Source organism: Eucyclogobius newberryi, unplaced genomic scaffold, assembly GCF_026437365.1.
Source record: "Eucyclogobius newberryi isolate DKJ021-1_F unplaced genomic scaffold, fEucNew1.0.hap1 SCAF_2, whole genome shotgun sequence".
Lineage (NCBI taxonomy): Eukaryota > Metazoa > Chordata > Actinopteri > Gobiiformes > Gobiidae > Eucyclogobius > Eucyclogobius newberryi.
Genome location: NW_027315834.1, coordinates 41,874,557 through 41,996,840, shown reverse-complemented (window position 1 = coordinate 41,996,840; position 122,284 = coordinate 41,874,557). Strand labels below are relative to the sequence as shown.

The window sequence follows — 122,284 nt, the reverse complement described above, 5'->3', positions numbered from 1 at the left end:
ACACCTCTCTGTTTTACACCAGGTAATGACTGTCCAGTGTTCTAAAAAAGAAAGCATATGGAGAAATATGATTCTGTGTTTCTTTGTCTCTTTTGCCCTCTGTGCCCTTAGTGTGAATGCATCTTAAGAGATGGAAAACACGTTTAAAGGAATGCAAGTGCTGATTTGCGCTAAGAGTTGTATAATTGACTTAGTGATTGACTTATAATACAACAAAGGCTTCAACTTAAGAAAAAAATACAATGCCTTTTTACACTTTGAAGACCACCAGCATGTGTCTTATGGATCAAAGATGACTCAAGTGTGTGTGTATTGCCTTGTCTTGGAATGTTAAAAACACACACTAACCCTTTTTAGGCTGTTGGGAGAGTGCTCCGTAGCCGCTTTAAAATTTATGTCATGTCACGTCCCATCACTTTTTTTGTTAACAAACTAAGCGACCCCTGCAGGAGGTCATAACTACATGGGTCATACAGACTGATCATGTACGTTGATGTGGTATGTATATTGAATGACGTTAATAAATATTTCAATTAGACATGGACAAACTTGAGATTACTTGGACACAATTCAACACAAACACTTTTTACTTGTTTGATCAGTGCGAGCATCAGCCTGACTGTCTCCACGGAGCCATGTATCTCTCTATCTGTCATATCCGTACACAATGTTGTCAGCTGTTTTGGTGTGTCAGTGCCATGCCACATGCCAATTGTTTGTAACATGAACCAACAGAGTATCCAACCTGCAGCGGGATGTCACAGGTCACACAGACAGCTGGAGTGTTTCGGGCTGAAGTGATGGGCTGCACAATACGGTATTATCTTGTTTCACACTGAAAGTTCAGATAAAGTCACGTGACTCCAAAAACAACTTAAAGGATCATATTTCAACTGTCAAAGTGATGAGATGTCGCAGTAACTGAAGTTCGATGAGCAGACAATACTTGAATTGTGTTGCTTTACAGAGTCATGCTTGTTTCTTTGACCCATCTCATATTTGAAAATATTTGGATCCTGCATTACCTGTAAATGAAACAACAGTAAAAAAGCGTTTAAGATTTAACTTCCAGACTCTCCGTGTGACCCACGAGTTGACTTCAGAACAAACAAAACAACATATATTTTCATTTGACACCGTTACATGTACTCGCTGAAGCTTAAACCAACTATGCCCAGAGCAATCCAACATCTGACACCTGCACCTTGACCTTTGAACCCAAGCTATGACTCCAGATACTTCAGATATCAGGTAGACACCTCATGAATGGAGTTTGAAATACTCACTGCCCTATTAAAATCCTAAATAAATGTAGATTCTACATACATAATGAAAACAAAAAAATTGCTTACTTATTACAACTACTACTGTTCATGTTATGCTTATTATATTGACAGTATTTGTATATTATGTTACTGTCTACTTTTACACTTAATTGCACTTCCCCATTTTGGTAATAAAAACCTGTGACTAATTGAGCTGACCTTGAGGGAAAATTAGCACTGTAGTTCTACATGTGGTACCATAACCTGAGTTGAGCTGATTAGATTAGTGAGGCATTACTTCCAATTGTCTTTTCATAAGCTCCTGTCTATTTGTTGTTGTTGGTTGCTATTCATAAAACAAAGTTCAAGGTTGGTTGTGTGTTTGCCTTCATTACACAGCATGTTGGGTGCAGCCGCTGCTCTGGTCTCAATACGTGGTCACACTCAGCGCCCCGGTGTACAAGTGCTAAACTGGGAATATAATGTAATTAAGTGTAATGTGAAGCGCTACATCCTGTTTTGCATAATCATTTGGGACACTGTCTTTCTCACGGCTGCATGGTGACCTTCCCCTGTCCACATCTGTCCTTAATGGACAGAAAGGACCTGCAAAGATGTGGAGTTTATACTTTTAAACATGGGTGGCCCCCCATTAAAATGTGAACTTCTAACCCTGGCAGTGTGAGAGTCTGTTTTACACTTTGTGGAACGTTAACCTGGAGTCTTTCTGTTTTATATTATGTATAATATACATGTAATATTGTTTTCATTTAGATATGCATACAATCTCTTCAACAACAACAACAACAACAACAAATGATATATAATATTAATTGAACGTTTTGAATGATATGCCTCCAGTGTGGCTAATGTGTCCACATATTACAGATACAGTGTTGCTTTGTAGCATTATTTGTCATCATGTTCTTGATTGCTCAAAGATAAGAATGTTTTAGGATGTATGAATTACATCAGTTTGTATTTGTATACACCCACACTCATTTAATGTTATTAGTTATTCTTGGGAGAAAGAAAAGCACAAAATTGCACACATAGAACATAACACATGATTATGATTGGGCTTAGATCTTATAGCACAATATCTCCCTCTTGAAATGTTTCTAAAAGCTTGGCACAGATTGTGGCTAATCCATGTTGCAATGAAACTCATTGTTTGCATTACTTTCCTCTCTAACTCCACTCTAACTTCAGTTGTCAATGTCACATTTAAAACATATGAAGTTACAGACTTAAGATCATCCAAAGTAGATACTGGATTTTCATGTGAGTGTGTGGCTGATTGTCTTTCATGATGTGGGTTTGACAGCACATACACTACATACATGTGCGATTGTTATCTAACTGTGAAGGTGACTTCTCTGTTTGTGGCTCACATCAAAGAGACTCTGGTCAGGCTCTGATCTACTGTTGGTCTGAACACAGAGACATTATATCCTCAGGGTATTACCCACAGACCATATGATACGTGCACGTGCACGCCCACACTGGCCACGTGCATGAGCATGAGTGTGTATGTGTGTCACTGTATTTATGCGGCTGTCATAAATACATCAACACACAGCTGTTTATGCCATGTTTGTCAGGGTTAGGGCCGCGACTTTGTAGGTTTTATCAGCTTCAGTTTTTTTGAGTTGGTTTGACAGTGATATTTTGTGGTTAAAGTGCATGAGACCAAAGTAAAGGAGACATTTAGCCCTGGTTCTACACATACCAGGATGGATTAGAACAGGAGCAGGACAGAAATAAGACCTGCCATCATCCTAAACCTCATTACCAAACACTTCCTGCACACGTTCCTCTCAATTAGTCTAACCTTCATTTACTGAGGTGTCACTTAGACCACGAAGTTAAGTCATGTACCGACCGAGGGGAGAGAACTGTGTATTATTAAAGGAAATACACTATACGAGAAGATCAAGTAGACATTTTTCAATCTGGTAAAATATTATTGACATGTAGCAGGAAAAATGGGCAAACTGATAAAAGTGAGTTTGGTGACTATTAACACACAGGACTTTTACAGCACTCACTATTTGTACCACCAGAAAAAATGTTGTTGTGTCACCTTTTGTGTTCAACAAAATACCAAATCAAATTATTCAAATCAATTGTGGCAAATATTTTATCACTGTTATAATTATTAGTCAATGTAATCCCTCTTTTAACAACATTCATATTACTTCTATGTCACGTTACTACAAGTCCTCGCCACTAAGTATTTAAAGGTATTTATTGTACTAAAATACTACATTACAAATATTTGGAACGTTTCCTTCATTGATTTGCTTGGTATAAGTATGTTGTCACTTTCATGATTCAAGGCTAAGCCCCGCAGCCAGGCTATAATCAAAATAACTGTGCTCTGATGTGTAAACTGACACAGAGGCATAAAAGCAGCAGACACCAGTCACAGTTTTGGACTCTTCTTCCCAGGGGAGCACTGTGGAGATATGATCAGCTCGTGTTTCTTTAGTAACACAGGAGCCAGGCGCCTTGACAGACAACACTCTTTGAATGGTAAAGCGTAAAGCCACCACAGAGACTGACACTGTACCACTGAGCCACACATGTGTCCCATGGGTGCACCCCACTTCAGCGCAGGGAACAGCTGTTTGAGGTCAAAGGGCAAGAGCTGATATGACACTCATCAATAATCAGTTATTTAAACATCAACAAATTAACATTATTTAATTTGATAAACTCACATTGACATCACCATCAAGAATAGTTTGGATCAAATGTGATCAGCAGAGAAACCTGAAAGAGTTCAGCATTTGGGAGATGTCCAAAGTCCTCCGTGAATCTCAGGCCTTGAGTCCCTGTATCCCACCTGTCTAATGTTTCACACAGAAGTAAAGTTAGTCCCAGAATCCTTATTTAACATTACTCAGTAGGATATAGGTTATACGATGAAGTTGTGTTGTACAGCTATAACTTTTACTACCCTCCTCTTGTCCATCAGTGAAAGGATGGACTCGAGGTCCTCCGAGAGGAGCAGTGAACCGTGGGAGAGAGATTTCCTGCTCCTCATTTATTCACTGGGTGATAATTCACCTTGGGAAATAATAGGCTCCTAAGACATCGTGCAGCTTCTGCTCTGTGTGAAGATGTAAGACACGATAAATCCAGATGAAGAAACAGAATGTAGTATTTCTGGTCTCATAGTTAAACTAGAGTCTAATTATGACTTCACTGTGGACGATGTTCATGTAAAGCCAGGCTTCCACAGGATTTAAGTGCTGAAGTGGCTCCTCTGAGAGCTCTAACCTTCCTCACTTCCTCCCTTCTATTTATAACAGTGTCATAGTCATGCTGCACTTTGATAGTACCAAGTGATCTCATTTACACACTCCAGAGTGCACACCCGTACGCCCTGCATACTTCTGCACACACACAATCTGCCTCTGATGCCAATAAACGCTCCTCAGATGTCTGAGCAGTGATTGAAACAGATCGAAATACTGCGGCTAGCACAACAATGGCTGGGTATGTTGGCCCTGGTCCACAGGTGAATAGTAGCATGTCCTAATGGATCAGTGAAAGCTCTCTCTGCTGCTGCTGCTGCTGCTGCCAAGGCTGAGGCCCGAGCCACTGACAGCTGAGCTGGGACCTCAAAACATGACCAACTACAGAGCCACTATCACAAAAGACACTTTTGTCACAGTAGCATGTACTACACAGGTTTACTTATCTGTAAAATAAATACCTACAGACGCATGAAAATACAATTCACTTTGTCCCAAACAAATATGCAATATCAGCTGCATTAATCCTTGATGGCAAAACTATGCTGATTGACATAAAGCATAGCAGTTCCACTCATCACAATCCATGTGAATCCATTGTTGCCTTTCATTTGAAATAGTATTGCTGTATAAAATGCTGCATAAACTTTCAATATGAGAACAAATTGAAAATAATTTCAGATTCCAAAATGCTAAAATATTGCTTTTTCTTCATCTCTGACATATTTACAGCATCATTAGGCTCTGGGGGACTGGCTGGTGCTGGACATTACGTATTCAGTAAAAGTATATTGTAATAGAATGAACCATGGAGAACAAGATATCCCCTTTTATTGCATCATGACATAAACAACAGATTAACTAGTAACAGGCCGACCTCAAACATACACGTTGTAAAACTACAATTAAAGACAAGACATTTAATAGTCCGCATGTGACATTTGTTTTGCATTATCTTCTCTCACACACAAACCGCTTGGAGGAGAAGGTATTATGAGAAACGTGCTTATTGCGCATTATACAGTTGGCCATTCATCAAAAACACACCGTTTTGTTTGGTTTCACATATTTAATCTCCGCTGTGGTCTCTATTTGCTCTGATGATACATTGCATTGACCTAACCTGCTCTCTGAAGCAGCCAAAAAGATCTTGCTCAACAAAATAATATATCTGATTGGGGCGATTGTGGTTTATATAAAGTTTTAATACAATATATTCTCTCTTTATTTGTGAGAATCTGTATGAAAACACATCTTCTTGTCCCAGCCGTGGTACAATAATGAAATAAGGTGACACGCCTCTGTCTCACAACTCACACAGCGCTTACTCATGTGTCTCCTCCACATAAATGAATATGTATTATTTTCAGCGGCTGACTCGGCTGCTATTTTCAGTCCCCATTATCTTCACAACAGTCAGTGAGACATGTAGGGTCTCTGAGGTTCCTATACAGCGGTTATCAATAAACAATGCACTCTCTGTCCGTCATATTTGTGGGCAGACTGTGGATCACTCTCTTATGTGGTGTACCATATGTTGTAATGCCTTAAGAGCTGAATAAAGACGTTATTGTGAAGAAGACACTGTTTCAAGCCTGACTCCCTGAAGACTGCAGATGAAGAAGCAAATTGAGTAAAACTGTATGGTACTTTTTGTTTTGGCTCGTTTTATTTACATTTTGTAATTATTGAGCTTGAATGTTTAGGGTGCAGCAGTGGAAATGAATACTGAAGTTGTGTCCTAAATATAATGTGTGTCAGGGAGTAAGTAATAGTGCACATTGAAATTAGACTTGCTTTTACTGCATTTCAGATTTTAGGATTAATGGAGAGTTATTATTATGTACCGTATTTTCCGAACTATAAGTTGCACTTTTTTTTTCATAGTTTTGGCCGGGGTGCGACTTATACTTATATTTATACTTATATACTTTATACTCCGGAGCGACTTATATGTAATATCATTTGTTATTTTCTCACTTGCAACCACATCTCATACTCCAGTGCAACTTATATATGTTTTTTTCTTCTCTATTATGCCTTTTTTGGCTGGTGCGACTTATACTCCGGTGCAACTTATAGTGCGGAAAATACGGTATGTTTTTCTTATAATATAGCACAATGGCCAGGTTTGTGGTTTTCTTCTTTGTATATTTATTATGAATATAATAATGTAATAGTTGGTGAAAACTGGCTCTTGACCACCAGGGTACATTTAGTTTGTGCTTTTTTGCAGTTCAAACTTGAATGTCTCCCTATTTATTTTATTGTTTGAACTAATAACCAGTTTAATCATAATCTGAATGAACTTTCTATAACCTACGTGGCCACAGTCAGTCCTGACGGACGGCATGTATGAATCATATGCATTGTGACATTCTTTGGTGATTTGAATTGTTTATATAAGAACTGACTTCCTTTCTTTTATTCTCTTTACCTGCGGGATCCTGTTCGAAGTCACATCCAGCACTATCACTGCACGCTCTGAGGGGAAACACCCTTGTTATTCACCTGTTGACACAGTAAGTTGGATCATGTCAATATCGGGCTGACAATAAAAGACATGCCTCCTCTGTTGGCTCACATGAAGAAGCCCCTGTGTTGAGGCGGTTAAGTGCACAGTGAGAGTTACGGCTGCTGATGTGAAGGATTGCCTCTTCGCCTAAATCACAGCCACTGGCTCACATTCATTTCTGACAGTCTAGACATGTTCGTTTGGACAACCCAAGTGTGCAGAGCCACTCCCATTCAGTCCTCTGGCACAAGCACAAGTGATGGGACAAGTAAATATTTGGATTTGAGGATGAGAAATTGATTAACTCAAGTTGTTTGGCGTTTGTGATGTGGTAGGTAAAATGACTGAGGATTCAAGGCAATTTAATATCTTTCTTTATATTGTATATCTTTGAATTGGTTCCACAAATTTGAAGTGTATCTTCTTAAATGTACTTTCAATGTAAAATATGCTAAAAGTAAAAATAAATGTAAAAAGTTAAAATGACAATAATGGAAAATGTAGTACAAAAGCCTTAGGAATTTGTGTCATTGTGTGAAAATAGAGGCCCGGGATTGAGGTGGATCAGAGTAGGCACAAAAACAACAACAAATGATGTAGCTTTAAAAGCTGTATCATGAAAAGAGACACATTTGCAGCTGTCAGTCACCACAATACAGCCTTGTGAGAACATGACAGAAAGGAATCCATACGCTGATGACTTGGCTCAAGCGTACGCCAAGGCTCTGAAAAACTCCCAATGAAAACATGTAAAGGCAAGAGATACTTCACTGGAGCAAACGATTAACATTGTACCAGTAGTGAAGAAACCACAGTGGATTTGGGGTGTTAACTGTGGGATTTAAACTTTTTTTACTTGCGCTGCACTTCAAATGCTTCAACCAAAAACCCCAAATCCTGGGGAAGTGTAGTGGAGGAACACGGCCTCCTTTGGCTCTGAATGCAAATAGCTTTTAATTATATGACAACTGGATAACTTTGTGGAATTCACTTATGGAGGAGATGAAAGACTTGTTAATCATCAGTTCTGAGTGAAAGCTCGCCACTGATCCTTATTGGTTCGGCTCTTTTGTGGTGAACAGTGTTTTTCCCTGGGCGTCACTTCATAACTGAGGGGGATTCAGTGACAATGGGCTGGACAAGGGACAATTTCAGCTTTAAGCAAGTGATACCTGTACAGTAAACATGGACTACTGTTCTGGGATATTTAAAAAAAAAAAAAAAAAAAACTGAAACTGAAAGTATTTTCTAGCTGGATGCAGGATTTCTGGTCATAAATGTCAGATTATGACCACAACTACAACTGTTGGCAGACAAATTGCAGCATCCAGGAGGAGCCCGACGTAGGGTGGGAGCTTGTCGATGTCTTCACAATACTGTAGTAAATAGTAAATAGCAGTAGAAGAGGGGCTTAAACTTGAGAAGCGTGTGGGCATCAGACCGAACCCGACACCGGCGCATGGAGCTCGGGTTCGAAACATGCATCGCAACAGAACATCTCTAAATCGCATTCCGCATTCTGAAACCTAATCCGGGGACATCAGGATGTGTGACATAATCCCCGAGACATCTGAAAAGCGCGCAGCTCCAAACGGGGCCACAGGACTTCGCCTCGGACCCGTTCGTGGACGGATCTGACGGTTTGCTCCCCGGTGAGTGGCGCAGGGGCGGTCACTCACTCACGAGTCCGAGCGTCAGCGCGTCCGAGCGTCAGCGCGCACTCTACTATAAATGTCTCCAAAGTGCCCGGCGCGCCTGACACATGTCCCGCTCCAGTCCAGCATGAGGACAGCGCCTGGACACCATTACCTCTGCTCAGACTCAGCCTTTTGACCGGGAAAACATGGAGAATTTAATCACGTGTCGCGCATCTTGTTTCGACTTTTTTAAGGAATTTCTGGATTTAATTTAAAACCTCATGTGTACATTTCTTGTTCGCCTTGTTTTGACGCTGATGTCTTCATCGAGTTGCCCTGACTTTGAGATGGTGGACATCTCTCAGATTTCAAACGTGGAAACGTAGCATCCAATTAATCAGGGACTGCAACTGAAGCTCGGGCCACAGTGGCACTTGGTCCGCACTGAGTTCTACCTTTGGACTGGGAGAGTGCGCTAGAGGACGCGCGCTTCGAGAATGAAAGACACACCTGGCGCGCCATTTCAGATGTTTTTCATAGAACAGCTTCTTCGTTTTAAGTCATATTGACATATTTATGTGGCTTTTAACACGGAGAGTAGGACACTAAATGAGAGGAGTTTTTACTTTGGATTATAAACCCATCAGTCAGACAAGAGTCAAGTCTGCATGGGTCATATTTAAGGTAAGGGCAGAGTATTGTCTTCTTTATTCGGCGTAAACAACTTAACGTTATAAGGCTTTACTCTTTAGAAATGTTGCTATGTAGAAAATAAACTGTGCCACATGCTCATGCATAAGGTCCATATTTTCGCATGCATACTTGGTTTAGGTTAGTGCAGACTCAACATGCCATGAGACAGAGTCACGTAAGCATTGGGGATTGCCATCTGGCCAACTCTTACAATTATTTAGACTACTGTTGCCAACACGCTTTGGTGCGTGCTCTGACCAGCGCGTTGCAAGGCGCAGCCGCCATGCCTCACGGCTGTGCACAGCTCATCTCTAATCTCTATAGCTACAGTCAAAAGTTTTACATTTAATGAATGTAATCTTTTTTCTGTCAAAGTGCTTGCATGCCATTGCCTTTAGGCGAAAACATTCACTTTACGCACGGTTTTACGCACGACACTTTCTGTCTTGTGACGCATTCAGACTTGTTGAGCACTTAACTATTTTACTATTATATGATGCAACTACACCAACATGAAAGAATACTCATTTGTCTGTTAAATCTAGTCTTGTTGTGAATATTTACAAGTCTACAATGGGTCTACAAAGTGGGATCAAAGGCTCTTGACATGATGACACAGTTATTAATACAAGATGAGTCACAGTGGAGTTGATCACATCACATATTCAAACACATTACTAACATTACTGAATGTAACCAGAGCTGGCTCACTGCCAAACCAACACATATTTACCATGTGACACTAATGCTTTTGTCTTGTCTATAGGTTTCTTCAAAGGAACTGAGTCTAAAATGAAGTTATGGGATGTTTTGGCCACATGTTTGTTGCTCCTGAGCTCTGTAGCTACGCGGCCCCTTTACCCAAACACTCGCCCAGCCAAGAGGACTTATTTCTCCAGCAGCAGTGATTCTGTGTCGTTATCGGAGGAGGACAGCGAGGAGGCAAATTTCCAGCCTGAACAGCAGAGTCTACATAAAATCTCAACAGAGGATCAGAGTAAGCATTGTCTTCTTCTCTCATGTCCTGGTGTGAAACCTGCAAATTGTCTGGACCCTAAACTCTTGCCACATTTTCCAAGTCATTCACCTTTATTTCCATTATCGTTGCTGTTTGCTCCTCTGATGCGGCGTCCGACATTGATAAGGAGTCAGACAGGTTATCACGCACTCGGATCTTAATTTGTCTTTTATTGCACTTGTTGGTTACGTCACAACAAGGTCAAAACAAGACAGAGCAAACAAGCCACAGTTCCTTTAACAAATCTGCAGTGCACATGTCCAACTTTTTTCCACTTGTGTTTACATTCACCTCTGCCTCTCTAAATTAGCCACATCTGACCTTTTACCTATCTGCCCTGGAGAGAGGAGCATGTTTAAGAGCTCATTGCAGGAACTTTAAAGACTGAAGTGGTTTGGGGCTGATGCAGAAACTGAAGTATCAAGCCTAAAGGTCTGTTTATGTTACGTCTTGACAGCGACAGTGGGCAGGAATTTATTTTGTTTAGATCAATGTGACACTGTGTAGCATCTAAAAATGCCCAAGAGCCCAACAATCTAGATAAGGAATGGAACTTTTGGCCGCATGTTTGTCCTGCCACTTCACGTTCTGTTTAGAGAAGAGTGAGGCCGCTGGCCTGCTGTGGTGTAAGGCAAGACTTTTATACATTAAGTGGGAGTGTAAACATTGTAGCTGAAATAATAATATTGAAAAGTGGAAAGCTGTCTGCCACCGTTGGTAGTCTCCATTTCTTTTACAGATTTTGAGGCTAAACAGCCGTTATCTTATATGTAATAATAGATTAATTTTTAAAATCTGTTCCAAATCCTAATGCAAATTATCTTACCTCTTAACACTTATGATCTTTACGCTCTATGCAGACCCAAAGAAACCTTTCCACATGATTGCACGAAGTGCCTGCAGTTTATATGTGGTGATAGATGTGGTCAAGTATGAGATGAGCATCACATCACTGGATCACTTTTTCAGTATTTTATGCCTTTGGGCCACCTAAGCGTGGCTTAAGTTTTGACTCAGATGTCCATCCATGTATTATCCCTCCAGTTAACCAGGCTTGGCACCAGAGCACCATGGTGTGTTTTATATTTCTTCAACCAGAATAACATGTCGGCAGGTGCACACTGTAGCACCTCTGTCTGTCAGCTGACAACAATAGGAGCTGTCTAAATCAAAGGGCAGGTGTGTCTAAACAGATTGACCCTGGCTTACCTGATACAGAGGCAGCAGACCAATCAGCTGTGGAGCGCCGCCGGATCAGATGTCGGCTGCCCTGTTAGCAGGTAGATGAGAGCAGATAGGTGACACTGTAACAGAGACACTGGTGTAAACCACAAGCCCAGCTGCCAGACCGGCCTCCCGCTGCTCTAATGACACACTGACACAAGGGTAATGGGAGTTAGACTAATTGATTCATTGGAGAACAATAAGACAGATTTGGCAGTTTACTGTTGCCAGACCTCCAGGCTGCATAATGGAAACAACATGTGGATTCAGGAGCACAAGGCGCACCTCCTACGGCTCCTCTCAGCAGATGGAGGAGCGCTGTATGTTTTCAGTTTGGGGCAGACGAAGATCTGGTCTGTCTAAATGATTCAGAGAATAATCCCCTTTCAAGTCTTTGTGTGTTTTTAGAAGACTGAAATGCATCTCATTGGTGTAATTATAGTGGGCCCATTGTAAACATGGGAAATGGCAGGTACAGGAATATGTTGAAAATCAATGTGTACTTTGTCATCGATGCATTCGACAATAATTAAACAATTAAATTGTACCTTGATATGTGTATTAAGCCATATGTAGTTCATAACGCAGCTGTAACCCCATGTTCAAAGCTGAACCAAGTCTGCATTCTTGCACCTCAGGCTAATCTATAAAGCAGCATGTGCACTTTATATTTGTAGACACTGTCCAGATTTGTTTTGCACACTTTTCTCTGTGTAAGATCAGAAGTATGTCCTACCTTGTGCTTCTTATTAGAGCATGAGTGTACATGTCTGTTTGCCGTTTTAAAGCAACTCTTATTTCCTCCACAGATGACATGGGAGGTCCCTACCCAAACCACCTTGAGGATGTGATGGATTTTATCGAGGCTACAATTGGACGACTTCGGAGGTCCTCAGAGCCCGGTGGAGGCAGTAGGGGCCGAAGGGAGCAGCGACAGAGGGGAGCAGCAAACACAGGCAGAGACAGAGATGGCAGAGACAGAGATGGCAGAGGCGATCGGCGGAGGGGGCGGTCCCGGGGCAGAGGGGGCAAAGGAGGGCGGAGGGACAAGAACAGGGACAGAACCATAGCAGTGCAGGGCCGGGGCTGCCTGCTGAAGGAAGTACACCTCAATGTCACGGACCTGGGTCTGGGTTACCAGACCAAAGAGGAGTTGATATTCCGCTACTGCAGTGGGCCTTGTGTGGACGCTGAAACCAACTATGACAAGATCCTCAACAACCTGACACACAACAAGAAGCTGGACAAGGACACGCCCTCTCGCACCTGCTGTCGGCCAATAGCATTTGACGATGACTTGTCCTTTTTGGACGACAATGTGGTGTATCACACTCTGAAAAAGCATTCTGCCCGAAAGTGTGCCTGTGTATGAGGAGGCACAGGGCAATGAAGGACATGGAGGAACATTCTGAGGATCTGAAGTTGCTCTCACACATTTACAACTGGATCACATGATCTGCCATGACTGACCTTTATTTAAATGAGAGAACTGACTTGTTTCTATCTGGAGTATCCGTTTTTTCATTGGAACTTCAGTTTTTCCAAGGCAGACTCCGAGGACTCCAGATGAACACAGATCTGAGGAGTATACTCAGCTGCATGCTAAATCATACATCCACAGTGTCGTTTACATTGAGAGCCGAGGGATGAGAAATACCACACAGGAATTTCTGCTGCGTCTCCATAAACAAACTGAAAATATATAAATATAAATACATACTTATATAGAGAGATATACACATGCGTGTAAGAGGTATATTTATTAAGATATAATTAACTTATTGTTATTTATTTCAGTACATTTTATCATAAAAGGTGTTTTTTATTTATTTGAATGCTCTGCTTTTCCTGGACAGTGCCATAGTAGAGCGAGTTTTTCACACTCACAAAGCTATCCTTTAGACCTGCTTATGTCTTGTTTGTAACAATTCTTGTATGACTTCATCGCTTCGTATTGATTCCAGGTATTCAAACGCATCGTCAGCAACATAAAGTACTGTATATGTAGTGTGAGGAGATTTATATCAAAGAGGGGACCAATGGATGTTTACTCGGTTTTTAAACAATTTGTCAAGCAGAAATATACCACTATGTATTAACAAGTCATAATTGGGTCAAAACCATAAATTATGTATATACATCTAGTATTACTAGATCGTATATTTGATGGTCACAAAGAAGTTACCATTACAGTAACCCAGCAATACTAGGACATAATGCTAATTTACATATTCCAGAAAGCCAACAAAATCTTTCACCTTCAATCACATATCATTTTTAAACATTTATTCCTTTGTGGAACACCTGCTAATTCCAAAATAAGAACTCACATCGGTCTTTACAGATGTGTAGGTGTTTCTGCGGAGCTGTCCTTCACACCGCAGAGCTCAGAAGCTGCTAGAATGGCATAAGTTACCCAAAACCACAGCCTGGCCTTGCACCAAGTCTTGAATGCTTTAAAGTTCACAGGCCTGGCTCTGCCTCTGTCTCTGCTTCTGTCTTTGCCCTGACAGACGGGTCCTACTCCCTCAACGATTTGTAAGCGATCCCCCCCGACAGTCTTAACCAAATATCCCTGCTGGCTACGCCGTTTTTGTGACGGCAGTTTAGCTTAATCTGACCACTGCATGAGCTGTCATCGCCCGACTCGTGTCGAAATCACAGGAATATCAACCAGACTACACACAATGACATTTCATACAGTTACGTTACAAATATTTAGATACCTCAAATTATAAAACATCTGGTTCCCTTTAAATTGATGACATTGTCAGTACTATCTAAAATTGAAATTGTTGTGTATTTTCTAAATGCAACCACAGGGGCTATAATATGACTCAGAAGATTTAAGTTTACATTGATTTTATTTCTGTAAGATCAATATTTATGCTCCAGTATGTGTAAATGTACTTCAAATACAGGGACAGGGTGCCTATACAATACCCAAAATACAATTGATGCCCAAAAGCTTCAAGAGACTTATTTAGAGACTGTATTTCCCAAAAATACAGTGAAGCGCAAAGGTGAGATGCAATATAAGGAGAATTTGTTCGCTACATTATATGACATGGGCTAGATTTGCTTCGACAGACTTATTTTTACTCGCAGGGGCTTAAAAGAATCTTGCCTAAGACTTTTGAACATTACTGTACAACATCTGGTGTAAAGACAATGCCGAGAGATTGTTACAAATGCAACAATGGTGCACCCTCGCTTACGTCTTGATAGTAGTGCGGATTAGAGGCCAAGGTATCTGTGGCCACCCAGCTTTAGGGTATAATCCCCCACATGCAGTACAAATCCAAAGCATCAAGCTGAAATTAGGCCAAAGTCTGCGCTGAAAAATAAAAAAAAATTACTAGTCTTTATCACAGCATACCTCATCAATTGGATCATCTTCTGCCTTTAACAACCGATCGTGCGTAAGCCTTTCCAGACGAGTTTTCTGTACGGAGAGTTTCCAAGCACTGCGCCGCTCTTTAATACCTTACGCTGAAATAGTGTAAACTGTGACCACTTGCTCTGCCATCTTTGTTTTATCTGGTATTCTTCATGCATCAACAAAGGGAATCTCTTCAGTGTTCGACCCCCCCCTCCCCGTTTTGTCGTCTCCATTGTTTTGTGTTACAGAACCAAAGCTCTTGGCAAACTTTATTTTTGTACAATATTCATTTTATAACTTTTTACAGAATTAAACTTGTTTCTATTAAAATATTCTGTGTCCTGGTGTTGCGCCATGTACAACAAATACAGCCCATTCCAAACGGAGCTAGTTGTAGGGGGGTGATATTTACACGCTCGTCATGTAAAATTGGGGATGAAAATGTTTGTTAAATGAGAGTCTAGTGAAGGATGGATGGAGAGGACTGCGATGTGTTGTGTCCCTCCTGTTCTGCATTCCTGAGCAGCAGCCCAGGGTCATACAGTAAACAAAAGCGAGCAGTAAAGAGCCACTCCGCTATAAATCAGGCACAGTCCTTCCCCTGAGCTGAAGATACTGCTCTGTGTGAATGTGGGATGTGCAGCGGGGAAGTTGTGTGTGCGTTAAAGGCTACTGTGCTTCCAATTTAAGACAGGGTGAAATGATTACCAATGTGTCAAGGAATAAGATGGAAGACATTGTGTAGAAAGTAGATACTAATTTGAAGTACTATTGGAAAAAAAACCAAAACAATCCAGTATATAGAACGATAATGGACCTTTCCTGAATTGCTTTTGAAAGGTCTTTAATCTATATCAAAGCTAGTTGTCCGAAAGACCACATACAGTGGAGGAGGAAGTACTCAATTTTGTTACTTAAGAAAAAGTACATGTATATATATATATAAAAAAAAAAAGCAAAGGTTACACATTAGAAATCAGTAGTAAGTAAGGTTTTAAAGTACCCATATAAAAATGTACTTTAAGAGTAAAAAGGTTACACAGATTATGATAAATGTGTGTGTCAAAGGCTAAATATAAGGATTCTGATTCAGATTTTTGGTCAACAATAGCGATTCAACCAATCAAGCTCCTAACTTTTCTTGTGAATGTAATGGATATATTTTGGTTTGATTAAAGATGGGACTTGAACTCAAACTTTTGGGCAGGATGTCACCTTAAACTAATAATAAAACAAATAAATAACCAAGAAAAGTGGCGCTTTTAGTGTAGTAGAAAGTACAGATACTGCTCACAAATGTAGTGAAGTAAAAGTAAAAACCACTTAAATACAATACAGATACCTACACATTCATTTTAAAGTACATTACTTCATACAAATTGGCATCAAGCCTTTTCCATAGTATGGAAATAGGGCTTGAAATTGTAGTTTTGCAACAAATGCATTTGTCCTTTTAGCTCATCCTTCACTGATACTGGGACAGTCTGTCGGAAGATGGCACCTTACGCTCAGACACGCCAGATATTCAAACCAAGACCAAAATAAGGTTCTTAGTCAGAAGTACATAGCTGAAGGATTAGCCTACTGCATGGAAGCTCCACTCAGAAAGACCCACACATTCCAGTAATCATAACCTTGTACCTTGAGGTTGTGAGGTCGGAGTACAACCATTGTGTTGCCAAATAGCTCAGTCTCAGGTAAAAGTAAAAGTAATAAGTATTGTGGCACTCATGACTGTTTCAGAAGTCTCAAGACTGCAACACTGGAGGCAGTGTTTGCAGAAATCACTACAATTCAATTCAAACTTTCTGACAACAAATAACAGCTCTAGAGGTGCACTGACACTTCTCTGGTTGAGTGTCGACAGCCTGCTCATCTCCATGGAGATGATATTACTGGAATATTCCACAGTATGTCATTAAACACATCTATCAAGCATTTAGTTCATTGTGGCTGTTTTAATATCTGAAAAATACCATGAAAAACATTCTAAGAGTGGTGTCGCCTTTCCAAAGATCTGACCTGTAACTTGGCCTGGTGGTGTAACCTGCACCATGGCGTTTCCATGGAGATGAATAAGTTGAAAACTATACTGTGGAAGATTCTTTGTTATTGTGCACCATAGACATGCTAACAGGGTTGAGAAAGCAGCTGTTGTGAGCAAAGCAGACATTACATTCCTTTTTTGGAAAATGTGAAAGTGAGTTGGTGGAAACACGTCTGCTGTTGAGAACACTTTAATGAACACTTTAATGAACTGAAAATTTAGTTTAAAAACGGGAGCTATTGATGTAATTTGTTGCATTTGGATCCATTAGTACTTTTCCCTCAGGACAAAGTTTTCCCTTACAAAACCTTAACATCTTAAAAGAATCCAAGAATCTATACCTTTTGAAGTAATTTGTTCCTTCATTTTACCTCTTATGTTTTAGTCTGAAAGGTTGGCCCATCTCTAAATCTACTATCTACTCTTTGAATGTGGTGTTCTGAACTCCAATTAAAAACAAATACGGCAATGTCTTGGTTGTTCCGATATTCTCATCCAAATCAAACTATTGAACAAACTCCAATGCCACTGAAAAATAACTAAGATAAATGAAAAAATAATAATACAAGTTAGTTTTTTTGCGATATTTATCAACAACATTGTACAGGTGAATTTGGAGACTGACACTTCACGTCCTTTGATGTGAGTGTTATCTTTCACACTGGGGTCGCCTCCTTCTGTTGGCCTTCGTGTCAGATTCTCCACATGAACCTCATTCTTTGTCCACTTCATTCCCTCTTAAAAACGTTGCTCATTGTTCTGCCTCTCCCGTGTTTCTTTTTCCTCCCCCCGTGACTTTGTTTCATATGATTTTTATGGTCACAGGAGGCTAGCCAAAACAGAGACATTGAACAGCCTGCTTGTGATTTCGGTTGGCTCAAAGCTTTAGGTTTACTTTGCAGTTTGGCCAATTGTAAGTCAACAAAGACATACAGGCTGTCAATAAAGCAATGCTCATATGAATGTTTGGTGTTATATAGTTCTAAGAGGAAAAACAATGCACAATTTAATTTAAAATGGAACGACAAGACCAATGATGTCGTTCCATAAATTTAAATGTGGCTTTAATTTAGCATGGATTCCCCATCAGGAAAGGACTGAGTAGTGTGATAAAGGCAGGTTTCTGTTTGAGTTTTGTAACATGTAAGAAATGTAACGGTAAACATGCCGTTTCTCTGGAAAAAACAGTGTTTAAGACTGAGGCTCCAAATAATTGTTCAGCTTAATAAGTATGTAGCAACTGTGTACTAAACAAAATAAAAAAAATCTATTTATAGATTCAATATTTTATTATGTAAAATATTTCTGCATTTTGTCTAGATATACGTGTTGCTTTCTAGTGAGGATTTGTGCAGGAGCAGAAGTATATTGGACTTATTCTTAAAATGTGTCTTTTCAATGAGACAGTAAACAAATGAAATTAATTTATCATTTCTTTACCTTAAAAACACCATAAATGTATTGTTATTGAGGGTTTGGTATAAACAATCCACAATGGCTTTGTATTAAACAAAAGGTAATATAAAATGAGTATCAGAATGTTCTACATAGTTGGCAGCAGCAGACCACAACGTCTGGAGCTGATTTATGAGGCCATGCCATACTCAGGATATGTGGGGAGAGATAGACAATAGAATAAAGTCCATACCACAAAAAACAGCACTAAAAATCCAAGTACATTTATTAGTTGATGAATGACAAAGGAAAATCTATTTTGCCATTAAAAATATCAAGGCAGCTCCTCAGCATGGAAGCACAATATAAAATTAACATAATTAAACAACAGGGTCAGGTTTAGCCATTACACATTCTCAACAAAGTACAAAGAGATCAGAAACCATTCACAAGGTCATTTTATCAGCCATAAAACCCAGAGTTTGTGTCGAGAGGCTTCAGATCTTGCGTTTCTTCCACTCTGGTTCCTTGTCTGCTTCCTCATCCTCGTCTGATTCTTCTGCAAACACTGGTTCCGGCTGCGTCCTAAAGGGATTCACATCAGTTTACTGTTTAAACACTGCTCAAACGCCACAGTAAATAATTGACTGCATGACAGAAAAGAATCCAATGACAAGGCTGTCGCAAAAGTCTTGAATTATTACATCAGCGGATTAACAGGTCGACCTCGCGACCTCAACGCAAATCTGATACCTTCAAAGTTTTTAGATAATACTCTTAAAAGGTCTCCAGTTTTCTGCCATTTGACCATTGGCTTGTGAAAGGTACGCCGTTTTAAACATTCATGTGCAACACGGGTAGAGGGCGAGCAATATAATAATGAGTCTACTCAGTTTACAGAGACAAATGGTCACTCACTAATTGTCCTTTCTGCTTTAATAAGTAATGCACATGAGGTCTTACTGTTTGTAAGCTGGAGCCACCCAGTACGGGTCTTCTGCCGCCGCCTGCGCATGTCGCAGGATGGCCTCTCGTGGATTACTGTCGTCCGTTTTGTCCAAGGCGATATTCTTCACAATGAACGATGAAAGAGTGCCACCATGAGCTGCCACCCTGCCCCCGCGACCTGGAATCAGATATTTAACATTTTGGATATACACAATAAAAATAAAAACCTTCTAGTTCAATAGGACTGTCACAATAATGGCTAGATTGACTACCGAGCGTTCAAGATATACATGACATTATTTTTATTGGCTGCTCAAATGATTATTGTTTCTATCTTTTCTATGCACTAGTAGGGAACTTTATTTTTTTTGCATTACATGAACATTTGAGCTGTAGAAGGCTGAATAAGTAACATATCTATGACCGGCGGTGGGAAGAATACGTTGAATATATTAGCTACAGAATTAATGTGTATTTTGTAGCATATTAATCCGGTCTAATCAGAGTACTGTATTCTGCTGATCACTTTCACGTTGAGTTGTTATATTTTCATTTTTTTTTTTTTTTTAAATATACAAAACAACACAATTAGAACACAGGACGAGGCAAAGTTTTTTTGGATGTCAATTATAATGTTGGTCCAGGTCTTAATCGTTGGTCATCCATTTCTTAGTGATGGCCTTTTTCCCAGAAGAATGTTCCAGAGGTATCCATCAGCATATGGATTTTCCGATCACGTATTCAGTTAATTACTACTTTAGTGTTCCATTCTGTTATTTTATATTGCAGGTTTTGTTTATGATAAGTTCATTTATAAAAGGGTTTGTCCTGCTTTAGAGTTATTGTGTCAGTGGAATAAAGTCATGTCAATATTATGGTCTATCGCAATTTCTTTCATCTGCTATACATCACCCTTTAAAATGTGTTATCGTGACATTGTTCAGTGGAAATCATTTCTTGACCACTGTAGTAACTACAAATCTGTGTCGTGTTAAAATATACAAATAAATACTCCAAAGTGTATTATTATAGTTATGATGTAGTTAAATCTTATGAGGCAACGTGCTGCCAGAGGAGGCCAAGTGGGAGCTGTAGCGATACTCCTCAGCTGGATTCCATCAAGAGTGTTGGATTTAGGCATCTACAAAGTATGCTCTGACAACAATAGGACGGTTAAAGCTCCGTGCAGTTTTGACTTTGTTTTTGCTTCAACTATCCACTTAAAAACCTTCTCTTCTACATTACCTGGTCCAGACACGGGTGGTTCTGGCTTGTGCGACTTCTTTGGATCCAGTCGGTCCTTCTCCAGTTGTTTCTTTGTGCTGCGCTGCCGAGCTTCTCTGAACATGGGTAATGCATGTGCTGTCGACAGAATAAACAAACATAATCAGGTTGCTTGTGTAACTCAAACTGGGGATCACGTAACACAGCAGGGGAACATTTCCAGATACGGCGCAGTTAAATCTTTCCCTGTGTTGATATCTTAATACTACAGCAGCAGACACCTGCTGAACTCTGTGGCACGGCAGTCTTTGTGTACATTTTCTAGCATAGTGCGCTCCTACATTACATTGTTTGGACGCAGACAATCACTCGGCTTCTCGTCACACTTTTGTGCACACAATCACAATAATAGCACCAAGATTGTGTGTGTGTTCATTAGTGTCGGTGTGGGGAGTAATGCTTTAGTATTGGGGTGAGATAAAGTGGTTTTCCATTCACAAGTCCACGGCGCTGTCTGCTCTTAATTCTCCCTCCTCCACGCTACATTAAGCAAAAAGGTTACCGTTAACAGATTCCCTCGCTTTTCTCAATGGGCCGTCGCTAGCTTCCTGTCCTCTTTAATTTTCCAATGCCAGGCCATCAACTGCGTCACTCGGCAGTTGTGGTAAGGGCCAACGCCGGGCTTTTTTCAATAAAAATCCCATTCACAGTTGAGATGCGTTAGCCAAAACAATAAATGGTGTGAACTGCCAAATATATGCGATCATCAGCAGTTTGATAGCCTTGATTTTGGGGACAGTGAGAGGCACACGCTGACACACTAAGTGACGGGGTCATGCAAGACGGCCCGACACGTGTGCGACCACTGTCCGTGTGGGTGTGTATCACGCAGACACCACTAGACATCGGCGTGATCCGGACCACACGCTCATCTCGTGGCAAAGTGCCCAGCAGCAGTCTATTGAAGTGACCTCAAATGAACCCTTCCAATCAAGATTCCTTTGAAAGCAGGACTGTTTGTTTTTTTGTATTGAAATATGAACGGCAAACTGGCAAATAAACAAACTTCACTGTGCTTTTGAAACATGCCACAGACATGTGCCAGAACTAAAGGACTAAAATAGCTTTCAGCTGTTTTCCTAGAAACTGATGTGCACATGGAGGATTGTGCAGAGGAGTACTTTGCGATAGTTGCCAACAATAAAGGCAATGTCTTTAAATTAATCATTTATAGTCCTTTATTACACGTTATTCAGATTGTTGGGACTTAACAGCGGTATGCAAAACTAAGTAGCTCAATGATTTCAGTCTGATTGATGAGCATATGATACCATCAGGCAGCCAATTGAAGGCTCAAGGAATCTCTTACAGTAACCTTTAGAGATTCCCAATCTATGCAAGATGAAATGCTCGAAATAGTTACTTTGAAAACATGCAACATTGAAAACATGCAACATTTGAGACTTATACTTAAAATAAAATACTAAACACTTAAAATAAAACACTTCTAAGTAAGGCTATGAATTGACGTTTCTGCCCCTTGTGATGGTCATTTCACATTTGGCTCATATTTAAACATCAATCCATACATTTATCGACATATTTTAACACATTTCTGTTGAATTGAATAATTATTGTCTGTATATGGTCACCAGGATACTCCCCAAAGATCTCAATACAGGATTAGAATAAGTCTGGTAAAAGTGTATGAACTTTAAAATGATCCCCATTTGACAAGAGGGAAGCCAAATGTTTCGCGCTCAACAGGCAGTGAACTAAATTTGTAGGATTAGCAAAAGAAAAACATGCTCTAAATGCTCAACAATGTAGAGTGTCACTTTGTTTTCCTGAGAGACAAGCATGAAAATGCTTTTGCTCATTTAATTGACACTGAGGACGGGCGGAGTGGACTTACGTGTGATGATGTAATCTTGTGCTAGCATCTCCGTGTGCTTCTCTTTGCGCTTGGTCTTCGCTAAACACAGCTTAGCGCCTCTGCAAGGGAGATAATGTGGAGTAATCACACCATGATGGCTGAGTCACACTGGCACACAAGCGCTTAATAACTTTAGAGGAACATTTGATATAAGGATACCTGTAACTCTTGAGGGGGTCGTAGTAGACCTTCACCAGCCCATTTCCAGTCCCCACCATAATCTGCTTAAGTTTAGGATGCCATAAGCAGCGGACAACACTCTGTAAAGACACATTGTTCATTGTTTAATGTGATGATAAATAATACATTAAAAAACAGTAAGAATTATTCTATGATAGCCAAGTGGAAAGAAATCTGTGGAGGCACAAAGGCAAAAACTAAATATTATTTTCAGCATTTTGGGAGTGTGATTCGGCGATACAGTGAGATCGGTGCTCTCCGCTGCTCTACTTGACTATATTTGGTGCTTGGGATGAGAGCTGGATCAGACAGATGGCCCAGTGCCAATAGGCAAATGTGACCACATTTATTCAGCGCCTGTCGGGAGGAGACAGAGGGACCAAGGGCCGGGGAAAAGAAGAACAAGCACAGTTGGTGGCGTGATGAAGAGCCACTGTTCCTTCAGTGATATGTGAGCTACAAGAAATCCCGCTGTTGAGGTCGTCTCCAATGTACTGTCAAATTAGGGCGCATAAACTTAAACTTTTTTCACATGCTTTGAACTCTGCGGCCTATACAACGATGCGGCTAATTTATAGATTATTATAGTTCTGCTGTGATCTGAGAGTTACACAGACCTGAAACCCAAAACCATAAAATACATTTGGACTTCAAACGATCAGATTTTAGTCGTGATCTTGCTTGATGATTCAGATTAGTTTGATCCTGTTCGTCACTGTCAAACTTTAAGACTCATGACTCAAAGTTTGACAAGAGAGATTTGTTATAATGTAAATAATCTTCAGCCAGCCCAACTTCATACAAGATTACAATTTAAAACAGTGGAGGCTTTTGTTTGTCCAGTTGTAGTGTAACAGTGGTGGAGAGGGGGGCAGGGGTCTGGTCCAGCAGCGTCAGATGGGGGCTGGGATGGACGACTGGATATCCAGATTCTATGACAGTGAAAGCTGCTTAACGTCCAGCTGTTCATCTTCCCACCGGGCACCAGTACGGAGAATCCCACTTTACCCATTTACGCACACACGGCACAGCACACGGAATACTACAAGTACAATCATCTTAGACGGGATAAAAATTATTTGTGTCCACAACCACATACATTAGTGTTCTTGTATGGCTTAAAATAAAATTTAAAAAAACATGTATGGTGATGAAATCGTCCTCATCGGCTCTATCGATGATTTTTAAGCTCTTTATTTAATTTCTTTGCTTTATTTTATCAACAGAACATGAAACAAATAAAATATAAAATTAAGTAATAACAGTGGGGAATTAAAAAAAAAATGTTGTTTGATTCTGGAGAATGAGGTTCAATTTTAAGGCTTTATTTGAATTAGTGGGAGAATTACATCCATCAGACCGGAAGTCCAGTCGCTCACAGAGACCAGTAAAGTTAAGCTTCTCAAGCTGGTCATGAGCCAAGCGTAATTGATTGAACAAGCATTAAATAGAGCTTGGATTTGCCATGATACAGATATTAGAGTAAGACCACACAGCAATCAAAAGCAAAATACAGTAGGCATATTTTTGGATTAGTGGTTCAGAAATTGATAGGAGTTGTATACTTGTATACAGTAGCTGCTTGAATACACACGTTTGAAACAGTGAAAATGTTAAAAAGAACACTATGTACGTTTTTAGGTAGAGGTGGCGGGTCTGACATGTTGTTTTCTCCAAGAAGATGCCGTTTTTTTAATTAAGAATGTTAGCAATAAAAACGTCTGTGATTGAATAAATGGAAAATAATCTGAAACTTCCTGGCACAACAATGACATTTTCAAGAGACAAGCAGGTGACGGCGCAACCACCAGAAAACCAGAACGTGCACCTTTACAGAAAACAAAACGACTGCATCTGTTCTAGTACGGAATTGCGTCTCAGTGACCCCAACATTAGCTGTGATTTCCTGCTTTGTGTGAAGGAAGGCAGGGACGACGTGGGAATTCTGTTAGCGTCTGGAGGTATACAGTCAAAAAGCTAAGCGTCCATCCACATCACTGTAGTAGAGCAACACTTGGCCAAAAACAAACAAACCTACGCCTGTTAAAGGGAAGTACAAGTGACAACCGGGCCCGGCAGTGACTCGTGAGACCAGTCAAGCTCCAGAAAACTCCCTCCTCGGACCTACACAAATCATACAGTCAGCGCTGGGATAAGTCACACAGAGGGAGCAGAGCAGGGGCCTTACACTAGCCCGGTGTATGAGAACGTGGAAGTCTACAGCCAAGCATGACTAACCCGATCCAAAGAGTTGTGTATACACTTATAGCACAATGTTTATGCTTCACGTCCACAAAATTACATCACATCATGAAAGAGGAAACTTAACTTGGACAATTCTCGGTAGCTGCCGAATCTGTCCTGTCAGATTAAAATACCACAGGATGATTGGGGAAAACCAAGACTATACATACATGCCCAATATGTAACACCAATTATGCAACAATGTTATGCACCACAAATGGGACAAGTCACTCACGGCCGAGCTCCCGGTTTAGTCACCGGTGAGCGTGTCCAAATGTGCTCTGAGTGGACGGAGCAAGCAAACTATGAGAACGGGCTGGGAAAGTGTAACTACTGAAAGGCCAGCAGAAGTCAATAGAAGCGGGTCATTAGTGCGGGTTGCCTTACTGGAACCACTGGCAGGATTTCCCTTGGCGAGATGCACAAGAAAAGAAAATCCCCAGCGTTACCCTTCAACCTTGGCCGGTCTTAGTGTGTGGATGAAAGAACGTCCTAATCTCAACAGCAATGGAAACAGCTCAAAGCTTCAGAGCGACCAAGCCTGACGAGGTGGGGTTTAGCGTGGGCAAAAAGTAGCGCCTGCAAATGAAAACTCTACCCACAACAATTGAGTTTGATATTAGTACAGGAAAAAAAATATTTGCAAAATTAATTAAACAAACATTTGCATATACTTTTTAGTATTAAGTCCAGCCCCATTTGGTACTCTGATCATATGACCTTCTGCCTCATTCATAACTGTGTTGACAAAGACATGTCTGTCAAACACGTAGGCTGACTCGTGTAAAATAAAGGAATATTTTTGTTTCACTTTGCATGTGCTTTTTTCCTCATTTCCCCTTAATGTTGCTTGGCCTCATCGTCGAAGAGCACCATTTTACAGAGCTCTAAAAGCGCTCACCATTTGTTTAGTCTCAGTATCAAATATAACTTTATTAACTGCTAATGTGTAGTCAGATAAGCATAAGTGAGCTTGAGATAGATTCCCCGCTTCAGCAATTTTCTGAATGTCCTCCCAGCTCTTTCCTCCCATTTTGCATTACACTGTTCTTGCCAAAAAGCATTCGGGCAAAAAAAGTATCCACCCATGTTTTGCCTCCTCCAAAGCTTTGTTAACTGACCACCCTATTAAACGTCTTCTTTAAGCTACATACAGGACAGAATGTTTACATGTCTGCCTTACTTTAGCATGTTTACCATTGCGGCTTTCTTGGATCCACATAAAATACGTCAAAAGAGCTTTACTTTTGAAGATTAGCTGGACTTTTCGCTGTCGCCATGCGAGGCAACTATAACTGTAATGTGGGTGTTAGGTAGTGACTAAGGACCATAGCCTGGTCCTACCCAATTTCGTGAGGTGCGGCTTGTTGTTCCTGCAAAAAAGTAAAAAAAAAAAAAGAAATGCATTCATTTCAGGAAAGCTTCTCTGGCTCAGACCCCAGTATTCATAGAAGGGAAGCCTGTAGAAATTGTGGAGGAATATAAGTAGTTGGGCATCCAAATTGTCAACAACTTAACTATATATATATATTCTATAAAAAGAAAACTTAACAAATGAGTGGTCTGTTCTACAAACTCTGAAAATTTCTTTTGGAGACTTCGCAGACAAGGCAGAAGAAGATTTGAGCTAAGAGAGTAGAGATTCTCACTTAAATGAGCGAGTTAGATAAAGTTTGTGTTTTGGCCAAACGTATACGTATACGAATTCCACATGAAGTTTTATGTGTGAGATCCCAGAACTGTGACCCCAAAGTGTCCCGAGTGTACCCCTGGACTCAGACTGGGGTTGTGTGGACTGTTTAGTTAGGGAGGATTAATTGGTGGCTCTTCCTTTCACTCGTCTGCTTGGCACACAACTTTAAAAGACTGCACTTAAATTCTTGGGCCATCCACGCGGAAGACGGCTGATGTAAACATAGTAAATAGCTCATCCATCAGGTTCACCGAGTGCACATCACACTCTCATGTGGGCAGCAAAATGTACATCTTAAACATTAAGGCACTGCGAGTATTTAGTTAACCAACTTAACTATTGAAAACCAATTCTCTGTTACAACGGCAACCTGGGCAAAAGATGTATAGAATATATGAAAAATGAAATGTGAAATTAAGCACATTCCATTTTGCACAATGGAAATAATAGGATAATTATGTTTACATATTGATTTCATTGTATGAAATCCCCGCCTAAGGCCCAAAGTCACTGGGATAGGCTCCAATCACCGCAACCGCGAAAAGGAACAAGCAGTAGAAAATGGATGGATGGATGGATGGATGAGAAAAACAACCCAAACATTTATTAATATATATATAAAAAAAAAAGTTTTTCCAGTATGTATTTTTCATAAAATATATCATAGTAAACAAAAAACAAATCCCCCACTATAAAATTAAAACAGATGTTTGTTAGGCCTGTCACGAAAACACTGCTACAAAAATATCACAGTAAATAATACTGAAACTATTTTGAGCCACTGAGATCATCCCTAAAGCCGGAGAGTCACAGTAAACTTTTTCAAAATATACAATAATTCTTTAAAAAACATAAGTTGCAATAAATAGAGTTATAGAAGTTATAACTCTATAGCTGAAATATTACTGTAACACAAAATGTTCCCCAAAAGAAAAGCACACAATAAATACTGAGGCCCAAAAATATTGTTCCTTTTATCATTTACTGTTAAACTAATGGTGTAAAATAAAATGTATAAAAAATGCAAAAGCTGTGGTTTCAAAAAGCCACAGAGTCAAAAGAAAATATTTTGATTAGTTCCACTTCTGAGCATATTTATTCAACCAAACTTGAGTCTGTAGTACTTGGTAGCCTGCTTTGTTATGTGTGAAATTTGGCTGGATTTAGACGGAAATCTACGGGATTTGCAAACACTACACAGAGCAAGAAAAGAGGAAGAGGCTGTTGTTGCTGTCAAAACTAAGGCCTTCTGGGTTTCTCACAATGGCAGATGGTTGAGCGAGAGAAAGGCCAATGGAAAAATCACTTCGAAATGTTTACCCTCTACAGTTAAGTGAGAGAAAGACAAATGCTTTACAGAGTGAGGCAAGACGAGGTTGTCCGACCCTAAACAGAGTCCCGCCTAAGCGTAGATGTAGACTACAGTCATATTGTCGCCGCGGGACACTCGGAGCAATGTCACAGCTCATAAGTGTTAATGTGCAAAAGGAAACGGCAGTGACAATCATATTCGTCCAAACACATTGAAGTCATCGTACCCTGCATTAAATGGATGAAGTAATGATGCTTCTGAAAGTTCACTCCAGTTCACTGCGGCTATAAGGACCAAGTTTCAGCCTAGGAATGACAGGAAGTCTGGTGATGATCGACGGATAATGATGTTTCGGAGTTATTTTTAACAGCACAGCATGAGCACACCACCTATTGCACTTGTTTTCTTTTACTTTATTCTAATTTCAGACTTTGCCCCGACAACGTCCTGTAACTGCTGAAAGATAATGCTGCAACATAATATCAGTTCATTTAAACTGTCAGCAGCAAATTTACAGGCATTACATTTAGACAAAGCGCATCACAAGAGGACAATGACCTAAAAATACAAAAGAGCTGTGTACCTTTGTGGCCTGCAACATGCAAAGAAGGTTGTAAGTTAAATACAGGCATCATTTTAACTTATTTTCACCAATAAAAAACTATAAGGAGAGTACATCATACAAATTATAAAACTTATGTGAATTAAGATGATCTGACATTGGAAAACATTTTCTTTTAACTGAATATTTTGCTTGGATATTATGTGGTGCAAATATTGAGAATAATTTCAGTCAAGTGGAAGTTTGTGAAGTAAAGTAGGAAGAAATACTGGACGCAGAGCAGAGTTTTAAAACATAATCATGACATCAAGCTACGGTGAATTCAAATTCCATCCAAAACTCGGGCATAATTTATGCAAAAGGAACACCTTTTCTGACCCTTCAAACATAACAAAGTTGTTTTCATATATTTTTTATTTCTCAAATAGTGAATATTTTGTAAATTAAAGGTTTGTCCCAATGGATGGAGAGCAGATACAGAATTACCTTGTTTGATGCATGATGTCTAACCGTACTGATAAACAAAATAAATTGCCTGCCAAATAATCGGCGATTTGAGAACTCGGTGCATGTGCACTCCCCCGTGCGGACTGATACAACACACACGTGCGTTTGTTTATTGGCGCAACGGATCGCATCGCATCGCTCGTCCCCCGAAGATTTCCGTCTCTTCTGAGTCAGCTCGAACTGTCTTCCTCAGTCTTAATTTTGTCCCGCACACTGAGGGAACTATATTATGATAGATCCATGCGCTTAGACACGCGGAAACGTGCTGCTCATGGGGACGAGCCACACGCAGCTGTAGGTGAGCAGTAGGTGCGTTCTATGTATCTATCTATATGCCCATGCAGATCTTAAAAGACAGCTCAAGGCAAGCAGTATATTTAAAAGATCATTTCTGGTAAATGTTGAGCAGTGACTTTTAAATGTTACTTTTTTTACAGTGAGGAAAAAGTGAAGCACAAATGGTGCCAACAGTTGATATAAATATGTTAAAATAAAACTTATTTATTGACTGAATAGGGACAAGATGTTGGCACAAACTCTTTAACACAAGTCCATAAACAATAATAGCCCAGGTTAAGTACTCATAATGCTGAATGTGCTTAATTACCGTAGCAATGAGAGTTACAAAACTACGACCTACCGCATTCGTGACGTCGATCTGGTAAACCTTCTCAAATGTAGTCCGGTCAAAGAAAACCAGTTTGCCATTGCCCTCGTCTTTCTTCACAGATGTTCCAGTAACAAGAAGCCTGTCGTCAGGGCTGAAGCAGCAATCCGTCCTGAGAGAGAAACAGACATTTATTTTAATCATTTCAATTCACACATGGATATATTCCTTTCCTTACATTGAGAAGTAGTTCGTTAGTCCGTTTGCCACATTCAGCGGTTTCTTAAAGTTGCGCATATCCCATGTTTTTAGAGTGTCATCACCTAAAAGAAAACAAAGAAACAGAAAAAAAAGACATTTAGTGACAATGCAAATTTAAGCTGGGGGTAAATTGTCGATAAATTCTCCCACCTCCACGTGATGCGAGAGTCACGCCGTCGTAAGAGAAGGTGATGCAGGAAGTGTCCGAGCCGGGAATGTGGGCTTGTCTACAGTGGTACTTTGTGTGCACCTAAGAACAACAACAAAAACAACTTTTTTGAGGAGGTTGACCGGCGTAAACCTGGTAAAATACAAATAAAAAGGATAAAACAACAAGCCCTGTATTCTGAACTGAAACAAAGTTACTTTCTTTTCCTGGCCGTGGTTTAAAAACTGCCAACTCAGGAGCACATTTAACTCAATCAAGTTAATCAGACCATAGAAAAAACACCACATGGTTTCAATTGTGCAAATGGTTTCTAACAGCACTATCCTCAACTGTATCCATCAGTTTATCTTTAGAAAGTACAAGCCACAGACATTTACATTGGCAGACAGAGATTGTACAGGTTATGGTGAAAGAATATTGCTTTGCTCATATTTTAACACACCTTCAATGTAGGTGTGGGGCAATAGATTCCTGTTCATTTTTGTATTAACATCACATGTGATCTTTTATCGTGTTGCCAGATGTTTTAGCTTGGTAAGTCGGGTAGAATTTTATCTATTGCAACACAGCAGATACAAATAAAACAGGAGTACCGGTATATCTCAAAAGCCCAACGCATTTTCAGTTCAAACTGTTGTCGAGTCGAGTCAAATGTTATCACAGTCTTTCCCAGATGATAAACAATTATGATGAATAAAGATAATACAGTTCATGTCACAAAGGTTATCTTTTGTCCACACAGGAAGGTTAGAGCTGACAGTCCTCAACAGATTGCACTTGTGTGTAGAGTTGTCAAAAGTATTAAAAAAACAGATACTCGTTTGGACGGTCTTGACCTTTAAATAAAGCACTAATGAAATCAATATAGTCTATTGAGCCTATTCCTTAGCATCAAAATAAAGTTTGTAATTTTTGTATCGTGACAACAACTTCTTGTGTGCAAGAACACAGCAGTGCAAAAAGCTTAATACCAGAGAATTAGTGGACATAAATGCCACAAGTCAATGTATCAATCAAAAGAGCCATTGATGTTACATTTCAAAGCAAAGTCAAAACGGAAAAAAGAAGGATTGGTAGTTTAAACATTTCTGGGTTATTTTTGTCAGGGTTTATAACAGCAAACCAATCGCAATTTTGTACATCAGATGCCCTTCCGGCTGAAACCAGCAACAACAATTCTGTAACCACTCTGGTTACCTTGTAGCCATTTGCTCCACACATACAGCACATGAGCGTTCACATATAATGTTACGCAGCTTGGCTGTGACTGTATACAGCAGCATGTAATACTGAAAACCAAGTCGACACACCAAGTTGACTTTCACTGGGGGCTTAGGGTTAGGTTAGAGCCATATGTTGAATTGTTAAATGACAAACCAGAATACCTTGCAGATCTTTTCAGAAGTCTTTATTAATTTTGTTTATTTGGTCGGGGCATGTTAATGCACGTACATGATATACGTACATGCTGCAAACACACCGTTTATGGGCTAATTTGCATCCATTGATCCACATTCATACACCAGCATTCTTGGACACTGGAGGCAAGGTGGGTGAAGTATCTGGCCAAAGGACACAATGACAGTATGCCCTACCGCCCCTGTGGCAACTGGCATTCCAGTGGTCTCCCATCCAAGTAGTAACCAGGCCCATCCCTGATCTGACGAGATCAGGCATTGTAGGTAGGTACACATTTATGAGCCTGGATTCACTACAAACATAAGGTAAAACTGTGCAGAATACTTCTGTAGTGCAGAGGCCGTGCAGGGACTGCTCTTGCACAAATGTGTCCCACACGCAGTACAAAGCCATACTAAACACTAAAATTGTTGAGCAGATAAATTGTGCAGAGGTTGTATTAATTGTATTAAAATGTGAAATGCATACATGTTCCATGCAAATCCTTGTGCTGTGTTTCTGCACAAGGTCACTAGCAGCAATAGATTAAGAGATCGATCACAACTATAGACTGGTGAAGCAACCAGTCTGAGGTGGGATTGATAACAAAAACACAAAACAAATATAACCCTGGTTTCTACAGCTGCACTTTTATTAATCCCAAATGGAATGCAAATAAAATGGAGAAAGGAGAATTGCAGCAAGGTAGGCTTTACAGAGCACGCTTTGGATAAGAAAATGTGTGTGCCGACTGAGATAGGTCTGAAAAAAACTGGCCAAAATAGAGGAAGAAGAGAGCAAGGCATGATGGAAAAGAGCAATGTGTTCTCATAATGCACACTACAGGCAGCACTTTTCAGAGTTAAGAGAAGGGAAGCTATTAACTTGGCAGAGACAGATAAAGTAGTTACCTTGAACAGAGATAACATGCGCTCTTCCTTTAAGGCTTAGGCCACTTAGATCACCTTAGAGCACCTCGCATTATCAAAGTCAAAATGACTTTAGGTCCAGTCCATTTTCTCTGCTCTAATCTCAGATTATCAGCATTCTCTTTTATTCACTACATTAAATTGACAAGGCAAAAGCAATAAAAGTTGGGAGTTAAATGTAACAGAGAAATGTGTAATCTTACAGCAGGTGGAGGCGTTCAACAGACAAAAATTAAATAACCCAACTTCCAGCTTCATAATTGCAGCAATCTGGGTGGAGCCAGTGGACTCTGGACAGGAGGGTTTGCTGATGATGTTAATTCTATATCATAGTGAAGTGAACAACTGGACAAAGCTCACATCCCAATACAAGACTATTTTGAAGCCCAGGAGATACATTTTTAATCTAATGTTATTACACTATTATTGTGTTTTTTAGAAAAGACAAAGACATTCTTGATCACAGTCTGACATCTTTAGATTTAAACATATAACTTTAGCATTGTGTCATGAGATGAAGCACAAGTGATCAAAATAAAACTTGCCACAGAACAGAAAGACCGTTGACAATGATTAGTGCCTCAATAAGCAGAGCCGTTTTAAGTTACATTCGTTTGTTGTAACTTTCTATTGCAAACATACACCCACTCCAGCTATTTCTAGATGGCCTGCCGCTGTTGCTTAAGCTTAAGTGTTTATTTACTATGATGATGTTGGCTGCCACTGGTGAATGCCATGGAGTTTGTTTCCTGTGCAAATCTAAGCAGAGGCCGGTGAAACTGAAATCATAGGCTCCATATGATCATCCAATGCCTTAAGACCAATTAGTTACAAAGTACTAGTTCAAGTCACTGTGATTCTACTAATTAAACGGTAAACAGTGCCATTTTAAAGCAGATTATGGCAATAACTATGCAAAAAACAAAACCAGTAATACTAAATAAATGTTTCTTTCCCTCTTTGTGGAGTTTATAAACAGTTAAAAAGAATGGAGATGGGGAATATTATAAATTGGCCACCACAATGCTGTCACTCCAATCACTCTGACTGTCATTACAGAAAGACTTCCTCTCTAAACTCCTGGCACCTGAAACAGTGGGCAGTGGAGCCATCCCACTATGACCTCTGCTGCTTTCGGAGGATCAAGTGGCCAAACCGTAGTCCAACAACAGCTGCGCTGATCTTTCACAGAAATCAACAAGTGGTGATGGCGACGCTGGGCCTGCGCACCCATGTAAAGTCCAGTTACTTTTATTCCGGCTCGTCTTACTGGCAGAATGGCCATATGGCTGTGTATTGTCTTGAGGACGTAAAAACATTCAAAATGTATTGGAAAATATCTACTTTTACGCTTGATGGTAATATGATTGAACATTAATACCCTACTACAAATAATAATACCCTATTACTCTACCCACTAGAAATACTTGATCTGGATTGATGATAAACTCTCCTTCAACAAACACATACAGGAGCTGACAATATTGAAGACTGATTGTCATTCTTCTTTATAGATAAAATGTGTAATCCTCTTAATTGTAGACATCAGTTAATCCAGGCTACATTTCTCGCAGTTCTAGATTATAGTGATATTATATATATGCATTCTACAGTAACAATGTTAAAACCTCTAAACTCAGTTTATCATTCAGCTCCAAGGTTCATTACAGGAGCAGGAGACAGAACTCACCACTCTTATACTCTAAAGTAGAATGGCAATCATTTGATGCAAGAAGAGAACAGCACTGCCTTTTGTTTATTTAAATCATTTTATGCCTTTTAATGATGTTAAAGCACTGGTCAAGGACTACCCGCAGTGCCACCAGTATACTTGTTTTATATAATTTTATCTCATAGTGTATGTGTCGATGTGTTTTTATGTACAGTATTGGTTAATTTTATTGAATGTTTTATTTGTGTTTTAGTATCTGTGTTTGTTGTTTATTCTGCGTTGTGTTTTAACAGAGTACCCACAAAAAAATAACTTCTCATTGTGTTTTCTCTTAATAAATAAATAAAATCAGAAATTACAGATGTTTGTTTTATGTTGTTGGTAATTGGTGGTTGTAATCGAAACGTGAATAAATGACTCCATTCTTTCCTAATACTATTGAGCATTATGTAAACCAGTCGAAAGGAGCACTGATAAATGCTCAGGACTTCTGCCAAAATCAACTTTGCATTTACCTTATTTGAGGTCTAAGCTCATCAGGCTTGGAGCATTCACTTTAGGCCTGTGTCACAAAGTTATGGCAGGTTTTAGTGGTAGAATTACTTACATTTTCAGTCAATAGTAGTGCCTATAATAATTTGGTTCAATTCAGCAGGAGGCCTAAGGGTTGTATTTTCTTAAGTGATTCTTTAGAAAAGGCCTCAAATACGCAGTATCAGGCAGTGCACATTTTTGGAATCCATTTCAAGGAACTTGTGTAATTTTGTGTTGACCCTTTTGGTCTGCGAGCATGCAATCACTCTGTCATTAGCAATCTGCTAAGAGAGAGCTTCCTGACTCCTGCCATAGGATCAGAGCGCTCATGTGATGGTTGTGTCATCCCCAATAGCTTCTTCAGAGCTGAGATTTAGTCCAAGGTCATGTTCATGTTTGATCATGATTGATCGGCTGCATATTCAGCCCATGACTAATAGTGGTCATACGACAAAGGAGGGAGTCAGCAGCTGTACCAGCACCAAGAGGTCATCTCCTTTTTAGGCTCACGGCACAACCTAAGTCAGCGGTGCACATTGATGCTTGCGGCAGAAGGCGGCAAAAAAAAACCTCAAGCCACCAGGCTCTGGTGGTCAGGGGCAGACATGACGGGGCTATGGTACATAAGTAGAAGAGGCAATACAATGTGTCCATTTCACTCAAGTACAAGTGTGGTAATGATGGATGCTATACTAGTAGAGAATCTAGTGGATTGCAACAAAATTATTTCTGGGATGACAGACTGGAAAGTACTCCTCAGACTGTTGTCCCCATTCGTTCTCATGTTCGAGTCAAAGAGGGGCCTGTATTAAAAACTGGAACAAAAAAGGTCCCCAAAAGTTAGTGAACAAAGCCACTGAAACAGCGTGAACAGTAGCACGTGGAACAAATGGAATGGATGATGTCATTCAATCTGTTGTCTACCAACAATGTTAAATCACTATACCTCATGAATTCCACAAATAAATTAAGTTGTCAATAAATTCCAGAAAAGCTTAAATACTGATTCCACAAGGAACAACACTGTGTAATCTCCTACTGCCCAGACACTGGACACAGATGGGTCCGTTTAAACCCAGCTACAACACAGGCTGATGGATCGCCTTCCAGACATTAAGAAAAAATTGTATGCCTGAACTATTCATGCCCCAAATATGGACTTGTTGTTTAATCCTGTAATAATTTGTCAAATAACTTGAATGCTTAGCACCAGATGCTTTTTCAAGCCAAAAATCATTATGTCCACCAGGGGGATTTTTGGGAACGGAATGTGGTGGAATCATTTATTCAGAATAATTTTTAATGTACAATATACATAGAAATTAGTTACATTTGGCGATATACTGTAATTCAATTATTACTTTGTAATAGTAACAATAATGGTAATTTTTGGTTAATATAACGCATAGTTTTCATCTCAGATAGTCTAATCCAAACCTTTCACCTTCTGGTCAGCGTTACAAACTGAACTCTGGCAGCTCTGGCCTGTGACATGCAAGTCCTGACTTTTTGATCCACAAAGCTCCGACCCATGTGTGTGATGCATGTGTGACTCACACTAAGGTTTCTGTCCCAGATCTGGATGCTGCCGTCCTGGCATCCAGCTGCAACAAGCTTCCCATCTCGGCTGTAGGTGCAGCAGATCGGAATGACCTTCTTTCCCTGGAAAGAGCGCGGTTTGAACACAGCTTTGTGTTGCTTCTCCTTGGTCACATCCCAAGTGCGCACAGTTCTGTTAAGACATTTCAAATAATCAGGATTTTCTTAAAATTCAGCTAGGACTTACATGTAAAAACACTGTAGGAAAAGAACATGTACAGTAGTTGGTTACATGTCACTCAATTATTCCATCTAAAATAATTATAATAAAATGCCTTTGGGCTATTTCTAAGTGCCAGAAATCAAAAGAAAACGCCAAGATGCACAAGTTAAACCACATCTTTCACTTGAGTGGCATGACTTCAGTCCAAAAGGAGTCAGTCATGTTTTACACATAGGTGATATTAATATTTAATCACTCACTGTTGATAACTGTTATGATGTGGTTGTTAAGGCAACCTCTCATTTAGACAGGACACATGTGTGAGAGCCCGTTGTTTGGAGAGCATCATGACCTCTGTGTCACCAGGTCAGCAGAGAAGTATAAACATGTTGGGAACACTGCTACTAACAGCTATCGGCCCAGACTCGCTGCAAAGTTCACAGACACTCAAGTGTGTTTGGAGAAGTCCAACATCCTGAGACAGAAGACTGAAGACAGATGTTCTGAGTGAAAATGGCACAGGACATTTTTCACTTTTCTGCATAGATGCATAGATGGGAAGACAGTTTAGAATGATTGAAAAACTAGTTAATTTGCTGTCTCAAACCACATCTCCATATAATTTACAGAGAACAAACGTTTTTAATATAACTCAGGACTAACCTCTCTTCTGATCTACCGTACACATTATTATTGTTGTCTTTTTTTGCTTACAGGACTATTTAGTATGCTATGTAATCTTGATATGTAATTTATGGCCAGATGATTTACTCCTGTAAACCAGGGACTGCAGATGGAATCTGGTGCAAAAACATCTGTTGTTTTATGTGCTTAATGTTCCTTCAAATAAAGACTAAACTAAACTGAGCTAAACTGAACTAAACTATGATGACAAATAAAGAACTTAACAAAAGACGTTATATTATTCATTGGGATCTAAAATATAGCTATGCTGGGCATCAGGAAAAAGCCAAATATGAATGCAGTTACTGAGTGCAGGGCATGAGAGGGGAATCTACTGCTTCAAATGGGATTTTCCTTGAAAATTAAAGCGAAACTATATAGAAAACTAGTTCCATTTCATCCCTACTAGCCACCAGAAGGGCACTGATTGTTCCCTTCATCTGGGATTCATAGAACCGTAGTTACATATGTAACTTTCGTATTAGCCTCCTGGGTTGGGTCAGCTTTTATGCTTACAGGAATAAACCACCCGGCCTGGTTTTGAAAAGGTAACAGTTTTGTTTGTTCCAACTTTGTTTTCTGTTCAATCAGCAGCCCTCTTTTCTGGCACAAATGCTTCAGAGACAGCGAGGTGAATGTAATAAAATGAGCCTATACATTGCCACTCATGCGTGCGCGCTTTATGGGGTAGCTCGTGGTTCACACATTGACTGAAGAGTGACAGCTCCCCTGTCCCAGATCCTATCTATGTTACGGCCCCAGTCAGACCAGCAGTTGCTAAGACAGCTTTCCACGATGAGGAGATAAAGAAGAGATGCATGCCTTGTATAAGTTTGTTTACAGTGAAGATCCTTGTGATGGGGTCAGGCTGTGCTGGTTCTTAACTGGTTGACTGACTAACTGGGTTCTGTTATGAGAGAGGAGGATGAGACAGATGTATTAGCGTTGCTGAGGAAGATAAAGCCTTTGGTGGTGGTGGGGGGAGTCATGAATGCAGCACTAGTGTGAAGCAAGATGGTTAGATAGAAAACGACCATGACGAGGAGAGACCACATTAAAAATGTCAAAATTGTAGATGTAGACTTAAATGGTAAAAAAAAAAAAAAAAAAATTCTGAAGGTAATAGATGTGTATTCTTAAATAAAAAACACTGCCAGTGCATTGCAAAAACATTATAAACATTATATATAATATATTTTTTCCAGCTGACAAAACATTCAAAACGACACTGTACTGAACTGTCGGGGAACAGATCAGGAAACATTTTTGAATTAAAAATAGACGGCAAAAAATAAAGCAAAGCAATAGAAATTGCACATAAATAATTTGTTTAATGACTTGTCATATCTCACTACTCCCCAACTTCTCTTCATGCGTTAAGTTTAAACAGAGAATTTTGTTTCGGAGCAGTTAAATGACCGCTGATGTCCTGTATGTGACTACACATCCAGCTGCAGTCTGACAGTGAGCCAACACAAGGGAATCCCAGGCATTCAGAAGACCTGGAAACATTCCACTAAGACTATCAAATTCCTCTCATGCCCCGTTCTCCGCTCCACCAAGGTCTGAAATTTAAGTTACAAAAAGAACATAACATGGAATTTGGATTGTTCTTTTGGGACGAGATAAAAGTACATCCAATAAAACTAATACTGCCTGTCACATCAATGAAGTCTGTGTCATGTCACAATGATATTTGATACTCACAACCACTGCACTTTTGCCTCTCCACAGCTTTTAAATAAAAAAATATATATATTTTTGTCACTTAAACCAATGTTGATGTCAATGAACATACCGGTAATAAGCAAAACGTAATGGATGTCCACTTTGTATTTGACCATTATTCATGTGTCAATTAATGAAGATAATTGGAGTTCACATGTGCTTGTGCATTTATGCATTCCAGTGATGAACAATTGAACATACACAACAATGATCTCCTCCCTGCTGCTGCATTATGAAGACACCACATCAGTGTTTCCTTCTCATGCACTTCCTCTTAGGCCAAGACTGTGGGTTATTGAAATGTTTCAAAAAGCTTGAGGTTCTTCTACTGAAAAGAATTCTTTCAGTGTGGGATCCTTAATCAAGGAGCGGGCCGGTTCACTGATCATTCTTAATAAGCTTTTCAAATAAACACCACAAGCCTGAAAGAAAGCAAAGGGACTTTGTTCTGGTGTGACGTTTTAGCACCAGACACAAACTACCATAGGCCCAACGCAGACACATATGGACAGTACCTTCATCAGGCAAGAATGTAGTCTGAGGCATTCACTGGAGGTTTAAAAAAAAAAAAAAAAAAAAAGACTCCTGAGGGGAAAAAACACTGCCAGCCCTGACCTAATCCTAATTAAAAGAAGTTACACGTTTTACTGTTCACTTTACCAGAAGCTACTGCATTTAAAATGTATGTTTTACTAAATAATTCTGTAAAAAATGTGTATGCTTTAATAATCTAATAATTAACATTTCCTTATGTGGCCTTGATCAAGTCAATGATTGTTTACAGTCAACCACTTTCTTTGAGCAGTTCATGGTGTAAAAAGGTTGTCTAAACCAGGACATTACCTGGAAATGTAACGCTACTGGTAAGGAAAATCAGCTGAAAATTCAGTGTACCACAGCAACTTTAACTGGAGAATCAGTAATCTGTGTGGACATAAAGCCAAACCATATCCTCAGGTTGTCCACAAGGTTAAGTATAATGCATGCATAATCCTAAAAGGTCCAGGAGGGAAATGGCACAAGGTCCTCACACTGTCCCTGTAGCTTTACACCAGCACAGCATATGTACAATACAATACAATAATATATAATATACATAAATAATACATATATAATATACATATATAATTTACATACATTATATATAATATATACTGTATTTTCGTGACTATAAGTTGCATTGTTTTTTTCATATTTTGGCCGTGGGGCGACTTAAAGGCGGTATGGACGATTTTTCGGCGATTTGAGAACGCAGGCGGAAGTGCGCATGCGCACTCCCCCATGCGGACTGATACGCGGACTGATACAACACACACGTGCGTTTGTTTATTAGCGAAACGGAGCGCATCGCTCCGCTCGTCTCCCGTAGATTTCTGTCCACTTCTGCGTCAGCTCGAACTGTCTTTCTCCGTCTTCATTTTGCCCCGTACACTGAGGGAACTATATTATGATAGATCCATGCGCTTAGGCAGGCGGAAACGTGGGGACGAGCCTGACGCAGCTGCAGGTGAGCGGTAGGTGAGTTTTATGATTGATACGTGGCAGGAAAAATGATTTATCCACGCCACGAGGAAATGATAAAAAATTTGCTGAAAAAAATCGTCCATACCACCTTTAAACTCCAGAGCAACTTATGTGATATTATTAGTTATTTTCACAGTGGCAACCACAAAGCGCTCTGCGCTCGAAGTGACGCATAAGAAGAATCTGCACTTCCTCTACCTCCGGAGTTTGCAGAGTTGTTTAGAAGTGACACAGAGGAAGAAGAATTCAATGGATTTAGTGATTTGGGGTAATACTGATGCTTTGGTAAACTTGTTAGCATGTTCTTTATGCTATAGTTATCTGAATAACTGTTAATATGTTACTTTAACATACCAGACACTTACAACAGTTCGTTGTCTATGCGTCATGTGCTGAAGATGTTTCGTTAGCATCCGTAACCCTATTCATCATGTTCTCTTCTGTTGAATTTCAAGATGAAAGGTCTGTTCTTGTTCTTTGATTTTATCAAATACATTTCCCCAAAAAATGTAACTTATCTTCCAGAAATTACATGAGCTTTGGTTTAAATGTACATTATGGTTGCTAGATAAGTTATATAATTAACATGCATCACATATGCTGTCCATGTCCAACCAAAAGTAAAATCATAAACTTGGTAAAATAAGGAAAACCAATATCTTAGACCAATTTCATTATTCAAAATATTAGTTTATGTCAAACATATCATATGCACTTTTTGTCTATATGAAAGTCCATTTCTTTCCCAGTGTTTTCAAACACCAGACTAATGCATATAAGGCATAACCATAAGAGAGTAATATTTAACTAATATTCAGCATTAAGAGGATTTAGGATAAGGTTAATCCCTCCATGCAACTCTCATCGCCGCCTCTTGAACTTGTGGACCTCGACTAGTGCTGCCCCTCGTCAATTGCTTCCTGTGCGCTGAGAGCCGAGTCGTCTCGAGGCAACACCCGCCGCTAACGTGCCAGGGGAGGATTTCCAGAGCCTCGAATACAGGCCAAATAAACCAGCCACATTTAAGAGTGCAGTGTGACTGGTAAACACAGGACAGCCCACAAAGCCAAACGTTCGTGTCAGGGATGGTCCGAGTGGGGTTTCTGGTCTGCTGCCTGGTACACCCACTTAGAATCATCACAAGATTTTCACTTCTAGACCAATATGCAAACTCTCTCACACCTACACAAGCCATGGCCTCAAATCATTCCATATTTAAGTCTCGTATTAAGTAAGTGCCATCTCTTTAGGGGAGGGAGTTACAACTACAACCAGACACCAGAGCAGCAAGATGAATTGCAATCAAACTGAAATGGCAATTTCACTGGATGCATTTAGCAAATCGCAATTTTTCCAGTACCATAATTTCCTCCACAATCAATAAATTATCCTGTCTTTTTCTGCATTCTGTCGTTTGGATTTGTAAAAAACGTGTTCTAAAGACATGTGATTACTTCATTAGTTTGTCAGCTCATAGGCTCATTGGGTTCTTAACAAAAATTGAGTCTCTGTCTGGACTTTTAGACGGTACAAAATGTTTATTTAAAACCGGGCAACACTTAAACTGGTTCATTCTAAGGACAAGATTCCAACACAAAAACAGAGCAATGTAGTGTATTCTAGGAGGAGAGAATAAACAGCCACTGCACAAAAGGCTGTATCAACACAGAAGACATGCTAATTCAGGACCACAGAGCACTGTCTATCGAAGGTGAAGATTCTAAGCAGGAGAAAAGATGGTTTGAAAGAGTCAAGGAGGCAATCTTTGTTAAAAAAGAGAATCCTTCTTTGAACAGAAGTGGAGGTTTAAGGTTCAATCTGCCATCAGTGTACAGCAGCATTTAGAGGCCATGGAGCGGCATCAGCCCTGGACATTCTGATGCTAATCAAGTCATTCGTGATGAGGGAGCTGCAGCCAGGTAACAATAGGATTTCTATGGCCCATTACAGGGCTATGAGGGGAATAAAGAATATTGATTTCAGGTCAAACTCACAGTGTAAACAAAAACAGGACAGGCTGTTATCAGGAGGTTCTGCTCGGTGGGCAGGGCTTTACTCAAGAGTAGGATAAGTATGCGAGTTCGAGAGAATGACTCCGGGATGAGAGTCGAAACGTCTTGTTTTTCTAAAACAGTGTCCAGATGACTACAACTGAATCTTTTTCTACAATGGATCACTCCAGGACGAATGAGGGATTACTCGACTCATAGGCCTATTTTAGCAGTTTCATACATTTTCCAGGATCTGTTTGAAATTTAATAGAATCTTTTTAAAAACATAAAGCACACATATAATTGCAATACTTAGATATTAGAGGTGTTTTACCAAATCATGCTGCCCTACAAGAGACACTACTAATCATCGTTGATAAAAAAAACTTAAATCACTAGGATGTAAAGGACATATATGATATACATTGATTTACTATCCATCAAGTAAAAATGCATTAAAACAAAATCAAACTATGATTTAAAAAGTGGGTTTAAAAGATGTGGTAAACAGAAATAGCCCCATCCAACTTAGTAAATAGAACCTATAAAAACTAAAGTTTGGCTGATACACACAATGATTGGTGCAATAATTGAAAACTCACCCATCATTGGAGCAGGTCATAAACTCCTCTTTCATTTTTGGATGCCAACAGCCACAGTTTAGCATTGCTGTGTGACCCTAAAAAGAGAACGGGAGAAAATCAGCTTAGAACATATTTAACAGGCACCGACAGTTAATGTCCAGACCCCGGGCGTCAAGGTAAACTGAGGTATCACACACACCCAGAATCATTTGGATTGAATTGGATCCAGTCAAGATAATGTGTATTTGCACCTTCTACAAGGCCTGCAACTGTTTGTAAAAGTTGTTTGGTAATGAGCACATGTTACTAATAGAAGATGAAACCAGTTCTTCTTCATATTACAGCTATGACCTTGAACTGAGCCCGTTTTCTCTCTAGAGATACATTAAGTTGTGGGTCAATACTCCAAACAGCGAGCTCCCTGTAGAGTCAACTTAAGCCAGCGCTCCTGCTGAAAAGTCATGTGGAGAAAGACTAAGAGCAAATAACTTTAAAGTGCGCTGGCCCAGCAAGAGGCCAACTGCTCTGCCAGGTTAGAGCTGAAAGAGGTTGCAAACGTGACATACCACTTTTTGACAGGATGCTCCAGAGCCTCACAGGAGCACACATTTCCAAATGACATTGGTATGTGCAGCTGAAAGAAAAAACTGTTGACTTGTTCCCAATGAAAAACACTCAATTAAAAGTTATAAATAAGCAAAGCACTTTAATAACCAAAGAGATCAAAACACGTTGGCTGTGAGAAGAGAGATGCAGATGTATGGTAAAGCAGTTTAAACCCGTATAAACTTTAACCCCCGAGGATCCTTCAGAAATCCTGTTTGAAGTATTTCCAGAAAGAACCCTTTTTCCATTAAAAATATATATCTTATAGAAAAATAATAGTCATTCTGGATTGTTTAATATAGTCGTGCTGGTGTTACAGAGACTAGTTATCAAAGGATAAAAAGCAATCTTACAGCACCATTACAAGACATGGATGTTTTAAGTGCGCCAACAAATACATTTTCACTGAACCCAATACAGATCAACTCCAGATGGACACAAACAAAGAAAACACTACTGGCAACCAATGGACCTTGACTTTCAACTAATTCATATGGGTGGTATAAACCATGTGTAAATGTAGCGCAGCTGCCACAGATGGCTAGTAACCACCAATAAAGCTCTCCCAAACAAACTTAAATCTTCACATGGACACTTCATCATGACAGCCCTTTGTAGACCCAAGTACAACTAACACATGAACCATGGCAGAGCCTGGGCCGACTGGGTGAGCCATTTTCCTCCGTCCAAACACAGCAGCTCACAGAAGTGCCACAATTATGCATTAGCAAAGTATAAAGTTAGACATATTCTGTAAAATAAACTTTTATGCACTTTAAACCATGTAATGATGATGTTACAATTATCGGTTTTATTTTGAGTGATTCATGCAGTTTTTAGTTCTGTCCTGTATCTAGGGCTTGAGTGCTCAGAAAATGTGTTTTCACCTACCCCCTATACTAGAAGTCCATTTTTCAGAAATAAAAACACAAAATAACTTTCCACTGCTGGCTTGCATTTCAGAATCGGATTCAGAATTAATTAACAGGAAGTCAAAAAAAAAAAGCATCGTCTTCTTTAAAGATCCCATATTATGCCATTTTTCCTGTTTCGTAGTCTACCCTAAGGGTGTATTTGATAACAATAAGTGTTGTGCAACACCCATAACATCCATAACATCCATAACATCCATCCATCTATTTTCTACCGCTTATTCCCTTTCGGGGTCGCGGGTGACTGGAGCCTATCCCAGTGACTTTGGGCCTTAGGCGGGGTACACCCTGGACAGTATTTAGTTATAAATTATCACCCATATCTTGGACTCACTCACAACACACTGTGTTACAGGTACAGAGTGCTTCCTGGAGGATGGGCTGAAACAGGCTGACTCATCCTGGTGAGTAGGCCTCGTACATCTGGATTGAGACTGTTCTCTAGCTAAAGATTGCAGGAATCAATCAAAAAACACTTTGGGCACATAAACAAGGTACCAATAGCACTGTGAGAAGATAAAAACCTCTGAAAAGTCCATTTGGCATGATATGGGACCTTTAACTAGAGGAAAATGACACTTGACTCCATGACAGACCGGCATTTTTTAAATATTATCGTATATTGTTATTTTCTGTAGTAAACTATTATGTTTCACATATTATTGTGACAGACCAACTAAATCCCATTAAAACACATGCCCTTTCTCCCTACTTAATGCAATGATTACCCCAATACTTAAATTGTAGGATGAAAATACACTTAAATTCAATTCACTTCATACAAAATTGCATGTTAGTCAGTTAATCTTAGTGCACCTTATTATGTACATTTAAAGCAATTAACAGAAGCATACCTTTGTGTTTGCCATATCCACAATGTACTGGTCTCCTTTTATACACTCCATCACATTGAAGCCATCCCGGTCCAACACTTTGGCTTGTGCATTACCAGAAATCACCAGGATCGCATCTCCCGTGATACTGTACTGTAGAGACCTGATTTGATGGCTGGAATAAAATGAAACACAAATTAATTAAATCTAGATACAAAAGCCTCCATTTGCATTCCTCGTGTTAGCTGAGACTGTATAAGACATTGTTACGCAAGAAATATGAATGTTTCCCAACATGTGGTCTGGTGTCCTGTGCAAATATAGGCATCTGCACAGCGTTAAGACTGCTTCATGCATCAACACCAAACTGTGCTCGGCCAAGTGCCGGCACCCGACGCAGACCTGACATGTTTGAGCTTCTGTGTGGCTCATCAGAGTCCAGGTGCGTTGAGGGTAACCATACTATTTACGTTTAATTTATTTATCATGACATTTAACAATATATAAAGGCTCATGTCCAAAGAGATTTGTACTGAACTCTCACATTTTAGGCAAGATTTCACCTGCCATTCAAACTTTATGTGAATCAAACCATCACAATGCTTGCGGTGAAGTGACTTTTTGGACAAAGTTCTCGTCAACAGTACACACACAGCAAGCGCCATAAGCTTTCTGATTGGTTGCCAGGTGCATTGCGAATTGCTCGAGTATAGATCAATCTTTACATGAAAAGTCTAACATAGTCAAGAAATCAAAATAAATAATGTTCGTGCTGTCAAGTAGGGCCCATTTAGAAAGATTTTAACAGGGCGGGATCAGCATGGTTGTTAGAAAGTCTATAAAAAGACCTAAAAGACTAGATCAAACTAGTCATACTACTACTGTCATTGAAGCCTAGGATAAACAGAAACATACACGAACCCATCAACCATCTGCTTGTGTTGTGATGGGCTCATTTGACTGAATGGTCAGGATGTCCAGAAGTCAACATGAAGGCTGATTAAGCACAGCAGTATGTGTGTAAATAAATGTAACGCATGTGCTAAATGTTTGCATGAATTGAGGTCCACATGTTGAACAAGTGTGTTGATGTTAACTGAACACATGGGAACCTACTCACCACTCACATGGTTGCAGAGTCCTGAAGGCCTGGAATGTCGTATCCATACCGGCAAAATCCCAAAAGCGCACATCAAAGTCATATCCCCCAGACACTAGCCGGGCTCCAGAGGGGTCCAAGCCAAGGGCCGACACCTGACAAAGCAGTGCCACTTTTAGAAAGCAGTGCAATCAGCGTCACAAACTAATTAAACCACAGAAAAAAGCCTTTAACTTACCGTTTTGGTGCCATGTTGTAAAGTGATCTCATGTGTGTCTGGAATCTTTTTGACAGGATCCTAAGCAAACAAAATTAAATGAAGGCACTTTTTTAAATGTGTTTTGTTTCGTTTAATAATAACTAATAACTCATTATTCTCTGAGACATCCTGTATTTCTTACAATCACATTATCTCAGATTATTAAAAAAGAGTAAATAGTAATTCAGTGAATAGTAGGTTGCTTCTTTAATTTGTATTATTATGCTGCCATCTAGTGGCCACAGAAACTACCTCTCGCCATGAATGTTGGCGTAAAAACAGAAAAGCATGTAGTTTCATACATACATCATTGTCTTCATCTTGAGCGTCACCTTCGTCGTCCTCATCTTCGTCACTATGTGCTGTGCTGCCTCTGTAACCTGGAGGAAGAGGAGGCCCCACGAGCTCCTCATCCTCTTCATCAGGCTTGAACTGGGGAGGCAGTGGAGGTCCAACTTCAGCTTCACTGTCACTACTGCTGTCACTCTGTTTTCTAAAATGATAGTTTAAAAAAAACACATACAATTACAACGTTCAATTTATAATAAGTTGTTTATTGAAGAATTCAACCTTGGATATGCAACTTTGCTCTTTAGTGAATTCTTGGCCGAGTGGGAACTTTCCCCTTCATCTTTCGTGAGACTGTCCTCCTCCCTCTCATCTATAACAAGTCAAATTAGTTTTCATGGAAGACAGCAGCAGTAACACCATAAAGCCATAATGTATGTTATCTTTTACCTAAAGCGCGCTGGCTCCTCTCAATGGCTGTACGTCGAGTTTGTTCAAAGATGGCATCAAGATCAAACGTTCGGGCCTTTTTGCCTGGGACACAGAAGATGAAGTGTTTTGTGCTGAGGATCTAACCCTAACATGAACTTAAAACCGCTGAAATAAACACAGGTACATACCAAACCCCGAGAATCCCATTATAGATGCAATGTCCCCATCACCACTTTGTCCTGTGCAAAAAGAAAAGTGACTGAAGTAACTTTAAAATCAACGACATCAGAGCTCAGTAAATGGAGTGATAAAAGCAACACTCATCTGAAAAATGACAGTAACAATCGGCGACACAGTGATATAATATAAATAAGACATAAATGCCTGAATACAACAAGAGATTTGGGGCCATCTTTTTAACGTCATCTAATAGTTGACCGAGTAGTCTTCCTCTTCAAATTTAAACTCATTGACGATTAAAGGGCGTCAAGACAAATAAGATAATCAGAAATGCTACCTTCATTAGCGTCCATGTTTTCGAATCTCGAAGGCAACCTTTGACCCCGGAAACTGTTCAAACTTCTGTTGTTGTTGGTGGCCGTGGTCTGTTGGCCTGAGTGCGCCCCCTTGTGTTCATAATTGGGTGGCGTTTGTTCCATCAGTCGTTCACGTGAATGTTTTTTTTTTTTTTTTTAATAATGAAAGGCACATTTATTTATGAAATTAAGACAATTCGTCCCATAACAATTGCAAAAGCCTTAACATTTTACAAAAATAATCAAAATTTACATTTCCATAAGACATAACTGATGCTTGCAACTTTAAGATTTATTTTAAACTATTTAAGTTTCCTCTGCCACAATCCTCTCGATGGCAGCCCAGTCAATTTGACTGATGTTGCTGCTGCCAGTTTCTGAAAGATCATCCAGCCAGTCCCACTGCGTTTCACCAGTTGCAACATTGTCCTGCTCCTCTCCACTATTGTCCAGTCCAGTTACATCCTAACAAAATCCAAGACACATAAAACAACACAAGTAAATCATTGTCAATACATCCTAAAATCATAACAGTAAATCATAAATATATTTACTAAAATATATAAATAAAAATCTTACCCGGTGAGACACAGCTCTTTCTGTGCACGTTTTCGATATCCTGTGAATGGTTTTAGTTTTATTTGGATTGTGTTTTTCAACAGCTGTTGCATTCGACTTCAGAGATCTAGTCAACATTCCACGACGGGTCACCTGGGAGAGGCGGTCCCTGGGCAAAGATGTCACTAATACAAATATATATGTGTTTTTTAATGGATAGCACACATGAATAAATATTGCTGCTGTAGTATAGGGTTTATACCTGGTCTATCTATACCCAGTCTCTTGTGATAGTCATCTGAAGGAAAGTCTTTTACCCCGGCTGAGCGAGGGCGACGGTTTTCAGATGGACACTCATTCCTCTCTGATGACTTATAGACCCTTGAGTGGGAAAAATAGAAAATGAACACATTAACAAAATGTGCTATATGGTGTGTTATTATCGTAGCATTATCATTATGTTACAGTTGTACAAATTCCCATTACCTGTATGTGGTACCATAGGGTAGAGGAAACAAGGGGCGAGCAGTGTCTGTCCCTGAAGTGTCTGAAAAGCCTTGTATTACTGGGAGACTGGAAGAATGATCAGTGGCCAAGTTTAAAGCCTCAAATGCCCTCTGTTTGAAATGGTCCAATACACTACATAGCAAAATGTGATTAGTCATTCACATTAATTCACATTTTATGAAACTTGATTGTGGACACTGTGCAGGACATACCGAATGGGTTCCCTTTTAGATTTCAAGCTTGCATCTTTAGTCACACATTTCTATAAGAACAAATGCTTTGTGAAATTCAGTAAAAAACATATACAATATATTCTGTAAGTAATTAAAACTTCTCTTACAACAGTTCTAGCAGAGGAAAAAGGTCTATGTTCCATCCCCCTCAAGTTTTGCCGATGTTTTTGATAGACCGCAATTCTCTCCTGCTGCTTTTTTTTCATCCACATCCTTAGCTCAATTTTATCGTCCTGAAGCGGGGAACATATTTTCGACATGTTTCCTTTTTGCTCCTGATCCAGCCTATTATTAAAAGACTTTTATTAACAGAAAAATACTGAAGCAGCTGAAAATGATCACACAAACACACTTACCTGCTCTTGTGTCTTGTACTTGAGTTCTCCCAGTCGAAGTCATTCAATGGCAGAAACCCATCACTAACCAACTGGTCTAAGATTTCAGCTGTATCAGATAGCCCAGTCTCCTCTAGTGTTTCATCTGCCACACTAACCAGATAAAATAGATTACAGGCGTTACAACGTGATGGTTGGAGTTAAAAGCTGTACAACAATGAAGCACTCTTACATATTAGATAGATCAGCAAAGTCATGCTTTATCCCTGTGAAAACAACATGCATGAGCGACACAGTGAACTTTTATAAAGTATTTTTAGAGAACCATCTTTACTTGGTGGACTGTGGATGACAGAAGAGCCAGCCGTTTGAGGGTGAAATGAATCACAGGCGCTCTGTTCTGTAGAAGAAACATGCTGTGGTGCCCGCACTGCAAGATAAGAGTGAGATAAACGTGCCTTTATTATTACTAATATTACGAAATGATGCAAACAAATCATCCCATATTATAAAGTTAACAGTTACTTTCAAGAGGGGCGGATAGTCGCACAGTTTTCTTTACTCCTGTGCTTGCCTTCTTCTCAGGGGTTGAGACTGGGGTGAGCTTTTTAACAGTTTTCACCAACTGAAAGAGGCAAAAGACAAATGTACATCCAATTAGCCAATGTTGCTCAAAAGCAGTGTCTGTAAACACAATCAAATTTAAACACAAAATTCAGTCACCATTCTAGTCTTAGAAAGGTCCGTCTCTAAAGAGTCGGCAATGCGCTGCAGAGAAGTCAACTGTGAGTCTACTTGGGAAATCTGAGAGGAGAACCAGACTGTGGGCTGTTGGGTCAAGTCACTGAGAGTCGTGTGGGGCAGGGTCTTTACAGCTCTGATGATTTCTGCTTCAGATTCAAAACTTTCTGCAGCAGAACCTTCTCTATCATCCTCCAAAACAACAGGGCTGTGTAAAACCGATTCCTCATTGTGGTTTGCTATGAGGAAAGAAAGGTAATTAGTGCATAGTTAAAAATGTTTTCCAATGTTTTGATTCTGTCTGAGACCTGGCACAGAGGTTTGGCTATGAAACATTTCATTTGTTTGTTCACGGGAGAATTGAGAAACAGCACCATTTCTAAGTGTGGCCATGACATGAAGCTCAGCGGTGGTGGATTCAGCACAGACAGAGGAATGATTGCTGTGACTCAGAGGCAAATCTTGGTGCAGGAGCTTGTCTTCAAGATCCACAACATGGACAAACTGACGGCCATCTAGGCTCTAGAATGTATAAATAACATAATTGTAACATTATTATCAAAAATATATTTAAATAAATAACATGTGCCGTAGTACTGGTCATCTTACAAAATGTCTTTCTTCAACTGGCTCTTGCTGATCTTGAACATTCAATTTGCTGTGAGTCTGTTCCTCCCTTAAAACTGCTGTTTAAAGAAAAACAAAGTAACAAAACATCATAAAACAAAGAGACTTGAGCCTAAACCAATATACACTTACTTTTTGTTCCGATGTCAGTAGAAACAGCTTTATCAACATGAAGAGAACGGTCTGGAAAACAACAAATAAGTACAAAGACCGACAGTAATACATACAGTTCAGTTATTCATCTGGATGTTCCTATTTACCTGGCTCTGTATTGGTAAATGCATCATGACATTCTGGAGGTCTCCTACATGTAGATGCAAATGCGTGCAGCTCCGCTGCAGTGGCAAAGGCCTTCTCCAATAAATCTTCCCCTCTGAGCAGAGGCCCTGGGGTCAACATCACAGTGTTATATTATCATAGTCAGATGTTATGTATTCTTTCTAAATAGACTATGCAACAACCTGATGGCACGACAGAGACGGGTTCAGAGGTAGCCTCCTCAAAAATGTTATCATCAGTTGGAAGATCATATGATGTCTACATAGTAAAAAGACATATGAGAGATTTGTTGGCAAATTTGGATTATTACATTAATAAAAAAAACATCAGTAAAATTGTGATTGCAAACCGCTTGAGGAATTACAGAGTCATTTGGGCAAAATGTAATCTCTTTTTCAGCTGATTTTTCTAGTTTCTCTCTTCTCATCTGCCTATAAAAATAAAAAATGTGAGAAAAAACTGAAAAAGCACAACAATAATTTATAGGTTTCTAAAAAACTGTTGCCTCTTATTGGAGTTGTGAAAAACAGTGGATTCGTTTGAGTCTGTGGATTTCACTGCTCTAACCAGCTGCACTTGAGCATTATCACCAGCGCACTCCAATGCGCTCCATTTCTCAGGCATCCGTGGTGTTATTGGTGACAAAGAGGCTTGTAGTGGCAGCATCTTTCAGAGACAAAGATCAGAAGGTAAAAATGAATGGATTATGAGAGCATTTAAAAAATGTTTTTAAAACAAAACAAAATTTACCACTTTAGGCTGAGGTTCTATTTGAAGAAGCTTTATTCTTGGCGTTACTCCCATTGGTACAGCATGTGAAGTGTGGGGCCTTGAGAGTGTGTTTGTGGGTAGTTTGGGGAGCGTTATGTTGTTGTTTGAAACAGGCTGGACATGCAAAAGCCTAAGTCCTTGTGGGGTTGAAGCTGCCAAAACAGGTAAAGTCTGAGGAAGTAGTGAAACCTCTTGTCCTTTGACTCTTGTTTGATTTGAATAAGAATTCACAGCAATAGGCTGATGTTGAGCCTCAATTGTAAAATGAATCTGACTTCTTGCATACCCTTTTTGCTCATTGTATTTGATCATGGATGAACTAGATGCATGATGTGGGTAATTTTGAGGTGACTGAGATCCTTGCCTTGAGACATGAGCTGGCAAATGAGGCGGGTGGAGCTGAAGCAACTTCAGCCCTGAAAGAAGAGGAGCAGGGTCATTTTGGATGCCGCTGTTAGATGGCGGTAATGCAGAGATATGTTCGATTTCAGCCGTGGTCAAAAGACCCTCAGAGCATGGGATTAGATTGTTTCTTGAATTTCTTACAGGTGACCCTGCTTGAACTGAAAGTGGAGCCATTTCCTGACCACCAGATAGAATCCCTGTAGAGTTTGGGTGAAGATGCATGTACTCAGGGTTTGAGGGAGGGTTTGGCTGAGTATGAGTCACTACAGGAGGAGGAACAGGTTGAGCATTTGGTGGAGGCATGGCATTATGCACATGTGTATGCAAGTTTGAGTTAGAATGGGCCACAGAAACATTCTGCTGGGCAAGTTGCAAATTGGTAAATGATGCTCCCAGGACTTCCATCAGGCTCATGTAGTTAATATTCTGCAATTATAAAAAAAATGAAAATACAAATGAAGTCACTCTAACCTTGAATAAAAGACAGCGACACAATCTCATTCTGTCATTCTGTTCTTACCTGAACCAGTCTGAACAAGTCGTCCCCCAGACGCTGTCTCATTTGTGGGGTCTGAACCTCAGATGCTTGATCAGGGACACGAGACACTGAAGGTGGGGCAGCTGTCTGGGGCTGAGTGTAAAGCAGATCTGGATCTTGGCTGGACGACTGGACCTTTGAACTATCATCATGAACCACACTCTCTTCTTTGTCTGTTGTGTGTATTTGAGGCTCTGCATCGGGGGAGGTTTTTAGCAGACTGAAAAAAATGATGCGCGAAAAAGACACAAGTTGGCAATATATTATGTTTCAAGTGCACTTTTTTATTTTACTCACAAAGAGGCCAAACTTGACTGATTTTTAGAATTTTCTAAGTCTGCAAGCTTCAAACTCTGCAAAAAGATAAATATAATACATCATCTTGTATTATAGAGAGCAATATTTTCTTGGATATTCAAGAAAACTCACTGTTCCTGGAGTGAAGACTTCACTTGAAACGGAGGAACATCTGTCTGTTATAGAGACATATATAACTAGAAGCTTTGCATATACATGGCAATATTCTGTACAGTGGCCATGCTTTGTGTGATGTCACAAAGCACAACATTATAGAACGTTAATATTGTGACACCATAGACAATTAAGGACTTTTAAGGACTACGACGAAGTCTGAGGAATAAAGTCTGGCGGTAATGCAACACTCGGATGCCAAACACCATAAAACAACAACAACAACAACAACATTGTGACACTATATCTCTTCCTCTCTCTCTTCATCTCTCTCTTCCTCTGACTCTTTTTACGGTAGAGCGTAACACACATACTTTGAAGACGTACAACACAGTAGGTGGCGGTAAATGCAACTTTTCAGTTGGCTGCCAGCCGCCATTAAAAGTAACACAACAACAACAACAACAACAGCAACAACAGCAACAACAGCAACAACAGCAACAACAACAACAAAGAATAAAGTAGATGCTGTAAATGCATCTTTGCAGTTGGCCGCCAACCGCCATTAAAAGTAACTAACAAACAACAACATGAATGAAATGTGTAAAGGTTTTGCAAAAACAAAGATAGTCATATAAAATAAATCTTATACAGAGAATGTGACTCAAACAACATTATGTGGTTGTTGGTGAAGCTAAATTTGGAAAGTGTTAGTGAGCACATTGTGATTTGATTCGACTCGACTTGGTGAATGCGGTGATTTCTTTCTCCATGCTTCAGAGTATAGTTTTCTATATTTTTCTATATTCTTTATTTTTTGCATGCCTGTATTTTCTTCATCTCATTGAGTAACCAAGGTTTGTACCTGGATTTGTTAAGCTTTTGTAATGTTTTGTGTGGGGGGGTCCAAAGAAGCATTCCAAAAGCACAAATGTATGAAGCATTATAATAACATGATATAGGAGTGTAACATCAAGAGTTATTTTGCATTATAGCTTATGCTAAAACTTAAGAGCAAAGGCCTATGTGGTTCTTTGTTTTATTCATATTTCTTGCTTTTACTTTTACAATCTATCTAACAAAGAAAGTTCAGTGCATAGAGGCAAGTCTTGAATTATATCATGCAGTTGGGTAGGCCAGCTTGGGCCTGCCATAAGGGATGAGTTATAGAGGTTAAGCAACAGACTCAAAAGACTGTTTGATGTACTTCCTCGGAAGGGCAGTGGAAGATGTAGTGGGGTGAGTCAATGGTCACAACAGAAACTGTAGCAGAGAAGTCGGGGCATTGAGTTCATATCTGGGGCCGGAGCTGAGTTGGTGAGGTCATTCAACAGGGGAAGTGCTAGTGCCAAACAGGCCAACAAGACTAATAGCTGAGAGACCAGCTTGACTAACAAAATGAAGTCATTGTGTCAAGAACACAGTATCTGGTACAAAATAAGTGGTCATACTTATAAAAGCATCATTATAAATCTAATATTTGGAAAGGTTAGAAGAAAGAGAATGTCAAATGGGGCTAATAAAGAAGAGAGCTATGGGTACTGTATTACGCAGTCACTCAATTATTGTGATGCATATCATTTATCTTAGATTGCTACAACATACCTTCCTCTTGCAATGCGACATCTACAGTCTCATGAGACTGTGAGGACGATGCTCTTTTAGGAGCGTCTGGCTGAAGTGACTCTTGGCCATGTGCGATATAAAACTTCTCCTTCACTGATTCACCTGCACAAAAACCACTAGACAGAAACAAATGTTGATCAAAAAACAAAATTACACTCAACAGTGTACAAATACTGGGCAAACTAAAACTTACACAGATGATGCATTTATATTTGAATCAAGAACTGTGGTTGGAGTAATGGTTGACACAGAATAGCCCTTGTCCACCTTTCGATTTGTAGGAGGCACCTGCGCAGGGGCCACAATCCATTGTGTGTTTGGTACTTGCACGTGGGTTCTGTAGAGGTCCGTTCCAAGCAGAGCAGTGTATCTGCGCTCCATCAAGCAGAGTGAGGTAAGGACTGCGGGCGCAGAAACTTTAACGCGAATGACTACACCTTCATCAGTTGCTCCTCCCCCCACACGTCCCTTATTTCTCTTCTTACCATGCGGCCCCAGGAGCAGTCTCCTGTCCGCCCAGCGCATCATCCACTCCAGCAGCCTACCTAGCTCTGGAAACTGAGCTTCTAATTCAGTGTTAAGGCCCTGCATCAAATCCACGGCAGGAGCCACAGAGCAAAACCTCAAGTTTCCAGATGGTTGCTGTGTTTGAAGAGCGTTTCTAACAGGACTGGACATAACACTCCTTTGTGAAAACCTGCGCAGTTGGTTTTGATGACTAAACAAACCTTTATGTAAGCCTTTTGTACGCTGCGGAAAACAGGTAGAAGAGGTTTGATTTTGGAAGAGGGAAGACTGACTTGATACAGCTGAGGTCATAGCTGGATCTTGAATCACTGGCCTAAAACAAGAGCCGGCTCTAAAAAAGCAAGGCTCAGAACTTTTTCTTGCTTGGTGATGGCCATCTCTTTGACGCCGATGCAGAGTTGTTAAAACATCAAAAGTGAGAGAATGCAGCTCCCTTTCTCTCAGTTTGAAGGAGAAATCCTTCAGCAAGGGAATCTCATTAGTGTCAGCAGTGTCCTTTTCTAAAAGATAGCTTAGAAAGAGCTCTAGGAAGTTCAGATACTCTTCGTCTTCAAGCTCAAACTCCCATGATCCCACAGAGGGGAGGGAAGGCTGTTTTATTGTTGAATGTTGTTTTTCTTTGGCATCACCTGATGGACCCTCATCTGTAATGACACCGTTAACCTCCTGGGCAGTCTTCATTTCTTCTCCCCTGTCTTGTATTTTAGACTTTTTGGTCCTAAAGTATAAAAGAAGAAAAAGCAAAACCAAAATATGTTAAAAATATATGAAATCAATTAATGTGAGAGAGGAACACAATGTAGTTACAAAGTTATACATTTGCTTTGGAAGCTCAAAAAGAACAGTGGGGCAGAAAGCAAATAGCTTTTTACCTAGACCTTGCTGGAGTGGTTCGTAGGTTGGGGCAGACTGGAGCCTCGGACGTGTCGGTGTCACTGTGCAGCGGTAGCAGCCCACAGTCAGTTAAGGTGCTGGTGCTCAGACTTGTTCCCAGTGACCGCTGCCTAAACATATCCATCCCATGTTTGTTTCGACCGTCCTCTTCCTCCAAAACTTTTTCCCACAAATGTAACTCGAGAGGGGCCAAGTGCCGGCGCAAACGACCAAAGTGTTTCTTCCTGAGCCTGAGTTTGTCTTGAATGAGAACCATCATGATTTCCCCTGTTTCCTTTCCAGCACCTACAAATCAGATTTATTTTTTGGTGAAAAATCTGAACCAGCATATAATTCATACAGCATGTAAATTGATTACCAATGACGTTACACTGCCTTAAAGTCTTCATTATAGTGTTGTACTTTTCTCTCAAAGGCACTCGAATGGATTCTACTTCCTCTGGGAAAGACACCACCAAAGTGTCCGCCACCTTTAAGAACAAAGAGTGAGAAACAAAAGAAACCCACTTAAATAATTGCATTATCTTGCAAACGAGACACTCTACCAATGAAACAGGAGGCAGTTCAGACAACAGACTGAGTATGGTATCCTGAACAATTTCTTCACAGTTTAGAAACCGGGAAAATGGTAGAAACCGTTGAGCCCACTGAAGAGCATCAACACGAGATTTCATTTCAGAATTCTCTTGAGTCTACAAGGAAAAACAGTCCATTAAGCATTCACAGACAACACTTGTTTTCTGTGCATAGTTTGAATTTAAAACCTGGCCATCTCCTGCTTGCTGTCGTTCTGCCTGATACTTTCGGCAAGATGAGGAGAGCTGATCCCTGACGTGAAGCATCCAGCAAAGACCACACAACTCCCTGAAACATCCTGAGAACAGAGCACAACGCCTAAACGCACATTCTTATGAAAAACAACCAAGATCTTACAACAGTGGTATAAAATCACACACAACATAAACCATAAATTGTTATATCAGCACAAATACAAAAGGAGAGCGTACTTATTGTCTGAATTGTGCCAGGGTCGATGTTCTTTTTCGGCCCGTATCTAAAATGTCCACTCCTGTTGATGAACTTCAAAAGACCATCAGGAAAGGACTTTTCTTCTTGACAAGCACCGTGGTAGGAATATTTCTTCTTCATCTGAAAATAATTTGTGATATGATCATTTGCAACTTTAGAAATGCAAACATAATGAGCGTGGAAATGTTTATCAAAAGAGCCTGTGAAATGCCTTGTGCAAGATGTGTCTGGCACGTCGCAGCTGGCTGAGGTACCACTGAGCAGCAGGGTGACAGCAATTTGCAGATCTCAAAAGTAAGAGCAATTTTTGGACATTTTCGGATATCTTCTGGCGATAAACAAGTTCCGTGTGATACGCTATTGAGCCCGCTGGGTCCTGAAAACAAAATCAACCATAATAAAAATGACAACAAAATATTTTAATTCCAAAATATGCACTATACACTACTGTAATACTTCACCCTTTTGTACCTGAGAGTTTGGGGAAGGCTGGGGACAATAGAGAGGTGGAGAGGGAAGATAGAATGCTGTGGGCACGATGGCTGTCAAACATGAACACAAGTCCTTGGCTTTGTCCAGAAGAGAGGATAAAGGAGAGGACACAGCGTCCACTCCTGCCATGACTGAGGCCTTCAAAATGTCCTGCATGGAAACGTGCAACAGTCCCCAGTCTTCACCAACAGGGTCTGATTAGAAACAGAAATATTCACTTTTAATTATGGGAAACATGACGGCAAAATCTAATACCAATAAGAGCAGGTCTTCAGCATCAAACCTGAAAAGCTTTGGTTTGTATAGGGTTCCTTTGAGTCTCCATTGTCTCCCAAAAGACAGTTGATCTCTGCCTGAAGAATACTCGCTGGTTCTAAATCTTTAGGAAGAACGAGCTCTCTTCTGTTGAAACTGTCATAAACATACAGATGCATGCAAATTACTTAAAATAACCAAAATACAGAAATGAGAACAAAATGTGCTTTTTACACTGACACAGTGAAATTAAAGTGCTGCTTGCAGTAAGATGAATATGCCTGGCTCAGAGACATTGCTGCTTTCCAGTCCCCCAAATGGTAAGCCAACCACACAGACTCAGGAAGTAGACCCCCCAGCAACAGCAGGTCCTGAGCATACTCCACTGTCCAGATTTCTGAGAGCTGTTGTTGTCTGACTGCCTTTGATACTTCTTCCTGGCACAAAGGCACCAAACGCCCAACACTGGAAGCTGAAAAGTGTTTGAATGTTAAATAAATGAAACGTTTAGAAATATATATATCTTTTCACACCATGAGGTATATGGATCGGTGGAAGGACATCCACATTGTGGGGTGGAAGTATGTAAAGGGCCTGGTTGCTAAAATAGGAAGCCATAAATCGCCCCAGAGTTTGAACCACTGCATAAGCTGCGTCTGTACTGACATCCTTTGAAAGCCACGAGCACTGAAGGTATTCTGTAATGAAAATTCAAAGTTCAAAGACTTTTCAAACCGTTTCATCTTGTCCTTTTGGTAAAGGTGACAAAAGATCCAACCTTCTTCAGTGACAATGTCCTCTCTTCCGTCATTTTTCTGGTGCCTATTTGTTCGCAGTATTAGACAGGCCATGTGGTCTCCCAACTCCTGGGCTTGCTGAAGACGGTACTGAGAGAGTAGACTATACAGAAGCGCCAAACAAAGACGTTTTTCCTGAAACACAGTGGATTTGCCACCTAAAAAGGAGAAAATAATATCTTAATAATGTACAGTTTAAGCTCATGTAGCTCTATGAAGTTGCCTACTTTTTTTGCAAGTCTCCAAAAGTTGTGAGTACCAAACTTCTGAACTTTCTGTATAAAAGCCAGAAAGAAATAGATGCTCCCCTGTAACAAAAAATGAATAATCAACAGAGAGAAATGGTGTTAAAACATATTTAAATAGTAATCCCACACTTAATCTCAACACACCAGTATAACTTAGCAGTCTGCTGTCCTCCTCCAGCCGTTCCCCAGAAGCTTGTAACGCTGTCTGAATCTTACACATAATGACCACCAACTGTTGCTTTTCCCTTTCCCAGTTGTCACAACTTCTCAAATGTTCTAGTACCTTCATGTACTTTTGGGCGATTGTGTAAAGCCACCTCCAAATACCATGTAACCTACTCAAAAGAAGAAAAAAAATGGCAATTAAATATAGTATAAAATGTTAAAACCAGTATCAAAACAGTGACCGTCCTTGCCTTCTGGATGGCTGTACAAGACCAGGCAATGTAGAGTGTTTCAAGTTTGTCTCCTCTTTGGTTTCAGCTTGCAGCAGGGGCACACTGTGTATATCCAAGGACCAGAGCTGAAGGGGCTGAGATGATTCCTTCCCAACAGAAGACCAGACACTTCTTTGCTGTAGTGTGTATGTTTGATCCAGAGACCGGGAAAACATTTGAAGTATTTGGAGTGCTGTAGTTAGATTGTGGGATGATATTTCACAGTTACGACTCAGGTATGAGTCCGTGTAGGGGGTCAGCACGAGTTGAACCAGACTTTTACAAAGTTCTACCATTATCCCAACAAATTGTGGTCTTTCTGAGTTTGCTCTTTCCCAGGGAGTAAAATGGAGAAGCTTCTTTAGAAAATCCAACATGTAAATGGCTTCATTTTCTGAATGTACCATAGAGTTGGACATTAACTGTAGCAAAGCTGCAAAGCGAACAGTGCACTTTGTGGCATGTTTCAGTAGAAAAGATTTGGATTCAATGAAGCTTCCCAGAGACACGCAAAAAGCCCAGGCAGTTAACAGCTTGCTTTCCATCTTTTCCAAGTCATAATGAGCCATTTTCTTTCCCACAGTGGATCGTTGTTCAGAATCTGAGTCAAGAAATTGTTCATAATGTGTATTCATGGCATGAAGAGTATCGAACATTGAGGCAAACTCCAATCGACCGCCCTCCTTCACGTGGGAACCAACTGGAACACCATCCACATCAGAATCATCTTCAAAGAATGTCTGGGAAAATGGCATGTCATAAAAAATACATTTTTACTTAGAAAAATTGTATATTCTACTTTTTACTAACCTGCACTGTGTCCAAAATCTCCCGGGGCGTTCCCATTGTCCCTTGATCTTGCAAAAAGATGGGCAACGTGGATCCTTCTGTGGTCTTAGGCCTGTTGGTTGGACCTAACTCCAGAAGGCTCTTTTCCATATTCAGAGATGACACTGAATCCAACCACAACTTGACATGGTTCTGCAATAATAAAATAAAATTAATCATAGAAGGTATTGCATGTAGGCAATTTGAAGCTAAGAATTAAGACAGGTTGACATTTACAAGACTTGAATACATGTTTAACATAAAGCTTATAACACCTGTGATTTTTCCAAGAACTGACTGGCCTCCTTAAGATCCGCAGTAGTGTCCTTAAGTAGAGTTATCAACAGCAGAGCAGGTGAAATCTTGTCAAGCACTCTGACAACTGTTGCCATATAGCCATCAGATACAATAAAGTAATGAAGCTGTGGGTGCCAGGTCACTGAATACCGTTGCCTCATGACATCTCGCACAGACAAGCTTGAGCTGGACAGAGATGCCTCTCCTTTTTCTGCAGTGGAAGGAGGCCTGCGAGAAAAGGCATGGAAAATTATATAAACATATTCAAAACATAATCTTTCATTGATGCATAATACATGAAAACACGTAAATCTTGGATCTGTAAAAGTAAATGACAAACTAGACCTGTAGGTGACTAGTGGGTGCAATGGAAGGAACTGTGCTGGTCCAAAATCAACATTGCAACCACAAGTTGATAAAGTCAAAAGTCCTCCAAGGCGAGCCAACATCAAAAGGGAACCTCTTTTCAAAACACAAGCGAGAAAAAGACCACCAGCAGACCAGCTCACACATCCCACCCAGTACGACCTGAGCAAACATACATGTTATAGATGAACATCGGGTACAGTCTTTCACAACAATGGTAAATGGTATACGACTACATTTATTATTGTATACCTTATATATTTTGATGGAATAGCCATCTTTTTACTTCCACAACCGCCAAGGCTCCTTGACACGGACACAAAATTAACAGTGCTGACAAATAGGACTTGTGTCGCCTGAAAAAAAAAAAACACAATCAATGTCCAGCACGAATAAATAAAATAAGCCTTTCACATGAACAAAAAATTCACCTGTGGCTGTCTCTGGTTTAAAACAATAGCTAGGATTTGGCCATCAGGCGAAAGAGCTGTCACTAAGGCACCTCTGGACTTCACAGGTTGGCAGGCAGGTTTAAGACCCGGCATCAGGAGAGTCTTGGTAGCCCATTTTACATTGTAACTGATAGGACTGAAGAAACAAGCCATTTTAAAAGAAACTATATTGATAAAACATATAATATACATGTATGTATTTACCCCATTTTCTCTTGATTCTCCCCCCAATTAATTTTGAGACAGGATATGATGAGCTTGTTTTCAGATGTAAATACAAATGTGGATAAGCACACATCACCCAAAGCCTGTAAGTAAAGATGTAACAGAGGAAGAATGCTTTCAAGAAGACATTGTTATGAATGCAATGTTTGTACAAACCTCTGTTTTAACAAATAGTGAGTGCACACACGCTTCTTTATCTTGTGAAGTTGGCAGTATGGTGTCATTAGAGGGCTGTATTTGTGTCCAGTTTCCTTTTACTGTGCAATCCCGAACCCCCGTTAAATCTCTGACATCCGCACATTGCCAGAGGAACACTTGCCCTGTTACAGCTGAGAGCAGCACACGCCTGCCATCCGACACCTGGAGGGACAGTCTTGAGGGACTTCCTATGACAAACAAATAAATCATTACCATCATATGCTAAATGCAATAAACTAACATCTGATGGATTCATGGATGTTGAATTCAGATTAAGGCAACAAAGCAAACCTTGGACACAAGATATGAAATCAGCAACTTCAGGCACAGTTTCTGTTGTTTTTAGAAGGTCTTTATCTCTATTCCACAGAAATATCTTCCCAGTTTTTAGGAGTCCACAAAGCCACATACCTGAAACGGAAACAGCAATGCATATGATCGAGTTAGGAGATTGAGAATGCACATTGTACATCTACACAAAGCATTACTTGATGAGCCCATTGTCACTACATTGTTGAGCAGTGGCTGAAGTTTAGGAGTTCTTTTCTTGGTGCGTCCAGAAACCATGTTAATCTCACTTAAACGTTTGTCATCCAATAAGAAAACAGCCTCCTTCTCCTAAAACAAAACACATGTCTGATTTGTACAGTGCTTGCAAAACCTTAGTGTTTAACATGCTGATGTTTTACCTGTCCGAGCCAACAAAACCTTGGCCATGGTTTCTTGCGTTTGATGCTTGAAGACAAAACAACCTCCAGCTTTAGCTCCATTTTTCCACAACAGCATGCGCTTTTACTGAAGTAGTTTCCCCAAATCCATTTGTTGTGCTTCGTGGATGAAGAAGAAATGCGTATGGTTTAGATTTATTTATCTAACTTTAATAAGACTATTAACCTATGCATAACCAACCGGAAAGGACATAATAGAACATAACAAACTTGTCTTGAAGCTAATCATATCATGTACGTTTTAAATTATTTAAAATACTGGCGTTACCCATATGAGTTTAGCATGAGCTAGCTAGCCAGTCTTGTAAAAAAGAAATAAGTCCAGAGTTTGAGAAAATGCGGATGGGTCTGGTTATCCACAGGTGACGTCGGAACCAAATCTGTGGAAATGTCGTAGAATAAATGTTTTACGTCTTTTATCGTGGCTATTTTATAAAATATTTCAAAAATCCCTCCGCGTTAGTAGCTCATTTTCCCACAATCCTTCGCGAGGAAGCCTCCCTTCGTTGCCGTAGAAACAGGAGGAGGAGACAGACTCATTCCGTCAATAAAGCTAAAGGAACCACCAGCTCCAGCCACGGTTGTAGTCTGAGGACTACGAAAAGTCTGAGGAATAAAGTCTGGCGGTAATGCAACAATTGGATGCCAACCGCCATAAAACAACAACAACAACAACAACAACAACATGTTCTGACTGTAGAATAAAGTCTGGCTGTAATGTAACACTTGGATATCAGCCGCCATAAAACACCAAAGAAGAAGAAGAATTCCATTTCGTCTTTGAAAATTAGATTTTTATATTTGTACTTTATGTAATGTGGAGAAATCTTGGAGAAAGGGTAGGGTAATTCATTATTATTATTATTATTATTATTATTATTATTATTATTATTATTATTATTATTATTATTATTATTAATTTATTAATACTTATTTTCAAGTATTTATTTTAGTTCTTAGACCAGGTCCACAGATTGAGAATGACTTTTGGATGTGTCCAGATGACTACACTTATATATATCTACTGTTGTTGATCTTTTGCTACCGCTATTAATGATGTATAGACTTGAAGTAAACAGACTGATTATCAATGGTGTCCATATGGTGTATTGACACGCATGCATAATTTATAATATAAAAATATACACCAATGCAGAGCAATGTTTTAAGGTTAATTCTTATTTTCATTATTCAGAGCAAGAAATATACCACAAATATACCACTGTATGTTAATTTAAACCCTTCAATCAATTAATTTTCCAGTCCTTTTTAACATTATTTTCTTACAGTCATAAGATGGCCGCTTCAATTGCCACAGCAACAGAATATATCTATCTAGCCTTTATTGCATGATTGTAACCACATGGTAACATCAACACTTTGACGTTGACCCAAATCACCTTTATTTGAAGAAATGACTGATGTGGAATGTCAAATGTGCAACAGTGGAGGTAAAATTGGTTTATGGAGATGACTTGGCTTGCAAATCATAAGTCTATATTATGCAACAAACTCGACTCGATTCAGGCCAGCACAACTTTGACCGAGGACAGAGTACAGATGTACAGAAACGTAACAATGACCGGTCTCCTGTGGCTCCTGCTGGATAAGAATAACCAGCAGAGGGCAGCAGGACTATGTACAGAAATGGAGCTCAAATTGTGTTACAAGTTGATTACGGTGAAAGATAAATCCATAGGCTGTGTCCTTCTTTGTTTTTAAGCAATTCATATATTTATCCTCAAGATAATTGTTCTGTTTCATCTCTCTGAGTCTGCAGAGTGTCACTGGCTTCCTCTCATTCTCTTCACCATTAACATGCTTTAGCTTGTGTCCAACCTGAAGCAATTTCCCTTATAGCCTTGTTACACAGAGTTATTAGGTTTGCCCCCTGGCCCCTGGTGGTTTAATTACCCTTGTACTCTTTTCTTTTCATCATGATGGAGATGACGGCCGCCATCGCCAATAGGTGAAAGAGGAGACTTGAGCAGACCTTAATTGATTCATTTGCTTCTGCCTGCCAGGCGCAGATGGAGCTCTTTATTACTGTCAGGGCCAGGATCACTCTGGTTTGAGGAGGTCTAAAAAGGAGCATGACATAGGCCTTCCACATGATGAAAACAAAGAGAAGTGAAAAGGCTATGGATATTATAGGGATAAATAGCTTAACTTTATAATTATTTGTCCTGTTGATGAAAAAGAAGAAATTGCCTACATTCAAAAGGTATTATTGGCTTCCCTGATGAATATAGGTAATTCACTTAAATTAAAAACTTATACACCTTGTACAACACCATTTGTAATTGTAATTTATTGTATTTTATGCAAATTAGCAGTATACAAAATTATGAATATTAATAGAGTAACATAAATATGCAAATCCAAGAGAGCATGTGTTTTGATTTAGCAACATATCCATCATCACAATGTTATGTGATTACATACAGAATATTTCTACTGAAACTAGGCCTATGTCTTCTGTTCAATATAGAGACATCAGTTGGCATGGTAACCTCATTTGCCATCTGCAGGCCCCATTCATTCTGAAAAATGACACTCTGAAAGCTGTCAAGAAACAATCTGATATTCTCATCTCAGTGACAGTGAGCTTTTGGGCTTCTTCTGTGAGCTGAACACAACAGTGGGTCTTATGCGTTCATTACAGTGTAGGATTGTAAAAGGTATCAAAAGTACAGATCGATACTAATCGATACCACAACTAGTATTGAAATGAGATACTCATGTGAGCAAGTATCTATACTGAAGAAAGAAAAAAATAAATAAATAAATAAATGGGACAAAATGTGACCTTTCCTGAACAGTTTTAGAATAAGCTTGAGTTTTATCAAAATTACAAGTGTTACTCTGGTGTAGATAACATTGCATCGTCATTGTCATTGTCATTGTCATTGGGGTTAGAATATATGACGTTCCAGGTGGTAAGTAGATATATTGCAGGGTACAATGTTTGAACATTCAGACCAGGTGCAACATCAAGGAAACAACTTTAATAAATAAAATGCTCAGGTACATTGCCCCCATGCAGCGATCCCATTAGAGGCCCAACATGTTAATTTCAGCCACAGAAAACTATTATTAAATTTAGGCTAGATGACTGACTGCTCAGCTTGGCTGTCATCTCACCTCATAACACACCTCATGACCCAGAGGGTTCAAGACACAAGGCTTTCATACTGATAAATGTAACAGCTTTTTGAGTGAATTCATGTCAGGATAAAAGTGCATTCAATCTGTAGCTTACCTGGGCTAATGTAATTGTATAGTCGAATGTTCTGAAAAAATATTTCACCAATATACAATTTGCCTATATAAACCAAGTGACAAAATATCGTTTTTGTGGACAACTAATATTGGTGCTTAGTGTATCCAGAACGAAATGCCAACTAAATTAGCTTATTGATTTGCATGTTTTTTATCCATGTTCTTTAGTATACGGAATTTGTGCTATATTGAAGCCAAAGCTGTTTGGTTTTATTTGAACTGAAAACATTGTCATCAATAGTAAAATTTGCCTCCTGTGTTGAAGCAGCGCAACATTTGCCTAATCCTAGCAGCTTGTGTGGACTATGTAAATTCTAAAGCACCTTTTATTTTTTTGGGATAATTAACTTCCTGATGGGCCATCAGTAGCATTGTGAGAGATCTTTGTTGGGGAACAGTAAATCCCCGTTTCCTTTTAAGTGTTTTTTTCTACAGCCAACGTGCTTAACTCTGAGTGCAGGTGCGTCACAGCAGCGTCCGCCTCCTGCGCGCCCTGATTGGTCGAGCCGTGGGAATATTCAAATGAGGCTTTGATGGATTGGTCCGGAGCCGGTCTCAACAGTCCAGAGCAGCAGAGGACTCATTTCCATACCGACATCACTCTCCCGTGGTACACGAGCGGCTCGCCAGCTGAGAGGGGGCAGAGAGACCCAGACGGGACACATCGTCGCTCCGGACCAACATTTCCAACCCAGGTCTTGAACATGTAGAAGAGGAGTGAAAATACTTTTGTCCCATCCATGGATATTTCTCCGGAGCCAAACTGTACGCATTGGGAAAACAGAGCACAGGAAGTACGCCTTCCGAGCTGGAGAGCGACCAATCAGCCGTGGCGAACCAAAGATAAACAAGCCTTATGATAAGATAAAACTACGTAAGATGTCATTTTTAATCATTGCGGCGTCTTACACTTTTGACTCCTCTGAATCTGCATGTGTTGGCATTTCTTTTGTTTTGCTCCAGAAATGAATGAGTGTGCTGTGGATGGATGCTGTGTGGAAGTGTATTTGCTGAGATTGTGACGTTAATAATTCCCAATATTTGTCCTCATACAACTGTAGTTAAATTCACAGTGCACACCTGTCCATTCCTGTTTTGTCCTGTTATTGCCAGGGTGGGTTTTTCAGCATGGGCCTGTCCAAATATGGGCTAGGCTGTGCACTGTATGTCATCACTGGTCAGATTCAGGAAAGATTGTCTGAACAGTTCTTGCTACTGTGGATTTTTTAACATGGGCTTGTCCATATTCTAAAGGCTGTGTCGTAACTATTTAGATTCAGAGTATATCATTTCTTCTTTGCATGAGGATTGGGCTTCGTTTCAAGTTTTTCCTTCCTCTGTGAAGTGTAACCGTGCAATATCCATTCTCATCAGTCTGCCCTGGATGATGTGAAAGCCTCTTTTCCACGTCTGAATGTCTGCGAATCCAGGAAGTGCTTTGAAGTATATTATTGGTCATTGAGAGCTGTCTCTGAAGGTTTCCACTGCTATTGTCTGGAAGCCGGAGGAGGGATCATCGCACCTCACTGCACCGGTGGCAGCCGAGGTTGAAGGTTATTGCCGCTGCAGAGGGCCCTATAGATTATTGGCCAGGTGTGAAATTCTACCCTGCAAGCCTTTTTTCCTGCTTGTGCCAGATCCTTTATTATCCAGAGAGATGGGATGTCACAGCTTTCCACCAGAGGCAGAAGAGGAAAAAGCCTGCAATTTGCTGTTTATTATCCTCTTTCCTTCTTGTGTGCTATTTTTTGTGTGGAAAATAAGTCAACCCCCTGGGATAAGCTTTATTTTGAGGCACAAGGGAAAATGCCCCCGGTTTAGAAATGGCACAGTGTCTTTTTTTAATGTGCCTATTTGTGATTTATAACAATAATGACTTATCCACTGTTAAAAGAGATACAGCGTGTGTGATGTTGACAGTCCAAAATTAACTCCAATCAATCAAGAGCAGAGCAGGAGAGAACAGAAAGTACCCCAAAGCATCAAGGGAACAGGAGCCGCCCATAACTCACAACCTATGATAGAACGCCTTTAATTTCAACTAAGTCTGTGCTATGGATCATGCTCTTCCAACTGGCTCGGTTTTATGGCCATTTTGGTGATTAAAATTAATGAAAGGGTTAGTGAACCCAGTTCAGTTGTAAAATTAAGGAACCAGGCCTCAGTGTTAGAGCTACTGATCTGGATTCAATATCCCATTTAACAGAACCGTATATAAGAACCAATTAACACAAGTAAAATATTTAATGATCTCTGGTTCTGATTATTTTTATTTGTTTATTTTTACTGGCAGAATTTCAATCACAAGTTAATTGGGAAAAGTATTTTTTCACATGAGTGACGACTTACATATCATTTGACATGGACGTCCTTTCAGATTCAAATGTCTCTCATCTTTTGTGTCTTTATAAACACATTATTTTGTTATATTGTTATTGCTATATAATGCAATAATCACATGATTTCTTATTGCTTGCAGCCAGACATGGAACCCATTCTAGGCAACATAATACAATTTCTATGTTTGGGTAGTCATATTTGAACCTCTCCAGAGCTTGTAAATGGAGTCATATTATGAAGAGTCTGTGCACAGGTACCCCATGGGCTTTTCCCTTCTGATCTCACATCACACCCCAGCAGTAATTCCACGTCTGTGAAGAGAAGGAATTTGTCATTTGGCTGCTCGCTTCCCTTTGCTTTTTCCCTAAAGTAACCCAGCCTGATTTATTGTGAAGTCTGCCCGGCCTTGCTCAATCTCCGGGCCTATACTAAATTACCAAATGAAGGATTGAGCTCACCATGAGAGTGACCTTTTCTCCGATCATTATTACTCAGACCAGAGCGAGGACTGATTGAGGTCATGTATTTTTTGCCATGTCATCTATGTGGGAGCAGCCTACATTGAGAATCATGCATAAAGACAGTAGGATAAGGATGATGTGAAACTATGTGGGAGGAGTTTACAGTATGCATGTCCACAATATGTCAGTGGCTTGGTTTCTTTTGTGCACCTATCGACTACAGGGAGACGTCATGTGTAATTACGGGTAGCTTGGCGTCTTTTGAAATCTGTCTAATTGGTCTATTCATAGTAATGGGATGAGGACGGGGGGGTGAAGGGTGGAAGGTTAAGGACTGGGCCTCTGGGGGTCAGTGGGGAGGGGACACAGACCCCAGTGTGATTGAGAACAACTGTAATCTTTATTTTGTCTACATGATTGCATCTGGTCATTATTTCAAATTAATGATTAACTATGGAAAATTGCAAATGATGTTTCATGGTTTGATTTAAGAGAGAAGATCGTTAGAGGGTGCACACATCAAATCTGGGTAATGCTTTCAAATAATGTTCCTTAGTAAACTATTTGTAAGTTAGTTATTTGTTTATAGCACTTGTCTGGCATTTACATGGATTTATCACTTGGTTATTGAAAATAGTTTGCATAAAATGCAGCTTATCTTAGCAAAGTATTTGGACCATGGTTTATTAAACACGTGTTTTTGGTTAATGGCTTTATTATTGTAAGCCGGCTACAAGTGCTTATAGACAAATAACTGGTGCTTATCATCACATTGTATGAATAGTTTTCTTAGGAACCTTGTTTAAAGTGTTACCGAGAGCTGTGTAATGTTTCAATGTTTATGCTTGTTTAGCAGCAAGAAAGTTTCAATCCCCTTTAGCTTTGTTTGTAATTAATTGTAATTATTTAACTTTATCGTTAGTTTGCCAGTTAAGGGCATTGGCTGTATTATTGCCATAGCAGACATTCTCCCAATGTCTGTGGGACAATAAAGAAAGACATCTAAAGAACATGTGACATTTCCATTTATGCAAATGTTGTCATGAGATTAGTCATGAAGTCTGGCACAAATCCTCAGTGCCAAAGGCTGAATAAATGGCTTAGTGGTTGAACCAGTTGCAGCTAACAACATTGTTGAGTGCACAGCTAAAACTAAATATTTACGCAGAACACCACACTACCCCGATAAAAAACATAAATCAAGCTGGTTTAGAATGGTAGCCCTCACAATACCTTCAACTCCTTGTTGTTGACTATTCCAGACTCTGTGAACTTTGAATACTTTCTAACTAATATTTTTTGTGGGGAGACGGTGCACCAGATTTGTTTCATCAGTTATCGATGTGTGCACTGGGATACTGATTAGATAAAGCTCTGTTTACTCTCTAAATCTGCGCCGTAGTATTTACCCCATGACCTTGCCCCTGCTGCATCTTTTTGCCTTGGCATCAGCCCATCTTAGAGAGCCAATCTGGGCCCGGCCTGTAAGCTTTTGACTTCCCTGATTAAAATGCCCTTGATGATAGGATTTAATTTAGCCATTTGGCATTAGAATTGCCCAAATTTCTGCCGGTTTGTTTTTGTTTTCCATATACATTCTTTGCCACGTGAGGGAAATATTGATCCTGAACCTGACACATTTGGTTATTCTATAGAAAAACCTTCAGTCATCAAATGGGGCTCTTATAAAGTGTCCCATAAACCATCCATATTATATAATCACTAAATCTGTTATTTCTCAATTCTGTCACACTCGCACCTCGCTCTGCCATACCTTCCTTATCACCTATTCATCACGCCAAAGCATTCAAAATTCTGCTTGAGAAGGCAAAATATTAATATTTTCTTCAACACCCCAACCATTAGCGCTGCATGATTTGCATCCTTCAGAGAACTGCGGACATCTGTCAGAATATTGCCTGGCCATTGTATTCCCATGAATTTGCCGCTTGCATAAATCATATATGAAAGCCCCTTAACCGTGTTGTAATACCTTTTATACATGGGGCTAATCTCAATGGAAATGAGGCTCATTGTTATCAGCCCCTGGGCATTAAGTGTTGGACTGGAGTGGCTGTGGGTTGTTTGGTTTGTGAACCTTTGTATCCCCCTTTTATTCTGCTAGTAGTGCACAGAAGGCAAAAAGAAAAATCTCTCTTATATGCAGCTCTGATACCAATTATGCAAACTATTACGGAATTTAACCAGGGCAGCTCTTATCGGCTAATCCAGAAGTAATAGATTCTATTAAAAATGTATGAGGGGGGGCTAGGGGGGATCATTGTGAGTGTATAGAGATGAAGCTGGCAGCTGCGGCTGGACTGCTGTCTGTATGTCAGACTTTACTTGTCTAGTCTCCATTACTATAAGACAGCTTCCTGCAGTGCTACCTCCAACTGCATTGTCCCAGTCATACATAATATACAGTTAATTATAGCCGTAATGCATTGTTATTCACAGTACACGTCGTTTTCATCCAAGGAGAACTGCCGCATTACCACTCGCATAATGACCCCGTGCTCTGTGTTAATCATTAATTTCTCCCCAAATTAACCTTTCTGAATCATTTCATCCCTTTTTTCTGCACTTTGCCCATTGCACAGATGAATTTTGAGTGCAGCTGAGGGAGGAAAGGGGGAATTAGCATAGCCCTCACATGCTAATCCCCCCCACAGATGCAGAGTGAAAAGGGTGTACTTCTTAAACCTTTTTCATTATCATCTAATTATTAACTGAGGAATCTGTGGAGAATTAACCACAGAATGCAGTGAGATGGTAAGAGAGAGAGAGGGGCATGTTGACAATATACTGTGTCTGGAAGTGGAAATTTAGGATGAGCGGCAGGTTCTTGTCAAATTGCCTCAGAAGGTCAGAATAATGCGCTGAATCCATCTATATTAATGTCTCCTTATTCTGAGGGATATTCTCCGGTCTGCTTTGAAGCTTTTAACAGTCAGACAGGTAGAGATTGCGTTGCATTTTATTTTGTATTGCAAAGATTGTTCAGATTGCAATTCTAAGAAGGTTTTTGCAACAGTAATTATTTTTACCATCTTTAGGGAAGTGCCTGTCAGGATGTTATCAAAAAGCCAGAGTTTGCTTTGTAAAATGTTTCTTGCTTGTTTACCCGAGGCGCTTTTCTGTTGTGTGTTTTTGTCATTAGCTTTGTGACTCTTTAACCGACACTCTTATCTTCTCCAAACACTTCTCTGGTGATCGTAGGACAGTGGATGCATCAGAAACAGTCATTTTAAACCTCTTGTGTCAACAACGTTGAAGAAAAGACGTTGAAAAAGTATGTTTGTCTTACTGCCAAAAACAGTCTTATCAGGGAACCATGGGGGACAGTAGACGGACTGAAAGCACAAGCTGACTTATCATTTTGGAAGGCCCACAGCGGACTTCATAATGCTGATTATCTGCTGCATGGATGTGGCCCAAAGAGAACAGGATTAGATGCACTAACAGCCTCAACTTAATGACCTCCTGTGTCTGTTTAGCTCGTCCTTGAGAGGGGAATATATGGAGTCAAGTGCGGGGGTGAAGGCTGTACAAGAGAAAAATAAAACCTGAACAAGCATTGAGAATGAAAATAATAATAATAATAATAATAATACACATGGAACATAAGGATGGTCTTACTCTTGACCTACATCAACTATTATAAGACCAGATTGTAATATAAAGAAACTACCATTGTTCTGTGTGCAAGCTTGTTTGTTGAAAGGCCGTCATGCACATTGCTGAGTTTCAGTTCATATTTCCTGCACATCTATCTGTATACATTATGATTTCTTAGATGTCCTAACATTCTTTCTTATTCCACTGTTGAATGTATTTGAGACTCATAAAAGCAGATATAGCAAGATCAAAGTAGACTCCATGGTACTTTACTGCTCTTTATTCCTTGTATAATAACGTTTGTTCTCCGTCAAAGTTTTTTCCTTGAAGCTCTAGGCCACTATTTGAATAATAATGCCCTCCTTGACATATTTCATCCATCTAAATATAATTCCTGTCTCATTTTCTGTTAGTCAAAGGGATTTCCCGGGAGATGTCTTTTTCTCCGTTTGTGGTCTTTGTGCATTAGCCTGCCTCCTCCTGACCAATGTGTGGTAATGGAGGGCTTGTTCTCAAATTGCCATTATTTTCCAAATGGAATGTGACTGTGGCAGGGCTTTTAGTTCCTCACATGTGTGTTGCTCTGATGAGACAGCTTGCACTGAGCAGTTTGAAGTGGGCTTGTCATCAAGGGACAGATGTTGAGTGGTGGAGGGGAGCGACACCTGAGGAAAATGTGTGCTCTCTTCTGCCTTTGGGCCAAGGCTAATCATCCTCCTGCAGCTTTGTGAACACGCCTCTGTTTGACTCAATTAACTGTCCTATACCCTTCAGGGCTAATGAGTCTGTGCAGAAAGCTTTCTGTATTTAGACACAAATGCTTCTCTTCTTGGAATAGGACAAATACTGCAATACAGCAGTGTTTCTACCTGATACACAGTAATGCAATGTGTATAATACATGCTCCGATGCTGGCATTCACATCTGCTGACGCCTTCAGATAATCAAAGAGAATGTCAAATGTGATTGCTAATGAAATATTCCCTTCATGTGAGATGGGGAAGTGGCTGCACAGCTGTGTGAGCTGTAAAGTATCATTACCCTCATCACACTAACCATAGCGCAAAATATTTTCAGATAGTGAGAGACTACTACTGATCAATAGGGTCATAACTACATGGAATTTCCCAAGGCTGTTTACAAATTGAAACACACAGCCTCAGGCTACAGAAGGCTCTCTAAATGATTTGTGTGATCAAAGCCAAAGAACAGGCTGGAAACAGGAAAGAGCCATCTGAACAAGTAGACAGTGGGATGAGACAAATCTTCAGTAAGTGATGTTACAGTAAGTGATATCATTTTGTTAGATGCTCTGAGGGGTTCTTGCACACACTCACCACTGGGATTTTAACTGAATCTACAAATACATTTGGTCTGTTGGTGCTGTGAGACCCCCAGAACTCTGTGCATGTAAACGTAGAGACCAACAGGACCAAAGTGGAAGCTCACCTTTTTAGTATGAGCTGCTGAATGGTTTTAGTGCTTGATTTTTTTTCTTTGGGTTTTCACGCTTGGTCATCTACTTACTTATTTTCTTTCTCAAGCATTTAGCCCAGTTGTATCAATTTGCACTGAACTAAAGTGTTTGTTGATTCCACCTGCCGTACTGACATATGTTTTGTCTGTTCTCCAGCAGGTACACAGAGGCTGTTTGCAGCCGTAAACAACGATCATGCTGGCGTGTATCCAAAGACGACAGAACTTCCCCTCTCAGCATCTGAACTGCTCGGCCAAAAGTGGCATGGCTTCAGCACCGCCACTACTCCTGCCAGCACCGCAACTGCAGCCTGGTATTTCGAAAGGTGAGCTCTTTGAATCAGTCTGCTCTGTGGCCATTTCCTTAAGGAGGACCTCATGGGAAGGATTTTTAGATCAATTTCAGCCATTGATCCTAAATTAGTTGCTAAAATAATGGATACATATAATGCAAAATTTAATTTTGAGCTCTAACAATGTTACAAATGTATACAAAAACATACCTGGAGTTGTATTTAGTTTCATTCACGCTTGTTTGATGAATACTGTTTAGGCAAGGCCTAAAATCCCAACAGCAGTTCCTTGATGGAATTGATTTGATTTGATTTGATGGCGACAATGAAATAGAGAAGCAGATTCAACAATGTTCACAGGAATTTAGTTGTGAGTTGGACTAGAGGGCAGCCCGTTGGTACGGCAGCGAAAAAAATCCTCCACAGTCCAGAGAGAATTTTGCGTTCTATGGGGACCTACAGCTTTAACAAAAGTTGGATTTTGTGGTGATATTTGCCTATTTTTTAGATCATGAACTTTTTCCCGGTTGAAAGTCCTTCAGTTTTTCTTAAAAGCAGCTTTTTAAGCTTTAGTTTTGGCTCGCTCTGATTGGTCAGTGACGCGCGCATGGAACGTGGACTGAGAACTAGTAGCTAGCTGCTAAAGGCTTAACTTGCAACACGTGCAAATGAGTGGTGCCAATGGCTAAAAATTACATTTTTAAAACGTAGAAACCTAGGGGGGAGAACCACAGTGACGGAGAGGCTGTAGATGTTCTTTTGCGGATGAGAGCGTTCATTCAGGCAGTTGAGGAGCATTCGGGTCTACTGGTCAGGGTCGTGAGATGGGCCATCTAAGGTACAGTCGTCACTGGCGCAGCATCAGCAGTGTATGACGTGGAAGAAGGAGACAAACATGCGAACAGCAATGAACGGACTACAGGTGAACTCAATTTTAAATATCGCTGACGGGGAAAGGAAAAAGCAGAGGGGAGAGAAAGCTTCCATACTTCCCCCAGCATAGTTGCTCCTAGTTACATAAATCATCCCCAGACTCGTTCCAAGCTTTTCTACTGTCAATTTGCGTTCTTTATAAATGCGTACATGTATTAACATGTTATGGGCAAGCTAGCTTTTGTTGATTTCCCATGGTACTTCCTCTAGTGCGCCAGTAGATGAAGTATATAAAGTAATGCATGCTTTCAGTAGATACATTATTTTAAGTTCTAATACATGAGATGCCACAGCAGAGGTTCTCAAGAGAATGTTTAAAGGCCAATAGCAATACAAATAATGCATAACATTTGTCTGCTAATGGCCCTTGTGTTGCTTATCAGTGGGCCCCTGCAGTTCCAATACAACAGAGTGGACTGTCCATAGAATATTACTGTCTCACTTTTTAGACACGATATAAGATGTCCCTGTCAGTTGCCATTTGTGTATTGTATAGAGATGCAGAGTGGGCATAAACTGCTCCTCCTCTGAGTGGATTAAACTGTATACAAATGCAGATCGGGGTTGGTCTGTATTTAAATGACCATGTTTTTGTGCCGTGGTTTGAATGAGCGTTTTTCACCACTCAATTTACAATGCGTTCCTGCAGTGTATTTCCAGATAATAGGCTCATAAATATAATGATTTAGGATTTGTACAGTCCTGCCAATGCCATATGATACAATGTTTGAGAAGGGTTACCATTGTCCACTGCGTGTACAGCCTGCAGTTTCCACACTTTTAGAGGCACCACATGAATATATATAATGGTCTCTAATTGTCAGCTTTCAGGGACAGCTGTGCTCGGATTAACCTGACTGCTGCTAATGCTCACAGGTGTGTTGACTAACTGCCGCTGGTTAGACTTCCTGTCAGAGGGAATGTGGCTAAATCTGGGCATGCGGTCTCTAGGCTACATATCATTCAGAGTCATGAATGCATCGGTGCTCTACAGACAGGTGTATTGCAGACACTGAAATGGGATCTACTTCACTCGGCACAAATTACTGCCAGGAAACGGTTTGGACGAGCAAATGTATGGACACATGTATGGAGCATTAATTAAAGGTCACGAGTAGTCTGTAAATCAATGAGAAACGTTGTCAATATCTATAAAGTATTTTACACCATCAATCAAAAAGTAACTCATGTTAATGATATTGATATATTTTATTGCTATTTGCAGGGAGTTCACATTCTGTCATCAACCCTGTCACTCATATTTATATTTACTGTTGTGCCTGGCTGTCTGGTACTATTTGGAGTGTTCAGTTTGTGCAGCCGTTCTATATTTTACCCCCCACATCAGCCTATTTTCATTTGGTTTTGAAAAAGTGAAATCTCTTTTTGCCCTGTCTCATTTGCTTCCATTTTGCCCCCACAGTGAAATTGCTCTTTGTCTCTATGTTATTAAATATTAATTGTGAATCAGTGGAGCGATTGTCTGCTAAACGCTGGAACAGAAGGACTCACTATGCCTGAGGCACAGTGTAACCAGGGGTGTACTTCACATCCTGTTTACCTGCAGGGCCTGCCCCCTTGGGTTTAGTGTTGAGCGACTGTGGTTTGTGCATAGCACCCTGCAGCTCCAGCCTCACATTTCAATCAAACCACAGGGAATAGACTGATGAGAGCTCAGTGTGTGTGGCCCAGGCCCCTTCATTAAACTCATCGCTGTTGGGCTGAGTTAAATTGGGACAGTCTTTAGTTTCCGCAGTGCTTTTGAAAAGCCATTTCCATTTTTAGCTATCAATAAATGGAAGGCAGTGGACATGAAAGCTCTTAGCCATTTGAATGATTTGGGTGAAATGAGTGTGAGGAGTTATGTGATGAGAGTGAATGAGCGCTGTGCTCTTCTTGGCCATCTCGACTTGAAAGCACAGACTGGAAATGCTTTTTTTCCCACGCTATTAGCCCACGCTTGAGCAGGCTCTGAGAGGAGAAAACTTTGCCCAAGCTGGTGCAAGCGGCACAGAAACAAATGCAGAGTGACACTGGTGCGAAGGAGCACAGCCCGAGTCTCCTCCGGCACACACAGCTAAGTGTTCCACCCTGAGGTTACGCTGTTCTCTCAGCTCTTCTCTGGAGACACTAGTGACTGGGGAAAGGGAATGGTAAAGGGCCTGGCTTTAGTCTTCTTTCACAGTGTGGAGGGTCTACAGCGGAGACTTCTCAGTGTGCTGTGTGGAAAGTTACTCTGGTAAGCACATTTTGGCATAGGATTAAATGCTCTCATCTCTGACACCAACATCTTTATTAATGTCAATTAACCACAAAGATTAACAACCGTTTCATGTTAAAACTATTATTGCGAAGCACAATGATTATAAATGAATGCTGTCATTTGGTCAGGGTTTGTTGGCTCAGTATAAAATCTCCTCAGTCTTCCAAACTGTATGCATCACTTATTGGGATTATGTTCATTATGTTTGGAACATTCTGTATTGCTGTAAAGAAAATGTTGCGTCTGGTTGACTGAGGTTCTTGCTTCTAAGCAGCGGACAGCCAGTGCAGAAGCTTGTCTCCCGTAGATGAATGGAGGCAGGGCCAATTAATTACATGGTTCTAATGACTGGGCTTATTGGGCCAACGGGGTACTTAGAGGAGGTTGTCATGGTAACCCGAGACATAGGTTTTTAATATATCTTGAAAGTGCTGTGCCTCGTCGTTCCCAAATCTTAAGGTAGGCTGAAGCCTTTTAAATATCTGGATTATTGGTGTGGTAAACAAGTATTTAGGCAGGCACAGAGGCGCTGGCCTGTAATTAGCTGCCAGCTCGAAACTCAACGCTGCTGCTCAGGATTTGACATGCAAAATCTGTTATCTCCAAGTGCGTCCCATAAGTTTCGGCACTACATCAAAGCCATACAAGCCTGAAGCCTGGCAAAGCGGCACACATGTATGGAAATGAGCAGGCATAATTTGTGAAATAAAGTTTATCTACGGAGAATCATATCTAGTGGCCACTGTAATGTGTTCCTTATGTTAGCCCTGGGGGGTATGCAATCATTGGAAACTGGAGGTTTAGGGGAAGGCAGTGTTCTGGTTCAACTTCTGTTTTCAGACCTGCCTCTGGGGTTGTTTTGCCCATAAATTAGTGATTAGCTCCAAACCGCTAAGAAACAATGAGGTTTCTGCTCTAATCTGGGATGAAATGGCTGGGAGTATTGCCACGGGGGAAAGGTTAGGCAGTTAAAGTGGCAGAAAACACTCAGTGGGAACTCGTGGGGGTGGGACCTGTGTTGGTAAAAGCCATATATTTAAGGCAACATGGTAAATAAGCCGCCTATTATTCCCCAATAATCTCAAAGCCAGTGTATAAGCCTTGCTTCCACAATGCATGCAAGGACACAAATGCACACAAACCAAACAGCCCTATTGGTGACAACGGGTTTATGATGGACCAGAGCCACCCGCTGTTTTCTTTGCGAGCGTGTCTCCTGACTGGAAGCAGGAAATGAGGATTAGGTGTTTCCTGTGAAAGCATGCCAGTTTGACTCAGCGGGGTGCCACAGCGCCTCAACAGCATGTTTAATGTGGACCGCCTCTTCCAACCGAGAACACATTTTGAGCCTGACTATTGGGATCATTAAATCTATCAGTCAGGACTCACCAAACGGCAGTATCATTAGGTAGGAAGCCATAAAAAAAGTACTTCTATGTAATACTAATACTACACAGGTAGAAGAAGAACATTTATTTTGAAGTACCAACTGAAATACTGTTTTGTTCTTCACCTTAACGCATTTATAGCGTCCTAACTATTCACCGCAAAGAGTTTATAAGCACATTTCACAACAAATAGCATGCTAACACAGCTCCAGTTTAAGTTACTTCCTTCCACTTTATTATTAGGAGTGAGCAATATATGGGATTTTTGCTGTGATGAAAGTGATGTTGTAAATTCTAAGGTTATGTTTTTGCTATGTTGTGATTAATTTCACATCTGTCTGATAATTAAACCTTGGTTAATATTCCTGTTGGATTGACATAATACCATCTGAATATCTTTATGAGAATACTCCAAAATAAAATCAATATGTGAAGTTAATGTTGGATGTTAGACAGCACACAGCAGTCTCATTTTGACCACGAGCCACTACGATTACTATATGTACATGTTCTGAGTCAAGACAAATTTTGCTTGACTACATGAAAAAAATGCAGTACAATCCTTTTAAGTAACAGTTTGGCTGTAAATTATCTTTCGTTTTGAATAGTATTGACAGAGACACAAACAAGCTTAAAACATAAACCAAATCCACCCGAACTTCCACTTTCAATAGGTAACATAATATTTGTGGATTGACTGACTGTTACTGTGCACCTCAAAGTTAAACCACTGCTAAAAGTTATTCAAGTAAAATGTAACTCATTACTCCCTGCTAAAGGCTCACTAAATGGAAAGTGCTAGACCAGTCAAGGTTATTGCAAACACGGCTAATGGTGTATTCAGTGCCATTTGGCCGTGGCTCTCAGGCAACAGAGGGAAGCGGTGTGCTATGTGCAGGTTCAGGGTGATTAAGTGCTTAAGGTCAGGCTGCTAATTATCTCTGCTCTTCTCTTTACCTGACAGGGCTGGGTTGCCATTTCCTGGTTGTCATGTCAACAGTCCTATGTTTGTTTTAGCTACTATATTTTAATGCGCTGGTTCCTGATTATTCCCCAACATTGGTCTGTACTGTTAAGTGTATTCTATAGGGTCGTCAGAATCAATAGCCAGAAACTAAAACTAGATATTGAAAGTATTGATACTGAAAAGAATCACATAACAACATTCAACCTTTTCGAATGGATGCAGAATAGTAAAAATTACATTCTATTGTCTAAAAAAAGAATGGTTCATTATTATTGTTGCATCGAATATTGAGTTTGTAACACTGTAACAGCCTTTTATATTAAAATCTTTCTTTAAAGTAAAACAGATAAGAGCAAAGTTTGGAAAAATTCATATCATTTTGAGTTGATTTATATCCTCCAGTTTATCTCTTCTTGGTCCCCTGGGGAGCAGCATCCCCATGTTGGTAAGCAGCGAGATAAGCTTTAATTAGCTTTGAAGGCACTTTTGGTTTGTGTACACTGTTTGCTGTGCATTATTCCCCTGTCTGTGCCTGCTGTGTGCTAAAAATTAAGCCCATATTAATGCAAACCTACTCCAGGAGCAGTGTGATGAATACTATCTGCTCAAGGCGCCAAAGGTTGATTAAAGCTTGGCGATATTCTCAAGCTCAAACTATGGAAATGTTTAGCTCGGCTTAGATGTGAGGTGGGAACAGCCTCATTTGCAAGTCATTTTGCACATTTTGAAGGTTGTGAATCAATGCCACAGTAGGACGGATTGCAATTTTGTCTGAATATAGTTTTGAGAACAAATGTAAGTTGTGGTAAGGGATTTAAGAACACGCAAACCATAGATAATGTGTGTGTTTTGCCACATCCTAACATTGCTCAAATTCCGCCTGAAATATTATTTTTTTGAGCCTTGTTTTCTTTTAACAAATAATATGCCGACCTTTGTTCTTTATTGTCAGGTTGGATTGAATATCTTATACATTTCCAGTGACCTAGGCCCTCGCTTTGGCTGCACGCTCTGCTTAGTCGACTGCAATTTAACACCTCTGATTGGCCCAAATGACTGAAACAATTACCTCTGTTGGTTATTTAAACTGCTAGCTGTGCCATTTTCCAATCTTGCTTTTTATGCATCATTATCACAGTGTTATTGTATCTGCTCCATAGAAAAAAAAACAAAATAGCTCTTTATGCATATGTCAACCACAGTAGTGGTCCTGCAAATGACAAATGTAAGAATTGCAAAGCGTGGAACGGCCTATTTGCTAATGAGGTTACCATAGTACCACATTAAGGCAGCCCCAGTGGGTTGCGCAGCTGTGTTGTGTCTCCATGGCTCTGTCAGGGCTCTAATCTCTGGCTTAACAATATCAGACACCCTGTGAAGACGTCTTAGTATTCAAAGCGTTTGTGGAACCGTACGTCAGTCGCACCACGCAAACCTTGACATTTGCCTCAAAAGAAAATGTCCAAAATGCCAGATGCAGATGGACCCACACAGATGTAGTCCTTTGGTAATCAAGCAACATGGCAGAAATAGGTGCTGCATTTCGCTCCAATGATGCAGTGATTCTCAAATTGTGGCAACGGTGCAACTAGTGATGGCTCATATACTGTTGGTCTGTTTTTGGTGCTATAACTTGAATTTACCCCGCCAGAATGAGTGAGAGAGTACCCACACTTACACTTGAACTACACCTAAACTGGGACTAAAACTGGAAGTGAAACAAGACTAGAAAAGCACCAAACCAAGTTCTAAAACTGAGCTCAAACCAGGATTTAAATTTTAATATTGTGACTGTTGATTTGAAGATATGTAAAATTTAAGCTTTAAAAAGTATATTGTTCATTTATAAAATTCTACAAATGGCTGATTAAAAATGAGTGTGAACAGTGTATTATGATATGTTCCACTTTTGTGAGTATTGTTCTCCACATTTCAAATTCGTCTGATAATTAAACATCAACTAATATGTAACACCTTTTTATAACACTATTGCTATTTTTAGTCCTGATCTTGCTCTTGTTTGGATCTTTAGGTTAAGTTAACAATCCATTATCGTTTAATCCAGTCTATTGATTAATTTCAGTCAGAACCATGGTTTATTTTTTAGTTCCTGATTGTGTAAGTTATTTTGACTTTTATTTTTGTTGTGGTACATTTTTTTATTTACATTCAACATTTTTAGGACCACTGCTCCAAATTACGGATCCATTAAGGTGTAACCCAAAGTTTGTGCAGCTGGTTCTTCCTGTTACTTTTCTCCACAGTGAGATTATGAGAAAGCACAGAGGAGTGGGCTCACATCTTGATGTTGTATACAGTATAAACAACTCCTTGGGCAAACCCAGATGTCGTTGTTTTCCAAAGCAGCTCTACTCAGCGCTACATAATAAGCCGTGTTTTTGCTTTGTTTCATTTCTCTGTAGAATGCATTCACGCTCCTGGCACTGCACTTGCTCCTTTGGGAGATTGTTGCATGGATTGAATGGTTCTACCTTATCCCCATTCCTCCTCCATTTTTAAACACCCAATTTATTTTCTTCATAAGGTGGATCTTGTAGATTGAGTCATTTTCACAGTCTGAGGCTCACTGTAGACCCGAAATGAATGGAACTCCCAAATCAATTTGAGATGGGAATGACAAGTGAGCCCTCCCAGCATAGCAGGAATTGGTTTTGTCATTGAAATTGAAATGAAGTGTTTTGTTTTGATTTTTGTGCCCTCTTTATTGTAGATTACGGTCTTGTTCTTTTTCCAGCAATGACTTTCTGTTCATTGAAATGCATTTCAAAAAATATTCTTGACGTGCACCATTTTAAATCAGGCTATTCTTTATCTTTATTGCTTGAAGTTAAACAGCCATTACATTGTGAAACCTTTTACATTTCCCTCTTATTCATTTAGCTTTTCTTTATTTTAACACTTTTACATTAGCTTTACAAGATGTTTACTGAAGGAAAGGTTTGAATGACTAAACTCGGTGACTATGTTAAGGTTGTAAGAACAAGAATTCAGTGTCATTACTTACATTCTAAAACCATGTTTCTTTTACATTTCAGGAGAGCCTGCGTCCATGGTGTCACGGTACCCCTCTCCCGCAGAGTTGGATGCTTTTGCTCAAAAGACTGCCAGGAGCCCATTAACCATAAAAATCTTTCAAACTGAAGTGCGGGTGCCACAACATAAACAGTTGAACAAGACCGTCAATGGCTTGGACACTACGGGACAGAGTTATAGCTCTTGCCCATACTCTGGAGGCCATCAGGGTTTGTTGGCCGTACTCAAAGCGTCTATGACTATCAAAGGAGTGGTGAAAAACTCAGACGGCAAAAGGACTAAACACTCAAATAGACTGACATCCGTGGCACCATATAACAATGCTATGAGTAACACCTACAGACATGGACATAAAGCGTATCAGACAAGCTCATGTAAGTCATCAGACGTACCCTCCGACACGCCGTGCTCCAGGACCAGGGTGGCCTCAGGGGATCCTAGTCTGCCCCCCCAGGCTCAGTTGGCACAAGTTCAAAGCCTGATGAGGCAGATGAGCAGAAACCCACACAGAGAGGCTCTACAGCTGGGAGGGGAGGCTCGAGCCAGCCCTTCGGTGCAGGCTGTGGCTGCTGTGGCGCCCCAGAGTGGTGTGACATATGCGGGGGCCGTCTTACCCACACAGACTGCAGGCATGGCTAAAGCTGTATACTTGGACAAAGCGGACTACAGGGCATCATGGCAGCCCAAGCAACAACAGACACAGCTGTTTCAGCAGAGGGCAATGAGGATGTATAATGCTGGGAATGGGACTCATATTGGACAGTCTCCTGAAAGTGTCATGTCTTTGGCCTATCCCTCTCATCTGTCGTACAGGCTGCCTCCGCCCAGTGTGCAGGAGAGAGTTAGCGCCTCCTCTTTGAACTGCATGCAGGGGGACTTCTCCACTGGCCCATACTTCGCCCCACTCTGGGACAACAATATAACATCCACTCCAAATAGCGACAATAGTTATCAGTCTCAATTGTTTGCGACAGGTTTATGTGCTGCCCGACAGAGAGACCTGCCGCTTTCTAATCACCACCCCAAATGCCACCAACTCCATCACCATCAAACGCACCACGCAGCGCTGCAGCCCCATCCTCACAGCCAGCAGGCCTACAGTGCAGACCAAAACCTGACCGGAGGGCTGCCCACATCCAGCCTCTGCCACGCTGCCGTGCTCAGCAGCAGCCTGCAGTCTTTGGAGTGCCTCATCAGTGAGATTCAGCCTCCCTGCATCAAAGAGCACATGCTGGGCCGCGGGTACCAAGCCATGGGGATGCCTCTGCTGCTGGAGCACCACCACCACCAGCAAAGCCACCTCCAGCTCCCTGTCTACAGATAAGACAGTGCTGCCACAAAAAAAGGACTTTTTCTAGACTTCTGTTAGAATGAGACATGCTTTTTTTGTTTGTGCGCAGACTGCACTTGGCTTTGTTTTAAGCTGGAAAGTACATGAAAAAAAAATCATGTGTGTAATTTGTTTTTAATTGTCCAAAAGCCTGCTGCATTTTGTGTCATTTGCCTAATAATCTTCATTACAAACCTGCCTTGGTTTAGTTGGTTCTGTAATTCTTTAGAAAAACATCTATTTTTTTCTTCTTTGAACTGTTTTGTAAATATACTGAATATTTTAACTGAAAAATCTTACTTGTGAGGGAATATTCCTTTGACTACATCTGAGCTTTTTGGCTGTTTGCTCATTTGTTTTCTACTGTGACTTCTATAGAATCAGAGGTAATATTCCCTTATTATCCAGGCCCACATTTGTAGAATAGATGCAAATATAATAGCCGCTCTATGGGGAAACAGTTTGATCTTTTGCATAAAAAGTTTGCAGTACAAAATGTAAATCATTTTCATGTAGCTCTGCTGCGCTGCATGTGAAAACTGCTCCATTACCAAAACCATGGCATTCAGGTCAGGAGATGTTTTACTTTAGTAAACTTTGAAATCCCCGGAAGATTGTGTGTACGTTTACATTTTTGAAAGGTTTGTCTATGCTGTATTTCCCAGGTTAAGCAGAGTGCCACATTTAAGTGAAGGCCATTTGAATCATTTACTGTACCTTATTTTAGGGCTATATTGTCTCTGAGGATAGTAAATGTATGGTATGTATGACTGAGTTGTCGTGTGTCTGCACTGGTTCTTCTATTTATTTGGGCTGTTGAGTTTCATGGCATCCCTACTATTATAAAGTGCAATTATTATTATATAAAAATATGTGATCACTGTCCATTAAAATGTTTAAAAAAATGTTTTACGCTAATCACACTTTTTGCCTCTTCTTAAATGAATTGTCAAGTAAAGGACATTTTCTTAGAATCTAAACCATGTTTGCTCTTTTTTTTGAATCCCTTTTGACAAGCTTGCATACAAATGGTAACAGACATTTATCCCCACCCATCTACACATAAAAAACAGAGGCATTATCTTGCATTATTGCATATAAATCTAGGCTTTACTGCTCTAAATGCCTTTGATGTCTCATTTTTCCCCAAGATTTATTCCTTCATCCACATTTTAAGGTTAATATTACCATGAGGGTAATTTCTCAGCTGCAATGGATTGTCCAATAAATAATGAATGTGCATTACAGGGGATAATTTGGTTTTCATAGTCATTTGTAACATTAATGCTGGGGGCCCCGATGCATAATAACATGTCAATAAACATTCTAGCCTCTCTTTTACCCTACTATTCATTCATGGTTACAGTTCTCTCTTTACTGTCACTTTCATATTCGAGTTTAAGTGTAGCTATAGCGTCAGTTTAATCAAATCACCTAAATTGTATGATAAGCAGAAAGGTAACCTGGCTTGTCTTCTCAAGCTTTACCTCAAGTAAGCTACAGGAGAAAACTAAAAGTCAAAATATTTACCCATTTGGATTTAAGCGTTTCTTGCTGTGCCATGTGAAAGTGGCTGTGGTTGCAGTACAAGTTTTGAACAAAGCAGTACTTCTTGCAATGTAATGTTGAAATAAAAATATGCAATCACCTTAACGTGCATAACAGGTCAGACGACGCATTTCACTCAAATTAAGCTAACGTGATCATTTGACTATTTGTCCTCTGTTTTACATTTTGGTGAAATCTGGAGACCACTGGAATGCCAGGTGCCACAGGGGACGGTAGTGCATCCTGTCCTTGTGTCCTTGGGCAAGACACACCCACCTTGACTCCAGTGTCCATATGCTGGTGTTTGAATAAGAGCGTGTTTGTGAGTGAATGCGGGACAGCGGATGGAAATAAGCCCATGGCTCCTATCCTTTTGTGTTTACAGAATGTATATCATGTATGTACATTCACATGCACTATCCCGACCAAATAAATAAATAACAAAACACTTTTTACTTCCTGGTTGGTTCATTCCACAACTGTACTGCAAACAAGGGCCATAATCCATATAAATTACACAATACTCCTGATTTGACAAAATAACATAGCCTGATATACATTATTTGGTTGTTTAAACATTCAGAAAATAGTGCCAGATGCGTGTAAATCGTGTCAGCATTTTCCTCATGTAATGTCTCTCATTGATGACGTAGATAGAGGGATTCGGTTGATTCGATCCTGCGTTTTTTCCTTTGTTTTTATACTAACTTATTTTTCTTCACAAGCTGCGACTTGATGCCTAACTACGACACACATTTACCACGGGGACACTACAACCACACACAGTAATGATCAGAACTAGATGAGAAGCGCTCCCATACGCACTTTAAAGTAGGTTAACTGTAGTAGGCCTGCATCAGAGAGCACTGTGTCTGTGGGCTTCCATTACAGCTCAGTTCAGTTGTGACCGCACTTCAGATAACCGATCTTCAGACTTTCGGGGTCAGTGGGTTTGTCACTGTGGGTAAATGATTTCCTGTCTTTAGCCCGGTGTGTCCTGGCTTCACTCGGGGCTCTTCGGGGCCTATCTCTCGGTCGGGCCAGGCAGTCGGGGCCAGGCGCGGTGCTGATAAACCTCCAGGATTACACAGACATGCGCCTCTCTTGCTTTCACTTGCACACGATTAACTCCGCTGGGAAGGCAACCAGAGCCACTGCGGCCCCTAGGACACACTTCAGATAAGTAGGACTGGGCAGAGCAAAAGGCTTCTTGATCTGAAGGATTAGGAGACGGGACGAGGACAGAGGGCTTCTCCATTTGGACTAAACCCATTAAAGCGGCTATAAAATGTGGTTTGGCGGTGGTCAGACAACACTAAGGTTTCATGATTTTAACTAGAATGTTCTTTACTAACTAAACTATACAGCTCGTTATTTAGACAATTAAATTCAGTACGTGTTGGCTGTAATTAACTAATATCAATTTATTGGGACGTTTTATTGAGGGCGAAGTGTCGCGGTGGCGCACTGTTGCCACCTGCTGGTCAATCTGTGAAGTGACCCAAACAGAGGAAGAAAGTAGTTTCATTAAATGGTTTGTGTTTCCCATCATCAAGAGGGAGTATTTCCCTCAAAACGCCTGAAAAATGAGCCTGATTTCACACTGAAGTTGTTCCTGACCCCTTTGGAGAATAAACACTGTACTCTCTGTGAAGCTGAGACTTCTGGTAATCGTCTGAGCGCTGCACAGATGATTACCAGATATTCTTTTGTAAATCAATAAAGAGAAGTCTGGAGGAATGGTCTGATTGATATTAGTTGGGCATTTGTTGGGTTTTGACATTTCCTCTTTGAAAGAATTTGACTAATTTGTTGAAGGAGCTTGTAATACTCCATAAAAAAAGTCTTCGCCAGAAGGAATAAATTAAGAAAAATAAACTTTTTCTGTCTAAAAATTCTGTCCTGGTACAACATTTACAATATTAGCTAATCCATATGTTGATGTTTATTATCATTACGATTAGGCTATATAGTTTGTATATAAAATGGAATAATACACAATTATTATTATTATTATCATTATTGTTGTGAACTTTAAAGCATTCAACATTTAACAATTACTGGGAATAAAAAAACTAAAACATGCTGTTTGATTGTAAATATTTAATTAATAAAATAACACAGAAGATGACACTTCACTTCATGGTTGAATTAAAAACAAAAAAAAACAGACCTTAAATCAGTTGAATTAAAAACAAAATACAGACCTTAAATCAGTTGAATTAAAAACAAAATACAGACCTAAAATCAGCCTTTAAATCAGGTGAACTATGTAGGCCTATGTGAATGACCAATATGGGCGTGGACTCCGTTGTAACAGTAGTTTAGCCTATTCTATCTGTATGAATAGATCAGTAAGACACATTACAATACTATTTTGTATCCTTTCAGTCAGCTGTTTCAGTCATTTCCTTCAGAAATACAATCCTGCACAGTCACAAAATGTCTTTGATGTTTTTGTGAGTGAATCATATTAATTTGAACAATACAGCATTTGATTTTATAAGGCACGCTTCAATTAATAAATAGTAAGTCATGTTGCAAAAACTATGTAATGTACGAAATAAAAATGTCCATGTTATGACACATCAAACAGCGTAGTCAAGCTCTGCGTTTTGTTTTGTGTACATGTCATAGATGGCATCTACAGTGGCTGTGAAGTTCACTAGGAAATGACGCACATTTGCCAGGCATTCCTCCTCTTTTACTTCCTCTCCTTTGGACAGAGCCTTAATAAAGTCTGATTTATAAGGCGCTGCCAACAGGGCTGCCTGCAAAGAGAAAAGAAAATAAGTTAAGTCAAGGCTACACTGGACTGCATGATGAAATGTCTTATAAAGAGAACTTCTTGTGTTATTCTGTCAGTGGCCACAGTCAATAGAGCCACAGTTAAGCCTAAACCTTCCATCTATAAAGAGCAAAAACTGTTATTCTCACCTTGAAAATCTTTTGCACGAGCCAACCATGATATCTCTTCAATGACCCTTCGTACGCCTTGGTTATACTGACTCGAATAAGGTTAGGGTTATTCTCATCCTTTTCACCATCTGCCAAACTCTGGAGCAAGATCTGAATGAAGCGGAGCCCCCTGCAGAAGACACAAGTGTGAGACACAAGTGTAAGACTGTCTGCTGTGTTACCTGGAACAGACTCAAATCCTGACCTCTTTAACCACATCAGCGCAAGTGTGGCACCAACTTTAGGCCACTCTGCTCCATGCTCTTCTCTCTCCGCCTCCAGGATATGCTGCAAAGTGTCATACCTCTGGGGATCCTTCTCATAAACGCCTCGAATTTTCTGTTTCCAAAAAGAAAAACGAGTTAAAAAAACAGTCTCGTCGATGCACGTCAAATAACAAACACATCTCACCGTGATATTGCCAATAATATCGGACTTGATGACCGAGAAAACTTTGGAGCCCAGACAGTCTGCAGGAGATGGACATGTGAGAGCGGCTCAATGAAATATGAATGAGACTTTACACTGGAGCCGCAGCTTGACTCTCAACTACCCGCACAATGGGGTCAATGTGCGGCCAACAAAGCGCTGCAGTGACGGTCAGGAGGCGGCTGACCCGGCGGAGCACAGCGCGCGCACTGAGCCTGAAGTCCAGTGAGCGGCGCGGCGTTTGGGAATAACCGGGTCGTGAATCAACAAGGGTGAAACACAGTGCGCTCTGTCGAGGCGCGACTCAGTTCCGCGTACTCACCGATAAACGCGGGAAGATGCGAGACCGCGTCCAAAAACAACTTGGTGTCCAGGGAGTTGTCGGGCGGCAGCTCCGTGAACTGGTTGTCCAGGAGCAGAGACATCGTCAAGTGGTGTCGAGTGCGTGAAGTGGAACTCTGCTGCGGCGGCCACAGCCTCGTCTGACGGAACCCGGAACTCCTCGTGATGCCGGAGGTGCGGCCAAACTTCACTCCCGTCTCGTCTCACCGAGGAACTGTTACAATATCAGGTCTCACAGACAGATGGGGAATGACACGAGGGCTAAAGCAAACCCCTGTCTTTTCTACAAAGAACTCACTAACCACAGAGTGAGGAGGCTGTAGGTAGCACTTTATTCACTGTGGTGGCTTTAAACAGACTCAACCAGGGCTGGAAACGTGTCAGACAGACTGCTGCATCCACATTAAATTGGTTCATTAAACATTAAACAGATTTAATTTTACTGCAATTTGAAAAAACATATGTAATATGTAATATATATATATATATATATATATATATATATATATATATATATATATATATATATATATATATATATATATATATATATATATATATATTCGATTTTTTTCTTTGCCTCACAGTACTTTGTACTGTATTTTGTTTTTTCAGTACAATATAACTCAATATAAATTAAAAAAAATGTTTAAATTGTTATAGTAAAGTCTTTGCTATGAGCCTTGTTTCCACTCCTAGTTGAAACACCTGGTTTAGTCACATTACATTAATTTTCACAGGTTGTTTTGAAGTTGACCTCATCAGATTGCAGACCAGTGGTGCAAACTGGATCACAGGCATCTCTAACACTTTACAGCACAACACCACTAACACAAACCTCACAATGTGAGGACCATTAAGTTAAAGAAACCTTATGAAAATAAACAGTTTTTAAAAAGGCATGACATACAATTATAAATAGAATAGCATTTGTATCTGTTTAAGACTTACAATACATCATACATATTTTGCATAATACTATTTAAACAAATTAAACATACGTAATGGTCCACATGCTCATACACCAATCAAATAATGGTTATTATATTTCAATAAAACTCAAAGATTAAAAAACTTGAGGTGAGCTGTGGAAATGTTCCCGATAAACCGTAGATAACAATTTTAACTGAAATTATGGGTCTCTGACTGCCATTTTACATTTCGTATTTTTATGGGAACTAATTATTTATACATTTGTAACACTGTAATAGTAACATACTGTCCTTTTTCAATTGGTCAATAGAGGCTCAACAACATGTAACATTAAGTACACGTAATGAATGAAAGCTCCATGAGTTTGAGTTTTGTACATGACATTCGACATCACACTTATTAAAACTATTGTCTGTGCCTCAAAAATGAACAAAACATATTCATAGCTTGAGAGGAATTACAATGAAATTGTACCCTGTTAGCAATACAACATGTTAGTGGAAAGTCTATGTATGTATGTGTATATATATATATATATATATATATATATATATATATATATATATATACACACACACACACACAAACAAAGGGATGTATACTTTGTGGGTATCAGAATTTTTTTGGACTTTTGCTTAGTTGTTGTTCTCTTTGGTTGTCACAGTGACAAGTTGCTTGGCAGCTTTGGCGATATCATAGGCACACTGGATGACCTGCTGAGTGACCAGTTGGATGTCTGATGGACAGGGGCAATGCTCCGCAGCCTTCTGGCACGCTCCATGGAGACGACTGGCACTGGAAGTGAGCAGACACAGAGAGCCACGGACTGTCTCTGAGGAGGGCCTCTGCAAGCAAAAGATGAGATAAGAAACATCAAAGACAATACTTCCATTCAGCTGAGAGCAAGCCATAGTATAAACAGAAAACAGACCTGCCAGAGCAGACAAATCTTGTTTGTGTTTTGAGCTGTTTGGTAAACAAACAGAAACCTGGGAATGGGCCGTGGTTCATGCATCATCTTACCTTAGGAAAGAGGGCTGCCATCTCAGTCACAGCCACACAGATCTTCTCTGAACAGGGAAGAAAGCTGTGGCAAAGAGACACACACAGCCCTTTATTTTCAGATTTTTTTCACAATAAATTAGTATAATAACATAATAAATTTACCATGCATTACCAATTTTAGCTGTGAAACATGACATATATTTCGACAGGTTGATTTGGTTCTATGATCAGGTTAAGAGAAAAGTATAGTACCTCAATGGCTTGACAAAAGAACTATTAAAAAGAATCCCCCCAATTTATTCCTTAAACACATACAATACACAAATATATTTGATGCGTACAGACGCTGTAAGGTACAATGATAACTATATAATAATAGTTCATTACAGCTAACATGAAGCTTAAATACACCTGAGCTTTACTGGTATAAGTAATGTTAATGTAGTGATGTAGCAGGTCTTTCGTGCGTGACAGGATGCACCCTGACATTCACACCTCCACAAGGATCCAACCAACAAGTGTCACCAAACGAGAGGGCTCAGTGTCTGTTCAGGACCGGCACAGATCACGGTCACTTTGGGAAGTGACTTGGCCTGATGTTCTATAAAGGTGTGAACAGGTTTTTGTCCTGCCTGGTACCTGCATTTATTCCCTACGTCAGTGTTTTGTGGCATGACCAAAGCATGGTTAGGTGAAGAGCATCGGTATTGGATAAATACCGGTGCACCTCTAATAAACTAGTTTAACTACAGACGTTTTTTTTCGCTCAAAAATACCTTGAGCAATGAAACACCTTGCATTCCTATTGAGAATGGGCTCATCACTCCACACATAATTTTGACCTTCTGTGGTTGTTTTAAGATAGCGTTTTTGCAATCACGAGACATGCTTTAAACAACTGCATGTAAAATTGAGGGTAAAAGTAATGGAATGGAAAGTAAAAGCACTTGTTCAAGTTACAATAATTCCAAACCACTATTCCCCAATTTACAGACAGACGGAGGTTCTGGTACATATGTTATTCCTGAAATCAACCGAACCGTTCATATGTCCACGCATTAAAGCAGGTGGGAAAAAGTCCAACCTCCAGCCCCACATTAAGCCAGGATAAGTGGCAGGTCGTAAATGGATTCCTGAAGATGTACCTGTCATGTTTTGTCTCTTGGGCGGCGCGAAGTAGTTCTTGTATGTTCTTAGTGATTTGCTCCGTCTTACAGATGACATCCTCTGTGCATGGCAAAGTACTATCTTCGTCAACTCCTGGATCAGTGGTGTCTATAGCTTGCAGAGTACCACTGCAGTGTGGGAGGAAAACAATAAACATAAATACTTCTACTTCAGTAGCAAAAAATGTAAAAGAAGCAAACTTAACCCAGCATCTTCAAGCTCAGAGTGATTTGGTGTAGAGTCGTAGTCACTTTCAAACACTGTACTCCGTCCTTCTAAGCTGCAGCCCTACAGACACAAGAGACTAATGTGAGCGTTGTCCCAATGTAAAACAAAAACACTGGCAGTGACCTGCAACATCTTTAAAGGAAAAGCACAACAATATACCAGAACCATGCATTTCTGAGCAAAAAGCTGAAACAAGATTACATTTCACAATCACATTAAAAAAAAGGAAATGAAACTCAAACGTCAATCCAATTCATTCTGAGCCTGCATTGCATAATTAGTTATACAGAGGTGTGTTGTAAAGCTGGGTGCTTCCAGGGCAGCCATAGAACATTATACAGTACATCCTTGAAGAATATTTACCAAAGTGGTTCTGAGATTTGAACCTTGTTTAGAGAAAGAAGCTCTATGGTTAGACAGAGCTGTGACTGTAGATGCACGGAGATCCATGCAGGCAGCGAATACTGACAATAGCAGAGAGAAAGTAAAGTCAAGCTTAGAGGACTGTTTGTGCCGTCACAAGAACTGCTTGTGAACCCTGGGGAATGTCAGTACTTAACCCTTCGAGATCTCTCATCCCACGACCAGGACAGGGAAGAGGGGAAGGTAGGAAGGGAGGAAGCAGCCGTCCCCAAAGGACCCCTCCCAATCTAGAAGGGGGGTCAAACCAAGATGAGCAAACTGGATGCACGGACTGGCTGAACAATTAACCAAATGATCAACTAACTCCGGGCCAGGCAACAGCTTTTCCTCTCAAAACTGCAAACAGTCAGAAAGGGCTCATCTTACATTAGTTTGGAATGGCTGTAACACGACTCCGTCCTCGCTCCTGGCAGGTTCCGTGCGGTGAGGGTACTGTCGCAGACTGGATCCGGTCTCATACATGGACAGGGCACGGCCTCCCCGAAGCGGCTGTCTACCAAAGGGACCCTGGGCCTGTTGATGTCCACTGGGAGGTTGCCATTTTAGCGTTGTGTTTTCAGTCTGCAGAGAGTTAAGCTGGAAAGAGGACAATGTCGATGGTTGCACAAGCTTTCAATGAAATAATGTTGTTTTTGACATCCAAGCCAACGACCATTTTATGTACCTTGCTTTGCATCAGCCTCAGCTCTTCACTTAAATTACAGTTGACTTTGAGGAGCTGCTGTATTTTGGCTTCCGAGGCTGTGAGAGCAGTTTTAACCTCCATGAATTCTTGAACAGTGATTGGTCCATCCGAGAGGTCTGACGACTCCGAACTCTACAACGCAATACGATACGAGAATTAAAATAGTTGTAAAAAAGAAATATGAATTAAACATAAAGTAAAGTACCTTGGTCCTTCCATTATTACAGCTGTCACTGCAGGTTGCCTCTTGTACAGGGTCTTCATCTGATGCCACACTATCATAATCTGGCTGGTCATTATCTTGGCTCTCACTGTTGTGGCAACTGTTTACTCCCTGAAGAATCAGCTCTACATTCTCTGCAGCCAAATCAACAGAGAACACACATTTAGAGGAGTTAAAAGCATCTTGGTATGCTGGATGGATAATTAACACACTTTTATACATCATACCTTTTGGACTTTCACAGGAATTGCCCCATTGTCTATGTTTTGCGTCTGTTAAGATATCAATGACAAGTGTGGCAAACTCATGGGCACTAAATCTTGCCAACTTCTGACGACCCTGTAACGCGTTAACAAAGACGTTGAATTGAATAGAAGAATACACAAAGTACTTTAAAGCTAATTTATGAATATGGCTTCACTTGCCTGATTCCTGGTAGATGAATACTCTGGATTAACTGGCAGGAACGGTACAACTGTTGTGTCTGTGACAAGTGTGCTGTGGTTCTGTGTCGCCAACCAAACTGCAAAATAAAGACTTTTACTTACATGTAAAGTAGGGCACAATATAGCCAGGGAAATATGTTTAACACTAACCTGCATCTGTTTCTCTTCTGTCCACTTCATCATAGACATCCATAGCAAGTTCCTCAAACTGATGATTACTAAGCTATAAAACAGTAATAAAATGTACACAAACTGGGAAGAAAACACATTTTTGTTGAAACAGTAAATAAAATCTTACCGACTGGAGTTTCTTCTTTGCAGCTTTTGCAAATTCTGACAAATCCAGGCTATTGATGAAATAAAAATATATATATATTTTTTTTTTAAATTGTAAATCACCATAATAAATACACCAAAGGACACAAACCAAACTACTAGGAACAACTTACTTATTTCTTATCGATCCATTGCAGCACAAAATAAATTCAACTGATTTGACTTAACAGTTATTTATTGTATTATTTTATAACACCATGCATTAAATTACATGTTACTAGTAGTACTGATGGTATTACCTGTCTGCCATTTGTGGAATGATGAAGTGAGTCCCATTTCTGTGATCTACAAGTCAGAAACTCGCATATTAATAACATTGTATCAGTAAATAATCAATGTCGTCACTGTCAAATGTATGCATAAAAAGCAAACCTACCTGGTCTTCTACCACAAAGATAAAATGTGAGTCGGTCTGTGAGCTCATACTGTATCTCCACAAGCCTTTCTGCAAGTTCATGATGACCAGCTTGTCTACAAAACATCAACCATCAATAATGTTGTGGCTAAATGCTCAGATTGCAAAAGCACGCAAGTTTTAATATAGATGTCTGCAACTTCCTTCCTCAGCTGCATGTTCGGTTATTCACACATTTGTGGTATTGTGCTCTGCAGGGTTTTATACATAACATGCATGCTATGAATAGAAGCTGCATTATTTCCCATTTAGTACAGGCATGTCTCATTTCATTATTCTTTGCATATATTTTATATGTTATATATTTGTTACAAACTTTTACCTTGCATAATCAACTGGTGTCTTTCCACTAGAGTCCAAAGCCCCTGGATCTGCTCCATAAACTGCCAAAAGTTCTGCTTGTAAAATCTGTCCAGCTTTTGCTGCTATGTGGAGAGGAGTGTTTCCTTTTTCCTATAGATAAAAAGTGCTTTAGAATTGAATGTGTGCATTGCTTAACAACACAAATATTACTTACCGGTTGGAAGAAATTGGCCTGAGCCCCTAAGGACAAGAGTCTGAGGCACGTCTCTAGATTTCCAGTTCGAACACTTGAATGGAGTTGCTGCAACATATAGATTCAACAAACAGGGGTTAGGGTTATCCTAATAAAATGCAAATAAAACATTCAATGGAACATATGCCGGTGTAATCCCTCATTCGTCCAGGCGTGTTCCATAGTAGAAAAAGCTTCAGTTGTAGTCATCTGGACTCAGTTTGAAAAAATAGACGTTTCGACTCTCATCCAAGAGTCATTGTCAATAATTACTCTTATTTATTGACAATGACTCTTGGATGAGAGTCGAAACGTCTATTTTTTCAAACTGAGTCCAGATGACTACAACTGAAGCTTTTTCTACTATTCAATGGAACAATCAATAAAATGTCTTGTGGGTGGTAACAAGTAGGGTAAAAACAAGTGCTTTAAACTCATTAAAAGGTATAAAATAATTTAAGAATAGTCTCCGTGTTTTGCTCATTTGACAGGGAGCAAAGTTGTTGAAGGCCTTTTTTGACTCGGTATTGAGATCTCAAGCGGGGGATACTTGATCTGAAGTTTAGCAAACATGTTAAATGATCAGGCAAAACGCCAATGAAAGAAAGCCTTTTAAGCAAACAAAAGGCAGTGCATCCAATGATAACTTTAGAGTATTGATGTCAGTTGTGAGTTCTCTATCCATCTCCTGAAACTTAGAGCTGAATGAAAAAGTGCAGAGGTTTTATGACTATTGTTGTAAAATGCATATACAGAGAAATGTAGCCTGGATTAAGAGGAATGCACTTTTTATTTCTAAAGAAGCATCGTCGTGTTACCATCAAGCATAAGAATAGATAATTTTTTTGTGTCAGTTGTGCTCTTTGGAGAACAGTGAACATTTAGTTTTATTCAAGTTCATTAATAATTTTAAATCAACACATTTTTGTAGAAGTGAAAATCCACCTGAATATTTTGAATCACTTGTACCACAGAAGGTGCCCTAGCATAAGAGAATTGCACCATCTATATACAAGTGGAGGCTATGTTTTAGATTATGAAATAAAAGTGGTCCAAGGACGGACCCTTGGGGAACACCTATGTTAAAATAAGAACATTCAGATTGAAAACCTTCAGCAGAAACCGCTTTAGCTCTATTTGTGAAGTAATCTGCAAACCCCTTTTTAGAGTTGGTATCGAAACCAAACCAAGAGAATACAATTACTTACAAAAAAACGCAGAACATTCTTCATGATTGTACAATGCAACAGTGATATGATTTGGTAGGAGTTGTGATAGTACTATGCTCTTGTCAATGAACAGAATTCACAAACATAGGAACTTGTCTCGTCTCGTGATTCAATGCAACATAACATAATGAACAATGAAGAAGTCAAAAAGAGAACAATTTAAACATGCTATGGGATAAAAAATAACAATAAGCTACAATATAAAAAATAGGCTTAATATGTGCACACATTTACAGTTGAGTTTACATTTCTAGTGCAGAAAGTGAATACTGCAATGGGTGGTTAAATGCTGGTTATGCAGTGGTAAATGTTATGACTGAATCACCTTGATTTTGCTTTGGTTTGAATTGTTTGTGTTCAATGCACAATGCAATGTGCAGAGGGACTGGAAATGATTGAAAAAGACAACAAAAACAATTGTACCTTGCTGAGGTCTTTGGCCATTACACTGTCATCCTCCCGACAAGGCATTCGATGAACAAATGCCAGCATCTGATATTTGGCCTTGATAAACTCAGTCTTGTTTGGGCTGAAAGAACAAGGGCAAGTTTAGATTTGTATCTGACTTTATTCGACCGAGTTGTCAAGCAAGACTTATGGTTCTGAATGTCTGTATCACTACTTATTATTTTAACAGGCAATAAACAAACATTTATGACTGTAATGTAAAACAACTGGTCACTACATCATCAGTATATTATTATGTTTACACCAGTATATTATTCAGGCATATTTCAGACTCAACATCTCTGGGTGACATTAATGGTTCAGTAAACGAGTATTACATGTTAACTGACCCAAACTATAAAAATAACAAAAATGCCAATAATGCTTTGGATCAAACTAGGTGCATCTTGCTGTAGTGGCATATAAAACTTGAGCAAGCATGAGCAATAAAATGTCCGAAGCACTTACTGAACCCTGTCTTGAGGGTTGGCTTTGCGCTTTCCAGTCACTGAAGAGGAAGGGTCCAAAAGAGTGTGTTCCCAGATGGAGTTCGCCCCATTGCCATACAGCGTCTGCACCATCTGACGACATTAGAGCAAAACTTAATAATCCCTCATTAATAATTTGTTATGCATGTTTGCCGTTGGCCATGGTTTCTTTAGAGACTCTGTGTATTGGACTACGGAAAGTTGCGTTCACATTCTTGAATGTGACTAATAGAGCAGGGGTCTATACAACTGTATGGGATCATTGTTTTTGCAACAAATATCCCAATTTGTGATCCACAAATGTTGAACCATATCATTATTTGTTTGATATTGGGTCCACAAATTTAACATATTAATCTCATGCCTTAAAGTGCTTTAAACTGACAACAATCACGTCGTTGGGGTTGAAAAATGGCGCCAATTTCTGAAGCTATTAAAAAAAAAAAAAAAAAAAAAAAAAAAAATCACTTTAGTTTATTTAAGCTGTTACAGAACAAATTGAACCATATTACAGAAATATAAAGCATAAACCAGGTCAACAGTTCTTCAGCTCCATTTTAAACTACCGGCATTCTTGTTGCTGTGAACGCAACTTATTAAAGTCATGTAATGCTTTCGATATGGAGCATCTGTGCATTTATTTGTAAACTACATGTTTGTTGGGAGCTGTTGTGATGGACCCTCACCTGTATCTGCGAAGGGGGCCATGAAGAATGGGTCAGATGCCGCACTTGGGAGCTGTGTCGTCCCAGACCTCGGTGGATACTGCAGCACTCGTCACAAATGAGCACACCTCTGTTGATGGACGCCCAGCGAGGCTCTGCAGTGTAAAGATGATTATTAATCACTGTAGACACTAAGGTTCTTGATATTGGTGCGACTGTATCAAAATGGGTGTCTGCATTTCTCCAGATGAACAAGAATAACAGTTAAAAGTGCTAATCATTGGAGGCGAGCAATATAAACAAAAATTATTATCAATACTTTTTTTGAAGTATGCCGATAATGATATTTATTACATTATTTGTGGTTTTGTCCCTGGTTTTGTTCTGTTTTGGTCCCCTTTTTAGTCTGTTTTAGTCCCTGTTTAATTCGTGCTTTAGAGATAGTTTTGTCCCTTGTTTAGACCTATTTTTAGTCCCCATTTGAGTCTTGCTTATATCCTGGCATTGTCACTGGTTTTAGTTCCTGTTTTAGTTTAGATTTAATCCTGGTTTTGTTTCTTATTTAGTCCAAGTCCCTTGTCTTAGTCGTCACTTGTCTTTAGACTTGCTTTGTTATTGGTTAAGTCCTGTTTTGGTCTGGTCCCTGTCCCTGGTCCCTGTCCCGGGTCCCTGGTCTTGTCCCTGGTCTTGTCCCGGGTCCCTGGTCCCGGGTCCCTGGTCTTGGTCTCGTCCCTGGTCTCGTCCCTGGTCTCGTCCCTGGTCTTGTCCCTGTTTACATCAAGCTAGTCCTGAAATGAGTCATTGGTGAAGACCTGGTGTAGTCTACTTTTAGTCTTGCTTGACAATTCAACAGAAATGTGTTAAAACATGTCTTAAAATGTTACGTTGAGGTTTAAGTGTCTGTCAAATGGGTATAGACTGTTAAATTATCCATAAAAGTGAACAAATATCACATTATACTCTTAATTGAAACATTACAAGCTTTTTGTTTATTTAAATCCAGCCTTTTCTCACTATAAATACAATTTGCTCGATCCTCAAATCATCATCATGCACATCTTCATCAACACAACATTCGCGATATGAGGAGAATGAGATCAATCTGCAACAACACTACACACACGCACAATAAGAATGAGTATGGAGACATAAACAGCGTCTAAACAGTCCAATTTTGTGCGTGTGGTTGTGATCCGAGTGAGTCGTTAGCTCAGATGCTAACGTTAGCTTGGTTGACGTCCTACCAGAAGCACTGCAGTCGGCGCAGACCTCACGGCTTCGCAGTCGCTTTGACATCCCTTTGGTCGAAATGCCCGCGCCACAGGCAACGCGCTGGTCTTATTTGTGTGGAGATGAAAGCAGGTAATAAAGCAACACAGGGGCAGGAATACAACTGCAGCAGAGTCGTGAGCCCTGCCTACTACTGTTGAACAAAGCAGGATCCCGCTACTGAGACAGGCTTCTTCTAGCTCACTGCTGCTTCCTTCCTTCTTCCACGTAATCTCACTCAACAGAGATTTGTTCCGTTGAAGGAAAACCGCACACGTTGTATAAAATGTGAATATGTGAATAACATTTTCTCCCCTTGACACACATTTGTTTATACTGTGATTACAGGTTTGGGATTTCATTTAGAGCAACATACTGTCGCAACTGCCAGGGATTTGCGCCCTCTAGTGACTACTTATGTCACATACACATGCTCAACTCAACAGAACTGTGATTCTACTTAAAATGCAATGATTATTACTCAAATGTGTCATCAACATTGGCTGGGGATGTGAAGCTAACTGAAGGCTCTGCACATTCACACTGCGAAGTATCTACAGACATATGTAACATTTCTGTCAGAAGGTTGTCAACCAAAGACCTCCCTGGTTAAATAAAGGTCAATGGAAAAATAAAAGAAAGCCGCTTGTCTGATGCAGATATTGAATACAATTCTGTGAGACATTCCAACAAAGCAATAACATGTCCACAGAGACAAGATCCACCAGGAAAGTAGTCTGCCATGTTCACCTTTAATATTACCATTACAACAAACATAAAACTATTATAACTGTAATAAAGAATATGGTTTATTGATGCATAGACTATTTATATTAGATCAGATTAGATTAGCATAGGATAAATTCATGTTGGACCAGCAATGTGCACGAAGCCACATCCAAACAGATAGACAATGTATAGTTTATGATATTTGGAAAATGGGAAACATTGTTTTCGCATCGGAATATTATTCTTTCTTCTTCTTCTTCTTCTTCTTCTTCTTCTTCTTCTTCTTCTTCTTCTTCTTCTTCTTCTTCTTCTTCTTCTTCTTCTTCTTCTTCTTCTTCTTCTTCTTCTTCTTCTTCTTCTTCTTCTTCTTCTTCTTCTTCTTCTTCTTCTTCTTCTCGGGACCAACCCCCCTATTTTTCACCCAGTGAACATTGACGAAAAGTCACAACCCAGCACTGACGGTTACCATGTAAATGTGACAATATCCAATACAGTACAATTCTTCTATCCAAATTCATCCATAGTTTCCAGTTTCTTGATGCTAAAATATTGAGTTAGATTCTGCAGGTGAGTCAAACAGGTAATAATGTACTGTATTGTCTTTTGGCCTTCAGACGATGGAATTGAAAGATGGACATGTCAGATCTCATGGTGCATATCAAATGTAATATCTGGGGATGTCTACTGCAATACAAATGTTGCAATTATTAAAATGATGTATTTGTTATTACAACATGTTCATTATAAAGACTATAACAACAGCCTGTTACACTGGTGCTTGTATGACTTTCAGCCTAAAAAAAAAACATCTGCAAAGTTACAAAGCTGAACCTGATGAGTTCACTCTGTAAGACACAGACTGGCACAACCCATACATTAAAATACATACACATGAAACAAAACATACTGGGACTTCTTAGAATTAATATTAATTGTTGTACCGCTCTTGATTCAGAGCCATTATCAATCTGAGATGGCTCTTGCTGAAAGTGTTTGGGAAAAGGCTAAATGTTAAAACTAACTTCAACTGATGTCAACAACAGCAGAGTAAGCAAAGAAATCAAACCTGAACCAAGATGCCAGAAATTACTCAAACAAGTATAAACAAGAACTCTAGTAAGTAAGTACACAAGTAAGTACATTTTATTTGTAGAGTGCCTTTCACAGAGCCAGGCTCACAACAAATCAGACAAATGAGACGAAACCACATTAACAAGGGCTCATAAAATACATTTAGTATTAATATAAGGAACATATTTAAAACACGTTTTATTAGAGTACATTTTTTTGGTGTGTGGACCTTGAAAACCTTGGACACGCATCATACAGCGTAAAAATTAAAGGTGCACTCTGTCACTTTTCTGCCACCTGCTTGTCTCCAGGGAATGTTCCACAATATGGCTTTAAATGTCGCTAACTCTCCATAGAAACAAGCAGTTAACAATACAGACACCCATAATTTAATAAATGCAAGATAAATAAGTTTAATGTCATAACATTAGATAAACTCCTCACTAGAAAAGTTACATAGCGGACCTTTAATTATGAAATAAAAAAAAAAAACGATTATCAAAGATTCATTCAAAATGGATCCATGCATAGTACAAATACTATATGTTTTAGACTTATGGTGTTGTCTACACAGAAAATTGAGAAAGCCTTGGATGACTGATGCATTGCCTGTGTCTGCTTGACTTATGTTGTCATTGAGTTTTAATGATAAATTATATGTTGATGATTCAATGTTTACGTTTATCTTTACTTTGAAAAAGAGGTCTCGATCTCAAAAGGTCCTTAATAAAGGTTAATAAACAAATAAATATGCACTGCCTTCATTAGACCTACAGCTCATTTTGTGCAACATATTAGGGATTTGCTCATTGACAAAAAAATAATTCCCTTGTTGACTGCAACGTTCTGCTATTGCATATGCCATATATATATATATATATATATATATATATATATATATATATATATATATATATATATATATATATATATATATATATATATATATATATTAGTGTGATGTGTTGTATGCTCAGCGTAGCCTGCGTTGCTGTTACTTTAAAGGGGAGTTGGTTCAAGCGGAAACAGACAGATTTAATTTGGTGGTCAAGTGGAGCCCGTGCAGCTTCAACCCTCCGCGCTTTTAGGAGATTTATCTGCGTTTAATTGCTTCTTATTCCACGTTAGCCATGGGAGGTGAGGCAGCTGTTCTGTATGCGTGTCGTGAGTGTGTCATCAGTGTTTTCATATGGGAACATATTATACTCATGTTTTCTCCTTTGACAGAAGCTGAGACGCGTCAGAAATTGCTGCGCAACGTAAAGAAAGAGGTGCATATTTTGAATTATTATTATTATTATTATTATTGTGCGTAAATTGTCACTTTGTGTTTTTATGAAGGCTTTTATGAAGGCTAGTAGCAGCTTGTGTGTGTTTGGGAGGCCGAGGTCCGCTGCACGAGCCACGCACAAATACATTCTGACGATGACGAGGAGCGTTTCATGTAAATGCTTCATGTAAAGCTGGAGGCTTTTTGCACGGGATTGATTGTGTTTTTGAACTGGCTTCGCTGCCGTCTGTTGGCGTAACATGATGACGCGCACAGGGATGGTGACAGCAATGGTGCTGATGCTGATGATGCGGATGATGTTAGTGCTGATGAAAGCGATGATCATTTCAATGATCGTATCTCTATTATTATGTCTCACAACGGGACTTACGCTTTATAAACGCACAGCATGCCCTAAACGTTCAAAGTTCGGGACCAACAGTATTTTCATCCGTGTTTACTACGTTACTTACCGCAATCAAACTTGAGTGTGACCTTGAAAACATTGAAACATGAGTTGATTGTACTTATTTGAGTGTTTATGAAGGGTAAAGTCAGACAATAGGGGATTTGGGGCCTGTCAAAACTGTTCAGTGACTGTTCAATGTTTTATTCATTACTGAGATGGCTCCCAGCTCATGTTGCTGTGCTCCCCCTCACCTGTGACTCACTACCCAAGAATAAACCCGCACTACGAAGGACTACTATAGCCCATAGTACATTCATGACTCTTCCATCAAACCTGTCCATGTCTTTGGGGGGTGAATTCTATGAGTGCTCGGAAATCAAATTAAAATATCTTCCAAATTTCATGAAACGGTTTGTGAAAGATGTGATTGCCTGATTCTGAGTTGAGTTGATTTGAGGAGCCAATTATCAGGTGTCACTTCAAAATGATATTGAACAAAGGTATGGGTCAAGAAATTACTCAAACAAGAGGAAGTGTTATTATATGTAATTGAAGGTGAGGTTCACAAATATGCAAATAATAATCATCATGAAAAAAGAGTATGTGACCTTATAATTTATTTATCTTGTATTATTTAAAAGCAGGTTGATTTATAAATGAACATTTTCAACTGTTAAGGTTTATTACCATTTCAACAATACTGTATGAAACGTCAGCGTCAATGGACACAAAATGGGAACCCCTGCAGACTGAAACAGCAGTTATGACTCACACATTAACAGGTTATTATGAGTGACAAAAACATAGCATTTTGTTTCTTTGTTTTGCAGGTGAAACAAATTATGGAGGAAGCAGTAACAAGAAAATTTGTGCATGCAGACAGCAGCCACATCATATCATTCTGTGGTAAATATATTGTATCTCATTTTTTATTCTTGTACTGATACTGTATAAGTAACACAGTTTTCCACGTTGCTGCTGCTTGTGATATAATTGTCATCTTTAAGGTAGAGACTATAGTGCCATTTAGATTGAACACATCAAAACTATTTAAGAGCAGTTGTTGTGGTAGTAAACCGTTTTGGCAGTGGAACAGTTGTTTGTTTCAAATTTTTAATTGTTTCACTTTGTAATGACAGAGATATAAGACTGGTAAAGTAAATGTTAAGTGTGAGTGGTTTATTTCTGCCAATTAATGAGACTATTATCATACTCTCACCTCCTACAGCTACAAGTGCTGCTTCCCCTTGGCATTTTGTAGCCCGTGGGCCCCATTTTAAACCGCCCCTTTCAAGTTTTGGATTACAATTATTCTATTATTATTATTATTATTAGGCCCGAGCGCCACAAGCTGGCGAGAGGCCTATTAATCTCGTAAGGCCGTGCGAAGCACGGCTGCGAAAGTGCGCACATAGTGCGCACGAAATCGAGCGCAAAGCGCTCGCCCACTTCCAAACACTCACTAACGCACTCCTTCACTCATGCACGCCCCGTGCATACTAATTAGTAGTAGGAAAATGGAACATTACCGTTGTAAACGGGCGAAGCCCGTGCAAAAGTGCGCACTAAACGAGCACTTCGCGGTCGTCATCCCCATATAAAGCACTCATTTGCGCTAAGTACCTCACGAATACGTTCCCCATCTCTTGCATGTTCCGTGCATATAAGCATGTAATGCAAAAAATGAACATTATTACTGTATAGAGGGCCAAAAACACAAAGTGGGCGGAGCCCACTCAAAATTAACGAAAGTACCCGTCAGTGACCAGGGACCCACGCCATGAGGTAGGAAAGCGCGAGCGCTTTCCGAAAATGTATAGTTTATGATATTTGGAAAATGGGAAACATTGTTTTCGCATCGGAATATTATTCTTTCTTCTTCTTCTTCTTCTTCTTCTTCTTCTTCTTCTTCTTCTTCTTCTTCTTCTTCTTCTTCTTCTTCTTCTTCTTCTTCTTCTTCTTCTTCTTCTTCTTCTTCTTCTTCTTCTTCTTCTTCTTCTTCTTCTTCTTCTTCTTCTTCTTCTCGGGACCAACCCCCCTATTTTTCACCCAGTGAACATTGACGAAAAGTCACAAAAATTTGCACACCTCTAAAAATCGTGCCTCTCTACATTCTGGCTATTTCCCTTTTCTAAAATAAAAAAATTGGCGCGTCAGCGCCCCCAAATGTACCAAAAATGCATTGAGAGATGGGAAATGACCCAAAAAAAATCTGATCGTAGAATCATGAAATTTGGCGCAGAGGTAGATGGTGACAAGAGAAGTAAAAAATATTATTACGGCAACGCCGTCCGCCCAACCAAATGTCGGCCATATTGCTTCAAAAATGGCTAAACATGACTTCGGAGTTTTTCCAAACGTCGTACTTTTACGAACTCCTCCCAGGGCGTTGGCCCTAAAAAGCTGAAATTTGGTGAAAATGCTACTGAGGAGTGGGACATCAAAAGTTATCCAAATTACATTGATACCTCTCACGGTCTCGGTGCGGCAAAGCCGCAAACTGTAGCAAGAATTTCAGAAATCTCCCAAATTTAACATTTCTGCCGTTTGCGCAGATAAAGTCCGAATTGCGTCAAATTAGAATCAGTTGTTAAACTCTTTGCCCTAAACCTACTTGAAGTGAAATAAATTAATTTGGAGCCACAGCGCCCCCTACAGATTTTATATGGAGGTTAAATATTTAGTTTTGCGAAATTATATGAAATTTGACACACAACTCAATTTTGGCATCCCCATCAAAAAAGTCAATGAGACCCATGTCATAATTGTTATGGCGTTGCCGTAACGATGACCGAAACCTTCCATGTTATTCCAATGGGGAAATCGCCAGAACATGTTTACACTTTAGACTTTCACAAACTCCTCTTAGGGCGTTAGACATATTAACCTGAAATTTGGTGAGACTCATCTTCAGGGGTGGACCATCAAAAGTTATCCACATTTTTATTCAAAGAGTCACGGTGTCTGTGCGGCAAAGCCGCACATTTTGCCAAGAATTCAAAATAAAATAGCTTTTTGATGGTAAAACAAAGGGGAGAAGATGTGACAGCGTCACAGATTCAGCAGTAGGCGTAATAAAAGGACAATTGGGGCGCGTTAGCGCCCCCTCCTCTTGCGGCGTGGCGGCGGCGTAGCGAGGGCCGATCATTGCCGCTTGCGGCTATATTTATTATTATTATTATAGTGTAGTAATAGATTACAATAGCCAATTTTATACAGAAATGTGCTCATGTGCATTTGTTGCCCACCTGTGGATTACATTACACTAAATGTAGAGTACAATACTCTCTAAATGTATATTTAACATCCAAACTGGAGCGGTTCACAATAGCATAGCAACAAGCAACAGCATTAATTAGCGTTATTTCTGCCTGTGCATGTCCATATGTATTTAAACGTAATGCAGGGTCTGACTAATGCAGGGTCACAGCCAAATAATTGTGTGGTTTGTTTTTTACAGCTGTAGTGGAAGCATGTGTGCTACATGGACTGAAGCGCCGTATAGCCGGTTTGTTGTGCAGTAATAAAGTGGCAGCGCTATTTATGAAGGTGGCCAAGAACTTTTCACCAGCTGAACAACTTTGTCAGAAGGTCCAGGAGTTAGAACAACTCATCGAAAACAAGTGAAGGCCACTATTATTACAATTGTTATATGATTTACACATGTGTTATCTGTTTCTTGGTGGATTTTGAATGATCCTTGAAGACTGATACAATATCTATGCTATGGTTATTTTTTTTCAGCAAACAAAACAGCTCTTCTGTTAGTAATGATCGCAGCCGCCAGTCCAAACTGGGAAACCTCCCTCCACAGGCACTAAAACATCTCTGGATTCGAACTGCTCTGATGGAAAAGCTCTTAGACAAAATTGTTCTGTACTTGGTAGAGAACTGCAGGTATTCAAATATGTGATGCAGATAGATTTAATTAGTGAATTTATATTTCAAGCTGTCAATATCTTTGTTGCAGTACTTATTATGAGAGGGAAGCCATGCTAATGGATCCTGTCGATGGACCAATTCTTGCATCACTTCTGGGTATGCTTGACAAATATGTTTGATATCAGTAAAACAAATCCTGTCCATGTTCTAAGTAAAAGTAAAATGAGTTGACTGTATTCCTCACAGTTGGACCATGTGCTTTGGAGTTCACTAAAGTAAAGACAGCAGACCACTACTGGACAGACCCTTCTGCTGATGAGCTGGTGCAGCGACATCGCATCCACAGTGGACACTGTCGACAGGACTCCCCCTCCAGACGGCCAGCTCTGGTGCAACAACCTTTGTTCAAAACAAAGAAATATTGCAGACCATACAATAAAAAAGTACTTTATTAAAAGAGTAATTTATACTGGCTTTATACATAGATCCAGAAAAGGCAGTCCAGTGGAAGTATGGATGACCGGCCTCTCACATGGGTGAGAGAATACGTGGAATCACTTCACCAGAACTCCAGAGCTACTCTGCTTTTCGGCAAGAACAATGTTCTTGTACAGCCGGTGAGTCCAACACATTGCTGTGATGTAATGATTCACATTTATCTACATGCATTTTGTTTCAAATGGCAGAGGGACGATATGGAGGCTATCCCAGGATACCTTTCTCTTCATCAAACTGCTGATCTGATGACTCTAAAATGGACGCCCAATCAACTGATGAATGGCAACGTGGGTGAATTGGACTCCGAAAGAAGGTTTGATTAAAACAGTTAAATATCTCTAAAATATCGTCTTTGCTGTATTTTGAGTCTAAAATGTTTCTTGTAGTGTTTATTGGGACTTTGCCATGACTATACGTTTGGAGGAGATTGTGTATCTCCACTGTCATCAGCAAGGTACATGAGCTGGCCTGGGTTTGTCCAAGTGTCTTATGTAACAGATCCTGATGCTCACTGTGATATCTCCTCAGTTAACAGTGGGGGCACAGTTGTTTTGGTGAGCCAAGATGGGATTCAGAAACCTCCTCTGCATTTCCCCAAAGGAGGCCATTTACTCCAGTTCCTCACCTGTTTAGAGACTGGACTTCTACCTCACGGACAGCTGGATCCTCCCCTGTGGAACCAGAGGGGAAAGGTCAGTGTGCACAGAGGTTAACCTTGTATAATTCTTCATATAACATTTTTGTGCATCTAAAATCAGTAACACACCCATTTTATTAGAAAAAAGAACACAATGTCTTGCACCTTTTTGTTTGCAGGGAAAGGTTTTTCCAAAGTTAAGAAAAAGGAGTCCACACGGCTCCTGTGACTCTGTATCAGATAAAGAGGATGATGAAGCAACAGATTATGTGTTCCGTATTCTCTTTCCTGGTAATCAAATAGAGTTCAGTAAGTTTCTGCTATTACTCTGCTGCTTAAAACAATATTTTTGGGAAAAAGTAACGTAAGGTCATTTTTGTGGAGCCCATTTAGCATCTATGTGTCCATTTCACATTATGTTCACATCATTATTGTGGATGTGTGGACAAATATCGTCATCCACTTGGTTTGTTTTTCCTGCGTTTTGCGTTGGTCTATATTTACAGTAGAGGAAACCTTATTCAATTCCATATTTAGAAGTCTTGTCTTACAGTGGCACTTGAGCTGATGGATCAAGGTGTAAACATGTGGCAGCCGACCCAAAGAAAGTCCTCTTGTTCCTCCTGCTCACAAAACGGCTCCTCTGACAGCTCATTACCCAATGGCTGCAATCAAGAGCGGTAAGAATAATAATCAAAATAGTGATGCAAATAAGAACAGGTTTTTAACAGTCTCTGTTAGAGCTCCAATCAAGCTTTTATGCGACACCATGAAGTACCAGATAATTTCTCGGGCCTTCTATGGATGTGAGTATATGCCCATGCTTTAAATGTATATTTGATGTCCTTCTGTCACCACAACAAATTTGTATTTGCTGTAGGGCTTGCGTACTGCCGACACCTGTCCACAGTACGGACACACCTCTCTGCTTTGGTTAACCCCGTCATAGTGGACCCAGATATTCCCACCAATGCACGCATAGGTTTATCTCCAGAAGTCTGGGGAACACTGCTCCAAGACAGCTCGGTAAGACGAATGGACTTTTGAATTTTGAATATGATAAATAATGGGATGAAAGTTAGAGAGGAATATAAGTTTAGTGTTAAGGCAATGTTTTTATGTCAACAACGTTGTATTTGGAATGCAATGGTTAATTGATTTGTTGCTCCCATGATCTGGTTCATGGTTTTGTTTTATTTGGCAAACAGTTTCTTGCATTTTGGTTGCCTAATCCTTAATTATTAAATCACACAACCAAGGTTTTACAGTACATCAGTATTTAATAAATACAATATAACAAAGTAGGAGTCACGCTGAACATGACAAAGACTGACCAATAGAAGCAGCGTGTGGGTAAAAGTAGAAAATATGCGTCTGTGTTTGAGCTTAGAGCTGCCTAGAAGAGTAAGAATCATATCTTCAGTTTGCAGAAATACATTCATTGAATTAATTACTTCCTTATTTTTGGACATTGGACTGTGAAAGGAAAACATTTTTAACAAGTGTTTGTGGTCAGGCCTATGAAGAAAAGGAGATCCATCGCCTGGTGTACTTTGGTGGAGTGACTCCATCTTTGCGTAAAGAAGTTTGGCCTTTCCTGTTGGGACACTATGACTTCACGATGACAGAGAAAAATAGGATAGAGGTATTGCTTCACTATTGTTCATTATAATTGACATTAGAAAAACATTAGCAGGCAGTCTCTCAACTCTTTCAGATTGACAATCAGATGCGTACCATGTACAAGCAGAATATGAAGGAGTGGCAAGGATGTGAGGCCATAGTCCGTGAGCGAGAGAAGCAGAAGCATATAGAGGCTCTGGCCCGCTGTTTATCTGGGGCCAGTGTGGAGCGGAGCCTGGTGCAGCGGGACTCGACTATCAGCACAGACGTATGTTATCAACACAAACCACTACATTCAACTACAAATGAGTGTTGGCCACTTTCCTTATGTTTCACTCTTTCTATTCCAGTCTTCTCTCAGCTGCAGCACGGATCACCAGAATACCCAGTCTCTGAGCGATTCCACCAGTAGTGCACAGGTAAAGCAGTTACAGGCTAAGTTACAGGTCAGATCTGTGGATAAGCGCCCCTCAAAGAAACAATGCATGTTTTTCAGGGACATTTCTGAATTTCTTTGTAATAAAAATGCCTGTAATTGAATAAATTATAGAATGAAGATAACTACATTTAATTCCATACTGTGTAGCATTCAGGAAAAGCAATAACATCACCATGGAGACAAGCAGGTGGTGGACATTCTAACCAAAACGTTACATAATGGTTAAATTAGTTTAAATGTATCAGTAATTGGCTGATAGATGCAACAGCTCCAAGTGTAAGGTACTTCGATATAAAACTGTAAGAGTCATTTTTGAATACGGTTTCTTTCCTCAGGTGTTCGAGTCTGTTGAAACATCGGAGCAGACTGAGCCGCCAGCCACAACTAGTAAGGCACAAGATGGCCGTTCTGCTTCCTCAGATAAAGACAACCAAAGTGTTTCAGACGCTCCCCCAGTTGAAGAACTTCTCAATCCTGCTCAACAGTGCAGTTCCTTTGAGACTGAGTTAACAAATGAATCTGCCATCGCTCAGCCAATCGCCACCACAGACGAAGCCACAGCTGAGCCCCTCCCCTCAAATGAACCAATCAGTGAGGTTGAACTTATAGCAACAGAAAAAGCAGAAGAATCAAAGCAAAGCACTAATCAAGTAGATGCAGATGACATTTTGGAAACTAGTACTGCCAAAGAACAATCTGAATCTCAAGAGAATGGCAGCACTGGAGAAGAGAAAATGACTAAGGATAATTCCTCAATAGATTTAAAAGCTATTGATACAAATATGAATATAAGGCCCACGGAAACCACTAATGTACTTAAGTTAGTAACAGAAGTACACAATGAGTACTTTCAAGCGCCCCCACTTGGTCAAACCTTGACATTACAGGCAAAAAAATTCAAAACCATTATTGCAGACTCTTCACCTGATAAAGACGGTGTCCACATTTCACCACCAATTTCACCAATCCAAACTGGCTTCAGTGAGTCATCAGCGCCAGACTCCGAAACCATCAAAGAGAAAGCAGCTGAAATATCAAGTGAGAAATTTGGTACAAACTCACCCGTTAGACAGGTCCTCAATGCACTACAGTCGGCCTCCAGAGGAAGCTTGTCGCTGTCCAGGCAGTCTCCAGACACGGGGGACTCGGACGACTCTCCCTCAGCTCTGGAAATGGAAGACATCCCCGCTGGAATAACATGTGTGGCTTCAGAAGACATAAGAGGCCGGACATTGACAGTTCTGGCAGCGCCTCCATTTAGACTGGCTCACAGGCAGAAGGCTGCGTCCGAAGACCTGGACCATCTGGACACCGCTGGCAACACCAGTCCTGAAGGCACTGACCTGGGCCTGTCTGAGGAGGAGCTGGAGATGGAGAATGTGCTCTCTGAAGTAAAGGCTTTGGACACACAGGGAGACGTTAAGTGCAAAGAGCCCTCTGAAGAACAAGCCTATTCGGTAAAATAGTAGTTTCCTTCTCTATATACAGTGTTGGGAAGTAACTAAACACATGTACCACAGTTACTTTCATCAAATCAAAGGAATAGATTGTGGTATTTGATCATGAATTTTAGGCTTCAAACTACATGGAATTATTGAGAAAAATATAAATTAAAGCTCGTCTGGTGTGTACATGCCATTTTTTCTTCTCAAATCAGTGACAAATTCAGAAATAATGGTGCAAAAAAACTGAAAATATGTTTTCAAAAGTATTCAGAATACAGTTCTCTGATTGGACCGTGTTACATAAAAGGAATTATGTGGGTATTAGGTATTCTGTCACTGAAACATTTTGAAAGTATTCTTCTCTTCACTGTCTATATATTCTCCACTCCTCTGCATCCTGTCAGGCTCCTATCTCATTTAGAATATGTGTCCTCTTTCTCTTTTCATCTGCCTTAAGCCTCTCTTGTTTGATATAATTGTTTCTTTAGCAGGAACAAATGGACATGTACCTAATAAACTTACATCGTATTGACAAAGATGTTCGACGTTGTGACAGAACATACTGGTATTTCACTCCGGAAAACCTAGAGAAGCTTCGTAACATTATGTGCAGGTGCGCAGCATTTTTATTCTATTTTCTGACATGTTACGATGACCTTGATCAATGATCTTCTGCTCTTGCAGTTATGTCTGGCTGCATCTCGATATAGGTTATGTCCAGGGAATGTGTGACCTGCTTGCTCCTCTTCTTGTTATTCTGGATGATGGTCTGTGTTTTTATTCACAAACAAGATATTGTTGTAAAATGTTACAGTTTATAGCATCATGTCATGATTTTGATTTTTCTTCTTTTTTCAGAGGTTATGGCGTTTAGTTGCTTTACTGAATTGATGAAAAGAATGAACCAGAACTTTCCTCACGGTGGTGCTATGGACACTCACTTTGCCAATATGCGTTCTCTTATCCAGGTAAATATAGTGTATTTGGTTTTATTTAGTTGGCCGCTGTTCAAATGTCTGAGTGCAATAATGTGTTTTGTCTAGATCCTTGACTCAGAGTTGTTTGAACTGATGCAGCAGAATGGAGACTACACACACTTTTACTTCTGCTATCGCTGGTTCTTGCTGGACTTTAAAAGAGGTGAATATGGAAATAGAAAAAATTGCAGTTTTAAAGGTGCACTGTGTAATTTTTTCTGATTGTGAGTGTTCACATGTGATGCCAAGTTACAAGTCAGGTTTGTGTAGCTTTTTCTTGCTGAGAAGGAGGGTGAAGGACAAGGGATGCTCTGGGACAGAACATTGTTTAATCTGCTAATTACTGTTTGTTTGTTTGTTTGATTCATTGACTTTCTGTTTGTTGAATCAAAAATTCTGGGAGGCACACGAGCCAACTGCTGTAGTGATTTTGGGCGCTACAAAAACAAACTGAATTGAATTTATGGAGAGGCAACTCTCTTCACTATAAGAATGATGGTTTTAGAAAGTATTTTTGAGAAATAAAAAAAAATGGATGACTATACTGTGGAACATTCTAGCCAAAACTATCTCCATGTTACACAGTGCACCTTTAAATGAATATAATATCATCATGGGTAAGAAATGTATAATTAACCATAATGTATTTTGAACAGAAATGGTGTATGACGATGTGTTCTCGGTGTGGGAAACTATTTGGGCAGCCATGCACACGTCCTCTGAGCATTTTGTGCTCTTTATTGCCCTTGCCCTCGTCGAGATGTACAAAGATATCATCCTAGAGAATAACATGGACTTCACAGACATCATCAAGTTCTTCAATGGTAAGAGCAGTATGCGTACAGTAAAAGGTTTCGACACATCTACTTAAGTTAATAATAATAATGATAATTTATTATATAATAATATAATGATCTAATGCTTTGATTTTTACAGAAATGGCAGAGCGACATGACATGCCAAAAGTCCTGAATATGGCTCGTGACTTGGTCCATAAAGTGCAATTGCTCATAGAAAACAAGTAATTGAGTCATGCAGATCAAAACTGTACAAACATCAGTGTTTCTGTAATTTAAGAAAAAAGATTCCAATTGGTACACTTAAATGTTCTCCTCAAATTCAAAACACCTCCCTACAGTTGCGCCTTGTGACTTAAGAGAATACAGTGATGGTCAGCACATTATGTGAGTTGTAGCCATTATATAGTAGTACTAGTTGTGAATGTGTCCTAGTTAAAACTGCTTCAGGTTGTGTGTTTGATTTGCCTTAAATTTACACTTTTTTTCAGGGATATTGCAATCCAGTTCACCAATGTATCACAAGGCAATGTAAAAGTTGTAGCTAGCATGGTTCTATAGTATGCCTCGAAATACAATGTTATTTCATTTCCGATTTTGGTTTTCCATAAGGCGTAGCTATGATTGAAACTCTTGCCAAATGTGCACCTAAGTAAACAACAGTGAGTGATAATTATCTGAGGCTTGTTGTACTTACTGCTACAAACCTTTCTGTGTTTGGATGTAGCCTGGTAGGATGTGTGCCTGCTGGTTTACTTCACCAAGCCATTTATTGATCTATTCAGGTCCCTTTGAGCCTTAATGGTTTCTGCTGTATGTAATGTAACAAGCTTTAAGTTTGTGAATTGTGCATTACACAACATTGTGTATGGAGTTCAGTGTATTGCAGTGTAACACAATGACACAATATAGGTATCATCATTTGAAGGTTTTGCCTGTTTGCAAATTTCACTTTCAGCTCAAAAGTGTTTGTTCTTATTTTCCCATCTGACCTTCAAGGTTCGTCAATTGTGCTTATTTATACCTCAAGCATTTTTTTATGCTAAACCTAGTGCTTTAAAAAAAAAAACGTCTTTTTAAAAAAAATATTTTTAATGTTTTATTTTTTCCATTTTACTACACTGCTAGTATTTTTACAACCAGTTTGTTTAATGCTCTGGTTTTAAATTACAATGACATTAATTCAATGTTAAAAAGCACACTGAAGTATAACTTAACAATGGCTTTACTATATATAAAGAGATTAATTATTTTGTCATTTCAATATTATGGTTAACACATGCAGTTTATAGTGCGTTTGTGTGGAGAAAAATGTATTACAGTATTACACTGTTGAAGGATTATAAATGTATATATATTGCAATACCCTTAAAACTGTAGTATTTGACTTGTCTAGATTATATTGAACTGAAACTGTCATTTAAATATTTTATTTTTGCAGTGTGGTCTGAATCACCCCATATACTTCATTTGTGTATTAAAATGTTTATTTTGCATCGTTTGCATTTGTGACTAATATTTAATTGTATTTAAAACTTACAAGGTAAACAAGCACACAGCTCAGAAGTGAATGTAGGTTTAATAGCATTTTAAGAAAATGCACCATATGAACATGGTTGATACAAAGCTACTGAAAAATGTCTTCCCTTGAGTGGCTACAAGGACCATGATTGAACTTTAATCATTCTTAAAAATAAACTACAAAAAAGCCCAACACATTGTGATAATATCATCAGGAAAAGAAACTGAATTTAGATGGAATGTACCAATTAAAAGAAAAGATTGAAGGTATAGGGTAAAAAGAAAATACATTGTAAAAATCCCCAATCCCAAAAACGAACTTTCTCATCGATAGTGACGTGAAGGGGGGCTGTACTGCGGCTGGTATCGTCTGGGTGGCGGACTACTACGGCGAGGCATAGCACTGCGAGGTGGTGTTGAGTAGCGTGGAGGGGGGGATCCTCGGCTATAATATGGAGGGGAATAGCGCCCTCTGGATCTGGAGCGAGAGCGGGATCTTGGTCTGTCCCAGCTGGGCATCATTCTGTCCTCATAGACACGAATAAATGAGGTCTCACCCTAAAAAGTTAAGAAAAATAATAATTAAAATATGAAATAGTAAGAATAATAATTTAAAAAAAAAACATCGGACTGGAAAAGCCAGCAATCATACTTGATGTGAGCGAAATTCTGTGCGATCAAGTCTGCGCACTGCATACTCCATATCATCTCTGCGGACAAACTCCACCACACCTTCTCCAGAGCGCTCCACGTTGGTGTAACAAACATCGCCGGCCTCACGCATGTGGTCCTTCAGGTCTTGCCAGCTGCCGCTTGCTGGCAAGCCTGAAATTAAAATCATAAAGATTAAGATGTAGGACAATTTAAGATTTTTTTCCATTCAGTTTGACTCGATACTGGTTTACATAATTATGAATTAAACAAAAAAAAAAGGTAAGGCAGTATAATGAACTTGATTGGAGGGGAACAAAAGGTTTATAATTGCAACATATCATCATCTGATATAACCATGCAACTTTTTTTTTCTAAAAATAAAATAAAAATAAAACACCTACCATTGAGCCATCCCAATGTTGTTTGGGATTGTGCTGCCATAATGGCCAGATTGACTTTAGAGTTACCCATGCCTTTGTAGAGCTGACTGGACCTCATCTCCTCATGTGGTACTCAGCTTTTCCTTGTCCCTATTTTTGTACTTTTATATATAAGCCTTTAAAATGTCCTACAGTTCATGTGGTCCTCTACAGCAGTTACAGTTACAGTCCGGGATAAGAGCAAAACAAGTTGTAACTGCCAATCACTTTTATCATGTCCATTCCTAGGCCTTGGGTTCCTCCATCCTCCACAAGGTGAGAAAAGTAAAGCAGGCTGGATGATGTCCAAACTACCTTTTTTTTTATCCTTTGGTCCACACATTTGCCTGACTCTTGGTGCCCATCTCCTAGCATCCATGTCCTCCAAACAGGTTCACTTTATTGAAATTCTGTTTTAGAGCCTTCGTCCACCATAAGACCAACAACCATCACTGAATCATGTCCATTGAAAGAATTTTAGATTTCCTCTGCCTACCACATTTACCTTTGACTTGTTTTCGGAACTACATTAACATAGATTTTTTCTTCTTGTTAGATATTTTTTTATTTTCCATTTACTAGTTTGCTGCAGGCATCTGATGAGACAAATACTGTCCATTTATTGTCCTGACCTCCAGTTTTCTTTGGAAAAAAACAACAAAAACAAACCAAAACAAAAAACAACTTTGGTTCATGACGTCCACCTACCAGTGACCATCACCCGGAATTCTGATCTCCTCGATGGAGGTCCACCTCTTCCTCTTGGTGCAAATCCTCCTCCTCTTTGAGAAAATCCTCCTCCTCCTCCTACTCCTCCTCCTCTTGGTGAAAATCCTCCTCCTCCTCCTCCTCCTCTGCCGCCTCCAGTTGGGCCAAACTGGTTTGAAGATTCCCGTGGATATTCCACACGCAGTTTGACATCTCCAAATGCAAATCCATTCCTTCCAATGACTGCATCAGCTGCATCCCTAAAACAGAGCAAACAATGCCTTACCACTGCAGGCCTTTCACGCCTTTGTTCAGTCTCAGACCAGGCTTTTGGGATCCAAAAAAAGGAGGATGCTTTCGGCTTGTTAATCCAGGACATCCAAAGAACTCACCGTGGGTCGTCATACTGAATGAAGGCAAAAGGAGCAGAACCACTGTAATTCTTCAATTCAATGACACGGATTTTTCCATATTTAGTGAAGAGGTCCTCCAGGTCTCTCCTCTGGACGTCCATAGGAAGATTCCCAATATAAATCCTCCCATCTGACATGGCTTTGGAGTATTTGGCACTGCTGACACAGAATGAAGGTGAAGGCAGTGGTAGAGTTTCTCCTTTGCACAATCAGGAAGTTCAAATGGTCTGCGCACTTCTTATCTTCATATGTGGGAGTACACTTAAAATAGAAACAAGTTGAACAGATAATAGCATAGATTTACAATTGTAGTATCATGCACAAACGAATACCCATATTACTTCAACTGCACGCAACAAAGGTTATGGGTGTACTGAGAAGCTAATGTGCTAACACGAGGGCATGTACACGAATAAAAGGGTAGCATAGGGTGTCAAAAACCTATACGTTCCACATATTGGACAACTACTGCAGTTGTTGTAAGATTACATTACCAGAAAAGGGCAAGCAAGCTGAAGTTTCGAAATCACCTCTAGTTATTGAGTTATTTGCGTTTGTTGTGTGCTAGCAACAGTTAGCATTAGCCGCGTTTTCGGTGGAGCCGAGAAGAACCTGGAGCTCATGCGCATTGAAAGGTTCCACTCATGACGTCACTGCCCCTTTCTTTTTCTTCTTCTTCTTTGAAGATTATCGGCAGCTCGCACCCGATACTTCGCATTACTGCCATCTCCAGGTTTCATTAATAATTACTATTTCATTTACTAAGCCCAATTCCCTCCAAAAAGTTACGTATATATTTCCTCCCCATTCCACTGTCACCAAACTGCATCAGATTTTTGCAAAGGTTTAATTTACTTGTCCTAACCTAGTACTTTCAGTCCATCCATCATAGTTTGCCTCAGAGTACTATATCTCACACAAAACCTCAACATAGCATACACTCTCACTTCACAATCATCACATCAAATCAACATCCAATCAAATACAATTTATCATTCAAGTGACGATGTCCAATTCTAAATTTGCTCAGGAGAATGTCCATTTTTCTTGAACTTCCTCTCGATCTGGGCTTCCTTTCTTTGCAGTTTCCCAGCTATCTTGCCACTGCTTGTTAATTATTCTTAAGACTTTAGTCTTCCCTTCAGTTCTAGAGAATTTAAATTATACTTCAACCATTTTCTCTGTTGCTCTTTTTGCAAGTTTATCAGCTCCCTTGTTTCCTAATGGGCCCAAATGAGAGGGTTCCCACACAAATATATATCTCTGTTTGGTCTCATTCATTTAGAACATGAAAATAGAATTTCACATATTAAGTTAGTAACATTTCCTGACTTAATACTGACAAGGATTATTATTACATGTATTATATTATTAGTATTATTACATGTACCCTCTTCAACCCATTCAAGAGCCATCACCACTGCATACATTTCAGCAACATATACACTGATACAATCTGATGTATGTCCATACAGTACCCAAACTGACTACTGAACTACATATGGAAAAACGGATCCTGTTGCATCTGTCTGAGGGTCCTTAGATCCATCAGTAAATACTTGAGTCCAAACCTTGAACTTATTCGCTACAAGATTACAAACTCACTTCAGTATGTCTTTTACTACGCTTAATGGACAATAACGCAAGGTAAATGCTCGCTTCTCACACAGCTATAAAGGGGTAACAGGTCAAAATCGAGTACCCCCACACAGTCAGCATGTCCCCCATACAGCCCTAATGTTCCCCTTCCATCCAAAACTTGCCACGCGACATTGCTCTCTTTCCCAGCATGCCAGTAATACTGTTTTTGTCGGATGAGCCTCTCCTTGTCCTTTCAAATTAATCCAACAGTGAGCCAAAAGTCACTCTCTTCTCAATTCAAAAGGTTATTCTCCAATCTCCACTTGCAGGGCACACCCAAGGAATGTTCTTACCGCAGCCAAACAAAGTCTTAATGCCTGAGCTTGGATTATATCAAGTTTATACAGGGCCTGTAGCAGGGAGCCTGTACCACACAACTGTAATCAAGACAAGACTTTACTAGAGCGATGTAAATATATGTTCAAATCAAATCAAATCAATTTATTTTTGTAAGGCCCAAAATCACAACAACAGTTGCCTCTGAGGGCCACAGGGAGAAATGAATCAACAGTGTCTGTGGTGGCGATGAAGTCAGACAATGTCTGTGGTGGCGATGAAGTCAGACAATGTCTGTGGTGGCGAGGGACGATGTCCCAGGGTCCTCTGTCCTTAGACTCTCCTTCTCGGCCAGGAAAAACTACAAAAAAACCTCTTTGGGAAAAAAGCGTAGAAACCTGGAGGAGTTCCAGTGAAGGAGAGATCCGACTCTCACAGACGGACAGACGGACACAAGGAGACTGGAGCTGGACCCAGTCTTCAGGCAGAAGAGGGACCGTCTGAGTCGAGCTGGACCCACTCTTCAGGCAGATGAGGGACCGTCGGAGGCGAGCTGGACCCACTCTTCAGGCAGAAGAGGGACCGTCTGAGTCGAGCTGGACCCACTCTTCAGGCAGAAGAGGGACCGTCGGAGGCGAGCTGGACCCACTCTTCAGGCAGATGAGGGACCGTCCACACAGGGCAGGGACCACTTCACCAGGGGAGGGGCATCTGGGTCCACAGGTCCTCAGGAGTGAGAGAAAGAAAAGAAGGCGGTGAACAGTTTGCAAGTGGAATCAAAAAATAAATATTGTTTGATAGCATAAGTAGTCAGAAGAAGAAGAGGATAGTGCTCAAGCTGTCATACTTCCCCCAGCATAGTTACTCCTAGGGCAGCGTAGCTGAAGCTGTGGGTTTATCTTTCAGTTCCTAACTACTCTGACCATAAGCGATTTCGAAGAGGAACGTTTTAAGCCTGGACTTAAATGAAGAGACTGTGTCAGCATATTTAACATGGGTCGGGAGCTGATTCCATAACACAGGAGCTTGGTAGCTAAACGCTCTACCTCCTACAGTACTTTTAGAGACTCTTGGCACCACCAGAAGGCCAGCATTCTGAGAGCGAAGAGCTCTGTTTGGATGATATGGTTCTATAGCATCTTTGAGGTAGGATGGGGCCATGTCATTTATGGCTTTGTAGGTCAAGAGTAGAATTTTGAATTTGATTCTAGACTCGACGGGGAGCCAGTGAAGAGACTTCAGCACTGGCGTAATGTGCTCTCTTCTTTTTGTTCCTGTTAGTAATCTTGCTGCTGCATTTTGAACCAGTTGAAAGCTTTTTATGGAGCTTTTAGGACACGCTGCAAGCAGGGAGTTACAGTAGTCTAATCTAGTCGTTACAAATGCATGGATAAGTTTTTCGGCATCACTTTTAGGCAGGATTCTTCTGATTTTGGCGATGTTGCGCAAATGGAAATAGGCTGTTTTACAAGCTTGATTTATATGAGCTTTAAATGAGAGCTCCTGGTCAAATAAGACTCCAAGGTTTCTTACAGTAGAACTGGAGGCTACACTGACATTGTCCAGTGTGACTATCTGCTCAGATAGAGCGTCTCGTAGATGCTTAGGGCCAAGCACAATGACCTCGGTTTTTTCAGGGTTAAGAAGCAGGTAGTTTAGTGTCATCCAGGTTTTTATCTCCTTCACACAAGTACTAAGTCTGTCTACTTGATCGCTCTGATCAGGTTTCATTGATAAATACAGCTGAGTGTCATCTGCATAGCAGTGGAAGTTAATGCCATGCTTTCTGATAATGTTGCCTAATGGTAGCATATAAAGAGTAAACAGAATTGGACCGAGTACCGAACCCTGTGGCACACCGTAAATTACTTTAGAGCTTGGTGAGGAGCTCTGGTTTACATTAACAAATTGGAACCTATCAGATAGATAGGATTTAAACCAGCTGAGGGCTGTTCCTCCAACACCTACATCACATTCTAACCTCTGCAGTAGAATGTTGTGGTCGATGGTGTCAAACGCTGCGCTGAGGTCCAACAGAACCAGGATTGAGACCAGTCCATCGTCAGCGGCTAATAACAAATCATTTGTGACTTTAACTAGTGCAGTTTCAGTGCTGTGGTGGGCTCTGAACCCTGACTGGAAAACTTCAAATAAGTTATTGTCCTGCAGGTGGCGACAAAGCTGTTTTACTACAACTTTTTCACGGATTTTAGAGACGAAGGGAAGATTTGATGTTAGTGATATAAGTTCTACCCCATAGTAAGATTAAGAACACTGTTATACTTGTTGATTATACTCAATATGCATCTTCCAAATCAGCCTTTGAGCAAAAAAACAACAAAGAAATTAGATGATTCTACCCTTTCAAGGTTCTTTCCATAGTTTTAAATTTTCCTTTTCAACAAGGTCTATTCTTTCGTGTATCTTTCTGTTTACATATTCCATATTTTGCCCCCTTTTCCTCAGTGCTCCATCATCTGCTAATAATGACCTACCCATACCAATCAGAATACTTGAAAATACATCATTTATTATAATAGAAAACATGGTAGAACTCACCACACTGACTTGAGACGTTCCATTTGCCAGCAAGGTGGTAACTAGATACTTCTGATACTCCTAGATCTTTCTTTTAGAAAATCCCTTAACCAGTTAAACATTTTCCCTCCAATACCTATATTATGCAATTTAATCAAAAGACCATCTCGCCATAACATATCGCATGCTTTTTCCACATTAAAGAATAAGATAAGATAATCCTTTATTGTCCCACATGGGTAAATTTCATTGATGCAACGCAGGTAGAATACTGCACATACCGATTGTTTATTCACTTCAGCTCTTCTTACGTCATCTTCAAGACATATAACTGGGTCATTAATTTGTCTGCCCCTTTTAAATCCAGTTTGATATGGGAATAACACATTTTTACTTTCGAAAATATACAGCAATTTTTCTAACGTTCCACGATCTTACAAATGTTACAAATCAAGGCAATAGGTCTGTAACTGCCTG

General features: G+C 39.9%; 8 protein-coding genes across 13 annotated transcripts; 3 read left to right on the top strand and 5 right to left on the bottom strand.

Moving 5' to 3' along the window:
- The first annotated feature begins 8,820 nt into the window (after positions 1–8,820).
- On the top strand, positions 8,821–15,330 carry gdnfa (glial cell derived neurotrophic factor a). The gene is made up of 3 exons (XM_072455487.1): positions 8,821–9,367; positions 10,143–10,373; positions 12,428–15,330. Exons 2-3 carry the CDS (start codon positions 10,169–10,171, stop codon positions 12,988–12,990), a joined length of 768 nt encoding a protein of 255 aa, XP_072311588.1. The 5' UTR covers positions 8,821–9,367; positions 10,143–10,168; the 3' UTR covers positions 12,991–15,330.
- A 3,380-nt stretch (positions 15,331–18,710) lies between these two features.
- On the bottom strand, positions 18,711–47,911 carry LOC140368446 (WD repeat-containing protein 70). The gene is made up of 18 exons (XM_072455486.1): positions 47,858–47,911; positions 47,529–47,579; positions 47,359–47,442; positions 47,191–47,281; positions 46,927–47,113; positions 46,600–46,659; positions 46,383–46,516; positions 45,284–45,437; positions 42,910–42,986; positions 36,176–36,350; positions 30,067–30,166; positions 29,894–29,978; positions 29,689–29,827; positions 22,710–22,810; positions 22,530–22,609; positions 20,636–20,752; positions 19,406–19,568; positions 18,711–19,027 (listed from the first exon to the last, which is right to left on the bottom strand). The coding sequence occupies exons 1-18, from the start codon at positions 47,871–47,873 to the stop codon at positions 18,940–18,942; spliced, it is 1,902 nt and encodes a 633-aa protein (XP_072311587.1). The 5' UTR covers positions 47,874–47,911; the 3' UTR covers positions 18,711–18,939.
- Positions 47,912–48,122: 211 nt separating this feature from the next.
- Positions 48,123–62,741, bottom strand: cplane1 (ciliogenesis and planar polarity effector 1). The gene is made up of 48 exons (XM_072453526.1): positions 62,643–62,741; positions 62,430–62,571; positions 62,245–62,364; positions 61,912–62,141; positions 61,735–61,838; positions 61,510–61,666; positions 61,331–61,434; positions 61,058–61,240; positions 60,691–60,940; positions 60,398–60,568; positions 59,567–60,327; positions 59,295–59,485; positions 59,130–59,210; positions 58,884–59,060; positions 58,639–58,803; positions 58,346–58,577; positions 58,134–58,261; positions 57,830–58,044; positions 57,570–57,734; positions 57,337–57,478; positions 57,094–57,203; positions 56,875–57,021; positions 56,688–56,799; positions 56,308–56,614; positions 55,101–56,153; positions 54,887–55,023; positions 53,300–53,424; positions 53,168–53,223; positions 52,853–53,090; positions 51,907–52,758; positions 51,662–51,822; positions 51,506–51,587; positions 51,339–51,414; positions 51,138–51,263; positions 51,010–51,060; positions 50,860–50,933; positions 50,559–50,772; positions 50,233–50,489; positions 50,035–50,134; positions 49,844–49,939; positions 49,742–49,775; positions 49,531–49,662; positions 49,282–49,459; positions 49,154–49,203; positions 48,921–49,073; positions 48,697–48,815; positions 48,456–48,619; positions 48,123–48,341 (listed from the first exon to the last, which is right to left on the bottom strand). Exons 1-48 carry the CDS (start codon positions 62,721–62,723, stop codon positions 48,183–48,185), a joined length of 9,162 nt encoding a protein of 3,053 aa, XP_072309627.1. The 5' UTR covers positions 62,724–62,741; the 3' UTR covers positions 48,123–48,182.
- Positions 62,742–66,525: 3,784 nt separating this feature from the next.
- LOC140368444 (protein FAM222A-like) lies at positions 66,526–85,069 on the top strand. 2 transcript variants are annotated; one of them, XM_072455484.1, is made up of 3 exons: positions 66,526–66,837; positions 74,022–74,187; positions 82,762–85,069. In XM_072455484.1, the coding sequence occupies exons 2-3, from the start codon at positions 74,058–74,060 to the stop codon at positions 84,081–84,083; spliced, it is 1,452 nt and encodes a 483-aa protein (XP_072311585.1). In that variant the 5' UTR covers positions 66,526–66,837; positions 74,022–74,057; the 3' UTR covers positions 84,084–85,069. The 2 variants fall into 2 exon arrangements, with proteins under 2 accessions (XP_072311585.1, XP_072311584.1); XM_072455483.1 differs by having other exon boundaries at positions 74,019–74,187.
- A 3,079-nt stretch (positions 85,070–88,148) lies between these two features.
- On the bottom strand, positions 88,149–89,466 carry LOC140367494 (glycolipid transfer protein-like). Its single transcript, XM_072453995.1, has 5 exons — positions 89,347–89,466; positions 89,007–89,065; positions 88,801–88,934; positions 88,575–88,725; positions 88,149–88,408 (listed from the first exon to the last, which is right to left on the bottom strand). Exons 1-5 carry the CDS (start codon positions 89,447–89,449, stop codon positions 88,226–88,228), a joined length of 630 nt encoding a protein of 209 aa, XP_072310096.1. The 5' UTR covers positions 89,450–89,466; the 3' UTR covers positions 88,149–88,225.
- Positions 89,467–90,518: 1,052 nt separating this feature from the next.
- git2b (G protein-coupled receptor kinase interacting ArfGAP 2b) lies at positions 90,519–100,068 on the bottom strand. 2 transcript variants are annotated; one of them, XM_072455480.1, is made up of 20 exons: positions 99,836–100,068; positions 98,613–98,746; positions 97,907–98,019; positions 97,415–97,520; positions 95,745–95,831; positions 95,550–95,680; positions 95,189–95,283; positions 95,052–95,097; positions 94,775–94,823; positions 94,627–94,699; positions 94,456–94,553; positions 94,258–94,369; positions 94,013–94,164; positions 93,787–93,939; positions 93,489–93,698; positions 93,260–93,349; positions 92,677–92,759; positions 92,450–92,599; positions 91,323–91,386; positions 90,519–91,144 (listed from the first exon to the last, which is right to left on the bottom strand). In XM_072455480.1, exons 1-20 carry the CDS (start codon positions 99,885–99,887, stop codon positions 90,935–90,937), a joined length of 2,208 nt encoding a protein of 735 aa, XP_072311581.1. In that variant the 5' UTR covers positions 99,888–100,068; the 3' UTR covers positions 90,519–90,934. The 2 variants fall into 2 exon arrangements, with proteins under 2 accessions (XP_072311581.1, XP_072311582.1); XM_072455481.1 differs by lacking the exon at positions 93,260–93,349.
- Positions 100,069–102,640: 2,572 nt separating this feature from the next.
- sgsm1b (small G protein signaling modulator 1b) lies at positions 102,641–114,580 on the top strand. Of its 2 annotated transcripts, XM_072455479.1 has the most exons (25): positions 102,641–102,797; positions 102,888–102,931; positions 104,170–104,245; positions 106,800–106,962; positions 107,084–107,236; positions 107,310–107,377; positions 107,468–107,610; positions 107,707–107,838; positions 107,908–108,032; positions 108,106–108,173; positions 108,248–108,411; positions 108,536–108,665; positions 108,910–109,036; positions 109,098–109,162; positions 109,237–109,382; positions 109,873–110,001; positions 110,074–110,247; positions 110,330–110,398; positions 110,754–111,875; positions 112,352–112,476; positions 112,548–112,630; positions 112,722–112,831; positions 112,907–113,003; positions 113,497–113,664; positions 113,777–114,580. In XM_072455479.1, exons 1-25 carry the CDS (start codon positions 102,791–102,793, stop codon positions 113,863–113,865), a joined length of 3,777 nt encoding a protein of 1,258 aa, XP_072311580.1. In that variant the 5' UTR covers positions 102,641–102,790; the 3' UTR covers positions 113,866–114,580. The 2 variants fall into 2 exon arrangements, with proteins under 2 accessions (XP_072311580.1, XP_072311579.1); XM_072455478.1 differs by lacking the exon at positions 102,641–102,797 and having other exon boundaries at positions 102,869–102,931.
- Positions 114,581–115,209: 629 nt separating this feature from the next.
- srsf9 (serine and arginine rich splicing factor 9) lies at positions 115,210–117,973 on the bottom strand. Of its 3 annotated transcripts, none has more exons than XM_072455477.1 (5): positions 117,883–117,973; positions 117,332–117,508; positions 116,940–117,199; positions 115,811–115,983; positions 115,210–115,716 (listed from the first exon to the last, which is right to left on the bottom strand). In XM_072455477.1, the coding sequence occupies exons 2-5, from the start codon at positions 117,487–117,489 to the stop codon at positions 115,483–115,485; spliced, it is 825 nt and encodes a 274-aa protein (XP_072311578.1). In that variant the 5' UTR covers positions 117,490–117,508; positions 117,883–117,973; the 3' UTR covers positions 115,210–115,482. The 3 variants fall into 3 exon arrangements, with proteins under 3 accessions (XP_072311578.1, XP_072311576.1, XP_072311577.1); XM_072455475.1 differs by having other exon boundaries at positions 117,847–117,971; XM_072455476.1 differs by lacking the exon at positions 117,883–117,973 and adding an exon at positions 117,847–117,862 and having other exon boundaries at positions 117,332–117,511.
- Positions 117,974–122,284: the final 4,311 nt, after the last annotated feature.

Coding starts and splice junctions, on each gene's coding strand:
- gdnfa (XM_072455487.1), top strand. CDS start 10,169: ATGAAGTTATGGGATGTTTTGGCCACATGTTTGTTGCTCCTGAGCTCT. Junction 10,374..12,427: donor AATCTCAACAGAGGATCAGA/GTAAGCATTGTC, acceptor TTTCCTCCACAG/ATGACATGGGAGGTCCCTAC.
- LOC140368446 (XM_072455486.1), bottom strand. Junction 30,167..36,175: donor TCTGGGACAGAAACCTTAGT/GTGAGTCACACA, acceptor TGTTGTTCTTAG/GTGCACACAAAGTACCACTG. Junction 22,610..22,709: donor GACCCCCTCAAGAGTTACAG/GTATCCTTATAT, acceptor TCTCCCTTGCAG/AGGCGCTAAGCTGTGTTTAG.
- cplane1 (XM_072453526.1), bottom strand. CDS start 62,723: ATGGAGCTAAAGCTGGAGGTTGTTTTGTCTTCAAGCATCAAACGCAAG. Junction 59,061..59,129: donor TTTGGAGACTTGCAAAAAAA/GTAGGCAACTTC, acceptor TCTCCTTTTTAG/GTGGCAAATCCACTGTGTTT. Junction 56,615..56,687: donor AAGGCAGTGTAACGTCATTG/GTAATCAATTTA, acceptor TCTGATTTGTAG/GTGCTGGAAAGGAAACAGGG.
- LOC140368444 (XM_072455484.1), top strand. CDS start 74,058: ATGCTGGCGTGTATCCAAAGACGACAGAACTTCCCCTCTCAGCATCTG. Junction 74,188..82,761: donor GCAGCCTGGTATTTCGAAAG/GTGAGCTCTTTG, acceptor TTTACATTTCAG/GAGAGCCTGCGTCCATGGTG.
- LOC140367494 (XM_072453995.1), bottom strand. CDS start 89,449: ATGTCTCTGCTCCTGGACAACCAGTTCACGGAGCTGCCGCCCGACAAC. Junction 88,726..88,800: donor GCGCTGATGTGGTTAAAGAG/GTCAGGATTTGA, acceptor TGTCTTCTGCAG/GGGGCTCCGCTTCATTCAGA. Junction 88,409..88,574: donor TCGTGCAAAAGATTTTCAAG/GTGAGAATAACA, acceptor TTCTCTTTGCAG/GCAGCCCTGTTGGCAGCGCC.
- git2b (XM_072455480.1), bottom strand. CDS start 99,887: ATGTCAAAGCGACTGCGAAGCCGTGAGGTCTGCGCCGACTGCAGTGCT. Junction 93,940..94,012: donor GTAATAATGGAAGGACCAAG/GTACTTTACTTT, acceptor ATTGCGTTGTAG/AGTTCGGAGTCGTCAGACCT. Junction 91,387..92,449: donor CAAGAGACAAAACATGACAG/GTACATCTTCAG, acceptor TCTTTGCCACAG/CTTTCTTCCCTGTTCAGAGA.
- sgsm1b (XM_072455478.1), top strand. CDS start 102,869: ATGTTTTCTCCTTTGACAGAAGCTGAGACGCGTCAGAAATTGCTGCGC. Junction 108,412..108,535: donor TGTGGAACCAGAGGGGAAAG/GTCAGTGTGCAC, acceptor TTTTGTTTGCAG/GGAAAGGTTTTTCCAAAGTT. Junction 109,383..109,872: donor CACTGCTCCAAGACAGCTCG/GTAAGACGAATG, acceptor GTTTGTGGTCAG/GCCTATGAAGAAAAGGAGAT.
- srsf9 (XM_072455477.1), bottom strand. CDS start 117,489: ATGTCAGATGGGAGGATTTATATTGGGAATCTTCCTATGGACGTCCAG. Junction 117,200..117,331: donor ATTCAGTATGACGACCCACG/GTGAGTTCTTTG, acceptor GCTCTGTTTTAG/GGATGCAGCTGATGCAGTCA. Junction 115,717..115,810: donor CAGAATTTCGCTCACATCAA/GTATGATTGCTG, acceptor TTAACTTTTTAG/GGTGAGACCTCATTTATTCG.